The sequence below is a fragment of the Colletotrichum orchidophilum genome (genome assembly GCF_001831195.1).
Source record: "Colletotrichum orchidophilum strain IMI 309357 chromosome Unknown Scaffold_68.1, whole genome shotgun sequence".
NCBI classification, from domain to species: domain Eukaryota; kingdom Fungi; phylum Ascomycota; class Sordariomycetes; order Glomerellales; family Glomerellaceae; genus Colletotrichum; species Colletotrichum orchidophilum.
In genome coordinates, this window is record NW_019173024.1 from 1 (window position 1) to 133,245 (window position 133,245).

Consider the following 133,245-nt stretch of genomic DNA (forward strand, 5'->3'; position numbering starts at 1 on the left):
CCTAACCCTAACCCTAACCCTAACCCTAACCCTAACCCTAACCCTAACCCTAACCCTAACCCTAACCCTAACCCTAACCCTAACCCTAACCCTAACCCTAACCCTAACCCTAACCCTAACCCTAATTTAAATATTAATAAAAGTTAATTAATATTTTATATTATAATTATATAAATTTATAAAATATTTAGAAAATTAGAAAAAGTGCGCGGCTAATTAATATATACGGCTAATTAGTAAAGTACGTTATTTATATATTAACGTTTTAAAAAGCATATTATATTACCAAAGCTACGTTATATAGCTCGGCGACGTAAATTATACTAAGGTTTAGTTATTAAAAATAATATATATTAATATAAGTATAAAAATTATAATAATAAAGGAAATTTAAAATAAAGAGAATATATAGGAGTAAACCGGTAGAGTCTAAATATATTAATAATAAAATTTTAAGCTAATTAAGATAGTAAATATATATACCGCTGTAAGGTATATATTTCTATATCAATTCTGTATACCTCTATATTAATTCCCTTTATTATATATATCAGGTTATAATATTTTATTAAAAGATAATATTATCGATACGTAAACGATAATAATTAATTAATAAAAAAGAAAATGAGAATTTTATTATCGTTATTTAGTTATATATACGTTGCTTCCGATAGGGGGGTTCGGGGCCTAGGGGTGCGTTATAATTTAAAGTTATATAAAGCTAATAACCTATTGTTAATATACGTCTAAAAGTGGAGTTATAGAAGGTAAGGAGAGAGCGGTCGTATAAACAAAATAGGCCGATTTATTTAATATATACGCATTAACAGTTCTTTATATCCTTTACTTTTACCTTTTCCTTAAGGTATTAGGACATTTAAAGCGGAGACTATTAGCAGACGAGCGTATTTCCTACTTAATTATTCCCTTTTTAGCGGAGCCTTTTTAACTCGCGTACTCGTACCGCGGATCTCACCTTATACCTCTCTATAACTTTCTATAAAGCTACCTCTTTTTCGGCCTCGCTTAACGTAACCGCCAGGCTAGGCTTCTTATACTAATAAGCCCACCTATCCGCATAACCAATACTTAACGGCCCACAGCATAATTACAAAATAGCTAGTTCCGTCTTGGGCGGCCATAACTCCTTATTGTAAATATTACTTAAAGAATCTAAGATCTTCTCGCGCATACCCATAAGCCACGGGTGCACGGCGGAGACATATTTATAGATCGTGAGAAATATACCGGTAGTCGTTACCTCGAACTAAATATCTTTAGCACGCGGCCGCCGGGGGTCATTCTTTATACCGGTACATTCGCGGTTAAGCTCGACCCAAAGCTCTTCCCATAAATTGATACAACGGATCCTAACAATAGTTATCTTAATCTAGGGTTCCATAAAAGACTCTTACGATACGGAATACCAGCTCAGCGCGAGACCGTCGGTAGCAGGGCGAAAGTAGGGTTCCATAGTGTCGCCAGGCTCATAATACGGGTTAAGCGCGACCTAGATTACGCTCTCAAGAGAGCCGTTAAGCGTCCAGAAGATTCGCTTACTAGCTGCTAAGGCGAATGGAACTATTTCGTAAGTTTCGTTCGAGATTCCTAAGATTCCTAAGATTCCATCCATGCTACTGGCGGCGGATAGGCCGGTTATATCCATAATTCAAGTTACGTGGGTATGGTCTAAGGTGGCTTGTGGATGGATGAACTGGGGAGGCAGGAAGAGAAGGGGTTTGTGCAGCTTAATGGGAAGGATACTCTAAAAGTGAAAATGTTAGACTAAGGGGGGATTAAGACGGCTTTATGTTAAGTAAAAATCAGCTAACCTATTCTGGCCACTGTCACATTGAACGTCACGCACGCTACGTACCGTACGAAAAAAAAAAAACATTACTAAATAGTAGAGTAGTGTGATGGAGCATGATTGCCCTCATATATTACTGTTCTACGATCAGCTTAGCAGGAGGGTCTTATATTACATCAAGGTTCCTAAGCTTTGTGGTGGCAGGAAGAGAGCATAAGAAAGCGTCTTTAGTAGTTCAGGTTACTCAACGGATAATGGAAGCTCTAGCATCGAGTGGTAGAATAAATTGCCAACAGTATCTAACTAAACCTTGCTGTCTTGCTACCCTTTTCTCTTGCCCTCTACCCCTCCACCATCCCTTTTTTCGATACATAAAACCTGATCCATCCCTATAGACTACCTGAGTCTATACATTGACTGAAACCAGATGGTATGGTTTTGACTTTACTACCGGTTAGCTACATGTTCGCCTATGGTAAGTTCTCATTACACTTACGAAGGAACCTGTTTTAATCAGATGAACCCTGAAGAGCTCACTGAGGACCCGGAGGATAACCCTCACGGCAATGCAAGATAGGATTGCAACCCGTAGTCCAATCCTGTTGGGCTTTAGGACGGCAGTTCTTCCAGCTTTCATTCTCCAGGTTGCAAGGAGTGCCATCTCTTCTGAGACCTGCATAACTGATATAAACGGTTCTCTGTACAACAGGGCCCGCAGCAGCAAGGCTGATGAGTGAAAGAGCGGTGGTGAGAAAGAACTTCATCTTGATTGTAGAAGGTAAGTGTTATTTAAAAAGAAAGGTTGTGATTGAGATGGTAAGGAAATTCCTGAAGAGTGAGAGATGTGTTTATGATGATTTACTGTTGGGCTTACGGTTGCAGGCCATGGGTATTTATATTGCTGGAGCTTCTGCTTATAGAGACCCAATTACGAAATGAGGTACGCAATAGACTTTGGCTCTTGGCTAAAAGCAACTCAGCAATGGACATCTCATCAGGCTCACCTTGCGAAATGCATAAAATATTCTGAAACCCGAAATGAGCCTCTTTGCTGAAGCAGGGTCTAGATGCTTAGGCTGATAAGTGAGGGCGAGAAGTCGACGCTAAGGCGGGCGATAAGCGTAAGTCGTTTTCGAAACTGCTGCTATTAGGCCTCGGCGTTTCTATTAAAGCAGATACTAATCCTGTAGATCATTTACATACTATACTTCTAGGGCGACTTTAACTTTCGCCATACTATGTAATTAACCTGTAATCGTGAAGTCGGCCGGTGAAAAGTAAGATTAATAGGTCTGTCTAGGGATGGACTGGATCCTTAATTATAAATTCTTAGTGGGGACGTTAACACCGTATACGAGACTATGTGTGCTAAGAAAAATAATACCTACAGCTAGTATAGGCTCTACTTAATAATCCCAAGAGCTGTTATAAAGTCTCTTACATTAAGCCGCTGTCTATACTATATAATAGAACTAAAAGTTCATTTCTATATAAAATCTCATTCTATAAATTAAAAACTAAATAGCTCTGTAGTTAGTAGAAGTGAGGTACGTAGTAAAAATAGGGGTACATTTAAATATTTTAATCTCTATTAGACTAAGTTATATTGCCTAAGTAGGCACTGTTGTACGTTTGCGGGGCGCCGTAGTTTTAGTTAGTACGCTACGAAAAGAAACATTACTTAAATCCGTGTCTATATAGCTAACAGAGGCTAAATAACTAATTAAATAAGAGAAGTGAGTTTAGAAATTTTGTGTTCTCTTTTTCGTATAAACGTGTTCATTAGAAAAGTACGTACTTTACAGTCATAGTTTAGCATATAGTAATATAATGAACTTCCCTATAGCTATGATTACCCGGAGCAGAATTCATACGGTCGAGATCAACTTATAGGCGTTGGATTAATTTTGAAGGGAGCGATCTCGTAAAAACTTACGTCTTGTAGTTTCAAATTAAGCAAACCTATATTAAGCTTGTTCCTCTCGTCTGAAATATGTTAACGGTTATTTAGTCGTATCTGAGGATGGAAACTTAGGACTGGAGGCAAAAAGCTTAGCGATGACGGCTTCAATACCAGCTCCTTGTAAAACCCGAATAGAATCTCCATAAGATGATCCGTTATTAAAACCATGTTCGGCAATACTTTCGAGTGTTAGTATATTTGAAACAGGGGCGAGAACAGGCTTGTCATGACGCGTGATCCACCGTTGTTAACCTTCTCTTTAAACTCTGGCCGAAGGTCCTGGAAATAATAAACCTCTATTTCAGGGAACCCTTAAAAAGACTTAAGCCCGGATCTTCTCGTGATTAATCGCTAATTGCTAATTGCCAGGTTGATATGATATATACATAAAAACGACGGAAAACCTTTTTTGTTAAGCTAAACTTCTTTGAATTACAGTTCGGCTCCCGAATCCAGTCTCTCGTCGGCGTTCAAGTGTTAGGTACACCGCTAGTAGCGGGGCCCCGGGGGGTCCCGGGGGCGCAGCCACAGTGCCACCGGTGGTGCATTAACGTTATACTCGTATTGAGGGAATTAAAAGGGGATTCTAGGCGTCGTAAACTTCCTATGCTGGGAATTGACAATATGAAAGGGCGCCTAGTGGCCAGGTTCTATTGCCAGAGCTGGTCATAGAGCTGGAAATACTTATCCCTCAGTGCTTAACGGTCACGGCAGAGGCGCCGGTCTATAGCCGAAAACGGTGAGATAATAACTAGCTGGGCAGTGATTGAGATAAAATATGGTTTTGGGAGAAAACTATATTCCTCGTGCTACTAAGGTTCTCGGGCTATTAAGGCTCTCGGGCTATTAAGGTTCTCGTATTATTAAGGGTCTAAGTGTCATTTGAGTTCTCGTGTGTTTCGTAGTGCTAAATTAGATAAAGCCATAGACATACTATCATAATTAATGTCGTGCGGCTTATAGACACATGTGACTATTAAGGCATTACTTGTCTCTTGATAAGAGAGCCGAAACTCCTAAAAGGGTTCTATATACTATATTCGTATTGTTTCTAGGCCGCGTCGAGGAGCCGGGACGCAGTGGTAATCTAGTTCCTAAAAGATTTAACTTTTATTGTTTTGCAAATCAACTCGCACACAGAATAGACTAGCGAGTGGCGCATAAAAGAGCCGCCTCCCACACCAATAACCCCCTACTCAGAGAGTTTATTATTAAATACAGCCCTAATGATGTGAAAGTGGCCGAATAGCACTCTAGGGAGGTCCTTGTCTAGGAGATAGCTAAGTAAAGTGGCCAACCGTGCCCGATGCATCTCCACAACAAAGATGGGTCGAACAAATTATTCAAGAATCATAACTATGCAGACGTAAAGATTTACGTCGGCGAGCAGGAGCTGCGGGCACATAGCTTAGTACTTGAGACCCAAAGTGGGTTTTTTAATAAGGCTCTCAAGGCGCCCTAATCTAAGGGAACTTGAAGATCTTTCGCTTTACAGCAAAGGAGTATGCATGCCCACTTACGAGTCTTCGAACACAACTACAACAATGAGTACTCTAAAGGCTCGGTGGAGGTATGAGATATATAAGGGATGGCATCGTAGTCGAGCCTTAATATTAAGCTAACTACAGTGTAAATGATAATAGATTGACGGGCAATAGCTGGGTTTACGCGTTGGCAGACTGCTTTCTCATGGAGGATTTGAAGGAGTATGCTATGTCAGTAGATCTTCTGCCCTGTTAGCCCGCCTGCCCGTTTTGCTGCACGGTAACACACCAAGTTTTTTTGACATCTAACATTGTATAACATCGACCAACTTCAGATTTTTACCTTTATACGGAATCCTGACGTGATGACTCGAGCCGCAATCAAGGCCGCTGTACCCACCAACCGCGACGCCCCAGCCCAGCTCTGCTCTGCCAGATAACTTCCCCCCGTGCGTGCGATCAAGGCGCCGGCCACGGATGGACCCGTCAACGGACCGAAACTTATTAGAGTCAGTATCATGCCCACTCTAGTTCCAATCTTGTCCATGTCTCTGGTAAGCGACGGCACCGTGCCGGCGAACAAGCCCATGGCTGCCGCCGAGGCAAGCCCATAGAAAAAGGCGAAGACGTATAACTCGGCGATACTACGGACCGCCGCCCAGCAGAACATTAGAATGCCGCAAAGTGCGACCCATGGAACCAAGCAATTAAGCGGGCCTAGGTACCGGTCGGCTAGATAGCCGCAGGGAGCGCGCACGAGAAAGCCTCATGCGTTAATAACGATGATCAGGTTGACTCCGGCAGATTGGGATAAGTACAGCTCTTTAATAGCATAAACCTGAATCTGCAACGCCATTAATACTTTACTTAGAGGAAAATTAACCTTCAACGCAAAGCTTACATAGAAAACCGCAAAGTAAAGGGTCCAGTATAAGAGGAAAATGCCAAATGTGAACAGCATGTACGAAGGCTCTGTGAATGCGCTCCATTCAACTCAGGGGCCAGACTTGCGAGGCGGAAGCCGAGTACGAAGGAGTGTGATAATGACGACCACCATAGCCAACATAACAAATCCCATGCACCTAACAGCACAGCCCGGGGAAATCCTCTTATTTCATGGTCAGATTTTTGTCTTCAAGTGCCAATATCGGAAATCAGCTTACCAATCCGGGGAGTTAGATATTGTATTATGGCTGGGAAGATGACACCACCGGTACTCGTCCCTGTAGCTGCGGTGGTAACAGCGAAGACCCTCTTGCGAAAGAAATACGTCGAGATGAGGGTCACACTAGGCAGACCCTGGCCGACACCAATGCAAAGGCCCTGCGCTAGGAAAATCTGCCGGTACTCAGTAGCCAAGCTGGTCATAAATGTACCAAGTAACAACAAGACAGCTCCCATTACTTCCACAGGCCGGGCAAGTCCTGCGTCAGTCGCGCGTCCGGAGATCGTGGAGGTGAACAGTAGACAGAAAACTCGGAATCCCCCGGTCCAAGAAATATCGGATGGGGATTGTGGTAGGATGGCCTCGTAGTAGTTCTGGAATACCCCGAAGCTCGAGGCATACCCCAAGTAAATGCGACTACTAAATGACCCGATACAACCTGTGCCAAGGCGTGTAATCCGCTGTCTGGAGGATCCGTCTCTAACGATGCTTGAGCGGCCGAGGAGGGGCGATTCATGGGCAGAATGCTCTCCTGATTGTTCCCTCTGTGAGCGGCTCTTGGGGAATCTTATTCGTCAATAGGTATCCCCGCCATGTCGTCTACCAATTGTCGATGCGTTATTTTTGTTAATGAAAGACTGGAACCAAAGTAGTGACGGTTGAGTGGAACTGCGGTTCGTAGAAACAAGGAGACGCGATGCTTTTAACCAGCGGCAATGAAGGATGGTGATTGAACCAAACAAAAGGACCATACAGACCTGAAATTTATTGTCCACACTTGAGAATTTGTACGTACGCCCTTGGATTGACATGGCTTACCTCAGGAAAGACTGGAGCACTAATTTCACAACGGGGACAACTCGGTCTATTCTAGCTAAGAATCCGAAGGCCTGCCCAGACTCTTAATGGCGCCTGTTATTTCTATAGTCCATTACCAACAGCAAAACTGCCTGTTTTACCGACGTAGGCAAATGCATTGGCAAACTTTAGTTATTCGGGTTTATACGCCAGTCATAAACTGGTGGAAACAACCTGCATTATGTAGTTAAAAAAAAGTGACATTAATGATAGGCCTCCGGTTTCAGCTTAATTATTTATTTACGTAGCTGCAGACTAAGGACACCTAATAAGACAATACTGGGATCTTGGAAAGACGTGAATTCAAGATTGGCCATTCTGTGCTCTCAAGATCAGTTCTCTTACGCCAACCCTGCCTCTTGTCGCAACACTCCAAATAAGCCTGCATAGTCGCTTTTGTTCTGCTTCAGCCTCTCGACTTTCCCAAAACTTGCATCAGCCACTTCCAGTGCCGGTAGTCAAATCCCGACTGTTTTCCCGAGAATCATCGCATGCTTAACATCTTCGCGAGCTAGTCGGGCTTGGAAGAGTGGCTGCGACAAGACAAGCTGGAGTTAGGTTGGATAGTTGACCTGAAGGCAAGACATATGAGCTTAACTCATCTCGTCTTGATTCCAATAATCTCCCGTCATCATGCGTGGGAAATAATCTGCTTAGACACCCGGAAAAAACAACGCAAGATACTCGTGCAGCCGAGCACTGCACAGACACTTCTTCCCGGCCAGAGCATGCCCCTCTGCCACGGCCTCGACCGTGCTGAATATGAAGAAGTTGCCATGAGCATAAATGCCATCGCAGCCTTGGGTGCCTTGTCACTTAGGCCAATGACGGTTCGACCCGTACCACCTTGGCAATAAGTCTGGACGCACTGCACGTCAGATCTAGGGCCGGCAGGAACGCAGAGTAGTTGACTACTGTGGGCTCGATCTAGGGCGCCAAAACTGCACAAATGTTTAGATCCATGACCTCATAAAACACCACACCCAGCTTCTTAACCTGACCGGGCAAGCAATAAATCGAGCCCCGGCCCGCAAGACTTGCTCTGACAATGACTTGGTTTCCTATGGGTGGATGGTCAACCACTCCACAAAGAGTATCTTGGCATGATATTGCAGCCTCCAAAACGTGCCTGACGGCAATTTCGTCGCTGAAATAAGTGATTATTAGTCGGATCGCATCACTGCATCTTGCATCGAGTCGGCGATCAGAGGACTTTGTGGACAAGATCATAGCATATGCCCTACATGCTCATGCAAAGGGCAAATTAACTCGGCGGGCTCTCGAAGATCAAATGCGAGGGGTATTTAGACTGTAACCGACCAATATTTCCCAGGCCGGTGAAGGCTACCTGCCGTTGGAGATAGGCTGGTAGAAAGTGTGGACTTGAACACAATAATATCATTTTCACGGAGACAAAAACGGTAAAGCCCGCTCCTTTATACATTCCAGTAGTATTATAGCACCTTCAAGAGTGTGTGAGTATGGTGTCGACATTGGCTTGGTACCTAAGATAGGCTAACACAGTGGTACCCGGGCTATTTATGCTGCATAATATGTAGTACACTGCATCCCCAGTGTCCTATCGGGGACGAATGGACCCCAGATATAAGGAGGGGATCATAAAGCTACTAATTAGAAGTAATTTTCTTCTCTTAACGCGGATAAAAGTGGGTTAATATACAACGCTGGTTGTGCTTGGGGTCCATTCGTTCTCCATCAGACAGAACTAACGTGGGTCTGGGTTTCAAGAGGATGCAGTGTCCAAGAGTCCAAGCATGTTAAAATAAGTACGAGCAAGCAAAGTGTTTCCTTCGCTACCAAGACTGTAATGCTCTACGCCTTAGATTATTCTAGTGAAGATCTTACTTCAACCATGCCCCTCTAGTTGGAGTCGAAAATAAAATCCCATCCTGAGACTTTTGTCTCCACAATTTGCAAGAGCATTCAGGTTCTGGTAGCAAGTAGATGCATGTGGAAAACGTAGATAGTAGGGTAGTATCCATATCCCCGGATTCGCTGCAAAATGCACATATGGCGCGGGTCTTGCATGCCGGTGGCCGGCGATTTCTCTATTAAAGATCCCTCATCGGTAGCACCAGGCGGCACCTGCGTCTGCTACGTATAGCCGCCTGAGCGTCTCACTATTTATTAATAGAGGTAGTGGGTTCAAATTTTCAATAGATGTAGCAAGCCATGGTGTCTTAGTATGTCAAGCAATCAACGCCAAGTTAGGTGTGGAAACATCGCTCGTTCACAGCATGGGTTGGACCAGGTTGATTGTATGCAGACTTTCAGGTGCAACCATCATATCAAATTGATGGTTCAGATAGAAAATGACCAACTCCTATTTCCACCTAGCAGCAGAAGAAAACCGGACCTATTGATCAGGGCCATGTAATGAAAAGTCCGAATCTTGTAGTGTAGCATGGCAGAAATGCAACAGTCGCATGCGGGTCTCACTCCGTGCCTCCTGCAGTGGCAAGGGAATCAGCCCCCGAGGCCGTGTTATAACCTGAATGCCCCCTCGGCAACTCTAACGATTGCAGCCCGTGGAACTGTCAGGAAGACCAGGCCACCTCCGTTCGAGCCAGGAGCGGTATAGGCCCCGTCGGAGTTGAAGATTACGAACGGATCGAACCCTACTACTGAGACTCAAAAAGCATGGGATTTCTTCGCGGCCAGGGTATTTACACATCAGCGAATTCATAATCTCGCGCGAGTGCTGGATGGTATCTTGAAAGCCACCCAGCAACCTGCTCGCTTTTAACGAGGCCTTTGGTCCGCTCACAAAGATCAGGTTTGGTACGCTAGACATTCGTCCGCATCTCGAATCGCAAGGTTATTCCACGGTAGAAAGCTGACCGACCAGGAGCACCAGCGATTCGAGTGTGCGGGTAGGCTGTCATTTGTTTTCTTGGCCCGTTACGCAGACGTAATCAAGGCTTAGGACTGGACACTCGGCCCTGGACAGAGTCGACAAAATACCGTCGTGATCGAAATTTCGAAGGAGCTCAATTTGGATCCTACCGAGAAGGAAGAAAGAGTGGCGGCGCAGCCGGAACTATAAAAGACTTCTACAGATGTGCGGACCGGCCTCATTGCTGGAGCTGGGCACTAGAGTAAACTGGTAGTGAGTAGACCAACTATCATATTGCACCTTATCTTAACCTTTTTATCCAGTTCCATGAGAAAAAGTACCTAATTCCTCCGCTTGGTTTGGAAAATCATGGCTGACGTGAAGGTTTACTTAGAACGTCACATCAAGCTTCACGAATTCAGGAGTGTCAGGCCGCGTCGTATCAAGTGAAGGGGTCGGGTAGGGTCTATTAACTGTCATTCGAATCTGCCTGTCCTAAGTCTACGGCGCTTGGAATCCCCTTTTGATTCCCTCTATACGGGGATAACGTTAATCCATCACCGGTGGCACTGCGGCTGCCACCCTCCCGGGGCCCTGCCAGTGGCTGTGCACCTGAGAAGGAGCTCAACGCTGTCGCAGGTAGATGATTCTGGACGTCATGCTTGCATATGGATGGACATGTGAAGCTACATTTAAACAAATACTCGGCTTTGCAATACATTAGCATTCCACTACCCTGAGTTACTACAGCCAGCAGCCCGTCTCCCCGATGGTTAATCCTCTGAACACCTCAGACACTTCACGGAAAGCTTAGGTTATCAAACGAACAATTTCGAGTGGAATAATTTCCAAGGAGTCGTGTCTACCGTATCTTCGCTAGATCTAGACTTGCAACCACTGTCCTTCGCCTTATAAATGGCGGCTAATAATGGTATGGACGTCCTCGAATTTCCCCCATTTTCCTTTCACGGTGGTGGTCTCAACGTCAGTCTTGAGAGGCAGAACGCGGAGGGGGACTCAAACATCAGTCAGTTCTATTCGTACATCGAGGCAAATGGATAAGAAGCTCAACTAGTCGATTTTCATCCATCATGTAGAGCATGGAGCCCTTTGTCGATCTGCTGATGGGAGAGATTCCTCGCCTCGGGGATAATGCAGACGGGTATGGTCCAAGGGTACAATGATTTATCACTCATGTAAACATCCCAGAGAGCGTCGAGAATACTTTGGCAACGCTGCACAATCTACTTGTGACAGAGAGTAGGGGTCGATATACTGGGCCACGAACAACTACAATAGAACTCCCAAACAAGTCACTAGTTTACAAAAAGCAGATCTTCAGTACCAGAATAATCAGAAATAGCCACGATCAACGCTATAGGGCACCCTAGTTTGATTAAAACAGATCTTGAAAGGTATCGCCACCCGCTTCTCTCCTTCAGGTGAAGCTAGCTGTATGGTCTCACCTGGAAACCGCCTTATTTACCCAGCTATCCTTCTCAGCCGGATGAGTTGTCCATCAAAAAAGCAATAAATGAACCCGCAAATGACTGAACATCGTTGCGGGAAAAGATCTGGGACTGGAGATTGGCGAACAAAAATTTACGAGTACCTAAATGTGATAGATTGGCCCCACCGATGGAGGTAACAGTAGTACTCATTTGAGCACACCTGATCAAAGGGACCATGGCCCCAATTCATGGCTGTTTACCACAAGGTTCGGAACTAACAGTCCCTGACTTGTAGGTCCGTTTTACTCAAGTCATATAAGGATATATGGGCATGGCCTGTATCTTGCCATGGGAACCTGCCTGTAACACTTTGCTTGTGATGCACATCTTGTTCTGATCACTTCTCCAAAGTTATGTTGGAAGGCTCATGCACAAATACAGATGAGCAGTACCTGTCCAGGAAACATGAGAAGCGTAGAGACTTTGCTCCGATGTCCGGAGGTTGTATTGCGTATCGGAAGCTTCCTACGAAGTTTTTTCAGGCATCTCAATTACCCTGGCACTCAAAGTCGCCATTTGGGCAGCTGTTTTGGAAGCTCCGGCAATCAGCAAAGGCCCATCCGTAGCCGCCATCACCCACCGAGCACCCATTTGACAGAATTTTTCAACCAAATCTAGCCGCGAATGCAGGCCACCGATGCCAACCCACTTTTCATGCTTATTACAAGCTGCTATAGTGCGCTCATAAGCCTCTGAAACCATGGGACTCTCAAAATCCCCAGGAATCCCCATTTCAGCTGTCAAGTCGTTGGTGCCGACTAACAAAGAGTCAACACCATCAACGGCTGCAATCTCCTCGACAAGGTCCAGCGCTTCAATCGTTTCGATCATTGGGATGACAAGAGTTGCGTCATTCATGACAGGATTGGAGACTTTGGCGGGTATGGAGCGGAATTGATAATGAGGCAGACAATTCGTCGACGACCGTGACCCAACCGGCTGAAACTTGGCGGCTGACACGACATCTTGAGCATCTTGAACGCTGCGAATGTGTGGAACAATTATGCCAAGCGCGCCACCATCCAAGATCCTAGAGACAAAGAAAGGGTTTTTGCTTGGGGCCCGCACTATCGGGGCAATGCCAGCATATAGGGCTGCTGTACAGAGTTGAGACGTCGTTTCTAAGTCGAAAGATGAGTGTTCCATATCGACAAGAATGCCGTCGAAGCCAGCAGTTTTGGCTATCATGGGCAGCTCAACCGATTTGACAAGTCGAACGCTGAGCGTAGACGCTACCTCGTTGCGAAGAAGCTTCTCCTTGAATGAATTCGAGATTGATACAGGCATTTGGAGTCGAGATGCTGGGTAGTGATCGGTAGATTGCTAGGAATGTGTGCATGAGCTCGGATGAACCTCCACGATGAAATGAATGTAATAAATATACATGGAACCCAAGATAGATTCTAGGCATACGTCTCAGGACCAGGCCGGAAGTACCCGTACCCCCGGCAGTTGTTTTCGGACCCCCGTTTCCTCGGCTTTCGGAGCGTCAGCGGTCCCCTGGCTCTATGTTACAAATGCCGACAAAATCACTCGAAGCAGTCAGCGAGACATTTCAAACCAATCAACGCCTCATTTAGTTTCCGGTACGATGCCTTCAAGACACACTGGTTGCCAAGTAGATGGCCCGGACCTCGTCCGACGATGGTGAACGGGCTCCGATGATGAGATGATTGGGGCATCCGAAAGCAAAAGTTCACAAGATAACATCACCATAGCTAGTATTTTACCTCTCAATAACTAGTCCCATTTTCTCAAGACAAATGCAACTTTTGACTCAATCAATTCCTCGCCCCTCCAATTAGTTCCAGGCAGCATAGCCAGAGTGCCCCGACGCGCCAACCACATCAACTAGCCCATCGATTCGTAATGTGGTAGCAGCCGGAATTTCCTCTGACAAGCCTTTTTAGGTTCCCGCATGTTTCGGCTAATATCTTTACGTTCTGATTATTTTCTAGGCCGCAGTTATTTACTTACCCTTCAATATAACTAGCATGTCGTCCTACCAGGTCAGCCAGAACGTAGTAAAAGGAATAGAATGGTAAGTTCCTCTTCCTAAACAAAGACTCGTCTACCATTAAAAGGTATTGGCACTTGCTGGTGTCCGTGGAGGCTGAGACGCAAGGATTCGGCATTCGCGACATTCTTGCAATCCCTGTTCGTCCCAGGAATAACCACCTCGATTACCCACCCCCAGCGTTAGTAGACGCGCAATTATTTCTGAAGTCCGTTGTATGCCTACTTTGGCGAATAACTCAGGATATCTTAATTAGTTCGAGTGCAAGTCCACGTTGTTACACCAGCAGAAGCTGCACATTGGGCGAGTCCTAATGACAGTCGAGAGCAAGTCCGAAATCCGGAAGACAACCGACGCCGTTCAGAAGGGCGCTCAATCGGCATTCCCAGCCCGGCACGTGCCCGGCCATGCTTGACGTCCACGTTAATACAACGCACCAACCAGTCATTCATCTTTCTCTTTAGCTCAACTTCAAGCCATTAAGGACCCAGTTCTAGAGCATATTTCTTGGCCTCAACCCATTATCATTATAAGTCAGAGCCTGTTTGCTTGCAATCACAATACAAATACTCTCATCGTGTGTCCCACGCAGAGTCCCGATTTGTAAAGACTAATATGTGGGTTACGTTCTAAAACAGACAACTTACTTTGCTCAGAACAAGCGGATCTTGACGGCACGTCGCACCAAACGGGTCTATTAAGCGGCACAAGAAAATAACTTGGCAGACACTCAGAATGCACTCCTCATTCAATTCACCTGCTGCTCGGATGATCCACATTCTACTGAGAGATCCAACGGAATGTAAAGATACTTTGACGCTCTTTAAACTAACAAACTATTTCTCACCCTTATTAAAGTCTATGCCTCGCGTACCCAACAACCCGCAAAACCTCTCATCGTCTTCGTCGGTTCCTTCCACTTCGAGTCTACGGCATCCATAAGATACTGAGAGCAGTGCTCTGTATGTCCGGGACTGGTGACAATGGTATCGATTGCAAGCCGCTCGTCGTAGAGCGCGTAAAATTGGCGCCTCCACATGATGGCGCAATGGTTGATGTGGTCCCGGATTGAGGTCCAGTAGAAGTCTCTTTCTGACATCTCATCGATGGTCAATTGTTGTGTCATGTTTTTGTCCGCGAAAGCCCCCCAACTAGCGTCTTCTTGATATTCGGCGACGGAGTCCTTGTCAAAGCATTGCGCCGGGACCCAGTGATTCAATAAGACATCGTATTTGCAGCCTTTTGCTCTCGCCTCTTGTGTTGTGTTGCCGCAAGAGATTCTTGTCCTACCACTGGTGATGTTGTGTCGTTCGCCAGATCCGTAGGTAATTGGTAAGTGGGATATTGCACTACCCTCGGATGAGGTCGTCGCAGAAGGTGTCGGAAAGAATAGAAAGAAGATCAGGACCCAGACTAACGACGTGCCGATGAGAACGAAAACGTGAGAAAGAAGCGTGTTTCGACGGGCGGACTGCCGCCTTGGTGATGTTGGCTCTTCGGTCGATGGGTCGTCCGAGTATTTGAGAAAGGGCTGATATTCGGGTGTCGAAGACATAATTACTGGGTGCGAAGTTGCATGCAGATAGCTTGATGGTCAAATGAAGAGACGCTGTCCAAGCCCGATGATTGCTGCAAGGAAAACTCTTTGTCTTTATTGAGCTATTTGAACTATCCGTGCACTAAGCTCATTCTGATTCCCTTCCGCAAGGGTCGTGCGCAAACTCGCCTGTTACAATTGTTGTTTTGGATTGCCACTCTCTGCAACTGCGTTAGTGACTGAAGCGCTTGGGGTGTTGTTTCATCCGAATATTCGCGTTCTTGGTCCAACCTGATGTTTCAACAAGGCTTAAAGTCTATTGTGTATTTCAAAATTTTGCTTAGCTGCGCCTCTCGCGATTGGATCATCACCTTAGATTTCAAGGATATCCCATGGCTACGTTGGATCAATTGAGCTTATAGATTCAGGCGCATCCAGTGGCAATAGATGTTGTTTCTAGACCCTTGGCTGCCTCGTTAGTGTGGGTATGGATCCCTCATGTCCAAGTTATGCCTACCACCATCCATCCTCCACCATCCCCAGCCGCGACCAATGCTTATAAAATCGTCGAGCCCACCCAACAAGGCTGTCACGAGGTGGCCGATGACGCCAAATCCGCAAGCATTACGGCCAAGTCATTCATTCTCCCCTCTTCTCCTCTTGGTTCTCTTTCTTAACTGTCCTCGCTGCTATTTATGACTCTTGTATAATTATGTTTCCCGGAATAATCTAAACATCCCCCTTCTTCTCATTTCCCATCTTACCCTACCTTCAGATGCACGGCTACAGTTCTCAGACAAGTCGAACGTATATGACGTTGATAAAAATGAAGCGCTTGCCTGCACTGCGTCTTAGTTGAGAGCAATCAAATTATCGAAGGTATTGTGAGCACGCAATGGGTATAAATCATATTTCCCTCAACTTGCTACAACCCTATGAACTAAACCATCATGTCTATCACCACCGCCAATTTCCACCATTTTCACGACAATCTATGCCAAAAGACCAAACACGAGAGCACAGTCTTGATGAGTGCCTCTGAGAGTATTTTGGTGTACGCCTTCTCTTCTGATGCCCTCATCCGTGCCTGACAAATCAGCTAGCGTCTTCGAACATGCAACATATCTCAGAGAGATCTGACACTCCCGGAGCCACATCAGCGGAAGATAGCGCTACCTCATAGGTCATGTGTCGTCTGATAGTCTCAGCCATCGTCCTACAACGCGGAAGATCTCAATACTGAGCTAACTGCTTCGATGAACGCAAAAATTGTGGTCACCCTCATTGAAGTTATCTGAAAACTCCGAAGTCGTCCTTGGCTAGAAGACTTGTTCGGTCGCCTGGCTGTAGCAAGCAGTTTTTGGCGTCAGTAGGTCTGACGCCAGGTATTCAAATGAGACCCACCGACTGTATTAGGCGCCGCACAGCGTAGATAGCCCGAGGCCAACGAAATTTTCAACCTGCTGTGATGTGATTCACATTGGCAGGCATTTTCATTCGCACAAATCATAGTGCTTGGAGAGTAGTGCGTGGGAAGGAAATACAATGAGCTCCCCCTGCTGCTGCTTATTTTTGCTGTGAACGAGCCAAGCTTTCTACGAGGCGACTGTGTACGATGCTATGTTGAAGACCTTGTTAGGTTCCTCGTCTCCAGTTTAGTGAGAAATTTCCTGGACCTGTAAGATGAGTGCGCTGACATTCTTTGTCAGTTGTAAGGTATCGCGTTATCCGCTGCCAGGATTAAAAACAAACGCTTCGGAGCTAGTACCACCAATTGAGGACACGATTCAAGTAATCCTTTCTATTCCAGAGTGAGTTTAGATGCCTGATTCGCATTCAATGTTCGAGTAGCTTGGGGGTGGGAATTGTATGTTTTAGTCACAAAATAGGAAAAGATACGTAGGTGGCTCTAAGTAAGTGACTATTCCGTCCTATAGGAGCCAATGGCTTTCGGGGATTGCTGACTGAATAGTTGGTATTCGTCCCGGTGTTCGCTGTCCATATCCATCCCGCAAGGAAGATGACCGGGGAGTGTCGACATGGCTTGTCTGTTGGTATTGCATTTAGGGAATTGGGTGAATTCCAGATCTATTACTGATCGCTGCGACGACTAGGCTTGGTTGTTGAATGGGCTTAGTCTTTGCGCCCGCCCTTGCCACTCTTGTTCTTCTTGCACGGACTCTCTTCCACGGGATCTGCTTCTGGCCATGTTTAGCGACCTTCATGTCTCACTTTGCGTTCCCTTGTTGCAGGAACACAATGCCTGGATATCTGCATTCTGCACATTCTGCATCATCATTAGATGGGGCTTGTGCTCGAAGCTAGGCTCCTCTGGAAGTAACATAAAGCATGTTTAATTATGAAGATCGTCTAGTAAATCTAGTTCGTACCTTGACTACTCTCGATAATCTGTTTCAGGCTCTCATATGCGTTCTCCAACATGTTTATTTCACCGGGACTGTTTTGGGTATATCGAGCGTTGTACTTCATAATGCTCTTTGCCTTCAGGTAGGTCGCAATATCGAGGTAAATCGGGCGTCCAACAATGCTCCACGCAATGGACTCAGTGCAAGGAGGGGTGGTGAGAGATCCTGTGTATCTGTGGTTCATGTTAGATCGAGCCAGTCAGAGATTTGAGAGCATATGGATCAAACATACTGGTAGATGATGTTCTTTGAGACGTGTTCGGAAAGGGTGGTGAAGTCCAGAGATCCGGTTGGAGCGTGGGATCCGAACTCGGTGACCTTGTCGACATTCTTGAAGACAGCTGCCAGAAGAGGATCGGATGTCTCTGCGACCTCGATAGGAAAGCCAATGACAGCAACAGATGAGCCTAAATTCTAATTAGCCATGTCCGCTAGTGTCACTGGGGCTGTAAGCGATGACTTACCGTTTCCGATCTCGGCCTCCCAAACAAAGTGAACTTCGAGGGGGAAGTGCTCGCCGTTGATTCGGTGCTCACTAGGAGTATGGAAGTGGAATTGGCGTAAATTGTAAGTCTTGCCACGATTTTTCATGGTACCATTTGCGCGAACCTCAAGGAAACCAAAGAGATTCTCGAGCTCGCCGCCCTCGGGATACTGGTCGGGGGTGAAGGTAATGTTTGAGCCCTGGACCTGCTTGGTATTGGACTCTTGGACGTTGATGGGAGACTGGCTTCTGCCGAGAGCACAGGCAGAGTTGCTAGAGCTGATTGAGTGCCAGTTGAGGGGGCCGTTCAGGCCGTCAAAACCAAAAGTACCGTCAGCCCTTTTCAATAGCTGATCCTTCTTGAAGAGGCTGGTTCCATGATGGCAGAAAGCGGCAACCACGGGAATGAGGGAGAGAATAGCGACAGGCTTCATAGTGTGAACAAAAATTGAATATTAAAATCGATCGTCGAAGAGCATAAAAGAGGGACTGGTTCTCCGTGAGATGAGCTATGAATAGCTCTATGAAGATCCGATTAGAGGGCGGGAGATCTAAAGATAATTATACACCAGCACTGCATAGTGGTAGTCAATTGCAAGGGGCGAGAAGCTGTGACATTGAGATGCGATAGTAATTTCGTGGGGCCACGCTGGCAGCTGCCTTCGTAGAAAGCAGCGTCTTGGCATGTTTACGGTCAAGACACCAGAAATCCAAATCCTTGCTTCGTTGAGGATTTGACAGGCTTCTGCCAGCTGCCTGCTTGAGATGAAAGGGGCGGGCGTCCACGCGCTTGGCAATGATCAATCGCGGACGGGACCAGGGGAGACACGGGCAGGGATAGGAGTCAGGACTTGGGAAACACATCACGAGAACGGGGAGGGGGCATTTTCATGTCCGGATCAAGTCAGGCCCAAGAGAATGGGTGCGAACGCTGCCACAATGACAACTAGGAAAGCACGCTGAAAGGTTGCGCGGAACAGGTTTTCATAAGAATGTCAAACTGGGGAGCGCTTGTCGGCAGGGCGTCGCAATTCCAGTGAACGTAGCACAGCGACATCCCGCGTGAACACAACATTCAGCGATGTTGAGCAGATTCGTGAGTCTTGGCCAAACGGTAGATGGTAAATCGTGGCCAAGCAAAAGAGAGGGAGCCAGCTGTTCGGGGCCGACGCAGGTCCGTGAGCGGCTGACTCGCCGTATTGGTGGCCACAGTTTCATTAACCTTTGTCACGTATGTTCAAGAATAGCCGTTTGTCGCTGGGATTCGCGAAAGCAGGCATCCCCGAGTGATGAATCGTCTGAACTCGCTATAGCGGTCTGCGAACACAGCACATGGCAAAGAAAGAGGATGGTGGAGAACATGGGACTGGAAGAGGTGAAGAGCACAAGCAGCCGCCAGCCCATGACGATTGGGTCAAGGTCATTGGTGATCAGAAGACGTTGACGCCAAGAATTGTGGACAGGGCTCCGGGGTTTCCAGAGCGCGCGCCTCACTCGATGCGATAAATGTAGAGAGGCCCATTGTGAGGTACATAGTAAAGTAAGGACTGAGGCCTGGGCGGTCGGCGTAGACGCAGGTAATCTGAGCCCTGCGTGGTTGATGCTGGTCAAGATAAAGTTTAGGGTCCAGAAGAACAATGCGCCTGCGTCGTTGTGGCTTTTGTGATTGGAGCCTCCTTGGTCGCATGCCAAGTACGCCACTAGAGATGAACAGAGATGAACCCGCAGGTCGGTCTATGTTGAGCCAAGACTGAAGGGGGGCCGCTTATGGACATGCCTAGAATGCATTTTTGGCACAAAGCCACGTTGCCCTGCGACTCTACGGCTACTACATGTAGGTCGTAGACTGTAGCAGTACTCTGGGCCTCTAGCATACCGCGTCGGCGAAGGACTGGAACTAGCCTGGTTCCGCCATGAGTAACTCTGTTCAAAGATTACACAGTAGCCCGGAGCGCAAAGACTTCTTCAAAGTTCAAGGTGAAAGTTGCCAAGCCCATGGCCACCCCAATGCGACCCATCCATGCCATCTCGACGGCCTTTCCTCGATGCCCCAGGAACATTCCAAGACTTTGCCGAGGCCCTAAACCAAGACCTTGGGGCACGACCGACTTTCTTTATCAGGCATGGTGCCGCCGTTTCTCAGTAGGTTGGAGCGGGCGTACCGACACCTTGGAACAGGAACCGGCAGGCACATGTGAGCACTGACTTGCGCCGGCGGCTTGTGTCTCACTCTAAGCTACTGCCTAGGGTGCCGTCAGGGATTCCCGTATCCGTTCACGAGTTAGCTCTTCGCCTGGTCTGATTCTTGCGGATACCCTCACCAAGGACGGTATCCCTTTCTTGCGGTTGTGGAAGCGTAGCGAGTCTGCTTCAAACTGCTGAACCCTGATGCCACGGCTCATTTACAGGCCAGAATGGATCGCACAAGGAACCTTTGGGGCGATAGCAAACTTTCCACTATTCCGTCATTGGTCAAGACTTGCGAATACCAACATAAAGTATGAAAGCGCTTGCCCCAAGTCTAGGAATACCCGACAATGTTTTGCTTGCTAAAGTTTGGCACTTGTTGTGGCATATTAAAGTAGGACTATCCAACTGGCAGCTAGTCTCATCCCCGTTCATCCCATCACCATCTTTTGCGCCCACAAGATGCTCCCACATGTGAAGTCCCTCCCACTGCGCTGGGCCGGGCGAGTGGTCATCCCTAGCGCGTAATAACGCTTTGGTCTTGGCGCACTAAATTCAGGACTGCAGCACTGCGTGCGTCAGACGAGGGTCGCCGCGCAATTGGTTACTTTGGTGGCCCTTCCGCTCCAAGGTTTTCGTGCAGGATTCCAAATTCAGGCTCTCTCTGTCAGCAGGTCCAGGACGAGCGAGTGGAGGCGGGACGGCGGTTTGTGGGCCCTGCCGAAATCTTGAGGTTGGAGACAGGTTGAAAATCCTTCTGTAATTATTCCAATTTTCCATCTCCTCCCACATCTTGGCTTGGCACGGCGGCTTTCTTCTGCTTCCAGAAAGGTCAACAGGGAAATCATACTCCGCAGGCACCTATGGGCTTCTCCGCAGTTATCCAAGCCAAAGAAGAGCAATCGAGCAGATTGCAAACTCGAAACGACCCAGTCGGCCAAACCCGAATAAGACCTCATTCACCTGTTCAACATCAACAACGCAACATACCACAGACAAGTCCTTGGCACGTTTTCTCACTTCTCAGCCACCCACAAGCTCAAATCTCCACCCTCATCATCCATGTCGTTTTCCCTGTCTCCTCTGCTAGACACGCTACCGACGGACTCTGTACCCGAGTCAAGCGGGCTTATCCACCCCCGCCCTGCTGTCACTGCCTCGCCTGCGTCATCCATCTGGCGAGATCTCCCCGAGAGCCTCTTCCGCCAGCATGTCGTTGCTCTAGAGAAACTAACCAATGCTGTGCCTGTCGACGCCCAATCCTTCCCGCTGTCATCCCATGCAATAGCAACTTCAGATGGGACTGTGGAGGCACGTGTTAAAGTGCATGCAGATCCCCCCGAGTCTCCAGAGACAATTTGGGCGGACCTTTACCACCGAAACTCCGCCGGCCACCCCGAGCATCCTCGTCACCGCCTGCTATCAACTGCCACGGAGCAACGCCTGGCAAATGACATTGCCTACCTCGTTGCTGTTGGGGAGGGGGCGCAGTCAGTTGCCGCTGCCACTGTTCAAGAAGGCCGGATAAATATCGATGCCTCAACCGGAGGCCTCGATGGAGGCCGCGATCTGGATCAGCAACCACTTGCAGCAAGTCTCAAGGTTACCATCGCATCCGCCGACGCGATCGAGCCCGATTCCCAGGCTTTCCTGCGCTCCGTCTTCCAAATACTCTCTGCCCCGCCGCCTGCCAAGCCCTTACATCGCCTCTTGGACTTGGTCATCCGGCATCACCAAGCCCGCCTCCTCAACCGCCTCCGATCCGCCAAATGGAAGAAGCCAGCCTATCTTGCCCGCACGCACAAGAAACCCCTGTTTGCCGACTTTGCAAACCTCATCCACCGCGCTCAGTTTCTTTACTCCAAAAAAGAAGCAGCCGTGCGGGCGCAGCTTGAACAGGAACTCTTGCAGATGGCCGACTTACTGGAAGCTTTCGAGTCGGAGACGGACGACCACGAGAAGCTGATTGAAATTGCGCAGTCTAGCTACCAATTCTGCACGTCAACCCTGATCGCGAACTATTTTGACCGTTTACAAGCTATCAGGGCAACAGCTCAAATTCAGGCCTGCCTCAAAACTTTGCGTCAGCTTGAAAAGATTGCTGCTTATTACCGCATATGTCAAACTTTGATTAGTTTGTCCCGTTCGCATCCCACCAGTTTCGAGAGCGTCCAACTCCTTTTTCTACCACCTTATGAGGCAGTGCCTCTTACTATAGCCTACCAGCCGTGGGCAAAATCTACCCACGTGCACGCGGAAGTCATTCTATCCGTACATCACGACTTGGAAGGGTCTGACAGTCCCTGGCACAAGCCAAGATGTCTAGGGGCCTCCAAGTACTTTTGCTACCTCTGCTTCTTGTTCATCCGACATCATGGGGCTTACTTTGCCGCCAATACGCACGGGGCTTGCTACGACCAATGGACCATTCCAGACCTTGCTGACTATCCCGAGTCCCTTGCAGAGCACTACAGGAATGTTGTACGAACGATGGATGAGGAAGTTCAACATCAAACGCGAGGCGCGAAATGGAGGCCGGAGCCGATGACAAGCCGAGAGAACTTGATAGGACTAGTAGACGATTAGATTTGATCACAAGACTTCGGCCCAAGCCTAAGATGAGGCCAAAGTGTTCCACGTCAGATCTTTACCCGGACTAGGCCCGCTCCGCACATTTGCACGTCATGACTCTGCCGTCGAGGTCTATTGTTTCAATACCGTAGCGCCCGCTTGAGCTGGCCATGAACCAGGCTGGTCCGAGTCCTGCCTATCCACTCAGCTGCTTTCTCTTGGCAGATCTGTGCAATACAAGCAAAACCTCTTTTTTCCAAGATGGCGGTGGGTATTTGCATATTGGCATTCTCTTTTGTCTGCATAAGAACTACAGAAAAACTTAGCTTGCCTTCGACATTGATAAATTAAGTACTCAGGGGCAATCACTCACCGACCGTTCCCCTAAGCCCCTATTATCCGAGGTCGAAACTATGCTACCCAACCACCTCGCTAGCATTCCCATCAGTACTGATAATAGAGCCCCATTCGATTCAGCTTGCGTTTGTTGAGAATGTAGTACTGCACGTTGGCCCAAATACCACAAGCCGCGGCGGCAGTAGTGAGGCCTGTAATAACGGTCCATCCGTTGCGATACTTTGGTGCATCCTCTTCCCTAAATAGCTGCTTGCCAACAATGCCCGAACAGTTCGCCGCCATGATCAGGATAGCCATTGTGATAGACCGTTCACCGGCGGACTTGGCGTTGGCAGAAACCCACGCTCCGTTAACGGGATCTGCAATGCGGGTCAATTACATGAATCGCTAAGTGTTCAGAAGATATATGAACTTACGCCAAGGGAATGAAAAAGCTGTTGAGAGGGTCAACATAGCAAACCTCGAATTGCGGCCAGCATCTATCAGCAGGTAGTTGCCAAGCTGTATATTATTCATATCAGCTGGGAAATCCGTAAAGAAGAAGCACATAACAAAACATTGACTAACATTGAAGCCCCAGAATATCAACAGGCCTAAGAACACCCATGGGCCACGAACTCTCATTTTATCGCTAGGAACATCGGTCAGTTGAGTTTGGTTTTGATGACGATCTTTTGGCAGAGAAGCGCTTACGCAGCAAAACCCCATAGTAGGTTGATGGGTATAAGGAGCCAGGCGCCAACTGAAACCAAGGCATTGGATGCTAATCTCTCAAACCCCATGGAGCTCACGAGAGAGGGAGCATAAGATGATAGAGTAGAGGATGGCGCCAGAGCAGCAATAGTGAAGATAACATGCGGAATCAGTCTCCAATTAGTTAACTAATTCACGTCAGCATGCATGTGATTATACCGCAGCAAATCGAGTCATGACAAACCGCTGATCTCAGCTCTGGCCAGCTGACCGAGCGCTTTGATTGAGCCTTGGAAGGGTCATCGATCATGACTCTCTTGTAGAGGATTTCAGTCTCCCGCTCCGAGAAGTAGCGGAAGCCAAACATTGAAACTGGGTTGTTGACTTGGTAGGGAAAGCAAACAAAGAAGGCGATACCGACCAAGACTGTGAAAATCCCCTCAAGCTAACAAATGTTAGTCATCTTAAGATCTTTCTTTGCTTGTTGTCTTTCTTTTTATAAATCAACAATGACTTACCAGGAAGAGCCATTGCCACCCAGCAAGTCCAGCAATGCCTCTCATATGTAAGCTGGGACACACAATTTGTTAGGCTTTGATCAACGTTGACGCAAACTTGTCGGTTGTGATAATCTTACATTCCGTACGCAATGAGGCCTGAGCAGGCGCCAGCTAGCATATTGCCGATAAAGAACCACGAGAACCTCTGGCTCGTTTCGTCCCTCTTGTACCACCGCGTCATGGTGAAGAGAGCTGCAGGAATGAATCCTGCCTCACAAAGGCTAAAAATAATCAGTCTTCGGCACATGATGTGACTTAGGTATGCCAGCTATTTGCACGCACCCTAGAAGTATTCGAGTCGCCATGTATGCGCCCAGCCCTTTTTGGAAAGCCTGGAAGGTCGCGACCAAGCCCCTGGTTCTTTGTTAGCGCTGTCAAGCCAGTGTCGTCCACTTCGAAAATTATGGGGAAATATCACCAGGCCACGATCTGTCCTCCAATCCAGAGCGTTGGTCCAATGCGGTATAAAACGAGGTTGCTAGGAATCTAGTAGATGTTGTCAGTTGGATATTTTTCGTGGCTAAATGTCGCTGCCATAACCAACTTCAAGAATGACTATGCCTGCCGATAACAGCTGTTGGCCAACGTTGAATTGGTTCTGTGTTATACCAATATCCTTGAGGAAATAGTCCGTTAAGGCATTACCACTACTCTTGATCAGATATTGTTCCAGGGCAAGTTCTTAAAGTAGTATGCAGGTGGTATTCGTACATGTTGCCACGGTCGAGCTGTAGGGCAAAGAAGGCGAGGATCAACAGTGGCATGATGAGGAAGTCGACTCTGCAATTTCTGGAGTTAGCCCGAGTTGACAGAAGCTAAGGAAAGTGTTCCAAACTCACTTTCGCACCAGCTGCCGCTCTTCCTCCGGCGTCCAATCGATTTCGGGGTGTTCGCCATCGCTGTGATTTTCTGGGCACTCGGCCACCGCCTTGATGTGCTTCTCATCTACCGCGGTTATCATCGTCAAGGATGGAGAGGATCTGGTAGATTTTGTTTCACTGGCGTCGATTCGCAAGAAGCACCAAGCACGTCGAAGGGCCTTGTGATCACTGCAACGTTTTCATATTCTTGTCCAAGAGCTACGGATACGCAACATTCAACCAAAAGCCTTTTTTTTTTTTCCAAAGAAAATTGTACCTTGCCCCTCCATGATCCCGGCTTACCTGTCCAGGCCTCGCCTTGCGGTTTCGTGTCCGACTTCGGGTACATCTATCAAAGTCGGATTTCTTGCTCTGACGGAGCGGTCGTTGCCATGAACGCAACTTCATGGTGGAGTACCAATGGGGCACCACGTGTTCCAGTGCCAATTCTTCGGGTTGTGGTCGAGTCCTTGCATATCTTTTGGGTCCACACTCGGCCGTCTGCCGTGCCGATATATAAGACGACCCACTCTCACACTGATGCCATCGTCTGGATCGCTCACGCCATCGACAGCGACCGCTCAGAACGCTCTGAACTCCCACTTAAGCATCCACACCTTATGCAGCTAGACTTATGTAATCGACTGATGCAATCAGCTCTCAGGATGGCGAATATCTTTCACACCAATCAATGGCCCAATTCCTCGGGTGTGGCCGACCTTCTGGCCGTTGGTCGGCCGTGCTCCGACACACAGGTCTGCTTGCTGGAAATCTCTCCTTCTGCAAAGCTGGTCAGGTTAAGTCCCTGGATATTCAATTAGTCGATGAAATGTTCAAATTGAGGGAGTGGCGTGTCATCCATTTCGTCGAGTCCATGAAATTGATACCCCGTTTTGAGCCTCTGTCCAGTTCTCATGTGCTTCTCGGGGCTGCCAGAGAGCTTTTGACGTCTGGAAAGATTCAAGCTCAGCGAGATCTCCCGGTTGCATTTCAGGAAATGCGGCAAGAGCTCACCTTAAGTATTGCTTTGATGCTTGAACTACCTTACCCACATCATCGCCAACGAATGAGAAGCCTTCTCAGTTGTGTCTCATTTCCACCTCAGATCGCGCAATAATAGGACATTGGTCGACTTGATGCCATCATCTGAGGGGAAATGACGATGGAGTGCTGGCGTCCACAACAACATAAGCTCATAAGCGTTTGAAAATACAGCTTCCAAACACGGAGAGTTACCTCCATCTTGTTTTAGCCTTCTTCGTTTTGCAATAAGATTTTTTTATCATGGCAAATCTAGAGTCTAGAAAGCACGTTTCCCCGGATTCGGGGTTCCCCATTGCCTTGCATCCGCACTTCAATCCCAAAATCAAAGATCACGTACCTCCTGAGTCTTATCATGAGCAGAGATTGCCGGAAAAAGACAGGGCCTCCCTCGCCGATCCCAACAAGACGGCACTCCTTTCGGTCGCTAACAGGATTGATTTGACAGAATCAATCGGTACAGTATTGGAAGGTGTGCAGTTATCGCAGCTTTCGGCGCAACAGTTGGATGAACTCGCGCTTCTCGTCACCGAACGCGGAGTCGTCTTCTTCCGGGGTCAGGACCTGACAACTGAAGGCCAAGTGAAGCTTTTCGAGCATTATGGCACTCTTGACCGTCACCCTGCGCAAAAGGATGTCAAGCATGTGGTCATTAAGGGCAGTCGCGAGGACCACCGTGAAATCCTCAAGTATACCCCTTGGCCTTCGGGAGACTTTCACGCCGACACATCTTTCGAGATCAACCCGCCTTCGTACTCTCTATTGCGCATGGAGGAACACCCCGAGGTCGGCGGTGATACTGCTTGGGTATCTCAATACGGGCTCTATGACGCTCTCAGTGACGCCATGAAGAAATTCGTTGACGGCTTGCACGCTGTACACACGTCGCGATTGCAATATGAAACCATCTTGGACCTTTGGGGCACTGGCCCAAACCGACCTCCCATTGATTCTCATCATCCAGCTGTGAGAACACATCCAGTCTCAGGCCTCAAGGCGTTGAATGTCAATCCCGGCTTCGTGACCGCCTTTGCCGAGCTGAAAAAGTACGAGTCCGACAAACTTTTGGACTTCTTCGCATACCACATTCACTCTGCCGACGACCATGCTGTCCGCTGGAAGTGGCAAGTGGGTAGCGTGGCTATGTGGGATAATAGGTTGTCTTTGTTCTTTTCAAGGGCTTTATCAAAGTCACCTTAGCTCATTTCTTTCTTAGATGTACAATTCACCGTGTCATCCCGGGGACATACGACGCGCCGCGCAAAGGTATCAGAACAACTGTGTTTGGTGAGAAACGTGAGTATAGTGGGAGCTCTTTCGGTTAAACTCAAGCTCACCTTTCTAACAAACTTTTCAGCCTATTTTGATGCGAACAGCGAAAGCAGAGACGAGCGGGAAAAGAGACTCAAACGGAGTAACGGTACAGCAGAATTGCACGGAGGTGATGAAAGGTCCGCAGGGGCGAACACCAGTGCTTGATTTTAGCTATCGAAGCTCCGGAGGCCAAGCACTCTCGGCATTCTATTCACAGATGCTCCAGACGATCTGTCTTTAGCCAAACGGGAGTTTATATGTAGTGGGTCTAGCCCAATCAATCGAGTACAGTCGTCGTCCGCTTCATTACGGTTTCTCAAAATACCACCACCTGGGGAACATTTTCCTCCTTCCGTCGGAAACCTACAGTGTGATAAACCGAGGAGCCTTTCATGTAGAAGACGACTAAAGCTCCTACAATACCTCCCAGGAAATTGAGAACGCCAAAATTGTTACAGACGGTTGATATTGCTGGGTCCGAGTCCCCTTACGCACCTGCTACTAACCCCACATACTCACAAGATGGTCATATGCAGAGAGTTATACAATCCTTCTAGAAGCCGGCTTAACTTCATCCACACCTCCAAATCTTTCTCATCTAATTCGGGCATAATATAATACGTTGCATGTGCAGAAATGTATCTGAAGTTCGTTGGTGCAGCTGGTATCGGCGCGATGTATCGTTTATAGTGGCACGGCGAGCTATGCCTTTTCTGTAGCACTGACTTTGCACCGAGAGGATCCCAAACACCTAGTCAATCCCCACGTTGTATCCGACTCCTGTCCTTTGTTCTTCTTCACTCCCTAGTGACATTCCAGTTGGTTTGTATATGAATTGCAGCGTTGGTTTGTTCTCTGGTAAGTTTTCGTTCGGAACCGCCGTCATCGTTGCTCCCCGTCTCATTCTCCTTATCGTTCTTGCAAGGTCAGCATTTATCTTTCAGTAATATCAGGTCGGATGGGATGCGGTTGGAAAGGTTGATAACTGACTAGTTCTATCCATGCCGTATACTGGCCAGGTTTGGGTTGCACCTTGAGCTGCCCACTTCGCGATCCCTTATTGAACGCGCTTTGGCTATTGGAGTTTTCCAGCGAGGAAGACTTGTACTTGGCTCTCCATCTGAGATAGAACGGTCGAAGCATTGGGATATTGATGCAAAGACCCGCAAGCATGAGCTCGACTGTGCAGAGCATGAATGTCGTCAACGAAGTGCCCGTGAGATTGCCGATGAGATCGATAACAAATATCTGCCAGAAGCGAACAATGCCAATCACGCAGCATCTTCGCAGCGTTAGTTTACAAAACCATGAGGAGTAATAAGGGGTAGAGAGGGGATAGCTCACGCCAAGCCAAGGGCGAAACAGGCAATTACAGCCAGCTTCTCGGTTTTCCGCATTTGCAACTTCCAGACGGTCCAGATGGGTAGGATGACAATGAACAGATCAGTGACGACGTTCGTCATGATGATGCACTTGAGCACCAAAATCTGATCCATGCAGTGGCCGATCCGTTCCACTGTCCATTGCTGGGAAATTGGATCACAAAGGAAGATAAAAATGAAGGTGAAGACCAGGGCCCATACAATGACGACACCACCAATGAGGAAAATCCACCACTTGAGTTGAAGCGAAAACGCTCTGTAGTAGAACCAAAGCTGACTGAGCTTCAAGGACGCCAACGCCCAAAGGTAGATGAGAGTGAAGGCAAAAGTCGCCTAGGTAGTACGCTGATCAGTCATTGCTCGTTGACTCAAGAGCAGGAACAGAAATTCTCCAAGACCACAGATTCTTCGCATACCTTCAAGATGAACTGCATATTGTTGAGCACTGCGCCACATTGTCAGCGCCGAAGCTATGTAAATCAACGTAAATTTTGCAATTGTCGCATCACTGAGCTAATAGCAAGATCGATTCTCCAAATCGCTTGCTGTCTCAAATACTATTCACTTACGTTTTGGGTACACCTCAGAGGTCGGGTCAAAATTGTATCCGACACCAGACGTGAACACTTGGACTTGAATCAGCACGTCTGCGCCTACAACCTGGAAACGACTACCACAACATACCTGCTGCATCCATGCCTATCGTGCTACCTGATAGAAGCTATGATATTTGTCAGGCAAAGAGCAGGGTGAAACTATTCATCAGCCGCGACTCACGCAAGCAGTCAAAGCCAAGATGTCATCTCCGCCAATGCCAATTCCACGATATCGTCCCCAAAGTCGAGCAAATACTACTGCCGCAAAAATTGCCCAAAGAAAACATATAGCTATGAGTGAGTTCCTTGCGCTGGTCGTCATCGCGATATACACCGGTGGCGGCGGCGTCAGCGCTACTGTTGTTGCCATCGAGGGCTGTCGATCGGGAGTTTGGAAACGTTGAGCGGATGAGCCGTGGATGAGTAATGACAGAGAGCCGACGACCGACTACGTAGGAAGGGGGAAAAAAAGAAAGGGATACAAAGACAGGAGATATAGAGATGATGGGTGGCAACCATGCTAGTTCCAGAAGCTCCAGTCATCAAGGTTGTGAAGGTCAGGCAGTCAAGCTCGGCGATATTGTATATACCTGACTTCGATCATGTGTCCCAGCGCCGTGTACTCCGTAGTAGGCAATCTGAAAAGAAAATCATTTCTATGGTGATTTAGCTGAAGCCGGGAAATATGCTCTGCACTGCCGAACTCTCGAGCCCTGGTTCTGGGCACCCCCTGGCATCCTTGAGGCAATGGCCTCGTCTCCTTGTGGACCAAATATGGCAAGGCCTTTCAAGCCGTGACTCGCGACAACAACCTATTGTCGATCTTGAGATGTGAATCCGTTGAATACAAAAGTCCGGTTGTGCAAGTCCTGTCACGTGCGCTCCAATGGATGGCAGCCCCTCTAGCATCTAAACGAGCTCCAGATCTGAGGCTCGACTCAAACACAATTCAAGGACTCTGCTGTCGGACCAATTATCGGTAGAACAGCTTCTGGATTTGGCAGAACTCGGCACAGACGTCAGTTATCTACCAGTCTTGCTTGGAAAGTTGAGCTAGAGAGATGCATGCATGGAGCGGCGATAATCCAAATCAATGGCGTTGCGTGGCAGCCATGGACACCTTGAAGATCATTTTTTTACGTGATTGCTTTGTGAGATAGCTGAGTGCTCGTATATCCTTTCTACACTCTGGGGCACACAACTTTTAGCCATGGTTGACCACAAAACTGATGATCCCCTTGGGATGCGTGGGCCCCTGTGTGTTCCAATCCCGCGTCATCTTCCTTCGGTTCCCGGTTGCGGGTCGCTAAAGAGAATTGACTCGTTCGGTTCCAGGGCAAAAGTTCGTTACAACTTTTAAGCCAGAAAGTACCCAAGATAGGGCAAAGGGAGGCGGGCTATGATCATCCAGCGGCGGCCCGATTGGTTATGATTAGGCATTTCAAATGGTCGATCAATACAACTGGGTTTACAATATCACAGGGTTGCCCAAACGCATTTAAAAGGTCGGTGGCATGAGTCATTGCAAATGGTCGATCTTCTCCTCAAAGAGAAGGGAATGCCTGAACATCAGGTACCCAAATTATACCTAACCCAAGAAAAATATCTCGGCACTGGTCCGACAGTCGGGGCCCTGAGTAAAGAAAGCTTTACGTAGGCCATTTGGTACTTTGACAAATTTGCATGTTGCTTGTCGAGGTTGAATATCCAGGGGGCTTCTTTTGGTCAGAATATGCACGGTGAGGGACGATGACAAGTCACTTACTAGGCTTGAAAGATTCCATCACTTCAATCGTCAGGCTTGGACTATGATTCCGTCATCGACAAGATCTCATTTTGGTTCGGATCCGGGAGAGAGATGAATTAAGTCATTGAGCTCCATGGGCTTTGAATGTACTCGAGCTTTTCTCGTGACCTCAGTATCTTTGCGTAACTACCATGGAGAATACATTCCAATCCACGTATTGGCTTCTGGTCCCTTTGATTTCCACCCTTAATTTTCACTCTGAGCTAGATGGGAGGGTTTGGAAGATAGCAGCTGAAAATTATGGCTGCCCATTCAAACGAAGAAAAAACCGAGCCTGGCTGGATGGTGAACAGATACACAGAGTGTTGATGGAGTGGATAGCTGGTGGAGGTGTCTCCATTCTCGGCCCCCGGTCCGTTCCATTAGGTTGCCCTAGGCGCTTGGAGATCTTTGAACGATTCATTCTAGTGCTGGCCATGTTGCATTCCGGCGGTATGTAATTATGTGCGTCCCCGTTTCGACGACCTGGTGGGTTCATCTGCCAGGATACATTTATCGCGCAACAAGGGACAAGAGTTTTTCGTCGGTCAGCAATTCATCATTAATCAAGGGAAAACCATCTGTTTAATGATCTTGCTTGTCCACAGTCCCAGAGATCAGGACTGGGGATCGTTTCTACCGTGATTAAGAGCGCAAAGATCCCCGCCACTGTTTATTCTTAGTTTACCTCTTGTTGATGGGTTAGTACTGATTGTGTCTGTCGAACTTGTAGGGTATAGTCCAACCCTAGCACACGCGCCGGTGCTATGGCCTCATTGAGGATTCTTTAACGGCCACTAGATTTCCTATCGCGGCATTGTGGATCGTCCCCGCAGGCTTTCTGCACTACTCAACGCTAACCAGTCCTTCTTGCCCAAGTTACCCCTTTGTCAGGGGCTCGTCGTGGTCGTGCTTCAGTCCTGGTGTCCAGGCGGGGTATCTAGGTCGTAGAAGCTCCGAGTCCGACCAGTAAGCGTGTGCCTTTTATCAATGTCCTGGTTTCTGGTGGGCCTCAAACTTTTCGGGATGCACTTCCTTGGTGGTGTGGTGAAGATATATGGGCCATATATAGGTGTCACATGAATATGTGCGTAGCAGAGGTCGCGAACACTAAATTGCTTCAGCCGCCCTTTCGTGCACACTCAGCTAAAGTAGTCCTCCAATTTGTGCTCAGGATGACCTCGTACACCATCCTAGAGGTCCTCAAGGCCGCCTTGAGTCCCAATGCAGTCGTCTACATCGTCGGTCTCTATCTCTTTTATCATGTCGCCATAGCCGTGTACAATATCTCGCCTTTCCACCCGCTGGCGCGTTTTCCTGGTCCCAAAATCGCAGCTGCGTCTTATCTATACGAAGCGTACTTTGACTGGTGGCTACTTGGAAGATACGGCAAGGTCATTGCACAGATGCACGAGCATTATGGTAACTTCGACCAGAATCCTGGTCCAAAGGCATGATTCAGTTCTGACCAGTTTGAATCGCAGGGCCCATTGTTAGAATCAACCCGGACGAGCTTCATGTTTCTGATCCTTACTTCACCGATGAGATCTATGCCGGTCCGGGTCGTATCCGCGACAAGTGGCAACATCAGCTGAACACCGGCGGTGCAGGCCCTGTCTCAGTTACCGGCTTCTCCACCGTCAATCATGAAGTCCATCGTATGCGCAAAGGCGCTTTGTCAAAGTTCTTTTCACGCCAGCAAATGCTCAAGCTTGAGGGTGAGGTGCAAGAGTTTGCCCAGCTCACAGCTGACAAGATGCTCCGCTCAGCGGGCAAGGAGCCTTTCGACGTAAAAGAAGCCTTCAACTGCTTCACTGCAGATATTATCTCCCAATATGCCTTTGGAGAACCCATGGGTTTCATTGCGCAGGAAGGATGGGAGCCCAACTTTGCTACCTGGGTCAAGTCGTTCTTCAAGAGTGCTTACATGATGAGGCACAACGCTCTTGGTCGCAAGATGGCTCAAGTAATGCCCATGATGGCGGATTACTTGGGTGAAGATATCAAGTCGGTCATGAGACAGATGAACGTGGTTATTCCTGGGTATATCAAGGCGGCTTTGAACAATCCTGAGAACGGAAGAGTCTTTGCCGATCTCATGGAATCCAAGACACTTCCTGAAGAAGAGAAATCCATGTACCGACTTTCTGGCGAGGGCTTCAACTTCTTATTGGCCGGGACCGAGACCACTGCTGTAAGACGCATTTCCCTTCCGTCAATCACACAATGCTGATCATCCTACCCAAGGCTACTCTGACGGTCGTAACGTACTACCTGCTCGCCCAACCCCAGACCTATGCTCGTCTGATGGAGCAGTTACAGGGTCTCAACCCATCAAACCTCAGGTGGACAGAGCTCGAACAGAAGCCTTACCTGTGGGCAGTCATTCACGAGTCTCTTCGCATGATGCCTGGAGTCTCTCACAGATCTGCAAGGATTGCCCGCGATGAGGATCTGGTCTACAAGACTCGTGACGGTAAAATGGAATATGTCATCCCCAGAGGTACCCCTGTTGGCATGACATCAATGATCAACCACTGGAACGAAGAGCTCTTCCCCAACCCCGACGCGTTTGTTCCTGAGCGCTGGTTGATTGATGGCCAGCCGAACTACAAGCTCCAGAAGTTTCTTCTTGCGTTCGGGAAAGGCAGTCGGTCGTGTGTCGGCGAAAAGTGAGTTATAAGGTTGAAACCAATAGTTTTTTTCTTCGATGCTAACGGTATTCCTTAGCTTGGCATTCTGTGAAGTCTATCACATGGTAGCTATGATGGCCCTTCGCGTCATCCCGAGGTCTCGTCTATTCGAAACCACCGTCGAAGATATCTCTTACGACCATGACCTTATCGTAGTCCAAACTAAGAAGGGTTCAATTTCTGTGAAGATTCAAATTTCCTGAGCTCCAGGCAGATCGCAACGTTGGGTTGTGTTACTTCGTCAGCGGCTACCGTCATGGCATGGATGAGGTGGCCATGGCCGTCCATCTCGATTTGAATCGCAATCCTATTTCAAACATAGCATGGAAGCCAGGCTGATGATGGATCACTGATAATTTAACATTGTTCTGTTTCAAATCCTTGCTCTTGTTAAGTTTGCAATGCTGCTAACACAAGACGCGGTGCTACATGAAAAGGTGTAACTTTATATCCAGTAGTGTCATGGACCAGCCTCCAGACTCCATCCTCAGGTTGCTGAGCCTAGTAAGAGTCCAATTCTCCTGAGATACACATCTGTACGGCCTCTGCAGTAGCTTTATCTAGGTCTTCCTTTGGAAGATTCAAGGCCGCATTCGCCAAACCGTGCTTATGCTCAACATCTCCGTCAGTCGAGGAGAAGAAGATGCGCGAGTACATCAGTCGCGAAAACCCGTTCCTGTCCCCAGATCTCAAAGCATCGTGGCCGGCCTCCCACCTCTTCTTGGAGCTCTCATGCTTGATGTCCCAGTCCTCATCAGCTGTACTCGTCACCCGCTTCATGCTCTCGAACATGTCTCGCTGGGAAGCCAAGAAGCTCGAGATGTAAAACACATCGTTAGCCCATTTCTGAATGCTAGGAGACTTGTCGTCCTTGTCATCCGGCAACCACTTAAGGTTCAGAAAGGCGGCCAAGCCGCGGCCACACTGAGACCAGGTAGAGGTGTTGATTTTTACGTCGCCCTCATCGAACAGAGTAAGTGACTTGTTCTTAATGTCAAATCCATACCGATTAGGCGAGCCGGCCACGCTGTATTCGTACCAGAACCCACAAGACATGATGATCCATTCACTGACACCGAGCCGTTCAATCTCTTTGATTGCTCCTTCAAATGAAGAGCCGAGAAGAGCGTCTTTCATCATCCCGTCGTTTTTCGGATCCGGGCCCCACGCGTTTGGCATCACGTAAGGGACACCAGCTTTGGCCGCAGCCCGTACTAGTTTGTTCTGAGTCTCCTGGCCGACTGTTGACTTCATGGTGATGATTAAGTATTGTTGTCCCGCGAGAGCCTCCACAATCGAGCTCATTTCTTCGTAATTAACCTTAGCAGCAATGACACCCTCAGGTAATTTGGAATTGCTATCGTGTCGGGTAATTGCGGTGATTGTGTGCTTTCCGCCTTTCAGTAGCTCCCGGGTGACAAACTTCCCCATGGTGCCAGCAGCCTTAATAATGTCAGTCGTCTTCTTCGTGAATTACGGAGGGTTCATTATTTAAGGGGTACCTACTCCAACGATCGCAACTTTTTCGATGCGGTTGACAAAGCCAGTCGGCTGGTCTTTGGCGAATCGGAGACTCCTAGGGGCCATTGCAAAGATCCTCTGAGTGCAAATACTTTGTATATAATCAAGATGTAAAGAAGTCATCAAGTTCACTTAGTTGGCTTGGTTAATGTTGATCAGTTCGAAATATTGCGTGGAAATGGTAAGATGAGCTTGGAGTGCTTTTGCAATATTATCAGGTGGATTGCAGGTTGGCTTTTATACAGGTTCTCCCAGAGCCCACCAGTGCCCAAGATAATGTACATTCTTAAGCAGAGTACCTCCTTAGTCTAGTGCCATCATCGTCGAAAACGACAGCTCAGCAATAAGGTCGTCGCGCGGCGAACCAGATTGGACGTTAGACTCGGATTTACTAGTTTACTAGGCGGAAATAGGTACAGCTGTGGGTATGAGCTTTCCAGAGAGAGAAGTCATACAAGGGCAAGCACTGTCGACGCACTGTTCACACTAGCTGCTGCTCGTATTTCAGTATCATTGACCACGCCGGCATTAAGGTATCCAAAGACGCGAAAAGCAGTGGAGGATTACATTGGGTTCGATTCCATTGATGTCTTTGTCCGCCAATAACGCCCGCACTGCAATTGGCTGCGTGGTTGACCACCGCATTGGCCAAGTGAAATCGTCTTAAGTCCGTCAATAATAATTGCCGGTCCCCGGAAACTTAAGCTTCCTTATTGGGAAGATTTATCTCCGAGGTGTGTCTTTTGGCCGGTGTCGACAGGCTACTGAATAGCTGAGAAAATCGATAAGTTTCTGCACAGTGAAGTCTTCAAAATATTCATTAAAGACAGTCTCACTTGGTGTTTCTCAAATTCGCTTTGATGCCATCTCTCTCCTTGCGCCAAGCCGGTGCCTCAAGCCGAGCCCCACGTCGTGATCACCGCCGCAGCTATGTCCTTGGCATTCTCCGCACCCACGACGTCTTGAATGCGATGCCTCAACGACGTATAACGACTGATGGTCCATCATGGTTCACTTTGGTAATTTTCGTCCTTTTGAGATGCTGGCTTATAGATAGCGTCTCATATGGAGGGTTAGCAGACAACGTTGCCCCGGAGTTGATATCCACTTTGACATCTACAATGGATTCGGAACATATCTTCCAAGGCCTACATGGCGATAGTTGGCAACAATTCATTTAAAGGATGTGAAAGCAATATACAACAAAGATGTATTTGGGCCGTGAGTGAAGTTGTCAGCTTATTCGGTCAAGTTGTCCTCCGCGATGGTGATAGGGTTGACGGTCCATTTGATGCCGTTGTCCTTCGTCCGCCTTTCGGTGTGGGTAGCGTTGGTGTATAAGATGACGTCGGCAAAGCTCTTGACAGGCTCTTTGAAAGCAAGGCTGATGTTGGTGTAGTTGTAAGCCGGAATGGTACCGTAGCCATCGCCGTAGCACTTGTTGCCAGAGTAAAAGACGGCCGGTCTCGTTCCCTTAGCTGCAGTAGCTTTTCAGAATGCATCCTCAAAGTTGAAATAGTCAATACTTACAATCAAACTCCGAGTAGATGAGGTCGCCGTTCTGTCAAGTCTTCTGATCAATTATGTCGGGGGAGGCGTTGAGAGAAACTATAATATTGCAAGCAAACGTGTTCAGACGTCCGAGACTGCGTCAGGCATGGCAAAGACCACATACTCTCAAACTCAAGAGTTGCCTCCTTATTCCTTGTTGACTGGGACTTAGGGCTGGCCAATTTGGCCGCTTGGGTGGTGAGTAATACTGGCAGCAGCACACCAATGCGTGTTGGGAGCACTGCATCCACAGATGGAGTTGTCGGGGCCCCAGTTGAGAAGGGGTGGTACAAAGTTCATGTTGAACACATCGCCGTTATACGGGTTGTACTGGAAACCGATCCAAAGAGATGGCCAACGCTGTGTCTCGTCGGTCTTGACCCAGTTCGCGGGCTGCCTGGGAACCTCCATGTTGTAGGTGGTCTTGGTGATGTACTGACAGCCGGTGGGAGGGCTAAGAAAGAACATGTCTCCATACTCAGAGTTGGGGTAAATGTCGGCTCTGGCTCCCAAGGCCGGTGGAGCGGCGGCGTCAATGATAGAGTTTCGTATCTTGTAAGGACGTTGGGTAGAAAAATAATAGAAAATGAACGACGAGAGATCCTGTCTGTGTAGTTGGCCAAGGTTCAAGAATCAAGGGGAGCATGATGGGATTGGACATCGTTATAAAAGTTGCCAAGTCCCATGTTTTTATCTTAATAAAACAGTCAGTGGCGGAATAATGTAAATAAGATCGTCCGTTAGGTGCAATTTAGAATTTATTTTCCCTTGTGCTTTATTAGTACGACTCATAAGAAAGCGCACGTTAGCCCTGGGACAGCGGAAGGTATCAAATCAATGCGAGAACCGGCCGAGATTGCACACTACTTTTGAACGCCTCAAAGCTTGAGCATTATTCAGTAGGCATCTCACCAAGTCCATTTCAAGTCGAGTATTTTGAACTAGACTTGGAAGAGTCGACACCATCCCGCAGTGGTTTCATGTGGGATGCCTAGCTAGATACGAAAACAGGACATACTATGACTTCGAGTTGCTCTGAAGTCCTGAGGTTCCTGATTCATTCCAAAGGCTCCAGTTGTCGCCTTGTGAAATGATATGATGGAAGTGTTCGCCGCCTTTTCAACAACACTGGCATCCATCAGCGATGATACGAACTAGTGCTATATAAGCGAGGTAATCGTTCATCAAAGACTGCTTGTCCTGACCTGTTCATTAATCAAATATCAATTCGGAGGAGGCTTCAATTGGAGTTAATTTCCTCCTTCTTCCATAAGATTTCGTTTTTGCACCAGTAGCAGCACGGGTTGTATCTCAGCATAAAATTCTTTTAGTTCAATCTTATTCAAGGTTCCTATGCCTTAACGTCCGCGCAGTCTGAGCTGCCAATGCCACAGACAACACTCAAGTCTGTCCAGGGGAATGCCTTCGAAACCTGGAACCTTTATCTGAATGATAGGACAACAACCGGCGCTAGCAACTAGGACAGACGATAGCCTCGTCTCATCGGCAGGCTAAGTGGCATAGACCATTTGACTTCTGGCACAGATCGAACGGTGACATCCTCAATATTAGCTTCAAGACAGCGCACCTTCGCAGACAAGACGACAAAATTATCCTGATCAGCTCAATCGCGTAGTTCAGACTGTTTGTCCCATCCGTCGATCATTCTTCCCATCTATCTCACTAAATTTGGTCGCGAAGGTCCTGCAGATCGTCTGCAGGTTTTTGATGAAGTTTGCCCCTGCACAAATCATCATCTTGGATTCAATATACTCGACTTTCACTGATGATGTGAAAGATCACAGAGTAATCGTCAGCATGTAGAATTTGATAAAAACATATGCCAGCAGGCGTGATTAGCCCTATCCCTCATCTTCTCTCGTCGACCTTTAACGGAGTTTGAAACCACCTTTGCCGTCCAATGCAGGTTGTTGTCCAGGATTCGGTTTCCTGGAGATAGTTTCAAGAGACTTGGAATCTTGACGCCAAGCTTTACGAGTCATTTGTTTTTTGAATTATTCGCCACTTGCTGGGAGGTACGACCTCTTTTAAAACAAATTCAAATATCAATCATGCGATATATTGATACGAGTCTAAGTTTCGTCAACATCATCAATTTCCCAGTTCATGTTTGGGGGAACGCTCATGGTTGGTCACTAGCTGGTCTCGATGATTCCAAATTGAAAAAAGTCTACACTTCTTCATCGAATCGATAGTTCACAGTCTACCTCCTATTTACACGTTATGAACATATTTGACCTTCATCGTTCTGGAGGTCAGATGCTACGACCAGATGGCGTGCACCTATGGATATCGCACGCTACGTCTAAATGTACGGCACTTCTTGCGTCCATTTGTCTGATTACAATGATGAACCTAGAGAAGTATCGCTGAGAATAAAAGAGCCCAGGCTATGCTGCATTGCCAAGAACCCTAGATACTCAACCAATTCGCGGTCCATCCAAGGGTGTGATGGTTGGGTCCCAGCAGACCGGGGCATACTCATCAGTCTCCAAAGCCTTGACGTCCTCGTCCGACAGCTGGAAATCGTAAATTTTGGTATTATCCAGGATGCGGGTCGGCGTAATACTCTTGGGGAGAGGGATGTACCCCTTCTGCAAGCTCCAGCGTAGCAGGATCTGAGCCTCGGACTTGCCATACTTGTCGGCCAAGGCGTTGAGAGTCTTGTCACCCCACCTCTCGCCTCTGACCAGAGGACTGTAGGCCTCAATGGCGACATTGCGCTTCTGCAGCCACTGAACGATGTCGTTGCGCGCGCACCAGGGATGGATCTCGTACTGTGCAACGTTGATGGCGCCGCCCTTGCCTTTGCCTCCGCGCTCCTCCTCGAGCTCCTTGATGTGCTTCTCGAGCTCGTCGAGGTGGTGCACGCCGTAGTTGCTGACGCCAATGGATTTGACCTTGCCGGCCTCTTGGGCCTCTACGAGGGCCTCCCAAGCACCTTTGCGACCCTCTGAGCCGCCGTAGGGGCAGTGAAGTAGCATCAGGTCAATGTAGTCAAGGCCGGTCTCGTTCAAAGTCTTCTCGACCTGGTCTTTGGCACCGTCGTAGTGAATCCAACGAACTTTTGAGGTGAAGAAAATTTCGGAGCGGGGGATGTCCTTGGCGCTGCGAATGGCACCTCCGGCGCCGGCTTCGTTCTTGTACGAAGCCGCCGAGTCGAGCTTTGGGGATGGTCAGGAGATGGTACAAGCGGAGGCATAGACGTTGGACTCACATGGCGATAGCCGACTTTAAGGGCTTGGCCGGCGACCTCCTCAGCTTGCTCAGGCGCACTAGCAGTCGGTGTTGGTAACGTTGAAGGAAACGGTATTCTTCGAGTTGTACTTACATCTTCCAGAGCTGCGTGCTTGTCAGCAACAGGTTCACGATAATCGCGCTAGGAGGGGGAGGCGCACGCCATATCCCAGCACGGGGATCTCAAGGCCGTTGTTCAGCTTCTTTTTAGACTGTAGGGTGAGTGCGGACGCCATTGTGTGGATTGTGTACGCAGCGAAAACGATGGGCTTCGTGAGCTGGAGCGTCTGACGACGAGTAGAGCGGTAGGAAATAGATGAGCCGGCGAAGAGCACCTGAAGCTTGGGAAATGTCGTTCCGAATGAGGCCATTAGTCATTCCGGTCCGCAATGAGGTGAGGAGAGATCCCCGCCAATCGCACCTGCTGTCGGCTGCATGTTCGGTGTTGCTGTGCCGAGCTGTTGTGCGCTGCCGGACGGACATGAGGTGGTCATTGGATCACGAATCGCGTTTCCTTCGGCACGGTACCCGACGTCATGAACGTTAGGTAACCTGGAACTTGGAAGGGAGGGAGAGGGGCAACGGGCAGCACTGATTAAGATAAGGTACCTTACCCCGCCATCGATGCCCCGCCATCGCCATGTCGCCCAACAATGCTACGAATGCGCCTAGACCCGAGCTTGACATGTATGACTTCAAGTCCTTTACAATTTCTTCAGGATGCAACTTTTGTGGTATCATTAACTCATATACTTAATAACCTCATATAATCAACTCGCCAGGAACTGCACCATCCGCAGCATTTCCGTCATCATCCTCATCATCGTCCAGATCGTGGATCGGGTAGGACAGGATGGCAGCAACGCTGCCCAGCATGTCGAGTCGCTTGCCGCTCTCGTGATCACTGCTGAGAATCCTGACATCGCCACCATCCGCCTTGACCTTGTCCACCATGGCCACATACTTTTTTCTCGTCGGAATATCAGAGCTGCGGAACAGCGAGTTGTTCATGATGAGAACGCCGCCGCCGGGGCCGATGGCACCCTCGTTGACCGCTTTTGCTACCGATGTCGCTCCGTACCACGCCCTTCCATCCTCCCGCCGGAGTCTTTCGAAGAATTGGTCCATCAACTTTGTCTCCTTGGTGAACTTGAAGTCCTTCAGCTTAGTGCCCATCTCGGGGCTCTTGAGAACCTCGTTGAGACTGTGCACATGGCCCGAATTTGTGTGGATGACGACCGCTTCTTTGGCTATTCCCGACAGTTTCTTATCCGACTTGTCTCTTCCCTCGTCCGCAATGTATTTTTTGAAATCGGCCGCTATGAATCCAGGACTTGCGAGCAATAAAGGTCTCGGGGTATCAAAGTTGACGGTTCGGAGAAGGGCGGTCATGGTCTTTTCGTAGAAGCGTCTCATGCCCTCCGATGTCTCGGATGCGGCGCTTCGCTTTTTGGGTATGATGCTCTCGATGCGCTGCTTGACGACGGTGCGGAACTGACTAATGAGGCAAATGTTGGCGATGCCCTCCTGCATGACGATGGCAGCCATGGCGCCATCTTTGTCATCCGACAAACTCTCTGATAGCGTCTCCTTGGCGACCGAGTCCCAGCCCTGGGGCTTGCTTATCGTGAAAGGGCGGGTGACCTCTAGATCGAGCGTGTGGTATTGACCCAGGCTGACGTAGGCATTTTCCGACTTGACTACGCCGCTGACCTGGAGCTGGCCGACGATGGGGTCGAAGAAGGTGCTCTTGACTTGGATCGCAAGGACGGTGTGGACTCGTTCGGAAATGGTGCTGCCCGTTTTCGTTTCCGCCACGACCTTTCTCACGGCATGTGCCATGACGAGGTCGCCGGGGGTGATGAGGTTGTAGGCATGCCACTAGTGTGGTGTCAGTCGGATTGACCTGGTCTGCTGTGAAGCAATCCCGTCGCATGATATCGCATCGAGGGGCGCATCAGGCGACGGGGCAGAGTGGATTGGAGTGAGTACTTGCCATATCCTCAGAGTCTTCCGGCAGAAGAGTGACTGCATCTTCGGCAATATTCTGCGACGCCTTGGTGGGAACGAGCTTCATCTCTGGTAGGTAGTGCGTGAATGATTGGGTTCCCGTCTGAAAAAAAAAACTCGAGTTTGCGACGAGGAAGGATCAAAACGGGCTGAAAATATCTCTACGCAGATTGGCAGCTGGCTTCGGACCGCTGGGGAGACTACGCATCATTATAGGCTGTCACTGCACTGATTCTCCGGAATGTGACGCCAGATGCGCTTTGAGGGTACCTACCTAAGGTACCTAGATTGCCTTGAACGTTATCGTTATCGTTATCTGAGACAGGTCCGATAACGACACACAGCTTTGAGGCAAGGTACCTACCTACCTTACCTGAGGTAACTTGGAGCCAAACAGACTCTGGCACGCTCTCCTTCTGGCCATGGCCACGTGAAAAGTCGAAGGGACCAGAATTGGGTTTTGGCTTTTTCCCCAGGATCCCAGAAATCTGGGGGACATTCTGCTCCAGCCTCCGGTTCAGTCATGGCTGATTCTTAAGGTTCCCTCCCTCTGCTTGTGTTGTGGGAACACTGGACGAATCCCCGACGCCTCAGAAAGGTCAGAGCTGCCAATTGGTTTATTCTAATTGCTTGGAGCGTCACCGAGGCCAAAGAACCTTTCGTCTGAAGTTTATCCATGTTCGTAATCGCCCTGAAAACCGTTGACGGTTTTCATCCACGGACGCAGGCACACTATCCGTACCTTTTGATCTTTCTCAAGCTGCGTGCCCACTGCCCGGCTTGGGCTTCAGAGTTGAGTTCCAGGCACAGTTGGGCGCGCGTAGATCGAAGTCATGAGTTCCGTCACTGGTCTGACATCGACACCCTGCCATTGCCAAAAGTCACCTTGCCTCATCCATCCTGGATAGGGCAGAAGCTTCTTCTTTCTTATCCAAAGTCGCCAGTTGCCGGTGCGCCTAAATCCAAAGGCGGGGCGGTCTGTGGGAAAGCGAAGAGCGGGCAGCGAAGCAGAGCCCCATTTCTGTTAATGTACACTACCTTACTGTATCCCTACCTAGGTACCTACTGTACCTTACTCTGTAGACTCCACTGTCTGGAGTCTGCCGTGGACAGATGGTTCGCTGTAAGACCTACCTGCCCGGTAACCGAGCGGGGCCAGAAGAGCTGGCCGGTGGCGATCGTCCAGTACCTTAGTGGCGTCAACAACCGACGGCGAGGCGATCCAGTTCCAAGTTCCGGCCTGATGTCAGTGCATCAAGGTCTTTATTTGTGTGATGTGCCGTCTTGAGTTTCGCCTTGTGCTACGGTACAGAGTACTTTGAGTTGTGCGTACTCCTTACTCCTTTCGATGTCCCTCCCCTAGTATCCAATTTCTTACATCTGACGCCGACCTGCTGCTTTCGGTGCACTTCCCTCCTCTGTGGTCTATTCTTCCTTCTTTCCATTCTCTTCGTCCGTTTCCCGTTTCCCAGCTGTTTCTTGGACTTTTCCCTCATCCTCCTAGGTCATCTTCGCGCGTACTCAGGTCCGTGGCCATACCCGGAGGAATCATCGCCAACATAATTCCCGTCATCTCCGCGCCGAGTGTCAACTGCGCGCAAAGTCAATCCCGCATTTGCCTCGTGCCTCGGTTCGGTACCTTTTCGCCCTTGAATTTGGCCAGGGTACACCGTACGGTTCAATCTGATCCAGTCTCCTCTTCCCCAGTTCGCTGCGCCAGGAAAAAGAAACGCGACGGTTTCTGCGTTCCTGCTCCCCCACACTCTGCCCTCCTCGAAGCGGGCCCACCCTGGACATCTGCAAGGGAAGCTGTGTGGATACAGCCGACATTTTATCACGGCCTATCCGTATCCGTACCTTGGGTTGTCATGCTTGATTGCCGGGTACACCCCCGAGTCCCTCATTACCTCACCGTCTACGGATAACGACCAAGTAGTTACCAACCCAACCTGAATCGCCGCAATAGGTATTTGCAGATAGTAGTCTCTAGAATTGCTTACCCACCAGCACCAGCCATCACAGCCTCACAGGTACTTATTCATCAAAGGGTGGAAACGCGGGTTGCGCGGGTGCCTTGCCTCGACAGACGGAATACGCGGGACTGGACGAATCCGAACCCGCGTACCCAATATACGTACCCATTCATTCTCCCAACCACCAGGAAACACCACCACCTACAGGTACCGCGTTTGACCAACGACGGTCGAGCGAGCGGGCGCCATTTCTCTTGGGGAGAAAACCTCGCGTCGCGCCCCGGAGCAAATCTGTTTCTTTCCGTTATCAAAGAAAAATTCGTATCGGGCCCGACGGGAACCAAGGGACCGACCTAGCCAGGTCCGACTGTCCAATTCGCGCCCCCCGCGGCCACGGCAACGGTCCTCTTCGAATTCCGGACTCCCCGTTGGACCATCAAATCATCCGCCCACCGCATCACGCTGCTGCAATACCGTTCGTGAAGCTCGGGTGGCTCGGATCACTCGTATTGCTACGTCTTGAACCACTCAACCACACATCGACAACCAGCACACGTTGAATTCAGGCCCACGACCTGCTCAGCTTACCCGCGCTTACCTCTCATGCCCACCGACAGTCCGAGTGCCTGTAACTCTGTCCACCGTTCTCTCCCTGCTCGACGCTCCTGTTCGACACTCGCATGATGGGAAATGTCGACCCCTACGTCTGCCATAAAGTCCATGGACGCTGGTCGTCGCGAAGATGGCCAGGCACCATCGCAGCCGCCGCCGCAGCCCGTGGCACCCGTTTCCGAACCCCGTCTCTCGACTCCCCTCAGTCGTGAAGGCTCTTCGACTGCCCAGAAGTCGCCCGGTGGCTCAGAGTCTCAAGGTACGTAAACTTATGCGGATCTGCCATGCACTGGGGCCACTGAGAGGCACCTCATCTCTTCAAAATTGAGACGGGGGATCATGATCGACCCCGTGTGGCGCATACGGTGGATGCTAATCGTTGCACAGGCAGCGGTTTTCCGACTTTTACCAAGAAGACGCCCACGAAACTCGTCCGGAGTACCACGCCGAACGCAAAGGACGGTAAGGCCGAGAAGCCCTTGCCAGCCGCCGTCCAATCTCCCGCCGCGATTGACCCGCTGTCCCAGGTTTGTTGACGCCGTTGGCATGACCAGAGGGTCGGTTTTGGTCGCTAACCTTCCGTAGCACATTCTGATGCGAACCAACACGGGCCACACCGTTCCTCCTCAGCTTCGCAAACGCCCCGACAGCCCGACTCCTGATCCAGAACAACCGACGAAGCTTCCTACGCATGCATTCGATGTCACCAAGGACAAAAAGTGCGTTGTGCTCCTGTGTCCCTTCGTTCACACCGGTGGTACTAACCATCTTGCAGGAAAGGGCCGTCATTCCTGAGTCGATTGAGCATGCGAGGTGGACGAAGACGCGAAGATGACGAGGAGTCCGTCTTCAGTGATCACCGGATAGATGGGACCAATGCCCAAGCCTTTGGTTCAGTCATTGGCTCCGGATACATACCCCACCACAAAGAGCCTCCGCGGTACATCCGGGTCAAGGCACATAGCAAGAAGATTCGCGAATTCAACCGCATGTTCCTCGCCCAGGAGCTATTCATTCCACAGTCTGACCCGAAAGATGATAAGAACGCAACAGTGAAAGCATCGACCGACACCCAACGATCGAACAGTAGCGGAGCTATTTGGGCTACGGAATTCAGCACTGATGGCAAGTACTTTGCCGCTGCGGGGAAAGACCAAGTCGTGAGAGTATGGGCCGTAATATCGACGCATGAGGAGCGGCGGCGCCACGAGGAGGAGGAAAACGCCAATGGAGCCAGTGGAGAGAGGTTGAGTGCGCCTGTTTTCCGAAGCAAGCCGATTCACGAATTCCGTGGACACACTGGTGAAGTACTGGACCTCAGTTGGAGCAAAAACAACTTCCTATTGTCGTCGTCGATGGATAAGACTGTCCGTTTATGGCACATCAGCAGGAAAGAATGTCTTTGCACGTTCAAACATAAGGACTTTGTCACGTCGATAGCATTTCATCCTACCGACGATCGGTTCTTCCTAGCGGGATCCCTCGACTCAATGCTGCGTCTCTGGAGCATTCCAGACAAAGCTGTGGCCTACTCTGCTCAATTACCAGATCTCATCACGGCCGTCGCATTCTCACCCGATGGAAAAGTTGCGATAGCTGGCGGACTTTCCGGCATGTGCATGTTCCACGACACTGAGGGTCTCAAACAGAGCTCCCAGTTGCACGTGCGATCCTCAAGAGGCAAGAATGCCAAGGGCAGCAAGATCACTGGCATTAAGACGATGGTCATTGACAACGAAGTCAAGGTTTTAATCACATCCAATGACTCAAGAGTGCGCATATATAACCTGCGCGACAAGAGCCTGGAATCCAAGTTCAAAGGCTATGAAAACACTTACAGTCAAATCCACGCCGACTTCAGCGACAACGGACAGTGGATAGTGTCTGGCAGCGAAGACAAGAGAACGTATATCTGGTCTGTGCATGCCACAGAATCCGACAAGGAGAAGCCTTGCGAATACTTTGATGCGCACTCGGATCGAGTTTCAACAGCGATATTCGCACCAACCAAATCGCGCCAGCTTCTTGGTGGCTCGGGGGATCCTCTATACGACCTTTGCAACCCGCCCCCCGTAACCCTGATGAGTCTCCAGGAGTCCATTGCCAGCCAAGCAGGTAACTCGGACGACGAGAAGTCTCATGTCAAGCAACAGAAGATCAAGAGACCCGAAGAATCGCCTGCTTACATTGAGAAGTCGAAACATTTTGATGGGCAGATTCTCGTCACTACGGACCAATCTGGGGGCATCAAGGTCTTCCGTCAGGACTGCGCGTATATCAAACGCCGCCACGAGAACTGGGAGACAGGTTCAACATTCTCCCGTCGTATGGGCGGAAGTATTGTTGGACGCAGCGGAAGTGTAGCAACGCGCACAAGTGTCGGCAGTCAGCCGCGCTCACGCAGGGGTTCGGTCACCCGTCTGGCAGCCCCTGGAGGTGCTCAGCTGAGTTCCGACATCAACACGTGGCGGCAAGGGATTGAAAGCGGGCGCCCGAGCTCCATGGTCATTACCGCGTCTCAAAGCCCGCGGTCCCTGTCGCCTAGCAAGGCGACACGGACACCAATTAACAACAGTGCCTCGAATCTCGCATCAGAGGCGCGGAAACAACTGTACAGTGGATCGTCACCACCAGCACGTCCACAACTTCCAGCTAGTCCCCCATCGAGCCGGGCTTCCCGCGACCGGGCTCCGTCGATTCCTCCGACCCCGAGTTTCTCCTTCGTGTCCGCCGACGACGACGAAAGCGACAAGCTTCGACTAGATCCTGCGGGCGCTAGCTACTCTTTCTGGAATCTTAATCGATGGCGAGGGATCTCATCGCTGCGATCCTCTGTGTCTTTCAGTAATGTCAACACATCACAATCGCAGGTTGGCCAGGGGCGAAATAGCATGAGCACAGCCGACACGATGCAAACATCGGCTAGTAATGGGACGAAAGCCTCCCGCCGCAAGAGCTTAGGAGCGGGACTATACGGCTTAGCCGTTGAGGAGGAGCACAGAAGCACCACAAAAAGTATTGAGGATACTGCTGATAAAGTTGAGGTGGATGAACATTTGCTACAGCCAGACGGCTCTAGGCTCCGAAACTCGGTTGTCAGCCGTCTTAGCTCCGAGTACACTAGCGAAGACGGGGAACAAATCTCTTGTCAGAAGTGTGCGAGCAAGGATTTCAAGGCGAAGAGAGTTGGCGGCAGACAACGTCTTATCTGCGTCAAATGTGGCAAACTTGTCGAGGACGGCAGGTAAGAAAGGAAGAGGAACATGGACGAAATGCGTCCAACGACAGATGTTCGATTGATTTTGTTATTTTTCGATTTTTTCTTTTCGACTGACAGCGATGGGTTTTACTGTTTGGGCACGATAGGACGAGGCGCATCTATCATGATCAAGAACACCAGATACCCCATACAATAACGGCTGCCAAGGGAAAATGGGGACGACGGCACACATCTTCATGTTTTTTTTTGTGCATATAGACCAGCGGTTTCAGGGAATTAAGTTGGCAGCATTTTTTGGACAGCCAAACTGAGCAACAAGGCGGCGCGCAAGTGAGGGATTGGAGGTATAAAAAGTTTGGAGAAACACTTTGGACCAAATTCGTTTTGGTTCGCTAAATACATCAAAGGCTCGGTACATCCTCTAACTTCAACTGCATAGCGGCGTGACAATGGCGTTCTTGAGTGTGTACTTTAAACAAATGATGAGAAAGGCGATGACGGCAATTACCCCCTCAAGGACATTTTCCAGTCCGACCTCGGGCCCGTGTTGCCGCCGAGAGTGTAGCCGCCAGACACAGTGGAACCATCGTCAGGCTGGACGTCCTTCTCGGCGGCTGCGGCAGCTTCCTTCTTCTTCCTCTCGGCCTCGGCCTTCTGTGCGGCTGCCTCAGCGGCCTTCTTCTTGGCCAGCCCACCAAGCTCCTGGGCGGTGGTCTGCAAACTCCTAGGATCGGCGCCGCGGATGACGCTCCGTCCGCCGTTGTAGGGTTGGCCGTTCTCAAAAAACATGAAGGTCGGCATCGCGGTCACGCCATAGCGTCGAGCGATATCCTGGGCAGAGTCGACGTTTACTTTTACAAAGACAAGGGAGCCGGGCTGGCCGTGCGTGTTGGCGAGGGATTCGTATAGGGGTTTGATGGCGTGACAGGGGCCGCACCAATCTGCGTAGAAGTCGGCGACGAGGTATGTGTTTGCTGAGAGGAGGTTTGTGAACTCTGTGAGTGTTGTTGCGTGGAGGACAACCATTTTGGTGGGCGAGGGATGTGGATGCTTGGTGTCGCGGTGCAGTGAGATGATTGTTGGATGTCGCTACTTCAGGTGGAGTAGGTAATTGAGATGGAGTGCCAGATGTGTCCTGTCGTATTTTTCTTCGTACTTGAGGTGTTATATGCGATAGATTCCAGAGTTTGGCTTAAGAGTTGATGTCGCCACGCGAGTCAAGTTCATCGAATTTGTCAGAGCAAGGACGAGAGTAAGGTTGAGAGTGAGGGAGTGAGAGAGTGAGTGTGAGTGAGGGCATTCGTCAGCGGCGGTAGTGATCTCGTCAGCGTCTCCTTCCAGCGGTAAATGTGGGGTCGGGCGCCGAGGAACCTTCCAGGTGCTCCGGGGGACAGGAACTGAAGGCGCGCCAGCTATGTTCGGGCCCTCGAGGGACACCAATTTCGGTCATTGGCTGCGCCCCTCGCTGTCCAGTGATTCGAGACCTCCACACCCGCCACTGCAACCAATTTGTCACTCTCGCGCCTCTTGCACTGCACGTTGGACATTGGATCGACATACCCATCTGTCTAGCAACGCAGGCCGCCGAATCGGTGTCTACTGCATGGTTTCCGAGTCACTGGATCCCGATGACTACTTGTTTTCTCCCACAGACTCTCCCTTATCCTTACTGCTGCCCCTTTCCTACTCGGAATGCCTTACCCATGTGAGTGCAACCTGTATAAGGTAGTCAGTCACCTTTACGACGATGCTTAAAGAATCTCAGCCGTCATTTCATTTTTTTTTTATCCTTCTACACTGAGGTATCATCTGCTGGTTGTGTTCTCTCGCCCTACACCATCATAAGGCTTCCGCCGCGTTCGTAGTGCCGCCCTTGGGTCCCACGGTCATTTGTGTTCAACCTTGGGCTTCAATAATTCTGCCATGTCGACGCCGTTCCGCAAGTTGACCTCGCCGCACCGTACAACGTGCTGATGTTGAGAGCACAGGATTCTACCATCCTAACATCTCCCCCGTCGGCAAGATATCACGGTGACGGGTCGGGCCAAGGTCAGAATCGCGTTTTGTAGTACTATGCTTACCTTATTCGTAAGGGAGGCTCACGATCTCGCGACACACCCATTCCATGGCCGGCCGGCCATCTTCTAGTGACGGCAACACACGGTGTCAGAGGAGTACCAGCACCCTTGGCTCGCTGAATAGAATGTTTGTGTGCCCGCGGCGGCTCTTTTTCAAATTGCCTAGGATCTTCGAGCCCATTAACCAACAACAGCTCATCCACTCTTTGACATTGCGTCAGATGACCCCATTAGGTGTCTCGCAAAGTTGCAATCTCCATACCTCAAAGCGCCCGTCGTCCCCTTCATCCCAACTCGATCCATGGCTCTCACCGCCCCTCCACGCTGGTCCTCCACACCTTCGCAGCCATCACCGGCGCCTAGTCAGCGCGAAAGGCTCGGTGGAAGCCATGTTTCCTCCAGGGTTGTCGGGGATATCTCATTTGGTGTCGGCCATCTTAGGTCTAGTCTTGTACTGACCCTGCAGATTCTGGCCTTGTTGAGTAGATCTTGCCCCTAGAAGACCAGGCTGCCTCCAGAAGGCTCGAAGCGCCTTGTGTTGACAGCCAACCCCCATTCGAGGACAAGTGAGACTGGTATCTTCCGGCCTCGTCTGGCCCCCACCCTCCATGGATCGAGGCTAAGTTGAGCCTCAGGGGTGTTTGCTTCTACTATCCTGTCGGCTTCTGATGGCCAGTGGATATTCTTGAAAGACATCAAGCGCTAGTCGTGAGCGTTTCGCCGGCCCTTGTGGAAGAATCAGTTAATTTTGGCCTGTGGCTGGCTTCCCTTGGCTTGACTTCGATACTATGACATGGTCTGGTATCTCAAGTCTCTGGGCCAGTATGTCTCACGTTGACAGGAACAGCCGCCTACGAGGCGTTTTTGTCAAGAGGGCTGTTGGAAAGGCCGCGTGATCGGTGAATTAAGCATATGTGAGCAAAAAAAGAAAATAAAAAAGACACATTTGCCAGCTCGACAAGTGTTGGACATGTCCTGGGAGGTTCAAGGCCATGTGGATATTACCTGGCTCTCATCTGAGACGCTACTTATAAGGCATCGTCTTGTTGTTCTCAAGTCTGGGCTCATCAAATCATGCTCTTCCTGTTTCTTGCGCCAGTCGTATGTTCCAATATCATCATCATACAAGCTCTTTCAAGATGTCCAACTACCAGCCACTTCACTTTGGTTTCGAGCTTGAGCTATCTCTTAACAGCAGCAAGAAGCACAAGAATTGGCTTTCCATGGCGCAAGATACCAGCAGTCGCTTGACCAAGAAAGGAGTCAGCAATCATGTCAAGGAAAAAGCTGATGGGAACTACCGCAAGTGGTCAATTGTCCAGGAAATCACTATCCCCCAGAACCCTGCCAAGAACAACTGTCAGTACACCAAGTCACGAAACAAACAAGATCCAAATGCTGATGGTAAAACGACTCAGGGGCGCTGGAGTTAGTTTCTCCTGTCTTTAACCTTGAATCTCAGTGGCTCTCCGACATAGACAACATCTTTTCTGCTGTTCAGAAGCACTCCTCCGTTCAACTGCTTTCCCAGTGCAGCACTCACGTGCATGTCAGTCAAGCGGACCAGGAGTATTCCTCATTCCAACTAGCCTCGTTGGGCAAGGCAATCCTGACATACGAGCCTTGCTTCGATGCCCTCGTTCCGAAGGACAGAACTTCCGTCTACTGGTGTCAGAGTAACCGCCGAAACCCGGTGCTGTCTAGGTGTCGGACCCTCGAAGACTGTCTCGACGTCCTTGACGTGGCCGCCCAGCACGGTACTACAGCCGTCGTTGAAGCCATGTGCCTCTTCCCAGCATCAAGCGCGTATGGACGAGCACACGGAAGGAAGAGGGATTTCGTCCACGGCAAAGTCTACAAGTGGAACTTTGCACGCTTGTTAGGGCATGACACCAGCCGCACGATTGAGTTTCGACAACCTTCCGGCAGCACTCGCATGGAAGACGCCATCGGTTGGGTTCTGTTGACGTTGGCTTTTGTCGCGGGCGCAACTGGAGGCGGGAACTGTATCGGTTCGTCAGAGAGCGGTGGCGATGACCGGTTGGAGTTTTGGCATCTTCTGTGTCATGGCGCTGGGGTTCTCGGACTTGATCCCTTTCTACTTGATGTTTTGAGCGGGTTCATCGGTCGTGCTGCGACTTGATCAAGTAGATACCGTCGATCAAATATGAGCTCACAATCTCGAATAGTCCTTCAACTCAGCTTCTTTTCACGTCTATTTCAGTCATTTGATATTTGCAAGGTAAATTAACATCTGAAGATTAGTCAATCCCTTTGACTTCTAACCAAAACAATGGCTGATGATGGTAAGGAGACTCTCATTTGTTGCCTCATGGATATGGCCCTGCCCTCAGCCTTCCGGCAACCACTTCCGGTCCGGAAGATTGCCCTCCGGAAAAGCCTACTTCGTGCCGGTAAAACCGTACGACGGGGTCTCCTTTAGGCTCTGCTCCAAATCCGATTCCGAATATCAATTAAATTGCAACCCCAAGTCTGCAGTCAATATACTCGGGACGCCATCGCCTCGAGAACTTTGGTAGAGTGTCCCATTTCCCAGCGTCGCATTTCCCAGCGTCGCCCACAGACTCTCATATGCCACTCTAGTAGTTCTCATTGCAGCAGCCGAAGATGGATCATCAGGAGAGGAGTAGCTACCTCCGTCTGGCTCCTTCAGCTGTATTTCTTCGTTGATATTCCACAAGTATATAAACGCCCGAATTTGGGATCGACTTCAATAGTTCGCCCAGGTGTCAACAGATCCCGCCACAACCACCAAGAATAACATTCGCATCCCTAGAATCTTTCAAAATGAGCTTGCTGCGTGTCTTGGCCACCAGCCTGTCAGCAGCCTGCCTCATCAAGCCAGTCATAGCACAGACTACAGCGCCAGCTTGGGGACAATGTAGGTTATGGTAGTCACGCCTGGTAATGCAAAGTCAGTATTTAACACAGTCATAGGTGGTGGCACCACGAGCTGCGTCAGCGGATACACCTGCTCAGTTCTTAAGTACAGCAAACATCACGCCGTCTAAAGCCATCCACTCACCATTGCCATAGCCCTTACTACTCTCAATGTATCCCAGGATCCAATATTCTTACTACTACGTCTGTTAGATCCGCCTCGACTTCAACCGCTCCCATCGCAACGGCCACCAGTACCCGCACCACTTCCCGTGCGACAACCACTCTCGTGACCGTGACCACAACGGCTGCAGGCAATGGCGGCGGCTCCGTCCCTACAACTCTAGTCTCTGGGTGGTCTTGGATCCGCGCTGTGGCTTCGCCCAACTTCCATAGCTACCTGCAGGCGAAGCCCACCGGTACGCCCAGCAAAGCCTACCTCGATTCACCCACCAGCGCGGGCCAGTTCAAAGTCGAGGAAGGCCAACTCGTCTATCTGACTGGATCTTCATCGCTTTATCTTAATGTTGAGAACCCGACAGACAAGACTCAGAGAAAGCTGCAGACGTGGTTCAGTGCAAGCAAGAACGCATATGGAACGTTTGCCTTCCAGGGCGATACGGTCACGTGGAGCACCCCCGATATCGCCAGACCCAACGTGGCCGCATGGCTTGTCTGTGAGAACCAAGAGGTGTTTATCAACACGGGGGCATATCTGTATCAGACTCCCGCCGGTTGCTCTGACCAAACCGTGAGTGGAAACTTCAACTCTGACATGGTGGTTTTACGAAACTGACCAGGTTTAGATACACTCGTATGGTGGCTCGACAGCAGACCTCTAGTATTATGATGGCTTGCCTACCAAGCAGCTAGTTTGAAATCCAAATGCAATGTTCTCTTCTTAGTACTCTACGAAACTGGCCGGCAACTAATTACTCCATTTTCTCATGCGTCTCCTACTTCCCTCCGAGATTATTCAGCACCATTGTAGTCTCCAAAGTGAATTTATGCGGTCCCACATAGCTCTCTGCCTTGCTTCCATCTGCAAGTGTCGTGTCCTTGAAGTACGACTTGTCAAAGTGTATCCCCCCCAACAACGAAGCGTGACTGGTAAAAGCCCACCAGATACTGAAATGCATCCCCGTTCCCATCGGTTCTAGACTCCATGTGATGGAGTTGATTTCAGAACAAACCAGCTTCTCGACCGTTGGCACTTTGGCGCCAGTGTCCGTGTTTACGGTGCAGTTGGCGAAGTCGGCGCCAGGGGTTGGCCGGACAGAAAATATGACACTGTTGCAGTTCATGTCAGCGATGTGTTCTGTTATGATCTGGTCCGAGCCCTCGCGCGGTCCAGCTTACAAGTTTCTCGTAGTCGGTGGAAGACTTCCAGCGAAGAATCTGTCGACTTCAAAGACTGCTGCAGTGCTTGCAGTGTGTTCATCAGATGGGGTAGACGGGGCACCAAGTACCAGATGGCATAGGAGGGCTAGACTTGCAAGATACCGCATGGTGAAGAGGATGTCTGTAGCGTTGAGTACTGTTCGAATCTTTTTGCTTGGAGCTTTCCATTGAAATAGCGACGCATCTTCCTTATGTATGCCAGAGACGCTTGGCCTCTCGCCCCCTTGCCTCCGGTCACACTTAGCAACGTTCGACAACCACGATACCCCCAAAGTATTGCGCGAATATTCAACCGCTTTGGGAAACTCCAAGTAGGTTGCCCTCATTGCTTTCCCCTGTCTCGTACAGAAATTCCAATATTGCACCTGAAATAGACATTTTCATGTGACAGACGGGTCATACATGAGGGAGCAAACATTGACCTTCCTGCGTTATACGATGATATCTGTGTGTTTTTGTGTAACAGAGCGAGCATACGACTTCCGATCTCTTGCAATAGGCTCTTCATGCGTTTGAGCGCCTGAGCCATGCGAAGTCCTTTAGATCTAAGTGCAGCAACGGAAATGAAGACGCACGGTCATCCATCATGAACAAACAAAGTTGGTATCCCATTAACTTTTGACTGACCCTCCGTCTAAACGCTAATCGTACGGAAAACACTAAACTCGTCACCAGTGGCCATCAAGCTGCCAGTAATCTGAGGGTGCCAGTGGAGCTCCTTAACGTTGGATAGGTAGTGCACGAACAACAGCTGGGGCGGCACGTCCTTCACACCGCCGGTATCCTTGCTCTCTTCGTCATCCAGCTCGACTGCCAAGTCCCACAGGGTGACCGTGTTGTCGCCTGCCGCAACGGCAATGATACTGTCGTCTGTGGGGTGCCACTCAATACTTGTGACCTGCTCCTTGTGGTAGTTGAAGCTGGCAATTGGCGAGGGCTTGTCGGCAGCCGAAGTAGAGCTCTGCTTCCACTGGCGCAGATCCCAAACGGCGAACTCGCCGTCGTCCGCACCCGAAGCAAGCAGATGCGTCGTGAGCGGCGACCACGACATGACGTTGACATCGTGGTTGCTGACGTGCATCGAAAGCGCGGGCTTCCTGCTCTTGCTACGAACATCCCAGACGCGGATTGTGCCGTCGCTCGAGGCGGATGAGAAGACAGACTGCTCCGAGGGACTCCATTGGATCTCCTCAACGCTGCTGGTGTGGCCCTGGAATGGCCGGGTATCGGTGACGAAACCACCGCCATCGGTACGCGTTGTGACGTAAATCAGACCATCGTTATCACCAGTGAGAAGCTTTCCACTAGGAACAAGGGGCGACCAGTCAAGAGCATAGCCTTCTGATTTGTGAGCGCGGATAGTCGACACCGGCTTATTTTGCTGCGCAGAGATGACGGTGCCCGGATTGTCGAAAGAGTAGATGTGAGGAGTTATGTCGTGAATGAAGATGTTGGAGGACTCGGTCATAGTGGCTGTGAGGGTGGTAGGAGGTCTAGAAGCGTCTTGCGAGGGGATCTGGTGGGCTCGGATTCGGTTCGTGGTCGAGTTTAGGGGAATCGCCTTGTGCTCTAGAATGGGCTCAGCGTCCTCATCACCATCCTCGTCGTCTTCGTCAGAGTCTTCGTCGTCCTTTTCCGTACGGCTCAGGCCGCTGAACTTCATGACCATCAGCTGGTTCTCGCCGGCCCTAGCATTCTCTGCTTGTGTACCAGCCACGGTGTACATGGTGGCGGGGTAGACCTTGCGGTTGTCGCCCAGGCTATCGCGGAGGATATCGAAAGACAGACAAGGCCATGGTGTGCTCAGGTTGTGCAGCATCTCGTAGGTAGACACGTCGGGCGCAAGTGTCTGCCCAGCCTCAAGCTTGTTTCGCCCGACGATGAAAGTGCCTTGATCCACGGCAGCTAATCGGTCAGCTAAACTCTGAGTCGCAAGACCATTATCATCATACCTTCCCTCTCCTCGGCCTCTCTCTCAGCATCAGGCCGTCCATCCACACCGGCCTCCATGATCTCATCCTCCTCGAACTCGTCCTCGAATTCGTCCTCGAACTCGCCCATGTCGGGGGCTTTCTCGTCAATGTCCATACCCTCAGGGCGGTCGCCTCCCTTGAGAGGGGCATCTCCCATTTCGACGTCTGCGGAGCGTTTCGACATGATTTTTGTAGTTTTCGGGCAGCAAAATTGGAAGTAGTGATACAGATTCTGCTTTTCTCGGTCAGTGACCTGCGAAAATGCCACCCGTCTCTTAGTGCTGCAGAAAAAAAAAATCGAGGCCCCGCGATTTGTGGCGGCGCCAGTACCCCGCGTGGCGCGTCATTGGCATTGACCTCCTGCAGGGAGCCGTTTAAGTGTGGCTTGACATCGGTCCTTCAAACACGTGACCTCGTATGTGCGTCGCGTTACCTGTCATGCCACCGCCCCCAGGCGCATCCCCGTCGGTGTTGATTGCCCCTCCATGCCTACGGACAACCTTGGATAGCAGACGAATCCACACTCGATTGCCGCCTGCTCCCTCACCTGGCGATCTGCGCCGACGTCGCTCTACTCGACAATGTCTTCTAGCGGATCAAAAGCATCATGGCGCCGCAGCAGAACACCTTCGCCGTCATCCCCGATGCCCCCGGGCGCGTCGGCGGCGTCGCAAACAGGCCGCCGATGACATCAAAGCAGGCCCAGAAGCTTTACAAGCAGGCAACTAAGGAACCGCGACGATCCAAGGCCGAGCAGCGGAAATGGGAGAAGGAGAGGCAGGAGGAGATTCGCAAGGAGTTGGAAAAGGAACGCGCCGCAGTCAAGGCCAAGGCAGCGAGAGAACGCAAAAAGGTCAAAGAGGAGGAGGCCCGAGAAAGCAGGCGAAGGGCCGGGCAGCCTTTGTTCGACTGTCGACCAAGTCAAGACACAATCGCGCGTTTTGTACGAGGCAATGGTTCAAGCAAAAAGAGAGACTTGTCTGGAGAACCGATACCAAGAGCCGAAATTACACCCACCACATTGGCCAATATCAAGCAGCATCCCTTGCCGCCATCCGGGGCTTCCAAACCGCCTACCCAAATTGTTTCATCAGAGGAGCGGAAACCCTCAATCGACTCCATGGCGCCACCCGCCCGTCCCTCGCAGGAAATCATGTCGGCCATGTTGCCTCCTCAAAGCACGACTTTTCAAGTGAGAAAACAACTGGCTGAAGGCGTTGCACCAAAACCGACGAAGAAAGATGCCTCCTCGCTACAGGTAACAGCGTTGCCTCCTCCCCTGAAGCCACTTTTCTCAGTACCAGAACACCCTCAAGCAGTAACGACTCCCATGGGACCTCCCCCACGGCCTATTGTGAAGTCAAAATCAAGGCCCTTCATGATGCCCAGAGCGACATTGCCAACCCATCAGCCACCTCGACACAAAATTTTCAAGCAGAAACCTCCTACTGAGCCTTCTTTCCGTATCAAATCAGAGGTTCCATGGCCGAAAGAGCTGCTATCAGCAATCTCTGCACCAAAAAGATTATCACCAGAAATGCCTCCACCCCCGGTGCCATCGCAGAAACGCAAAGCAGAGCCTATGGCAGATAAAACTCCTATAAAGATGGTCATACCAGCAATCGCAACATCACCACCACTACCACCACCAAGACCAATAACGCAGATACCTCCACCCAGTACACAGGCAATTGTGCAAGATTGTTTTGATGAGTTCTTCCCAACAGCTTCACAACTCGCTGTAGAACTTGAAGAGGATGTTGACTCGTGTCAATCTGCACTGCCTTTAAGGGAAGGGTTCAGTGCTCCAGTGCCAAAAAAGGTCCTTGCCAAGGGGCCTCCTGGATCTTCGAGCTGGCCCAGGGAGGCAAAAGAGTTCGCGCAAGAGAGAAAAGCAGAACCAACAAAGAACAAGTTGGAAGCCAAACAAACTCAGGAGAATACCTCGAGTCCACGGCATCTTCAGCCGGTCGTTCCCAACCCACAGGCCAATGTCCTCCAGGCACCAAACCCTTCCACAGACAGAGCCCCAGGACCACACAGTTTCGCTCAAAGGGAACAGACGCCAAAAGTTCAGCCACATCAAGTGATGATGCCTCAGCGAGCTTCAGGTCCCAAATCGTTTACGGATAGATCAACCCGAGCAACAGTCAATACGTCGTCAGCTAAGTTGCATGGCCCTCCGCCGCTGCCTGCGCCTAGCCGGGTCTCAAAGCGTGCCATCCTTCAGGAAATTAGCAGCAACCATTCACCTCTGCCACAGCCAACAGCTGGAAAATCTCTACCTATTTCCGCCGACTTGTTTCCTATGATCTGTACTCAGGACCTGATGATGTCGTCTCAGGAGGTGCTGGACATAGAGTCGCCGGCCAAGGCCATGACGCATTCATCGTCGGGAGGATCCGAAGCAAACCCTGCCTCACCCCTCATCGAGATGGACTTGGGGTCGATAGACTGGGATGACGACTTAGATGACTTTTGATATATGCACTTATGGAATGGGATACACGCACACAAGGATATGATGAACCAATCAGGCGCCAGGTTCATGCCGGAGCATCACAGAGAGTCAAGGTTTAGCATTAGGAAGGCTCTCCTGAAGAAATTATACCCCAAGACGCATTAGCAATAGCATGTTGGTTTGGTCATTATCCAGCAATAGACTCTTCATCTTGTACAAAAGCAGATACCCAGCTCTGGGAAGAGGTTCACGATGACCGCGACGAGCGATTGAAACTTATTCACTAAAGACTTTGTACAGCGGGTTCAGCTGCGTGGAGCGCAGAACCAATGTACCTATGCTCCTTGATCATGTACAGCGCGTGCCGCTACACGGAAAACCATCCGCTGGGAGACTCTGTCCCCCTCACTGGACTCCAAAAATTTCAAGCCCTTGAATAAAAGGGAGAAAGCAAGCCTATACCGTGACCATGGGAATCTCTGATCATATGATGCCGTCCCACCCCCAAACGCCAAGCTAATGCCGCCCACCTAACCTGATGACGCCATTCCTCATTCATGTCCCCTGGGAAGACCAACTCCATGTCACCTGACACCGTCGCTCAAAGGTAAATGCCGACCCAGGCCGTCTTGTTCGTAGCCTGTGTTTCGCAACCATCCACAGCACAGACGAGTTTGCTGTCATCGTCGCGCCGAAAGCCAGTATTCGGGCGTTTGGCTGCTGGTCTGCGGTTTTCGAAGCAGTCTTCACAGTAGACCTAGTATAGAGTCAGTAAAGTAAACAGATTGTGATGAGGTCCCAAATCTTACGTGTCCGCATCCCTTGAGAGCCCAGAAGTGATGCTCACTGCGCTGACGCTTGTTACTCTTACGCGCAGGCTGCTTCTCGTTCACAGGCACGTTGGGGTCATAAGCCAGCTCCTCATTGCATGCGGGGCATATTACTACCAGATCTGAAGCAGTATCCCTTGTAAACCCAGGTCTGGGCGGCGGCGGAGCTTGGTGGACTGGTTTAGGTGATTCGGCTCGTTGATCAAAAGCGCCGTGCTCGTACTGAAGTTGTATATTTCCAAGAGGGTTGTTCAGGTCTCCGCCTTGGTTGATTCGATTATGCAACATGCCGAGCAGTTGCACCTCGTCGTCAGGACCAGGAAACAGTCTGAAAGGATACAGATGGCGCCTGATGCCTGCTGCCAGCCCACTAAATGCATTGCCGCCGCTGTACATGAATCCAACCGGCTGTCTGCTGCGTTCACGGTGACGAGGGGGTGGCGGAGGTGGCGGCACATGCGTACGTCTGCGCGGGATTTCGGGAGAATCGTCGGTAAGGTCGATAACAGGTGCGTTGCCGGCAAGGATGCTACTATCGCTCCGCGTGAAAGAGGGCGGATTCCTGCCTTGAGAGTTTTGTCTTCTCGGATTCGCCAGAGGGCGAGGCGCATGTCTCTGGATAGGGCTGTCAGGCTCATTCGTCAGGTCGATCACATCCGCAGGGCCGTTTTGATTGTTCTGGGATCTCCTCTCATTTCTCCCCTGCTCAAAATACAACTCCAGGTCCACTAGGACATCGCCCGATCCGTTGCGACGTGCATCGCCGCCGAGACCTTGCCCCGGCATGCCTCCTTCGCCGTCGCCTGGGGGCCTTTGTTCGCGTAGACGTGGTAACTGATCCATTTCGGCAAGAAGTGCAAGCTCAAGTTCGTCGGCAAGATCAGGAGAAAAAGGGTCCGAATCGTTAAATAGCGGGTCGTGATGGTCAATCTCGACTGACATCAAAGACTCTGAGTCAGCCTCCGAGTGATGTGACTGTGATTCAGAAGCAGACTCAGGGTCCCAATCCACCTGGGGTTCGGCTTCGGAGTCAAAGATACTTGAACGATGATCAACCACGTCGGAGGAGGAATCGGGAACGTAGCCGCGGTAGACGGCCTCGAGGTCAACGTCGTCGTAGAGGTCTGGGTCAGCCAAGGGGGACGGAGATACCGAGGGCGAGCTTGGAATCGATGGCGTATCTGGTATCGAAGGCGAAGATTGTATTGACGGAGATAGTGGGATCGAAGGAGACAATGTCGACGGAGAAGACGGTGGAGAGACTGAGCTCATACTAGGGTTATCGAGCCAATATGGGTTGGCGCTGGAGTCATGTTAGCTTAAATCCGGCAGCTCCAGTCAGCATGTGGCCACGCACAAACCGTCTGTTCCTCGGGTGTCTTGTGTACGGCAGGAAAGTCGTGATGTCGGTCGGATCGAGTTGGAGACGTAACGTAGAAGTAAATCTCCTACGACGGACAGAAGGGTAAAGCGACCATCCCGTGGAAGTTCTTGGTGCAATCGAGAGGTGGAAGAAGGAAGAAGTTCCGAGAGCGCTTTCGAGCAGAAGAAAGAGGCGGTTACTTGGAATTGCCCGTCGTGGTCGTGGTGTTGTTAGTGGCGGTTAAAGGTTAAGTGCGGGTCTAGTCTATTCAACGGAGAGAGCGACGGGTGGTTTTGGCGCTTCAGCCTTAGATAAGCTCGCACAGTGCCGGGGGCAACACCTCCGATAAGGCAGGAACCCCTCTGGACTTTCAAGGCACATAAGGTTCTGCATGAGGTGACTGTGGAGGAATATTTCTAAGCAACGCTGCCCTGCATTTTCCCATTGAAGACAGGACTCTGCAAAGTGGGTAAGTGGGTATCCCTTACAGTGATTATGTCATGGTCGCAAAAGGGGATGAAAAGGTCGTGATGCACTTTCAACTCAACACACCGGGCTTCACCGAGTTACCCACGGTGGACTTCGGGAAGCCACCCAATCCATCCGGTTGGTGGTGACTACCTTAGCATTGACGTTTTATCGTTCGCACTACTCTCACATGATTGGATTTCTTGACGCCTTGTGAGCCCAAGCATCGGATATCATTTTAGATGAGACTCCCATGCCTCCATTACTTATAATACATATCGCATGACACAACTGTCTGCTTATTCCTGCTTGACTCCAAACACCGAAACGACGCCCTCCACGTTGACAGAAACCAACTGTTTGGCCCCAGCGCCCCACTGGACAGACAATGCAGCCACCGAAGTTCTGAGAGGCTCTGACCACTTCTTGGAGCTCTTGGTGTATTGTTGAACAGTAATGCCACCAGCTCCCGCGGTCGCCAAAAATTGTCCGCTATAGTCCCAAGCCAGTGACTGCACCGGTCCACCAGTCTCTAGTGTCTTGACCCGAGCAGCATCTCCCTCCTTGCGCAAATCAAAGATGGTGACTGAGCTCTGGCCCTTAGCTGTCGCTGCAAGCCAGAATCCGTTTTCTGAGAAAGTCAGGGCCTCGATAGATGCGCCAAGGTCGAACGCAGCCGCAACCTCCAATGTCGTCGTCATAAAGAGTTTGATCTCTCCCGTAGCTGTACCGGCTGCAAAGAGATGTCCGTCGGGGTGGAAAGCCGAGGATGTCAGGGCTGCGCAGGTCAGCAAATATGTTAGGAGTTCTGCGAGGCGTTGGTGACTTACCAGAGTCGGCGTAGGCACGGCTAATCTTCCTGAGGGAGTTGAGATCGTACAGAACAATACTCTTGTCCGAACCAACGGATGCAAGCAGGTCCCCGGTAGGATGGATGCTCAAGGATGTTGCAGGGCCCGCGTGTTCAGACATTGACGCAACTTCGCTGCCGCCCTCAAAGATCTTTACTGATCCCTTACTCGTAGCGAAGATGAGCTTGCTCCCAGTCCATACAGAGTCGACGACCGGCTCGTTGACCACGATTTGGCGCTCGACCTGATCTGCCTCAATAGAGTATATCGCAGCATCTCCCCCACGACCGCTGATGGCCGCATAGCTTCCTTCGGTCGCAAGAGAAGAGGCGTTCGAAACCGGTGTTGAAGTCGATGCCACGGTGGCCAGCGAGGCAACGTCCTCGGAGGTAGCCCAGCCCTCGGGGACTGGGCGCTTCTTGCGGCTCTTGGAGAGTCTGTGACTTGTTAGTGAACCTGTCCAGGATTGCCGATGCAAATTCCTCTACTGACTCTTGGTGCTTCGCATTGACTTTGTCAACCCATTCCTCGGGAAGCCCCTCGGCTGAATCAATGGCCATTGCATCCCCATTTGTAGTTCCAGCGCTGACGCTGACCTTGGAAAGCGCCTCTCTGGCCTCATCCCGCTCCTTTGACAGACGCGCAATCACTCTGACCGCGGCATCGTGCTGGTATAAAGCCGTGGCAAGCTCCTCCCGTGTCCTTGCAAGCTGCTCTTTCAGGTTGAATGTCTCGAGGGCAAGCGCATCCCACTCATTCTGGAATGTCGCAAGCAAGGCCGGGATCGAAGTAAGCGTCGGGGGTCGGGGTCGGACAACGTGGGACTGGGTCAAGGGAAGGAGGTCTTCGGTCGTCAGAGCTTCGCCGGTAACAGGTTCCGTGCCATTCTCCTCGATGTACTTCTCGATCAATCGCTTTTCGAAGACGGTGCCTGGTTACAGTCAGCATTTGGGGTTTGACCGGTATGGGCGCAAAACACATACCCGACTTCTTTGAGGCGACGGGCTCCTGAGGAGCTTCTCCAGAAACTGAAAATTTAGTCAGCAGTTGAATGAGACATTACGAGGCATTCGAACCTACTTGCGCACAGCATTGTTTTGAATATCGCGATATGAGCCGTCTCAGAGTTCGTTCGCGTCAACTTTTCTCTTCCAAAACAAAACTTCAGCCTCGCTGCACCTTCAGTTCCAAGGCAGTGTGGGTCGTGCTTCGCAGCTGGCAAGCACGAGCCACTCCATCACGTGTGGCTTATCTCGTCGGAGTCCCCCGTCGCACAGTATCTTATCTTATCACGTATTGCAGGTCCACCTCAGTTACCTAGGTAGGTACCTAGCTCGTTGCCTTATATAACGTAGAAAGGCACGGTCGATGCCCGACATCTACGACTTCACTGGACCTGATCGATCAATTACTTCCTATTTTATCAAACTCGGCAAATAAAAGTAGAAGATGGCTTCCTTGCCCGATATCAGCAGCCTCAGTTCTCTTCACGTGGAGCAGCAGACCAAGGTTCTAGATGCGCTCTTTGAGCCGAGTCCCGCGATCCATGGCCTCCTCCTCCCCTCCATTTCCGCAACATCTTTCCAGTCTTACGATGAATTCATCACACAAGCTCAAAAGACGTTCGAGGCTCTCACGGCAGACCCTACGCAGAAAATACAATTGCACTCAATCATCGGCTCACATCCGCGGCTCGGGGCCAAGAAGGTCGAGAGCGCACAGTCCGCCGCAGAGCAAGCACAGCTTCAGAGCGGAGACGCCACCGAATTGGCTGCGCTCAATGCCGAGTATGAGGCAAAGTTCCCTGGCCTGCGTTATGTTGTTTTCGTCAACGGTAGAGGTCGGCCGGAAATAATGGAAAACATGCGTGCTCGAATTTCACGTGGCGATTTGGCCCTTGAGGAACTCGGCGCCGTACAGGCAAGGACATTAATGACCCTGGAGCCCGAAGTCAGAAGTCTAACAAAGTACTAGGCCATGTGTGATATTGCCAAAGATCGAGCAGCTATGCTTCAGGTCGTTTCACGATGAGCGATTCACGCCCAATCTGGAAATCTCTCAGAGTTTCCGATATTCAATTCGCTCTGGGTAAAATAAGATTCAACCCCCATCTGAGCCCTTAGCACAGTCCAAATCTAGCATGTCTATGAGAAACCGTCTAATACAATTCTCAACCCTCAACCCCATTACAACTTCGCGTTCTCTTCTAGCAATCTCAACAGTCTACCGACACGCTCGGCCTCACGATAGCCGCTGACGACAGCACCGGCAACGCTTCCACGGTTTTCCATCTCAGTGTGCTCACCAGCGAATCCGAGTCTTCCATCCCACACGGGTCTGCTGAGCTCCTTGAAGTCCAGCGGGCTTCGTTCGCCGTTCTCTGAGATGATTGACGGGGTAGTCGTGGCACCGCGCGAGAATTCGTCAGTCAACCAATTGGTCAAGTTGGTCTCGATTGGCTCCGCGGGTTGAGATGATGGCTTGAAGCGGGAGACGAGAAACTTGTGGTAGGCAGCCGCAACCTCCTTTTGGTCGAAGCGAAGCAAAGCGGTAGCAGGCGTTTCGGAAAGGTATGTGAGCAGAGTCGGGCCGGAGCCGGGAAGTGACGGGCCAGCGAAGTTGGCGCAGACCAGAGTCGATGCCTCGAAGATTTCGGCAGGAGAAGAGCTGTCAGTCACGGGCTTCGTAGACGTAGGCAGGAAAGTGTAGGATCCCGCCTTGTCAGCCTCGGGCCACCAGGCTGTCTGGTACTGAAGCAGAAGCTTCTCCAGGACACCTACGTGGGTACCTTTGATAACCTCCTGTAGGCGCGGTGGCAATGCAGGATTGAAGGTGCTTTCAGGCAGAGCCTTCAGAGTACCGAGCGGAATGGTGGAAATGGCCGCCTTGGCCGTGAACTTGTTGCCTTTAGCGTCAGTGACAACGACTCCTTCCTCGCCCTGGGAAAACCCAGTGATCTTTGTGCCCAACTTCACTTCAGTACCATTGGCTTTGGCATCATCAAGGACCTTGTTGACCAGGGACTCATAGCCTCCCTGGGGTGCGGCGTCAGAGCCGCCGAATGCGGTGGTGGTTTCCCATCCAGCCCATTTCAAAGAGGCTTTTTCGAGCTTGAGTCCCAGAGGAATCTCGAGGGAGCGGGCAAGGGCAGCTGCCAGCTCCTTTTGAGACGAACCAGTTGTGGGCTGCGTGGCTCCTTGCGTCGGGTCAGCAGGGCTGTTTTGGTTGACGTCTGAGGAAGGGTCCGGGGATGTGAAAGCTGTGAAGAGAGCCGAGTTTTCGGCCAAAAGGGCGGAGGCGAGCGAAGTAGATGGCGCAGGGGTTGGGTGAGGAAGCTTTAGTGATGCCTGAGCAGCACCAAGGGATGCGCGCAGGTTATCGGCGTTGGAAGTCGAGAGACGACCTGGGCTTGATCAATATAGATATCGCAGTATTCTGACAAGAAGATTTCGCACCATTTGGGCCGTAAACTACACCCTCAGCAGCCTTGGGTAGGTGAGCGGCCTAGCCCATCTCATTAGCTGTGCAGCTCTCTCACCCAAAATCTTCCGTGTCAAACTTACAACGCCAAAATCTTGGGCAATGTATCTCACGGGGTTCCCTTCTTTGTAGCCGTGGATCCAGCTGCATCCTACATCAATCTTTGCGTCTCCCTTCACCCAGGTGTTCGCGCGTCCTCCGATTCTATCTCTGGCCTCCAGCACCAACACCTTGCGGCCCTTGTTGGCAAGCTCCCGGGCGGCAATGGCGCCAGACCAGCCGGCCCCGATGACGATTGCGTCCAAAGCTTGGTTGCTCATCTTGGCAGTTTTGCGTTTAAACGTACGTCAGAAGTTGAATCTTGAACAAAATGTTGGGCAATGAGACTCAGACATCAATGTCGTGCTTCATCTGCCCTGGTTCAAATCACCCCGCCCCCAGTGCCCCCGCCATCCCCAAGTCCAACGTCACGGCGGGGCCCGGGGAGATGTCCGACCGGGCCGACCATCGGAACTGGTGGGGCTTCTTCTACCTCGACTGAGGGGTGACACAAAGAATTGCTCTTTCCCGTGCTCTCTCAATTCAGGTTCAGCTGCCAGCATCCTGTTGCCAATACAAAAAGCCCACGACACGAATTACATCGTTCAGCCAGGCTCCCACGCGAAGCCTCCTTCGTCTCCAGGATATGGGGATTCAGGGCGGAATTATGGGCGGAACTGAAGGCAGCTGCAGGCTCAAGGTTCCGGCGGGCAAGCGTTGCATCTGAATAAGTTTTTTTCTTCTTATTTGTTTCCTTCTGTCTGAAAGCTCCGACTCGAGCGCCTGCTCCGTGGCACCTTCATCGATAGGCCAAGTCTGGTTTTGATACCCTTTATTTTCTGTTTCGGCGCCAATTTTCAATACTGGTAGCCGCTCTACTCTTGCTCTGCTCCGGAACTTTCGTCCATCATGCAACGGTGCTATCTGCCACCGACCCAGGATATACCATCCAACTCGTCGAGATACTCCTCGTAGGAGCTGCCATCTTCCTCGGCCTCACCAGTCTGTGCCGATCCTCCAAAAATGGCACCAAAGTCAGAGTACACATCTTCCAGATCGTCATCGTCGGCCCAAGCATAGGAACACTCGTGAGCTGATGTAGGGAAAGCCAGAAGCCCATCATCCTCCATCTCTTCCAGCATTGTGCTTGAAGGAGCTAGGACTGGTGACCGGCTTGGGTGTAGCCGTGGCGACTTAGGTTGTATTCGTGACGATTGAGGCGTCCATGGAGGTGAGGGTCTTCTTTGCGCCTGCGCGGATAGTGCGATTGTTGAGTTGGGACAACCGGGTGAGACCCCGGGCCGCATCAAAACCACTCTTGCCGGTGGTGGTTGCTGTCTTTGTTCTGTGTGTGCTGGCGATTGTGAAACGAATCTAGCTCCGGTGGCCAGCTGTTGGCCGTGGTGAAGCACGGCTGCGTTCGCTGCTGTCGCGGCAACGCCGAAATCACCACGCTGTGTCGCCTCATTCCGAACACGCAGACGGATTCTATTGAGCACCGCCGCTCTCAGCATGAGGGAGCTCTCTCGAAGCAGACCCTGTTTGTTGGCATCGGGCGAGGTGGCCACGGCGGCCAGCTTCACGAAACGCTTGTCGCCCAAGGGACTGGCTTCACGGTTGATGATATGTGTCGCGGGTAGCGAGTAGGGCTGAGAGAGCCGACTCGTTATGAGATGAAGCCTCAGGCGACGCTTCTTACAGCTCAGTCCGGCTGTGTATGGGCCGTCGACGTCCGACTCGGCTCTGCAGCGCTTCTCTCTCTTGAATAATGATGGTTGGCTCGAGAAAACAAAATTAGTTTTCTCCTGCTTGGCGGGGAAGACGAAAGTTGGTACCGCCTGCGTACTGGTGTGAAAACAGGTCACTGAGTTCGTTTGGGCAGTCCCAATGGACTTTTTTGCAAGTCTTTCCGATCCATCCCCCAGGCGGTGATGATTCGGGGGAAGCAAGCTAGGTTTGGAAATTGTAGTTGAAGGGCAGTTGGTCTCCTGCTTGGCACACTGCCTCAAAGCCTGTGGCGAGAAGAGGCGGGTATCGATGTTGATTTCGCCGTCGTCCTCGCATACTGAATTCTCGAGGTGCCAGGTCTTGAAAGGTTCCAGCGTGTTGCGGTTCAGAGAACCGACCTCAACCACCATCGTTGTCTTCTTGTTTCTGGTGATGCCTCTCGCTCAAGTGGGAGAAGTGAATCACTCGCGTTGGCAGGAAACGATGCTCGAAGAGGCAGTTCATATCCCACAGCCACTCCCTCGACGCCAATCTAACTCCCGTCCGTTGCCAACATGGGAGGCCGGGGGGACCCTATACAGAATTAACCAAGTCCGTTGAGAGGGCAAGGCGGCACAGGAAGAGAAGGACAAAGTGGAGTGGAGCAATCTGGGTAGCTGATGAGAAAGGACCCTTACGCTTAGTGCGAGCGACCCTCCTAGCAGGATGCGTGACTGAGAGTGGGGAGAGCGGGAAAGGCGAAAAGGCTGATGCCGTCCGCATCCGCAAGACAAGCACGAGACCCCCGTCTTCTATTTATTGCTCTACACCTTCGCGTCAGACGGGTTCTCAGGTGAGCACATAGAAAGCGGGGGGATGTAAAGAGCGAGAGGTAGATCAGCACAAACCGACGGGGCGGAACCGCCCATTCGAACGAACATTGAACGTGACCAGCTCGTGTTCCACCCCCTTCTCCTCTCTTTTGAGAGCCCGGGAGCTGTGCTAGCCATTGACACGACGGGCTAAGAGAAACAAAAAGTCATAGTTGACTGATGTGTGGGCGTGTGAGGGAGAGGCAGCAGGGGTCGCGGAGGTAGGAATGGGCAGAGACCTGGGGAAAGCTGGCAAAGGGCGAATGAGGTGGTCGGGATGCGCCGGTCAACCCCGGTCCTGCACCACCCCCGGTCTGGGGTCCAGGGGGGAAAGGATGCGAGTGACATGGGCGGGAAATTTGGGGCGCATTCAGCCTTCAGGCAATGGACGGACATGTGTTGGGTAGGTAGTTGTATTTGTTCGAGTAACGTAAGCATGTTGTGTAGCACCGGGTCTGCAGTAGTAGGAGATGTAGATGTCTCTTGGTTCTTCCGTGGCTTTAATTCATCCGTCATTGAACCGCATCGAGGTGTCTGGTATCCAAGGTAAGTTGAGGTACTCTAGATCCTCAAGAAGACGATGTTCAAGAGTGAGTCAAGAATGGAGACGCCGGGTATTACTTGTGCATTGAAAAGGGAATCCTACAGGTAGGCTGGAGTTACCGCACTCAAGGTCAAATCCGTACGAATGGACACTAATGTATCCGTAGACAGGGAGGAAGAGACATGTTTTCCTGCATCCCGGACCGGGTGGTTTTGTCCGGATCAGAGGCGACGTGGCAAGCCGCATGAAAGAGCACATGGGTCACTTCTTGACCGACTGGCTGGCTGACTTCCTCCGCACCAAATGGGTACTCGGAAGCTGGGCAACGGCGTGCGTTGACAGGATCTCACCGAAGGTTTCAAGACAAGACGTGGGCTGTGTTTCTGCACCGACTGACACACAAACAAAACACATACACAGCTGGTGCTTACCAAAACCTTCGCCACTTGGCAAGCTGTGGGCGTTTCTCACATTCCAATGCGCCTGAGTGATTACTATCCAGGCTTGTTCGGTTCGATATGTCCGGTGTTGCAAGCAAGCGCATTTCCTGAATTCCCGGTCATGTTTCATGGAATTGGCACCAAAGACCAGCATTTCTTTTTTTTTTTCCCGCTTAAGTGGCTTGGGTCATCCGCTCGGCTGGATTTTCATCGCCCCTATTGTCAGCGTTGAGATATCGCAGCAATCTACCAGCTTGAGGGCCTCATTCTTCACTCGCGTCGCTGTCGAATCTAGTCTACGTTCATCCTGACTAGGATCATTGTACCGCCGATGACCCATCCAGCATGTCAGCGAGAAATACCATCACGAACAGATGATCTGCTCATTTGCCTCCCCGTCGACAACATCAGTCTCCTTGCTCCGTTCCCTGTTGCTTTTTGAGTAGCCGAGAGCCTCGAACGATCAAAGCGACACGGGATGCAACACCACAAAAGCAGTAGCCAAGCACATTCCCGATGTGACGCCAACAAACTCCCATTTGTTCCCACACTTTGCGGGGAAACAAGCCTCGTCCAACCATCCCCCGGGTTTCTGTCCTCCTATTGTGTACATGCGCTTACGCCTGAGGTCAATCACCGCGGGGGGTACAATGCAGCGCTCGCCGCTGCTCATCCAACGAGAATCGTTCCAAGACCGCTCATCGGTTGCTAGCACAGCTGAGAGGCGAGGCGAGGCAAGACCTTCAATGCAGGATGCCCGGAATGACACCGTAAGGCACTCTGTATCCTCCACCCGCCGAAGCCTGCCCCGTCGCAGATTGCTGCTTTTCGTTTGCTTGCAAAGTTGGTGGCATTGAGCCGCTAAGTTCGAATTGGGAGTGTCACGCGCGACCGAGAATATTTCCAATGGCCAGCGTTCTCGAGCTAAAGTAGCCTGGATGAGCGAGTATTCGTTGGCCAATGGGCTTCAGGACGAATGAACATTCATCTCTTAGTGAGAGTAGCAAGACTACGTAGTAAGCTTCTGACAGTAGTGGCAAAGACGGTGACAGGATGTACCCCATCTAAATATGATCTCGGTGTTTCCATCTTAAGGTAGATGCAGCAACCAATACCACGGTTGTCGGCCAAAGGCAACTCATCTATAGAGTACCCGGAGTCACTACCTAAACACATGCTGTGTTACTCCCATACTAGATCAATGTCTTCTTGCGTCGACTCTTCGAACGCTCGAATACCAAGACTTCCGCATCCCAAAGTGAGTCAATTCATCGCCTGGAACGCCCGCAGGCTGCGACAAGTTGCATGACAATCCCAGTTTTCCCGAGTCAGCAAGGGCTCAGGTAGGCTCAGTCCATTATTCAACTACCTTTCATGGCCAAGCGGCCGCAATCCCCATCACTTGTCAAAAATTTCCGCTTACAAAGGGACACTGAGGTCGAGGCGGCGCCAAACCGCATATGTAAGGTGACAGGCAACCCGACCAGAAATCAGCTGAAGTTCGTTCTCGTTCAGTTGAGAAGACAGGTCGCGGACGGCCCAAAGGTCATGTCAGCGGGGGTTCGGGCAAACAGGTGGGTCGGATCCCACAGGGTCTGAGAGGGTAGCAGCGGCTTTGGCCTCCAGAGTCCTGGGCATGGTACCTTAGCAAAAGGGCCATTTGCTATCAGCTGTGTGCAGCACTGGGTCGTACAGCGTCTTGCCCGAGTCGTACTGGCAAGCTTGAAAGGTCGATCGTCTTACATCAGCCCCATGTTGAGAAAATCACCCGCCGCTTGTACGCCGTTGAGACCGGTCCAGAATCACCGGCAACCGCCGTTTTCATATTGTACCTGGGCCGAGGAATTATGGGTATTCTCCGGAGCATGTAGCCGGTACCCCCCCAAAGTCCCGCGGCGGTCCTTGGAATGCAGCAATGGACTCGGCGCAAGAGACTAGCCGACCCTATGAGAATCCTCTAGGGGATTCCCCTCAAACGGGTGCCTCGGCTCCGCACCGATTCTCTAGACTCCTGGGGATCCCCAGGAGTAGGACGAGGAGCAGCTCCGCACGGCCACGGCCCCGCCACAGAGCTCCTCGTCCCGAGGTACAATCTCATCCTGAGGTAGTCTCAGAGGGTCGCTGGGGGAAACTAAGCTGACCTCGAAGCTAAACTTTCAAACCAGTCCCTCCCTTTCCCAAGCTCCAAGGTTTCGTTATTTTCGGCAGGCAAAAATTATTTCATGAACCGCTTGAGGGTCTCACGTCGGATTCTGTGATTACCACAATTCATCTCAATCGACGTTGCTTGTGCCCCACTTGGTCTCGTTCATTCACCCCTTCACTCGCTATGTCCAAACTCTTGTTCAACGATGTCATGGCACTGGCTCTGCTGCCAACGCCCTCAAACCATACGGCATTGACAGGCGGCATAGCCAAGCGTTATATGAGTCTATGCCCAGCTTGGGTCCCTGGCTCCGAGCTCGTTGGCGGAAGAGGCCGCGGGTCCAAGGCAGATCCTCGAGCTGCTTATGGAGGGCATGTTTACTGTCAGGCGCCGCTAGCCGCAAGCCGAGCTGTAAAGGAAGAGGAACCTGAGGAATCCGGGACGCAGTCAGGAGGTTTCGGGCTTCATGTGAGACTGGATTCCAACGCGTTGGGTGGAATATGGGGATATCACTGACACCGCAGCAAGGCCATTCAGGGTGTTTTCTCGGCCGCCGCCAAGTCAGACAGGCCTTTCATATATGAGGTCTCGGTCCTATCGACTAGTAGGACATTTTGCTCTCGTCTGGTGACTGTGCGGCAACCGAAGGAGACGAGCAAACGCGATCACTATGAGGACAATTTCTTGCTCCAAGATGCAGAAGGGCCCCTTGGTGACGTGTGTTTTAGTTGCATATGCACCTTCAAACGGCCAGAAGAAGCCCGGATCGTCTCGCAAGAAGAGCCACCACAGAAGCGCTTTGCCGAAATCTTGTCAACCAAGGCACCGCAAGATTGGCCGTTTGCTCCGGCAGTCGACGTGGAAGAAATCAAAGCCATGTTTCCGAATGTCGGTCAGACGACGTTTCCCATCGTTGACATGCACAAAGTCGACTTGACTGCTTACAATGAAGGGAAGCCGGTTACGGAGAGGAGAGAACTCCTCTTATATCGACTCAAAAGCCCACTCTCAACAGAAGATCCCAATTCGTATGTTGCCGTCCACGCGTTTGAGTCAGATCGCAACGGATTGTTGATGATAGGCAACCATGTTGGCCTCGGATGGAGTCTGGGCACAGCGGCCAGCTTGACATACAAATTCGTCGTCCACGTCAATGCCGACCAAGCCGTTATGAGAGATGGTGGCTGGTGGATTCAGGAGGCGTCATTTCCTCGGACCGGCCAGGGGCGAGGGACACTGATCTGTAAGATGTGGAGTCCTGAAGGTATACATGTCGCCACTGGGTATCAAGACGGTATTCTTCGAGAGCGGAGATCAGATGGCGACAAGATTAGTGAAAAGCTATGACGAGATGATAAAAAAGTCAGACGCATTAAGGATGACTGGATTAGATGCATGTAGGTATAAATAGATTTAATAGAGATTGATCAAAATGAGATGCTGATACTGTCGACAAAACGCATCTTTTATGGTTTTTGCATAGCTTAAAGGCTTTGTTTTCATTCCAGACTATCTCATCTCATCACATTGTTTTTCTTGTTTAAAGATCGCCCAGAGGAAGGATCGCACTGGTTCAAAAGTGACCTGTCTTGTCAAGGTACCTCACCTGCTTCCAGACTGGTACTATCTATGACTGCCAAACTGGTCCCATCGTTCCTGCCGTAAAACCTCATGACTTCCATGCCGATATATTCTTACACTCTCACCCACCTTCCTTCTCTGACTGCCTCTCTCAGGCCTTTCATAGAAGTCCTGCTATGTATCCTCTTCTTCTCTCATACACCACCAGAATCTTCCAGTCTCGGCACGCCACATCAATCGAATCTCCTTTTACACACCGCATGAGAGTTTTCATCTTGACACTTGACCATGGTCGATTTTCTCTCTTGAATTCGAGAATCGTCAATTTTAATTGAAGGTATTTACTATCTATTATCGATGGAAGCATTTGTGTATGCTATGTGAGCTGAAGCGGGTTGGTACACATCCTCCACCTTTCATCTCACACCAATCGCACCTACCTTAGACTCTCACGAACACAGATCGGATTCCCTTTTCACCACTTCCGACTGTCTCTTAACGATTTGCGACCCTCTTCTTCCACCTAACAAACATCCCGACCACAAGCTATTTGAGTTGGTAGGTACTTTATTCATAGTCGCAAAGTGGCCCCTGTTGCTAACGTTCAACCTAAGCGACAGGACACGGAAATCACAATGGACCCAACTTCACCCACTCACAACGGTGTGCAAGCCCACCGATCGCAACTTCTGTCGTCTATTTCAGACTTGAGACAAGGAATTCAAGCTGCTGAAGCAGATGCAGACCACATTGAGACCCGCATTGCCTACAAGGAGGACTATATTGCGGAGCTCAGATCCAATCGCATCGCCCATGATGAACCTACGCCAGCAATCGACAAGGCCATTCAACAGGCACAAGCACGCCGTGAAAATATCAAAGAGGCTCTCAGCGAGAAGAAAGATGAGATCGCACGCCTGAGGAAGAAATTGGAGAAAAAGGAAGCAAAGCTTGTAGCGATCCCACCAGTTGAGTCATCCAATGCGCCCAGCCCTAAGGACAATGAGGACGCTGCAGCACTGCTGGAAGTCACAACTACCCCCATGAACACAGTCTTCACAATCAGTGAAGACGGTAAGACATATACCGACCCGGCCATGCTACGAGGTGTCCCAGTTGCACCCATCAGCGAGAACGACTCATACTGGGATCCCATGTGGACAAAGTTTGCAGAGGCAGTCAACGAAGAGAAAGTGGAAAGGGAGTATCAAGAATACATCTCGACCAGACACCAACAAATTCTCGACGGAGCTCTCTCAGCAGCTGAGGAGGATCCCGAATCTGTTTTCAAGAGATACCAGCGCAACCTGAGGCAAGCCAAGGTTGCGAAGCAGTGGTTTCGCCCAGGACACACGATCCATCCAAACCAACTCATGGCAAAGGAACACTTGCCTGTGCTAGGACTTTGCGACAACTATGTCCTCTACAAGATCTGCAACATCCTCAGCCGCATCAACGCCATGTATGAGCGTGGAGAGCTAGGAATGCCGCCTTTACACTTCCTTATGTGGAGAATGAGTGTCTCCCTGGACCGCCATCCACGGAACGCTATGAAGTCGTTCTGGCGCGTCATTATCAACGAGACGCACACTGCTTACGACAATATCCTCCGCAGAGCCGAGATCAGAGGTGCGCAGCATACTGGTGACTACAACTTCTACTTGAGCAGACGGAAGCAGGTGTCCTCTACTGGAGGCCAGACACAGATGTTCACACCGATTCCGGACGCATCAAAGACCCCAAATGCAGCATTGAAACGGTCGACGATGACTTCTTATGATCCCGATGCCCAGCAGCAGCATCGAAATGCACATGAGCCTACCCTGACGTTCGCTCTGAATCAAACCAACACAGCGGAATCCCGGATGCAGATGCAGACATTTTCTGCACAAAAAGATGGACGACGCAAGAGGGATCGACGTACAAAACGCCACTCTTCAGAGGCATTTGGTCAACAGACTTCTGAATATGACAACAGTCAATCGAGATCTGTCAAGAAGCCGTACCAGGCACCTGCACACATGGAGATGCAGCTTGCGGTCCGAACCAGACCATCTACTGAGAGCCTGCCCTCAAGCTCTCCTGCAACCACAACCAGCACGAAGATCAAATCTTTTCCGATCCTGGGAGAGAAGCCTGAGCGCGGCCCTCAGGCTCAAGCTTCTGTGTTCGAGGATAAGAAGGCCCCAATGGAGGATAGGCTTGAACAGGACAGCCTCAAGAGCAAGGCCGACGTTGATGCGTCGGACACCAAGGAAACGCCTCCCACTCGAGATGAAGCCACTGCCGAGGTCCAGCACGACAACCAGGAATGGATAGACATGTTTGTCGGCTCAGAAGAGATTAAAAGACAAATTCGAAGCAACCCAAATATTGAGGCCATCAGGGCCTCGGTTGGGGAGAGTCCTTTCCCAAAAAACACTGGTAGGAGAGTTTCGCATGGGTTCGTCTTCCCCCGGTACTATTCCAAGGAGGCGCAGAAGCTAGACGAATTAGACTGGCTCTGATGCAAGTGCATCGGAAATCTGAAGGGGCAAGCAATCGAGACGGGAATGGGATGGATGGACGGTGAACGGCTTTGAGACCGGCTTTCGGGGAGGGGAGGTGAATGAGTTACGGGAGAATTGTCACATCACAGTCTAGGGCCATCCAGGTGATGGACAGCATCAGTTTAGCGTGACACTTTCAAATGAAAAACCTCCAATATCATGCCATTCGCATCCTTCGTGAGCCGTCTCTGAGAGCGGCGCGGATGGAAGGAGACATGGGCTCTGTAATGTCACGACTCTCATTTGGTAATCTCTTTGTCACGTGATGACAAGTCGCTTACAATTCCGGTTACGGCAAGTACCTTGGCCAGTGCTCTCTGACTGGCCGTTCCCCGTAGGTTACCCGACAGCCGCAACATCAAGCCATCAAATCAGGCCATCGACAAATCCCTCTCTCTTCACCCCAATCCGACGTCACAACAACGAACCTCTCCTCTCCATACCCCCAATTGCTGTCGCCATGTTCTTGCAGCGCTCCGCCATCATGGCTGCCCGCCGGGCGGCCGTCGCTCCCCTCGCTAGACGCACCTTCGCGACCTCCATGATCCGCCGTACGACCCCCAATTGAAGGCCCCCCAAATCCCGAGAAGAAAAAAATAAGCGCTGGAGCGAAGCCATTCCGAAAGTTCCCTTATCGCTGACTCTACGGCCATCCGCGGCCACAAACAGGCGACGCCAACTCCTCTACCCCCGCCAAGCCCTACAAGACCATCAGCGGTAAGGTCTATCGATCCCAATGACTCGAAAATATCGTCGTTCCCGTCCCGCGGCGCGGTTCTCCGGAATGCCCAAGCACGACCGCATCCCTCCGGACCGCGTCGTACGATCGATGTGACGCACCATTTCGAACGACTGGAAATGAGAGAGCACAAGGCTAATCATTTCAATTGCAACAATACAGAGATCCAGACTGAGGACGACCTCACCGGACCTGGTGCCAAGCCCGGTACCATTCCCACCGACCTCGAGCAGTCCACCGGTCTCGAGCGTCTCGAGATTCTCGGAAAGATGGAGGGCGTCGACGTCTTCGACATGCGCCCCCTCGATGCTTCCCGCAAGGGTACCTGACAACCCCTCCTCGGTCCTTCAAGCGAGAGCTCGAAATTTAACTCATTGTCTTAGGCACCGTCGAGAACCCCATCCCTGTCCGTTCCGCCGGTGAGGAGCAGTACCTCGGCTGCACCGGTGTCCCCGTCGACTCCCACGTCACCATCTGGCTGACTGTACGTGCCCGTCGACCCGATTAAGCTGCCAAAGAGCACTGTGACCTAATGAAACATTGTACAGATCTCTCGCGACCGCCCCATCGAGCGCTGCCCCGAGTGCGGCTCCGTCTACAAGATGGAGTACGTCGGCCCTACTGACGACCATCACGGCCACGATCACCACCACGGCTATGAGGAGCCCAAGACTTTCGCCGACTTCGTCAAGCCCGAGTACCGATACCAATAGATGCATCAGCTGATTGTGGGCACGTAGCAAGGAGACTGGAGGCGAGACGGCATCGGGGTTGCTCTGGAGTGAGCACGGCAGATGTGTAGATTACCATAAGTTGTGGCTGTATAGAACCTTTTCCTCCCGATTTCTGTCTCCTGACTCCTGACCCGTGCGGATCTTTTGTGCCATCGTCAAGTCGTCGTCTTGATGGTCTGCGGCCTAGACAATACGAAGAGCCACGGCTCTCATGGTTTGGATCGCTCCTGTGCGGAACGGCCGTCTTCTCTTCGTCGCCCGCATTGCGTTTGATAGTGATGAAGTTCGCCCTGGTCCCGACACGCCTCATTCCGGGTCGAAACTAAGCTTGATCTTCTTCCCCTTCTTCTTACCAGCCTTCTTCTTAGCGCCATCGTCAACGCCCTCGTTCTTCTCGTCCCTCGCAGCGCTCTTATTGACGACAGCATCCTCATTAGCATCACCGCCGACAACCTTGCCAGCCTTCCTCTTCTTACTCGCCCCAATCCCAGCAATCTTCTCCGTCTCTCTCTTCTCTCCCTCGGCATCCTTCTCCTTGCCCTCCTCTTCATCCTTCTTCAAGGCATCCGCCTCCACAGCGCCATCCTTGTCCACCCGTACATCGACAACGTTGCCCTCATCATCCACAACAAGCGGTGCGTCCTCTGCCTCCTCACTGTCGGAGCGCTTCTTGCCTGCTCGTCGTCTTTTCGAGAGAATCTCGTCCGGGCCTCCGTTTCCTGCCGCCTGTGCTTGGAGAGCGCGCAGGAATGGCGGGATATTTGTGTCGTATGATAGATTTTTGCCGGTGATTTTGTCCGACATGGCGGCGGGAGACCAGAGGCGGGAGCGCGAACTGGGAGATAATCGTACTTTGGTTTTGTCGATTGCTTTTGTTCATTCATAATCCCGGCCCAAGATTTCGCTGGGCCCTTGTTTTTCGGCGGTAGCGGCTTGCGTCGTTTGACGGGCGCCGCAGGACAAGAGTGGTTGTCGGCTCTTACCCGACCACGCCGACCTGGAGGTGGAGACAAAGTTTTTCAGTGATCAATCAGCATCTTTAGCGGGTAGCGCAGCCGATTAGCGACCTTTCTGACGTCGTAGCGCATTCGCACTTCGTTAAGCTACAGTGGACACACGCTATCGCTAGGCTCAATTGCATAGTACCCAAGGTAGACCCTTCAAGGTTGCTGTGGATAGACAAACTCGACTACACACGCTTCTCTACTCTTATCTGAGCCCAGAGCAACCCAACTTCACCAGACCCCTCACATTGACACAAAGCAAACGAGCGATATATGCCATGTTCCCAGATGAAAGATCTTATTTTTGAGACTTTTGGAGAACGAGGTCACTAACCCTAATGACTTTGGTATCTAATGCAGCGAAAACCTCCTCAAACAAGCGGTTTCATGTCTGTACCACCAACTCATAGTTGCCGCTCTCCAACGCCAGGCCGTGTAAACGCCAAAGCCGATGCCGTAGAGAACTACCCCCTTAATACAAACAGAAAGAATATGATCGGACACGTCACGCCATCCAGATTTTAGACGATCTGCTGGACGAACTGAGGACCGGAGCCAACCTTGCCAAATTCCTCGACAGGGACGGACGCGATGGGGGCAGCGGTAAGGCTGCCAGTATCCTCGGCACGGCTGAGCGCCAACACGCCAGCGCCTCCAACGCCCTGCTGGTTGGTCGAGAAGAGCGTCTTGCCGTCCTTGGAGAAGCTGAACATGCGCGGGACCTGGCCGCCGGAAGAGACTTGATCAACGAACTCGAGAGTAATGCCGCCGGCCTTGGCCTTGCACTTGGAACCGCCCGTGGCCGGCTGCTGGGTGATCCTGAAGTGGGAGATGGAGTCGGTCTCGTTGCCGCTGAAACGGTTGGAGACGTAGGCGTCCTTACCGTCAGCCGAGATGACAATCTCACCAGCAGCAGCGGAAGTGGTGTTGGCAGGAGGGAAAGCGGCGCCGTAGGTGCTCAGCTCCGAGGTGTGGGTGAGGGAGATGGCCGAGCCATTGGTGGTAGAGACGGAGAAGACCTCGAGGGTGCTGGTGAGCTCACAGGCGACAACGTAGGCGGTAGGCGCGTCTCCCTTCTGAGGGTACCAGGCGCCGTGGCGTGGGCCGCAGCCAGCTCTAGCGACACTGTTGCGAGACACGATCTCGTACTTGTCGTCCTTGGAGTCGATGATGACGATGGAGTCGGTACCGAGGTTGTTGATGGCGAAGAAGCGACCTGAGGGGTCGAGAACAGCCTGATGAGCGCGAGAGTTGTCCTGGCGGACCTTGTTGGGGCCGAGGGTGCCACCGAGGCTGATCTTGTGCAGGCGCTTGAGAGTGCTCGCGTCAGAGATGTCCCAGACGTCCACAGTGCCTTCGCCGCTGAACGATGTTAGTTGATTGAGTACCGTGGGAAAAGGAGGGAAAGAATAGGGTAATTTATACGTACTAAGAAGTGCCGACGAGGCGAGTCTTGTCATGGTTGAACTCGAGAGAGACAACACCAGCAGAACCCTTGGCGGACACAGCGAGCTTGAGCTCGTTGGTAGCTGTATCGAACTGGAAAGAGTCAAATTCATCCCCAGCGAGTAGAAAGGGATTCAGAGGCTGCTGAAGAGGGAATTAGAGGCGACTTACGTTGAAGAGACGGATGTCGTTGCTATATTCATCGACGGCGTAGAGGAGGTTAGGCTCCTTGAAGACCATCCAGCTGGGACTGGTGCCAGACTGGGTGTCCTTCTTCACGATGTTGAACGACTTGCCATCGTAATCGGCAACGGAGATGGTGGTAGGAGCACCGAGGAGCAGCTTGGCCTTAGCAGCGGGAGCGTTCTGACGGCCAATGACCGCAGCAGAAGCGGCCGCTGCGATGACAATAACGGAGGCGAAGCGCATCGTGAGAATTTGTGTGAAGTTAGAAAGGGGGAATGAGGGTATCGAGTGAGCTGGAAAAGCAGTAGAGAATGGAGAGTGTGTGATTGAAGAAGTAGAAGAAAGTAGAGAGTGGTGAGTGAAGAGTGAAGAGTGAAGGGAAAAAGAGATGAGTGATGTGGGAAAGTTGTGAGGTAAAAGTAAAAGTGGTGGTTGAGAAGTGGAAGGAAGTAGCAGCTGGTCAAGGTAGGCAGGTGCTGAAATTTGTCTAATTGGTATGTGCAGCAAAGGAAGGAACAAGGCTGATTGAGTGAAGAAATTAGGGGTTTCTTGTTGCTGAAGTGAATAAAACAGTTTGGTATTTCATCCGAATAATACTTTAGGAGGGAGACCTAGGACGGCGGAGGCAGGAGCTGCAACCTTATAAGTTGGTCAAACAGCAAGGGAAGTCCGGGGAGGCTTTATGTAAATGCACACATGTTCATGTTGGAACATGCATACCTCACCTAGTCTTTGACTCTAATTTCCATGCATCTGACTCTTGCTTGCCAGATTAACTATCCTGACCAACCCAGTCCCCCAGCCATGGCTGAGTTGAATGAATGGAAGGGATAGGGTGAGATGGGATGGCAAGCCCAGTCCACTCAGCTTGGAGCTCCAGCAGTAAGGTAGCCAGCCTTACAACCACCAAACACACAAAGCCCCCCTTTCTCTGCATACATGGATGTCTGCATCTGTTTGTGTCACTGCCTCGATTGGTCTCAGACCCCCCATGATTGAATCCTTTTCTTGCAAAGAGTCCTGTTCTAGAGAGCAAAGACGCAAAGGCGAGGGATGCGGGAAGGAGGATGGGATGTCAGGGTCACGGCTTATAACAGGGAAACGATTGCCGGGGAGCCCAAGATGGCGAGGTGACCGGCTGTTGGTTGGGTCTGTTGCACAACTTACTCGCCAGGCCTACAGAGCCCCCAAGAAGCCGCAGGACACCTCCCTACATATGGACAATTTGCAATCACTATTCGACTGGAGCCTCAGCCGCCAGCCGCCAGCCGCCAAAATTGGGGAAAAAAAAGGAAAAAAAAAACGATAGATGAGAGGTAGACGTTATCTGGGGAGTGAGGGATACGCTGCATGTTTGCTGAGATGCCTATGATTCCTCAAACCACATGGACGCAGGTAGTAAGCATGAGCCCGTGGGGATCCAGCGTCAGTCAAGTCCAGTCAGATCCGACTCGACTCCGACGTGTCGTCCGACAGTCAACGGGGATTGGATCCTGTCATTGCGCCCAGCCATAAACCGCGCCTTTGAGCGGGCAGCCACAGCAGGACAGACTCTCGCTAATTGATTTGTGAACAGATGGGTCTTCATCCATCATCCAGGGAGCCTCATGATCTCCAGGCCGGACCAAATTCGGCTACCCAATGACCCAACTCCGGATCGTCTGCTCTGCCGTGCGCTACCTTACTCACTACCTTAGGTTACGACCACTACCGATGAAACAGGGGCCAAATGGCCACGGAACGCCAGAGGCAACCCAAGTTACCAAACGGGAACGTCACGTCCTTCAGGCGCTGCGGTTGGTCGCCGGTTGGGAGGGGCTGAGTGGGGGCGGTGTTTCGAAACAAGTTCACCCGTCCTTGGCCGCAGAGGGTTGGGCGAGAAACATTCTGGGCATTTCCATACTTTTGAGCGGGAGACTCAGTTGGGACCATGTTCGCCCGCTCCCCACCCGGCCTTTATTTCAGCTACCCTAAATTATACTTTGCTATTCCTTGTCATCCTTATTTAGGAGAAACTGGAGGCGGGATTGAGAATCCTCGTCTCTTACCCTGTCGCATCATTGCAATTTGCGCACTTTATCGGACGGCAATGGTAAGGAAAGGAAGAACCGCATACGACTTTTATCAACATGCCGCCAGGTGGCCGGCCGTTACAGTACGTACCGGTGTGGACTCACCAGCAAGTGCCGGTACGTACTCTTTCAGACGCCGTTGACGTGCCTTTTCCTAGGTAGGTATTCTCGGCGTGGCTGCGCTTGGAGAACTAACCACAGACCATCGAGACGAGGCGGCTGGAGACGACATGCGCATCCGCATCCAACCAGAAAGTGAGATGGGATGGTGAAATAGCTCGAGATGCATGGAACTGCCATGGACGTACCAAGCTCAGCACTAGCACTGCAGTGGAGCGCGGGGGTGAAGGCTGATCCAGTGGTCATCGCATCCTGAGTGCCAGAGACTGTCGAGCTTGCTTCTGGATCAAAGGGCTTGTTGCGATGGCATTGGCTGAAATCATGTTCTTGACCACTATTGGTTGTGGCACCAGGCCTTGGCTGGCGCCATCTCGACATGGCCCATTCTCTCCTGGTTGGGAGGTTTGGGGGGCTGGGCTGTGAGATGCGCAGTCTACAAGAACACTTGAGGCCTAGCATCATACGTAGCCGATCAACGGTTCAAAGACTGATGAGTGCGGTGGATCTCCTATCACCTGCATTTCACGTTACCTGAAGGTTATTGAAATCTCTACAATTGCTGATGAGCTGGAATTGAACCTAATCAAGCATGTCACAAAGATACCCTTCAAAAGACCTCGATCCTGTGGAGACTAGCATCTGGAACGAGCGCAAAAGGTATTTCAGGTCTAAGTCAACATTCGAAAGGGTCGGAGTTTACGAGTTATGAGATGGTCACAATCTTCAGCAACAAAATGCTGACTCAAGAATTCCATAGGGAAGAAATGATATAGATTCAAGCATTCAGTCCCAGGTCATGTCTATAAAGTATTGCAGAAGAAACCCGGCAGTCATGGGTATCAAGACTCCGAGGTCCATTAGGTATTCAAAGCAGAAAGACATAAACGCCCGGATCTCTCGTCGCGCCAATCTACATTTCTCTCTCTCACACGCCCACTCACTCGCTCACTCCCTCATGACGCATGCCCCACAGCTTCACCTCACCAGGTAATGGTAACAGCCTTCCTCAGGTAATTCGGACCGCCCGATTTGAAAATCTCCTCAAAGATCCACCGTCCCACGTCCTCCCTGGAGATGCCGTACCCGATAGCCTTGGTCTGGACCCCGGTCTTGGGATCCTCGATGCCCGTCCGGATCCGCTTCTCGGGCTGCGCACCGTCGGACAAAAACGCTGGACGGATAAAGGTGAAGATCTCGTCGCTCGCCACGATCCTCTGCTCCATGACCCTCTTGTCGGCGTGCGGCGCCTTGAGGAGAACGTGGTACATGGGCACCTGCATCAGCGGCACGTCCCGCGCGTGGTCCGAGATGCCCGTCGTCGAGATGATGGCCAGCCTCGGCTTCCCCGTCACGCCCTGGCCGCGCAGCTTCTCGAGAGCGCCCAGCAGCGCCGCGGCGCCATTCTTGCACACGTCCGGGTCCTCGACCGTCATCTTGGCCAGGTTGAGCGGGCTGCCGATACTGAAGCTCACAGCGTCGACGAGACGTGTCGGGTCGGTGGGGTTGACGAGGCAGGCGGCCACATCGTCGACGCTGTGGGCGTTGCCCTTCTTCACCACCAAGTTCGGGTTCTGGGCCTCGGGGAGGACGTCCGTCATCTTTGTCGGGTTGCGGCACAGGGCGATGCAGACGTAGCCGGCCTCGAGGCTGTGCTTGAGGGCCGCCATGCCGCAGCCGCCCGAGGCGCCGAAGAAGGCGATGGTCTTGATTCCGGACATGATGATGTAGTGTCGTGTTTGTGGTTCTGTGGCCCAAAGTAGGGGAGGAGAGCGTGAGGTTGTGGTTGGTATATGCTTTGATAGTGGTGCCAAGTGCAAGTGATGTTACCGCCAAGGGAAGGGGATGAGTGATATCAATGAATACGATTGGACTTGGTTGTTCGAGTAGGATGGACTAAAAGTCAAGTGAAAGCTTGATGCCGCCAAGGAGTAGGATGATGATGATGTTCAACTCTTTCCTCTCCCAACAGCGAGCCTGCCCAGCCTTATATGCATCCAACCTCCGTCCCAGGCCGGGCAGACATGCAGCCCGTCTGCAGGACGGAGCATCGCATTGAAAACTCACCAGCAAAAGAAAGCAAACACCGCATCCATGCTGTCTCTCTGCCTACCAGCCAAGGTAGGTAAGATGCAGGCTGTGTGCCCCAGACTCCCAGGCCCGCGCGCCGCGACCTCCGTCTTCCGCATCGCACTCAAACAGGCGCGTCCTAACGAATCGAACCAACAACGAAGACACGACGTTGCGCGGTCGGTACAAATTAGAGAGCACGTTGGTCCGCAAGGTAATCGAAAAAGGCGGAACTCACATTCAGCCCTTGCTGCAACCTCGATGTGATCGGCAGGATCACCCCTACTTCGTGGCTTACAGGATCCGCATCCCCGCCGTGCAGCATCGCCCATCCCTGTCATGACCGGTATGGTTATTGGCGTTTGTTAGCACCAGTTATCTTACGCCGCTTCTTCAAGCGTTTGTGGACGGCTACCACTAACACTGACAAACGAACCCACTTCAGCCTAGAATTCCCCCGACGGCACAATTAACAGCCAAGCTCGTGGCTCAGCTCGCGTCTTTCGCTCCAACTCGCCAAACTCGTCGCCTCGCGAAACACTCTTTCATCCTCTCATTCGTCCCACGTCTCGCTCGTCATTTTTCGTCGCCTATGCTCGTCGTCGCCCGTCGCCCGTCGGCCCATCAAAGATTCGACACATCATCAACAGCCAAATACTCGGCCTCTCTCCCCGCGCCGCATCAATACGTCTGACAACCACGTCTCGCCCAACTTCCAAGCATACATCCCAGATGCATCCCAGGTGAAATCTCACACCGCCTCGGATGCCTAGAACGAAATGCTCAACCCCCGGTCCTCTGTCTCTTTGGCTCCCATCGTCGCCCGTCCGTCTCGCTCGGCCTTTGATCGCCGATGCGTTCCCGGCAGCCGTTCGGCCTCATCTCCGATGCTACGGCATCTGCCGTGTACCTCCAACGACCCCTCTCACTGAATGCTACCATGTCAGCATTGTGTTTGTGATGAACCATCCATACCCGCCCTGCAGTCATCCTTTTCTCGATGGAGGCTGACCCGGCCAACATTGTCTTCACGTGTTCAACCTCGTTCAAGCCATGATATGACATGATCGCGTACAGTTGGCATCGAATTTCACACTGTCTTTATTGCGCATCTTTGTCCTATATACAGACACCGGCTTTGAAATCAAAGCTCGCAAACGGCCGCCTGCATATGCAATACAGTTGCCCCAATCCCCTTACTAAATGAATGGACGGCAAGCGCCGTTACCCCAAAATGCCTTCATGAAACATGCTTCAAAGAAAAATGCTCTCATTACGTACAAGTAGCCCGAATCGAAACTAAGCAAGTGCTATCACGTTATCCATTAAACCTTTTAAACCCCAAAGCCACGCTGTAGTCAGTTTCTGCTTCACAGCCAGAAGAGAGCAGAAGCAGCCACAAGTGCGGCAAAGGCGCTGGCGCCGAACGAGGACTCGCGGCGGAAGCCTTCACTCTTCGAGCTACCGCTACCGCTACCGCTACTGCAGTCTTGCGAGAAGCCGTTGGTGCCGCAACCACTGCTGCTGCCGGAACCGGAGCCCGACGAATCACCAGAGCCCGAGCCAGATCCAGAAGAGCCCGAGCCCGAGCCCGAGCCGGAGGAGCTGCTACCGCTGTCGCTGTGGTCATTACCCGTGCCAGAGCTGCTGCCACCCGGAATGGTGGCCGCTGAGGCCGTAGGCTGCGCCGCAGTGCCGGAAGCCGATGAGGCACCTGCGTTCATGTCGAGACCGGTGCCGAGGAAACTCTTCAAAATGGTGTCCTTGTCGCTATCCACAACAGTGTCATTGGTGGCCTTGATGTTGTTATAGTAATAACTCTTCTTGCTGTTCGTGCCGGGACCGCTCTTGGCATTGTAGCAGTTGATCTCGACGTCCTTGACCATGGCATAGAAGTATCCATTGTTCTTGATGTCCTCGTGCTCCCAGTTGATGGGGCCACCGGCCCAGTCAATGGTGCCCTTGGCGTTGGTGGCGGCACCACCTGGCCAGATGGACAGCTGAACACGGGCGGGCGTCTGCGGGTAATCCCACTGCTGGGCTGTCGCGTTCCATGTGTCGGAGCGCTTCTTGGTTCGGCCAACTTGGCCATCCACCATCCACCTGATTTCATCGGGAGTCCACTCAATCTCGTACGTGTGCCAGTTGTTGAATGTGTCGGAGAGGGAGATGTTGCCAGATTGATCGTCTTAGTGATGGTCAGCACAGCAAATGAGTTCACTTTGGTGTTTGCAAGACTTACACTTGGGGATACCCTGGAAGTAATAGTTGGTCTGGGACATCTCCAGGTCGGCACCGACCCACTCGTAGTCGATCTCGTCCTTGACGTCACCGTACAAGATGAAGGCCGTTACGACACCGGGACCACGCGAGGTCCTGATCGTGGCGGAGACACTGCCGTACCAGAGGTAGGTGGAGGTGGCAAGGACAGTTCCAACACTCTTGACAGGCATGGTGAGGAGAACAGCCTCGTTATTGTACAGCGCAGGCTCACCCTGGGATATCCAGTCGGCCTTGCTTGGGTCGCCGTAGTACTTGCTGATATCAACAATTTTGTCTAGCGAGTTCATGGGCATCTTCTTGTCCTGGCAGACGGGGGCGGGGACGCAGGCGTCGAGGGAGAAGGACATTCGGGGATCACAACCGCCGAGGCAGAAGGCACCGGTACCGCACTGGCCATATTCTGCGATCATTAGAGACTCGGGTATCGTGGATAATTCCGGACTGTGGCAACTTACGGGAACAGCATGGTGCGCTCTCGGGGCACTTCTGAGTGAGGGAGCACGAGGGGGGCGTCTGGGCGAGGACGGTGGTGGCACCAAGGAGGGCAAGACCCATGGGAAGAACCGACAACATTTTGGAGCGAGTGCGTGTGGTGACTGGGTTCGTGTTACAGTGTTACGACGGAGGAAGAGGACAAGAGACGCTCGAGACCCGGAAGTAACTTTTCGAGAAGAGGCCAATGTTGTTCTTACGACTGAAGCTCAAGGTCGATTGGGATCTGTTGGTTTTTGGCCGTCCGCGGGCGACAGTGGGATACGGTCGGGTGTGTTTACTGCCGCGACGGAGAGGAATTCGGGTGTCTGATGACTTGTGTATCTGTCCCTGACAAGCCCGAATTATCGTGGTACAAGTCTCGTCCGAAGGATCGGGTCGGATGCGATATTGGAGTTTAGATATCGGAGGATTAAAAACAGAGTTTGGCTGATAATCTGGGGATCCCGGCTTCGTGATTGACTCGAGTCGACGTCAGTTCGGGACGAAACGAGGGCGTTCGGACGACAGAGGTAGTAGGGTTCGTCTATGGGTAGAACGAAGGTTTGTTTCTGGACGGACGTGCAGAAAAGAGTATTAAGCGATGGTAGTAGTAATTACAAGGAGAAGCCCGGGTCAAGAACGAGTGAAGACCACGGCGGATGAGAGACGGGTGCGTAAGAGAAGGGTTGACTCGAGGGAAAAGCCAAGGCCGCGAGAATTAATTTGGGGGAAGGGATGGGGAGGGCGGGAGTAGTGGGAATGCACGGGAAGTCAAACCAGGAGGCAAGCGCTCGCTGCTCACTGTTCCTCCCACGACGACTACATCTTAGCGTGCCTCCTTGCTCTTGGGCACCTTAGCACGCTTGGGTATTGGCTAGTAGGTACCTGGTGCCTGCCTACAAGCCTACATAAAGCCAGGTAGAAAGGGCGAGGCAGTTACGCTTACCTGGTTTACGCTTAGACGGATGCTGCGCCTCTGTATCCTACCTTACCTTACCTTACCTTATTATGTGTATTCGTACCAATACAACTGCAAGTCTACAACATCCATCAGCATCTCACCACCTTCTTCCCACCTCTCTCCATTCACCATGCCTTACAGTCGGCTGTGCTTTGCTGCTTCCCCCTTTCGGTCTGCTCTCCTGTCCATTACTGACCAGACGGTCTCCAGTTCTTCTTAGGGTCTCTCAGTGGCACGCCAGGGAGGATTGTTGGATTCTCCAGGCCTCTCCTCGTCCTTCAACCTATCCGCTGCAGACCAATGGACACGAGTGGGGCAACGAAGCCGCTCTTCGTTGCCCCATCGGGTCAAGCGCGGGTTCATTTGGGTAGTCAAGCCGCAAAGCCGGTTAGAGCCCGACCCTTGCCCTGACCATGTGCCTCCCTTCATGAGGAAACCTTGAAAAAGAAATAGGTACGGGGGAAACAAGAACTGGAGTGCAGCTTCTCCTCGTATTGGTCCAATCGCCACCTGCCCATCCCTCTCTTGGTGGGTTCCCAGATCATGATTTTCTGTCCACTTATGGACCACTCTTCAATGCCTCTTGTCCCCTTTTGGGCTTAGCCCCGAATCATCGGTCCAATACCTTTCTCACCAAAGCACCAAGGTTGGAAGATCACGGCATCAATCCCCGTGCTTGCCCCCTCCCCCCCGGGCTTTCCCTCGGCCGTCCACTTTTTCAATTCGATTAAGTCTCACTCTGCAGTGATTTTCGCCCCGAGTGCTCTGTGCTCCCGGTGCACGGGGCATGGGACCACAGAAACCATTCCTCTCCTCTGTGCCTCTCAACGTCGCCCATTGATCGTCCACCTGCCAGGCCGCCACTGGCTGCGAACATGTCGCCTGTCAGGCAACCGATGCAGCATGCTGGCCCCGTGTGTGTGTGTGTGTGTGTCACTGCATCCTTTGTAGCTACCTATGGCTTTGGGTTGCATCGTTGCACACAACTAAATACATTGGCGCTTGACGCTTCATTGACGGGTACTGCGCGGCAGCCTAAGGTAGGATCAAGCACTAACAAGCCATCCGTCAATTGTCGAATCTGAGCCGTCGACTTGAAACCGTCAGACATCGCTGAATAACCCCGTTTCTTCCACCGTTGGCACATTTCATTGTCTACTATTGTTTATTTACCACATTCTTTGACTCCCGCCAAACGCCACATGCCACGGACATCACAAACAACAAAAGTCTCCTCTCGCCGTCTTATCCGTAAACGAGTTCAATAACGGAACAAAACAACACTCATCTGTATAAACACACAATAACAAAAAGACAACCTGGATGCTCGAGTCTCAAAACTTCGTAGCGAATGTGGGGTAGCCCAATCATTGCCCGCCGTGGCACGCCTTGCGTCCGTCCTCCCATAAGCGGACGACAACCGCGGAACCCCCTGGCTTGCCTGACAAAACGCCTGTCGTGCTCATGTGACACGAGGCGTCTGACCGGCGACAGCCGCAAGATCGCGCACCCGTCAGTGCTCCAGTCGCCAGGGTTGCCCGGCCGTTCGTTTCCTTTGTGTCATGTGAGAAGCTTGTGTTGCCAAAAAGAACAGAGATTCGTCGTGTGCTAAGATTGAGGTTATTGAAAAGGGAAAAAATGCATGATTGACAGAACCGCGGTTACGTGCCTCGATCGATGAGTGCCCCCCACAACTTCCAGTTTGCTCATCACGAGCCACCCAGAGAAACTCGTAGTCATTGCATGATTCTCGCCGCGGCCAATGTCTGGCCTTGATCACGAGTCTCTCTTCAAATCAATCGCACGCTGACAGATATATCAACAAGTATGTCAGCAATGAACGGACCACAGCAGCCCAGAGCACAGCATCGAAAAGCTTCTGGCTGAGTCGTTCGGCTGCCAAAATGCTTGGATAAGCATGTTGAATGGAAACCCTTGCCCTCTCCAGGATCATCCCCTTGAATAAGACAGTGTAGGAAAATACATCATTTCGCCTGTTTCGTCCTTTGGTCTGGATCATTGTCAAGAGTTCACCGGTGACGAGGATGATATACCTAGCAGCTACAGAATGTTAAGCCACGACTTGCTATTTTGGATAGAGTGAATACATCGGCCACGCCCACACCACTCAATGTCAAAAGCAAGGAGAATCATTTCGTCGCAAGATTACTATTTTCAGCCGCACTGATGCCACACACGGCATATTAAACTATTCCGGAAAGCAAATGATACTCTTCAGCGGCGAAGCGGACGAGATGGTCAAGATCAAGCTGACGAGTACAGAAACCACCCTGAACACAGCCATGATCCATGACGAATCTTGAGCATCGTCATAGACGAAGAGGGCGGCCGTCGATGCACTCATATATCTTTAATGGCATATGCTGACCTTGAAGAGGGCTTGAATGTATAGTTCGCCGTCCGGGTATCTGCCTGTCTCTGCTTTTTAATCTCGTCTATTACCTTTTGGTGTGAAATGTTCAACATTCAACATGTTTACTGTGTTTGGCAACAATTAGAGCAATGCCCATTTTCATTTCCAAGTACCCATCGTCATTGGTTACTAGAGACCTTGTAGCATATCGGCAGCAATGCCCTTGGGAAAACGCCCTCTCCATTTGCCAAAAAACCACACAACCTGACGGGAAAGGGCTCGTCTTCCACCACTCGGCCATCTTGAGGCTGCCCGTAGGATGTACGCATATTCTGACCTGTGGTGTCTGGCAGCTGCTCACAATTCGATATCCAAGGCAAATCATCCTCACCACCCGCAACATCTTCAGATTGGCGTCACTTTGACCTTGGAGAACATCACTGTTCGCTTTTCGAAAACTAAATAGGTCACGTTAATGAATTTGGATAACAGTCTGTATATTGTCTAGTCTCCTTGTCATTTTCAACACTTCTGCTCACCATACCTCACCCCCAAGGGCGATGGCACCCTTATAGTAAGAACCCGGCTCATTAAATCACATTAAGTTGTCTCAATAACCGTTGTCCTCAATCACTCATCATACGGGATATATGTTCACCAAGTCTCTTCTAGACCCGACAACAAAACACGATTCTCTCACTAAAGGGTATAGACAAATCATGAATCGAACAATCGAACAATCTCACAATCCCGGTACCGATCCCTCTTTCCATCCTTCCAATGACACCGTCCCAAGCGAACCAGTTTTGTGTGAAGTTGTCCCTAGACTTTCGCGACCACCCTCGATGGACGATTCGTCCACGCATCATTATGTCCTCATCTCCTCTGGGTAAGCCATGAGATAAAGAGAGGTTTCCCTTTTTGGAAATGCTTCGCAAACATCAATACCACATCGAAGGTCCTTCCGCATACATGAGCACGCGCAGACCATCTCTCGAACGGGTATGACACCCGCCATCACTCAACTTCCTTTTCGTGTTGCGCTATGAAATTCAGAGCACACTGATGACAGGCAAGCCCTAACCCAGGGCGACCGTCATATACGAAGGGCCAGCAATCCCAAAAGGCCACCTCCCATATCCGCCGCGAGTTGTCGACCGAGGGAGGCCATGCCGAAGACGTCGAGATGGGACGCGGTCAAAAAGTAATTAAAGTCGAGCCTCCAAATGAAAAAACCGAAGAAAAAAATTAAAAAGTGCACAGGGGGAATCGTCTTTTCCGAATCCAGGTCGTTGTGATCGTCAGAACGAGACAGAAGAAACACAATTGGTATATCCCAACGCGTCGAGACACTCCCAGCGCCACGTTTCAAAGGGTTGCCCATCTCCCGAGTATCCTCAGAACCGCCGATGAGCTGAGGTTCCTCTACCGGTTGGTCGGCTTGGCGTAGAGGTCTACGAATCATTTAGTATCGTTGATGTGGGTGCGGCCGTACCGACGTGATGTTGAGAGAGGGCATACCGGGAAAGTGCTCCTTGGCGTACTGTTCGCAAGCCTTGGCGGGCTTGCCGACCTTTTGCCCGATGACCTTCCACTTGTTGTTTTCGTACTCCTTGATGGCATTAAGGAGTGCTTGGCTCTGCGACTTGTTAGCAATTTTGACAAGAAATACCCCTCAGGAGCATCTGCTACGAACCTCGTCTTCCGCGAACTCTGCGTAGTGCATGTCCTTGTACCAGTGCTTCTTCACACTACCCTCAGTGCGAGTAGGGAAAGTCTACGCGGTGTCAGTGGGTGCTGTCATTGAAAAGAGGCGGGTAGTAGGTAGACAAGACGAACCTTGGCAATCTCAGCCCAGCTGCTGCCGGCATCTCTCATCTGCTTCAGGCGAAGCTCTTCGGCCGGGGTCCAGGGGGTATTTGTGCGGCTCTTCTTGGCCGGGGGAGGTTGAGGAGCCTGAGCGTTGGCGTCTTCCGTTGAGGCGGGTTGAGCCTGAGGAGGGGGAGCAGCAACCGGAGGGTTGATCTGGGGTGGCGGGATGGGTGTGGCGGTGGGCGCTACGGGAGCAGGCGGCATGGGAGGGGCGCTAGTGACGACCGGCGGGGCCTGTTGAGCCGGGGCCGGAGCCGGACGCTTGCGGTTCCTCTGGGGTTGCGGCGCCGGCTGGGGCGGGGGCTGTACCGCATGCTGCTGCTGTTGCTGCTGGTGATGCTGCTGCTGCTGCTGGTGGTGCTGTTGCTGCTGCTGAGGGTGAGGTTGGGCCTGCGGAGGCTGAGGCGGCTGGGGCACAGTCATCGGAGGCTGCACCGGGGTGGGCTGGTGATGCTGAGGTGCCGGGCTCTGATGAGGCGGCGCTCCGTATTGGAACTGTGGGTGCTGGTCCCGACGAGACATGTCCTGCTGATAGGGGTGTTGAGGACTATGATGGACTGTCAGTAGAGTTTCCTTCCGACGGGATCAGCATGGCGAATGGACACGACTCTCGTGAGGTCGTGTGTGAGAATGCATCGACGGCGGAGAGGAGGGTCATGTTATTGTTGTTGTTGCTTGTTACACCCTCTTTTACGCCGCGGAGCAGGCCCAGACAGTGTGGCCGGGGTTACTCGAAGGGAAAAGGTATTCCAGAGGTACATATCGATGTACCCCTGGATAGAGGGGAGGTGTCTGTACGCAGCCTCGCGGGGCGGACGAGGAGGATGGAAGGAGAACGGGACGGGACGGGGGAGAAGGAGAGTGACTTTGGGCACGGGGAACGTAGGTAGTGATCGAGGGGTACAGGGTGGAGGAGGTACTTACTGCATGTCGCTAGGCTGGTGGGTGGAGTTGGAGTAGATGTACTCCGGCACGGGGCCGACTTGCCACTGCTGCATGATCTAACAAGAGGGCCAAAGGTTAGTACCGTGTGTACCATGGTCAATTGATTCGCGACCCGAGGAAACAAGAAACTGTCGCGCAAGAGTCATGGGCGGCGGGGCCCACGCCGTAAGGCGCGAACGCGACACGGGCGCTTCCGACGAGGGAAGAGGGTACAATGACTGCTATTGTGTGTAGCGACGAACGACGACAAGAGCCGGCGGACGAACAAGAGCCTGATTGATGAAATGATGAAGACGAACTGGAGAGATGGAACAAGATGGAGACGACAAACAGGAGTGACGCAGGCAATTGCGCAAGGCGTTGCTTGTCGGGGAGGATTACAGACGTGCTTGCGAAGACGCGGTGAGGCAGAAAAAAAAAAACCTTGACGAGTGCGTCGAGATGATAAGTCCTGATGGGAAGTACGCGACAGCATCAACACCAACGAGGCGGGCTGCTTGCGCGCGACGATTCCATCTTTGAGGTACAGGTGGTGAATTGAACCTCAATCGGGACAACGGGTGAAAAGGAACATAGGAGATGGGTGCAGGTACTTACGGGCAATGTAGTGGTAGTATTAACTCAACAACGATGCATAAGCCGACGGGTTGATGGATGGGGAATATTTGGTCTCTGCTCTCTCGGGGGGTGGAAGAGAGACTTGGACCAAGCCTTGAGTCGCAAAGACAAGAAGCGGGTCACGCACACGCCCGGGGTTGGAGAGGGCTTTTTTTTTTTTTGGTCGGGGGGGGATGGCCGGTGACGAGGGCAGGGGATGGGAGGAGGGGGGGGGGATGGGGCGAGGGGGGGGGGAGAGTGGGGGGAAAAGGGGGGGGGGGGGGGGGGGGGGGGGGGGGGGTTTTTTTTTTTTTTGGTCGGGGGGGGATGGCCGGTGACGAGGGAAAGGGATGGGAGGAAGAGGGAGGGATGGTGCGAGGTAGAGGTGAGAATAAAGGGGGAAAAAGATACAAGGCGCGCGAGGCCGAGGACGTGTTTGCTTCAAGTACTCTTTTTCTGGGGTTGGCTGCCGCCGTGTGGTGCCGTGTGTGGTGCCTTGTGGTCTGGCTGCTCGGGTCGGGTGGTGCGTGTGTCTTTGTGTGGTGTGTGCGGGCGGCGCGATACGTGGGTGCAGCGACCGAAAGTGACGCGACACGCAAAAAGAAAAATAAAAAAATAGAAAGAAACGTGGATCTCGTATGGACGGCAGATAACTGCCAGAACCTGCAATAACCTAGAAAGCGCTGCGAGCAGGTCGAAGGTGTAATGGTCAGGTGATGTCAGGTGAAGGGTCTGCGGCAGAGAGCAACGCGGCGCGCGGGATTCGTCGAATGGGGGCGACGGGAAGAAAATGGATGGTTTTCCTTCGGTGTGGGGGGACGGGGGGGGAGGGGGGGGGGGGGGGAGGGGGGGAGGGGGGGTGGGGGGGGGGGGGGGGGGGGGGGGGGGGGGGGGGGGGAGGAAAAAAAAGTGGGGTGTTTTTGGGGGGGGGGGGGGAAAGAGGGGAGAGGGGAAAAAAAAAAAAAGGGGGAGGGGGGGGGGGGGGGGGGGGGACAGAGGGTACCGAGAGTTGCTGTGCGGCGGCGTACCCTGACTCTATCCTGGAATAAGGTATTCAATCAGGTAGCCCAGTAATGTAGATAGGTAGCGGCGTGGACGGCTTCAGGTCAGACCAGGTGAGGAGAGGTGTGTGGTGGATCGCGAGGTAAGGTCTGGCAGGTAGAGATAAGTAGCAGCGGAGCCAGACAGAGGTAGAGTGATGTATCCGGAGAGTATCCGGAGAAGACACAGAGGTTCAGATAGACAGGCGTAAGTAGACGGGAGTAGACAGGCGGCTGAGGCAGTGCGCGAGATGTGCCGTGCGTTGGTTGTTGGTTCGCGCGTGTGTTGGGTGCAGCTGGCGGTCGGTGGCGGATCCTCGGACCAAGGGTCGTCGACGATTGATGGCGATCCTGTACTGGGCGCGTGTATTGGGGAGGGAGAAATGGAGAAAGCGACGAGGAAAGGAGAACTGGCTTGATGCAGTTCCTGGGGATTGGAGAGGCGATGGCGAGAGGCAGCGTGAGATGGAGCAAGACAGATAGGAAGTGTCGGATATTGCAACGCGATGCGGTGTGTATGCGCGTGTACGATGAGGTAAGACGTAGCCAACGTCTGCAGGGAAGGCACAAAAAAAAGGGAAAAAAAAGTGGTAGACGTCGATGAGATAGGCCCGGGGGGAAATGCGTGTGCAATGGTTGGTGGCAAAGGCGGAATGAGATGGAGGTACGTGGAAATGGCGGGCGCAAATGAAGCAGGTGTAAGCTAGTGTGGTGACGACTGCGGCTATGGCGACAGCGACAGCGACAGCGACAATGACAGACCTGTGAGCGACGATGAGGTGGTTGAGGGCTTGAGGCTGATGGGCGACGATGGTGGATATCACCGTTCCCTTGCGGTTGCGGCGATGTGGTGTAGTGTAAATGCGCGACAAGTGGGCGGCGGCGGTAGCACGTCTGTGTCGGGTGCTGCTCACGTCGGGTTTGTCGCTGACCTGAAGCTCTCAGGTATCTCTCTCACCCGGTCTTCTTTGGAGGTGAGGTTGAGGTGAAGCGCGAGGTGAGGTGATGGTATGTACCTGGCTAGGCGCGTACTGCGTACCGTGTAGCTGTAGCAGCTGTAGCAGCTGTATGTGGCTGTACGGATACCTTTGCTGTAGCGGCAAGGAAGCAAGGTGCGGAGGTGGAGCTGGAGCTGGAGCGCACTCAAGCTGATGATGTCGGGTCGGGACCTTGGGTGCTTGGGTTGGGACTCGAATTGGGAGTTGGGATGCTATGCCTCGCGATGACCCAAGGATGTACCTCTGATGGAAGTAACTTCCTGGTTCACGGTGATGTTTCTGGTTGCCCTCTATTTTTTTCTGCTGGTAGAAAGTGGGTGGTGGAAGGGGTCAGGAGGGAAAATTGCTAAGGGAGAGGGGGAGGGCGAGGGAACATGGAAAAGAAATGAGGGAGGTGGGCGGGGGGGAAGGAGCCACTCGACACGATTCGGGTGGGGCCTCGGTCAGGCAGCAAGTGCCTATTTCAGTCCGAGTATTAGCCGGACAGCTGTTTTGGTGTCGGTTTTGGTGCTAGTTTTGCTGGTGCACAGCTGCTCCTTTCCTATCTGGATGCCTCGGCCGTCGACTTCCACCGCTCAGCACAGACCATCTTCCCCTCGTGTCGCACGGGCTATTTTTGCTTGTCACTCGACACCTCGTCATGGCTCAATGCTCAATGGCTGCTCCGTGCCTTGTCCTTGCTCCACTTTTATTCTCGTCTGTCCAGCTGCCAGTTGTCCGGTCCATCTCATCTGTACATGTAGGCACGTCAGATAGGCACGTAGGCAGGTACTTGTAGTCGTACTTTCCTCTGCAAGCGGTACGAGGCGACTGCGACTGCGACTGCGACCTCGGTGCTGCCGCTGCTCGTATGAGTGCAGACGTACAGTATTGAACACCCGTGGACATCAGATTTGTCAGTCGGGCAGATTTGACAGCTGTTTGCTCGCCTCGGACCCTTCGGCCGCGTGCCCCTGCGCTTTGCTTGAATGATGACTGAGGTCACAGGCCATAAGCGTTTCTTCTTGCGGGGAAATCCGCCTCCTCATCAGTCCTCCGCTCAGCCACTTTCCTTGTTCAAGCAAATGGCAATGGCTCATGGCACAATCTGCGCCACTTTCATTTTTCCCGTTTGTTTGCCTGACGGCGTGGGCGGGTAACGGAACGGGCGAGGCAGCAACTGAGGTGCTCCAACGAGAGCGACGGGAGCTGGAGAAGCTAGGTAGACGCAGAATATGCCAAAGGGGAAAGAAAAGATGAAAAGTTTATCGCATAATCTCTCAGCCTCGTCACTCCACCTCCGGTCCTCCTGCTAATTGGGCATCCCAAGTCTGCCATATTGTATTCGTGCCCTGTGCTGCTTCAAGGTCCAAGGTATCTTAAACAAGACCAAAAAGCGTATTCGTCGCAGTTCCCTCTCGGTAGCCTTTCGAGCTACATGTACTAGATGTACCGCCTGCATGGTCCAAGTACTTGATCCTCGCTTCATGTACCTCCTGTTAGCGGTACCGCTGGTGGACACCAACCACAACATCGGATTCTGAACGGTACGTACAGTACCCAGTCTCTCGACGAGTACCTTGCCACCTTGCCTCTTCCATGTACTTTCCATCCGCGCCGAGTCGATTGTGAGGTGGGAATCCAGAAACCGGACGACTTGGTTATGGCGATGCTCAATGCATCTGAATGAGCTTGCACGACTGCACCAAGGGCCAACAAAATTGTCTCCATCACGTCTCGGCCATTATGTTCAGTCCCTGCGATAGCATCACGCCGCCACCAGCCACGACTCTGGCGGGTTATATTCGTCCAGACTCGGAGCGACTCGTCATCGTCAACTTGTGATGACGCCTCTCTCTGTGCGTTTGACCGCCCAGACGTGTTCGTGAGCCACCAGTGCGCGATGCTACACCCGAGAGTTTGCCAATCATGGGCTTGACGTCTTCCTCTCCGCTGTCCCAGCGCTCCTGTCAGAATGAAAGAGGCAGAGTATGCTCGAGTCTCTGCCTCGAAAAAAACACATGGGTGTGCCACTCAGTTTTAATCCTTCACTCCATGATATTTGGCATCGGTGTGACTCGGCTGCGCTTAAGAAAGTCACGGACGCGACAACAGATGTTCACCTTTGAGTAACCAGGTTATCGCGTTGGGCAATCGCGGTGGAATGCAATGGATAATACTGCAGGACTCCTACACCCAACACGCCGAGGTTGCCGTGCGGTACCTACTGGTCCCCCGACGATCCCGAGGCGCGGAGCCCGCGGTCTCGCCAGCTTTCTTAATCATACGGGACGGAGGCCAGCAAATTCACGGCAGTAGACCGAAGACCCGGCTTTTCTTAGGTAACATCGGGAGAGGGTCGGTGCTGGGGTACCGGGCTGCCTCACAAGTGCACGGTTGTAACCGGCTCCGGGTGGGTACTTTGGGGTCCACCTGGCAGTGGCCATATCGGGGCGGCGATACATGGGTGCCCGAGATGCTGCGGTCCATCGGCATCGCTCCTCTCCACTTGCTACTCCATAATAGTCGCAGCGTGTATCCATATGCTCTTCAGGATAACAAAGAGAGACAGAGAGAGGGGGGATACGGCTAACCGCCAGGCACATTCTAACTAATTGGCCGCGGATTCCGCTCACCCAAGTAAGCGGTACGCAGCTTGACGGCCAAAACAAAAGCGACGCTGCTAGCCTCCCAAGACAAAAAATGTTTCAACCCAAGAAAAAGGCGACGAAACAAGGTGGCTCGCCCGACCCTGGCGACGGCCCCAGATCACACCTGGTGCGAGGGGGAGCCCCATGACCACCAAAAAGGTGAGCCCCAGGTTCACGCCAAGCTCGCGTTAGATGCTGTCGTCTAGCTTCATCTTGTCGACAGGTAACACAAAACGGCCTCACAAGCCCTGACCCAACCACATCTACTGCCATCCGGTCTCTTACTTTCATGCGTGTAAGGCAGTCAGACTCCGTGCCGCCATCTTTCCTTGCTAGAACGTGCATGTTCGTTCCGAACATGGACAGACTTTATGCCTCCTTGGCTGGCCGTGATAAGAGACCCCCAGCTGTGAAACGATGTTAGTCGCAGGGTTCCGGCACCAACTGTTTGAGACTCGCGGCTCTTGGGCAACGTGTGACTGAAGACACGTCCACCACAACGCCCTCGCGCATGGCGACCCTAGGATCGGCCAAGCCGTGAATTGGAACGATGGCCAGTGCCCGTCGCGAGCAAGTTTGTCGAGCCTGTCGATGTTTTCCCCAAGAAGCCGCTCAAAAGACTTTGGACGAAGAGAATTCATGCGAAATGCAAAGACGGCCAACGACCAGACGATCCGACGACGATCCATGGCGACATGAACAATTGGGACGGTCGCTGGAAAACTCAGTTGCAATTGCTCTTGCTTCAGAGACTCAGGCCCCTGGGTACTTCGGGGCTCTGAGCTGAAGCAAAGGGGAGGATTTCGCATGGGACGCCCTGATTGGAAGGCTGGAGCACTGACCCACAAGGCTGGGCCGGCCAAACTCCACGTATTCACTCGGCCGAGTAATGCGAGACCTCGCGGAACAAATTGGGCACGGCAGCGTCCCCTTTCCTCATCGTTTTGCAATTTGTCGGGCAATTTAGTAGAGCCAATGCAGCGTTTGTGTAACTCTCCGGCCGGTGCTGACCGCCACGTGCCTATCTACGAAGCTGTTGCAAACCTAGTCCATCAGGCCTTGGGGCTGAACGGTGTGTGCAGCGGACGGCATTGAAGCCATGGCCTGTATCCGTAATCTCGCTCTCCTTAGCCTCCGTCCTCCGTGGATGCACTTGTACTGTTGCAGGACCATTGAGTGTGGGGCCGCCCCAGTCCATCGGTCGAGAGATCAGACGAAAGGAGTATCGCCAAGCTTCTGTCAGGTCAGGGAAACGGGCGTCACGGTTCATCTAGTTGAGTCTAGTACAGTCCCAGCACCTGCTTCGGTGGGAAGATCTTAACACGAATCCGAACAATGGGTTCAATTGGTGCGGCCGTTTGTGCCTCTATGATATCTCAACCACTCGCGCGCCCATCGACATTTGCACTCGGTCGGTTGGCTTCCTGAAGATCACCGCCGCCATCACCGGATTGGAGATGAGATAGCAGAGCGGCAGACAATGCGCGTTACATTTTAGCGATGCTCCTGGGAGAATCGGAGACCTACTTGGTCTATATTTCCCACCGGGTAGGTCTCGATGCGGGCGCTTCTGGGCTCGCGGAATGGGGGCGATCCCTTCGGTACCCCAGGTATACCGAGAACAAGCCTGCTCTTTTCCCACTCTGCCGGCCGAAAAGTTTCCTGACTGCTGATGGTCCGGATGATGGGCATCCGCCCCGTGGCATGTCGCTCCCCCGTCGTGGTAGTATGGAGGGGAGAGACCCTTTGTTTCTGAACCTCCTTGGCTGGATTGAGGCTCTCGCATGCCGCGGAGTTTTTGGGCGATCAGGGACTTGGATTGGTAGGGCGGCCAGGTTGCATATTGAAGCCTGGATGGCGGAACGCCCGACGGGGCAATCAATCATGGTTTACCTCCAGTTAGCATTGGGGCTTTGCTGAAGCTTGCGGGGCGGCGGCCAAACGGGCGTCCGGACGATACTTATTGTGCGCAAGGCGTAAAGAGAAGTGAAAGTCCGGAGCGGACGGCTGCAAGTCATAGTTTTGCCACGGAGAATTGGGGGCCACGAGCAGCCCGGCTGCGGGTGGCTGAGTCCATCACGCCGATGGTGGCTCGGCTTTTTCAGTTTGAGTGAAGCCACTCAAGGGACAGCCTGTTTCTGCTAGTGCAAGTCACTGCAGTAGTGGCGAGGATGTTTCTGCTCCTGTAGGATGTAAATTGCGATCTGTGATGGATGGCAGCAGACAGTTACGACTCGGTGGACCCGTCCGTCAGGTTAGGCAGCGTGCCAGTAGTCTGGTTTGACAGGCTGTTAGGGCGAAAAGGTCAGACGAATTCTGGTGAGGATAGACGTTGGAGGAGGCCCGAGACTGAGGTTTGGCTCAGACATGTTGAGCTCTGTGCGGTGTTCCCATAGCTCAGACTCTCGGCCGTGGCAATCGGCGGGCGGCAGTAGCAGAATGAGGTGAGAGGGCTTAATTTGCGACGATTAAAGGGCTACAGACCTGAGAGAGACAGAGAGTGTGTGTGTGTGCGACGGAGTAGACGCCAGACGGTACTACGGTAGAGACCGAGTGGAGGGGGAGTGCCTGGAAGCGGAAACGCCCCGTTGGAGACCGAGACGTGCAAGCCAGATTCAGTTTCAGCAGAGATCTCTTGAGAAACAAATAAGGTTTCCTGCATTAGGGCCCCTCTGTTGTTTCTCGCAATCCATGTTCGTCCCGTCGGCCAGAGGAAGGGAAGGGGAGGGTGTGGATGGTCGGCTGTCTGTTCGCCGCGTGCGTCTGTCTGAGTTTTGGGAGACGTCGTCGGGAAAAAAGGTGAGTGGTGGAAATGGAGGCATTGGAGGGGAGTGACGAAGTCCCGAGTGTGGGCAGAAAGAGGGACGAACAAGAGTTGAAGCTGACAGCCACTCTTTTGATTGGCTGTAGTCCCTTCCAAGAGCCGTACGGGCGGTGTGTATGGCGTGTGGGTGGCTCGAGCGGAGTGGAGGTGGTGGGGGCCTGGGGGTCCACACCCTCGGTACGTACCTTAGGCCGCCAGGGGAAAAGGCGACCAAGAGGGAAAGGGCTGAGACGTGGGTGAAATTGCGCCTGCTCGCTAGCGAGTTTCAAGGGACGTGGGTCCAGGACATGGAAATTCACCAAGACGCAAGAGACGGCTTGGATTCCCAAATGATCTCACAGCTAGACGAGCAAAAACGAGCTGAGTCTCTTTCCAGGCCCCTGGTCTCCGGGGATTTCTGGCGGACGAACCTGCCCTTTAATTGTGCTGTCGTTACGAAAACAGGTGAAGCGTTTTTATTGCTGTCTCCACATCTTGGCAGGAAAGTGATGCAGGTTTCAATGTTTTGGTGTGTCTCGGCATCCACGGAAGGCGGGGGAGGATACTCGAGGATCGAGACCCTTCCTGACAAACCTGGACAGTGGAAGCTGCCCTACAGGTGAGTTGCGGTAGAACAATTTCATCTATTTTGTCAACTTGTCACTTTTGACTGCCGTAGAGTAAGTGATTGACTGGCTGTTCCGTGTCCATGTCCGTGTGCATAAGAGAACCTGGAATTGTGTATGTGTGTGTGTGTGTGTGTGTGTGTGTGTGTGTGTGTGTGTGTGTGTGTGCGTATGCGTGTGTATGCGTACGCGTGTGTGTGCGTGTGTGTGGCTGGGCAAAGTGCCTGATAGTCTTATGAATAGCATCCGTATTTATCCGTAGGTTTCCCTCATATAAGGTACGGAGACTTTTAACGACTCTCGAAGGAGGGGTGGGCTAAGTTTGGCTGTGGATGGATGCAGCCGATTCAAAGTGTAATGCGGCGTGTGCGCTGGGACGGCATCGTAGTGTAGGGCAGTCAACTTAAACAAACATGCCGTTATGCCGGGTGATCCAATGACTGCCACAGCAATGTCACGTACCTAATGGAGAGCAAATCTGTAAGGCAGATGGACAGGCACTCCGCACCAAGTACGCAGTCAACTAAGCCTAAGAATTGTTAGTCCCAGAGCGCAGGTGCCGAAGCGGCGTTAGAGAGGGACGAACAAGAAACAACCTCATGTTTCGATGCAGATGCCAAAGCCTCTGCCTTACAACGTACTGCACGACGACGCCAGACGCCTGGACAGGACACGCCATCACATCACATCACTTCAACAGGGTCGCGCGGGGGTTTACGAAATAGGCTCGCCAGAAATTTCGATCGGATAGGATCACGAGAAGAGTCAACAGTCGTGTCATGGTTCAAGGCAATGAAGCCAAGAACTTGTCTCTTCTTCAGAATCCCCTGCTTGTCTTGGATATCCGCGTGAGGATACTTGGAGCCCAGAGAGGACGGCGCTACTGATGTAGGGAAGAGCCCTGACATCAAACCAAACAGCCGGGTTGGCATCTTGTCCTGTCGATACCTAATGGTAGGAGCGGCTCTGGCTTTTAGGAGGCTCTTACACACGACGTGGGACGAAGGCAAGGAGGAACTTAGTGTGCAGGTAGTGTGTATGGTACTCTGTAGAAACCAAGGGTGCTGTAAGGTAGAGAGAGAAGAGAGATTTCCTCCAGGTGAACAAAAGGACTGTTGCAGTGGACAGGGGTGATCGGCCCCTCCGCACCGGTGGTTCGCAACCTATGGGTGGACCGTGGAATGCTGTGGCTCGATTGTGGGGCTCTTTGCATCGGGAGCAGGTGTCGCTTGATACGTAGATACGTAGCTAGGTACGTACTCGCTGCGGTTGCGAGGCTGACATGGGCAAGGGCGGTTTCTGTTCCTACTTTGTCCTAATATGGACTAGTATCCGCCTAGCGTGGCCTGCCCTTCTCGGCGCGCAACTCGCAAGGAAGGGCTCAGGGGGTGCCGCGAAAACGGGCCAATGGCAGCCGCAAGCGCGCCTCTGTAACACGTACCGTCCATTGCTTGACCCCGCCTTCAAACGTCAGACAGACATCCTCACACAACCTTCAGACACAGGGTCACGATCAGGACGACGACCACAAGACCAACAATAGCAGCAACATCAACCACAACAACAAACCAGAATTTAGCACTTCTTAACGCAATCGCAAACGGGCACACGCACGCTTATCCTCGTACTGCACATCGCAACCTACGCAGTAAGGTCCTGTACCGCACCGCCCGCACCGCCCGCACCACACGTACACAGTACATACGCGCTATACCCCGTACCATACGAGGCCGAGACGAGGAAAGCAACCTGCTCAATACCCCGTTTCCCTCTCAATGGGGTTTATGCCGCGAAAATACTCCGTATGCATCGCGTACCCGCCAAGACCCTGCCTTGTCAATCGTACGGATACTCTTCAGGAAGAGTAACACCTCACTATCGTCGTTCCAAGAATCAAACCCCTCTGCAACCCTACGCAGAGCCCCAAAACGCTACAGCCATTCCCCTTCCTTTCCTTCCCCTCCCTCATCTTGGCCAATACCTCCGCGAGATCGACGTCGAGCAAACGTATGCTTATCGCGACTTGAGACCAGATGTCGGCCGCAAATAGTAACACCCTCTTCCTTGCTGCGAGCCACCCGACCCAGCTTGACGGTGTCAACTCTGTCGAGGTCTCGGGATCAATGGTTGTTTTTTCCGAGTCAATTTGCCTTATTTTTTCAAAACAGCCTTCGGCGATGTCATGCGACGCCATCCTAAGCCCCATAGGAGGCGGCGCCCTGCTATGCGCGCAACTCGGGTACATAAGGTAGTAGAGAAAGGACGGAATTCTTCCTCAGTTCCTCCTCAGTCATGAACAAGATCCACAGACCATGTGTCGCGGCCGAAACCAAAACCAAACCAGCTGGCGGGTCGTCAACATGCTTGCAATAAACTAGCCAAGTTGAGGCTCTGAAATGAATCTGCATGGAGCCCAGGCCTCGGTGCAGGCGCTCTGAAGGCTCTCCCCTTGATGAAGAAGGGGTAGAAACAAATCGGAGGCACGACACCGCTCTTTTCGGCAACGGGGACGCTACGCTGCACGGATTTGGTGGCTTTTTTTCCCACATCCCAGGTTCACAAGAGGCTCTTTTTCCTAATCTATCTTGTCCTCTCTTGCTCTTCAATGGCACCGTCTCTGGGGGGGCCCTAGGCTTGGTCTATGCTCAACCTGTATCCGAGCCTCCGAGGCTACAGCTTGTTACGGGCAATAATCCATTTTACTTTGGCTTGTCTATTGGCGGGCGCCACTGGAGTCTGGTTGTTCTCTTCTCGATCCATCATGGCGGCCGGTTGAGACGCACGTTCGTCTCTCACCGGATCCATAATCTCGTTCCCATGCCTGTTCCTCGTCCGTCTCCTCTTTCTGGCCCGGCCCTCGAACAAGTTACGTACATGGGTGTGGCCGAACAGGGTGTGGCTTGCACAAGCGTTGCCGGGCCTGTCTTGCTCGCTCCAGTCTGTGTCTCTCTCTTTTTTTTCTTTTTTTTCTTTTCAATTTCAGAAAATGGGGATGGCAGCAGGCCGGGCGGATCAGACCAAACGTTATGCTCTGCTAATTCTGTCACATCCACCCCATCTTCTCCAGGGTCTGGCTGGCTTCACTGCTGAATATCTGCAACAGGGCTAGACTTGACGGTGTGCTACCCCCCTGTCCTGCATGTACCAGCGCCCGAACATGATGAGGCAATGTTTGCTATGCCCGCCCACCCGCTCTTCTTCTTTGGGCGTATGTGTGAGTGGTGCCTTGTCTAGGTACGGGGACAGATACGGTCTAATGCTGGCAGAGGTGGTCCCGTCTTGTCTCGTCATGCCAGTTGCCTGAAGAGACCCGGGACCCAATACGGCTGCGGCTGCAATATTACTTTATCCTCCCCCCCCTCCCCCCATCTCGTCTGCTTTTTCATCTTTTCATTTACCTTCTCTACCTATCTTAGGTTCATCATCAACATCCCTTTTCTTCGTCTTCTTGAAGCGCAGTTGCGTGTCCTTCTTTTCTTCCCCCGCAGCTAGGGTTTTACTTTCCTTCATTGTCCAACTGGCTTGGCTGCACACACTCATTTGACTACGCTTCTTGAACACCGCCTTTTTTTGTCAATATAACTTGACCTATCCGGTTTATTCAAACAAACGACTTCACTTCACTTCTTTGGGATTCTCCCCCACACGCCTATCCGTTTCCTCTCTCCTTGACGGATCTGCAGAAAGCCGCCTTCGTTGTTGCGAGCTTCCGGCCGGGACATCTTTGTATTTCCACAACAAACCTTTTTACCATTCGATTCGTCGGCAGCAAGTTTCTGCCTCTTCATATCAAACCCAGCTTCCAGGACACCGCGAACAACGCGTGAAGATTCTCCATCGAGAGACCCAAGAATTACCCTACTTCTGAGAGGTATAACGCAACATCGACTGTTCCGAAACGATTTAACGAGGAAAAATGTCTCCTACGATGCAATTGGCGCCCCACACGGCCACCTACACTACCACTTCCGACGCCATGGACCGTCATGAATATGGAATTACCAAGAACCGCAAGGCGGCTTCGACCGGAGGCGGTAGAGCATGGAGCGAGGATGAGGTATGTTTCACTGGCAGTCTTAGCGCACTGTGAATTACAGTTCAAATGAGACCAATTGTCTAACCGTAGCACAGGAAGTCTACCTGCTCCAGACTCGTCTTCAGAAGATGCCTTATAAGCATATCGCCGCTCACTTGAAGAAGACTGAGCTGGCATGTCGTCTACACTACCATCAGCTTAGCCACGGTAGCAACCGACGCAAGCAGCGCGCCACTTCGGTCTCTTCTGGCTCTTCCACCAACCACTCTCCTGTTATGCAGCCAACGATGCCTTCTCCGATCCGAGAGTCCACTCCTCGCTCGGTTTCTCCCCCAGGCAGCTCAACTGGCTACGCCCCTCACTCGCCAGCCCCTATGCAACTACCCAGCATCATGAGCCACGGCGCTTCTCCCAGACTACCCGCCATCCTCCCCAAGCCGATCTGCATGACACTGCCACCTCCTACCGCCTCCCCTACTCGCGGGTATCCCACACCCCTCCCTGAGCCTCGCAGCGCTGCTCTGCCCTCCGCCGCCTTCCAGTCCATGTCCGGCAGCCTCCCCATGACGCCGCCGCTGCGTCTGGAATGTGCGCTTCCTTCCGCCCAATCTATTGTCACCCATCAACACATTGACATGAACCGCCTCCAGTCCGTATACACTGCGCACCGCGCCTCATTCTGGGCTGCTGTTGCCAACGACTACGGCCCCGGCTCGAGCCCCGTTCTTCTAGAGCAAGCATGGCAAAACGGTGCGTGCTGCAACCAGCAACAGACCAGCACACCAATCACCCCCACCTCCAGTCCCGACAACTTGGATCGCGACAGCTACGAAAGGCCTCAAGACAAGACTCGCATCTCTGCCATCCTGGGCATTGACGCCAACCCTCGATCTCCCCGTGAGCGCGAATTAGTGAGGCGTATGGAGGAGTCACGAGTTGGCGCATAAGAAGCTCGGTACCGACCCAGCCAATACTTTGTTTCTACCAGTGTATTACTTTACAACTTTGAGTGTCCGATTCTTTCTTGATGTTCTCCATCTTCCTGACGTGGGACAAGAAGACTAGAGCACCAAGCCGCAGTCTTGTTATTCGCTTCTATTGGCTCCTTTTTTTTTCTTCTTTTCTTTTTTTTACGAGAAATTCGGTTACTTTTGTTTTGGTCTTGGTCTCTGACCACGCGCCTTTTCTTCCCATCTTTTACCATACTCGAACACATACGATCGGATGGCTGCGAACTGTCGGGGCGATATTCGGCGCAGGAAGAGGGGAATTGCTCAGGACGGGGAAGCAGCCCTTTTTCCATTTCTTTATTTCGTCTTCTATCCACTTTGGGATGGGGGAAACGAGACCATCACTGAGGCATGCGAAGGGTACTGGACATTCTTGAAGTGGGATGGTTGGGCACGACTGGCAGTGCGGAGGAGGCCATTTACCACATTTCTCTCATCTTCTCGGGAAGGCATCTTTTCAACCCTTTGCAGAAATGAAGTGATGACCACGAACCACAACACCTCGCGAATGTGGGGTTACTCCGAAACATCTTGTTACGGCAGTTTTTTGTACCATAGAGCGGTCCCCGAGGTCCTGCGGGATTGATGCAGACGACGATTGCGTTGGCTTTTTTTTTTTTTGCTTTTTCTTCTTCAAAATGGCGAATTGAGAAATCAAGGTTTTGAGAAAACCGGTTCCCTCCTGCAGTGATGATTCTACGTGTTCTCAACTCTGACTCCTGTGCCATGACAGCTGCAATAAGAGAGGAAAGGGTATACGAGGAGAAGCGAGCGAAGCTTGTGTCCAAGCGTGGGATGTTTTGACGTCTGAATCGCCTGTGCCGAAACGATTTCAACCCTTGCCCGATTTAGGGTGACAGGTCGTCAAGTGAAGGTTGTTGACATTTGTCTGACAAGTGCTTTGATGATCCGAGTTGCGGTTTCTGGTACCAGTTCCAGACAAGCGCTTCGAAGGTAACGTCCGTACATACTTGATTAAACCGTCGATAGTGTCATGTCGGAGCAATGCAAGATGCGAGAGAGTGGCCACCATCGGCAATTGTTTCCCCGCGGCCAGTGCAGCGCAGGCCGCAGACTCGCCGCAGACCGCAGACCCTCTATCCAAGACCAAAGTGACGTACTTTTTTCTCTTTGTGTAGAGTTAGAAATAGCAACAGGGCCACGGAGTGTCATGACTACGGTACGTACCGGTGGCAGGCCTTGCCTTCCGCGCATCTTTTTTGGGGTTGAGGTCTGGGTACGTAGGGCACGAAGGGTACTTGGCGCGGTCAAGGTTCCATCCCCTCCCTCTTCACACCCTCCTGACGCTGCCCCTTTTCCTCCTCTTTGATACGGTACATTGGACTACCTATCACCACTCGGCCCAAACGTCCAAAGATCCCAAGGTTTCGTCGGTCCGCCTTGATCAGCAAAGCTCTTCTTTTGACATCCTCCGAAACCTTCTTTCCTCCCATCTCTAAGAGCATGAATGGTTTTGGCCTCGTTGAACCGGACGCCAGCCAAGCATGGTTCCTGGACTTGTTTCTTCCACCCCCGGTCCTCACGAGCACGGCAGAGCAAGGCGTGGCATGGTTGAAGAGGAAGGACGAGGGGGTCTGAGGGGGAAGGGGTGGAAGGCTTCGTAATGAGCTGCGCCATCCGTCTGGATTTCGAAACGAGTAGAGTTGAGCGGATAGCTCGGACGAAGAAGTCTCTCGGACGAAGAAGTCCCCCGGACGAAAAAGTCCCCTGGACGAACGTACTTCCAACGCTGTTCTCTCTATCTACCGACGCCGGGGCACATCGAAACAAGAGAGAGAAAAGCATGACTTCATTGCCAGCGTGCCCTCGTCGATCCAAACGCAGAGTCAAACGGAGTGCCATCCCATCCCGCTGGTGAGAGGCGCCAGGGAGACGCCCCTCTCACGCCATTCATTATCCGAACTTTCGCAACACGACAGGGCCTTGGCACGATTGCTGTTTCTCTAGTCGACACCATACCAGAGCTGATGATCACGTCCCTCTCAATTCCAGGATACGCGGCGGGTGGTAGTGGTGGTGGTGCAGCGCTCGGCATTGCGTGCATATGAGCACACACACACACTAACGATTTACATGCCCACTACACACAGCAAGTGTAGCAACGGGCGGGGGGGAGAGATTCACGACGTTGCTTCGCATACTATGTCTAGGATTCAGCCTTGGATCCGAGGAGGGGTAGCGGGAGACCCACACCAGTTGGAGACCCCGTCAATCACGATCATCTCCAGATTTCCTCGTGTCAAAGCCGCCCGAGGACCTTGATACTTGATCTCCGAATCGCGAGCCGGTTGAGCCCCGCCACCGGGAGTCGGGACTTGCCAGAGTCCCGGCTTGTTTCCATCCTTAGAGGTTTCGCAGCGTCTACATAACCAGGAAGAGGTCATTGTCAAACCAACAGCCTATGAAAGAAGAAAGCCGCACGGATAGTATCCCTCAACAATCCTCAAAGTCATCCTATCTGCTGTTGTCGAATCTGGTTTCCGCTACACGGCCACATTGCGGAGCGGCTTTGAAGCATCTCGCCGATCCCGGGGCCGGCACCGGCACCAAGACTTGACCCAGTGAGTGAGCGTACCTCAAATACCTCTACTGTGATTGGAACGTGCCTTTGGTGGGGGATGGCAAGATTTCCCACAACACGAGTGTGGACATGCACACTGGACGCCGCCATTATAAGGCGGCACCAAGCTTCACTCCACGGCACAAGCCCACGAACTAGTCACCATAAACGCATTGGGCATCCCACCAAACGCTAATGTGAGCTAAGATCACAGGACGGCGACGAGACAGGTCCGCGAGCAGCGAGAAGCCCACGCGCCCGCGGGGCTGGCTTCTCATCTATCATCTTTTGGGGTTATGTCCGCACGTTCGGTCCATATGAGCAGCAGCAGCGTCAGTGACGATGGCTGTTGCTGGCAGCTGTATGGCGTGCGGGACATAGTTTATGCCGGAGAGAATGCCGTTGGCGACGATACTTGAAATTGAAGCCGGGGCTTAATGGCTTCTCAGGCTTTGTGATGCGCCTGTGCCTCTGCGTGCCCCTCTCGCATTTGGACGTTGAAAAGCTGTTCCGGTGCCGTTCATCTCCATCGCAATTCCATTTCCCTCACGGATACACCAGTCAATGGGTCTACCTACTCCATCTCGGTTACCTCTCTTCAACACGTCCCATCCCGTCTAATTCGCCCGCAAAGTCAATTGACTATTGCTCCACTCCCACCGCGGACTATGCCCCGAACCCCCTCCGGCACGGCTGGGATCACCCGACCGAAAGCTGCGAGCCGCTTCGTCTCCGTCGGCAGCCCTCCCAATAAGATCACGCGTAATAAGCAGCAATGGATTCAAGGTCGTCCTGAGCGGATCTGTCCCTGATGTCTTGGTGGGGCACTAGACGATGTCCCGGCCGGTAGCCTATTGAGGAGTAGGAGGAAAGCAACAAGCTCCGTTGAATTTCCCCCGCCCTTTTCCCCTTTGACTGCATTGCGAACCTTGGCTACCGTTGCTGCTGCCGGGAGCTGTGCTTTCAAGCTGTGCTTAACATGTGTGGCGTGTGAAACAAAGTTCAAAAAGAAGTCGCCGCCCCCCAGTCGTCATTTTCCTTTCCCCGCGGCTGTTGCTCAATGAATCTCCTCCCTCCCTCTCTGCCTGAGCCGGCATCATTTCAGCTTATTGCAACAGCTTGGCCCTCCCCATTCTTGTATCGAAAAGTGTCAACGTAAACCCACGCAAATTGTCTTCCGTGACGGAACAGAATAGCGACTCGAGCTGCCTTGAAGTTTTTACGATGAGCGCGGACCAAGCAGGCCACGTCCCCAGTGACGCTGAAGAGACCAACTACAAGGACAGCCATGATTACATCCTGTTCAAGGAGCATGTCATTGAAGGGCAACTCAATCGGTGGTCGCACACAATTACGCGGGAGCATGACTTTCCTGGCGCACAGGTACGCAAAGCATTTTGTTCAATCCAGTCGTCTCTGGTGTCACCAGCGAAGTTGGGGAATGCGGGGTTGTGGCTGGCCATGAGGGGGGTGTCTCTGCGGGGGTTATCGAAAGCTCACGATGTTATAGGCCATGCTGTACGGCGCTGGCGTGCCGAATAAGGAGATGATGAAGAAGGCACCGCATGTTGGTATTGCAACAGTGTGGTGGGAGGGCAACCCTTGCAAGTATGTCTGTCCCTCTGGAGTGGTTGTCAAAAGTGGCATCGACTAACATGGCGCAGCACGCATCGTAAGCAGATTCCCCGGTCATGAGAGAGCGCCCTGGATGTGAACCAACAAGGCTGACGCGGGAACAGTGCTCGAATTCGGCAAGATTGTGAAGAAGGCCGTTGAGAAACAGGGAATGCTCGGCTGGCAGTTCAACACCGTTGGCGTGTCAGACGCCATCACCATGGGAGGAGAAGGTAAACCAGCCGGCCCTCGATCGCAAGTCATACGGCGACTACTAGCTGACACCAACAGGCATGCGCTTCTCCCTCCAGACCCGCGAAATCATCGCTGATAGTATCGAATCGGTGACTTGTGCACAGCACCACGACGCCAACATCTCTATCCCGGGGTGCGACAAGAACATGCCGGGCACCATCATGGCCGCTGCGCGTCACAACCGCCCCTTCATCATGATCTACGGCGGTACCATCATGAAGGGCCACTCACACCTCCTCGAGAAGCCCATCAACATCAGCACCTGCTACGAGGCTCGCGGTGCTTTCACATACGACCGCCTTCACGCAAAGTCCAACCCCGGTGCCGCGGGCCGCACGCCTTCGGACGTGCTCGACGACATTGAGCAGCATGCCTGCCCCGGCGCCGGTGCCTGCGGAGGCATGTACACGGCAAACACCATGGCGACTGCGATCGAGGCAATGGGTCTATCTCTCCCCGGTTCTTCGTCATACCCAGCCCTATCCCCAGAAAAGGCCCGCGAATGCGAGCGCGCCGCCGCGGCTATCAAGATCACCATGGAGAAGGACCTACGCCCTCGCAAGCTTATGACCCGAGCGGCCTTTGAGAACGCTCTCGTGCTGACCATGATCCTCGGCGGTTCCACCAACGGTGTCCTCCACTTCCTCGCTATGGCCAACACGGCCGATGTGCCCTTGACGATCGACGACATTGACCGCACCAGCAATCGCATCCCCTTTCTCGCCGACCTCGCCCCGTCAGGGAAGTACTATATGGAAGATCTCTACAAAGTCGGCGGAACACCTTCCGTCCTGAAGATGCTCGTCGCAGCGAAGCTCATCGACGGCTCCATCATGACGGTGACGGGCCGCACTCTCGCCGAGAACGTCGCAGACTGGCCGTCGCTGGACCCGAACCAGAAGATCATCCGCCCGCTCTCGAACCCGATCAAGAAGACGGGCCACATCCGCATCCTGCGCGGAAACCTCGCTCCCGACGGTGCCGTGGCCAAGATTACGGGCAAGGAAGGCCTAACCTTCACCGGCAAGGCCCGCGTTTTCGACAAGGAGCACGAACTCGACGTTGCGCTGTCGGCAGGCTCCATCCGCCGCGAGGATGGCAACCTCGTCCTCATTGTCCGTTACGAGGGCCCCAAAGGCGGGCCGGGCATGCCGGAGCAGCTCCGCGCCAGCGCGGCCATCATGGGTGCCGGACTGGACAACGTGGCACTCGTAACGGACGGCAGGTACAGCGGTGCTTCCCATGGGTTTATCATCGGGCACGTCTGCCCCGAGGCGGCGGTCGGCGGACCGCTCGCGCTGGTGAAGAACGGAGATACGGTGACGATTAACGGCGAGACGAACCGGATTGACGCGGTTGATGTCGACGAGGCGGAGATGGAGAGGCGGAGGAAGGAGTGGAAGGCGCCTCTGCCGCATGTGAGGAGAGGTGCTTTGGGCAAGTATGCGAGGCTGGTGGGTGATGCAAGCCATGGAGCCATCACGGACGCGTCGGATCCATCGTGGTAGATGTAGACATGTCTTGATATAGACTTGTAATTCGGTATATTTTGGAAGCAGACTTGTTTGGTGGCCGATTTATGGCAGATTTATGGCCGCAAAAGCATATCCTCTCCCGTCGTCTACCGCAGATATATCTTCAAGATATTGACTGAGATATTGAGCTCCTAGGGAAACAACTGTCAATATCTTGGCCCTTTCCCTCTGAACCCGTATGTTGCCAAGACCGTATTTGTGGAACGAGGGTTTACCTGGTTGGGTGTAGCTCTAGGGAGCATTAGCTTTGATAACTCATCATATATATCACATCATATCTATCGCATCATAGATGCAGATGTAGACTGCGCGCCTTCCAGGTCCGAGAGCAAGAGTGAGGGATTGTAAAGTATTTCAAGTGGCAGACTAGGTCCAATGTTGTGTTTGTGTTTTTGTGTATGTGTTTTCTCATCTGCTGCAATGAGGGATGTTTTTGATACGTAAGGTCCGTAAACTTGCAACCTCTCATCAGAAACCAACAAATATAGGCCGTGCGTGGCCGATCCAAACATGCTTCTGAAGGAATTCATTTACACCACTTTTCTGTCGCAGGTTTTCACAGGACAAGCTTCACATCAACCGGGCAGTCATTTTTGGTAGACCACATGTGTACCATTGCACTGGAAAGGCTGGGGCTTTCCAGCATGCACTTCTAACTTTGAAAGCTCTCCTGAGAACAGACGTCGATATTTCGTTGTTGATGCGTTCCATACAGCTTGGTATCCTTGTGCGCGCAGTAAAAGGGCTTGTCCGGCCCTCCATTCTCCCCACAACATCTCTCTCTCTCTCTCTCTCTCTCTCTCTCTCTCTCTCCCCCTCCCCTCCCCTCCCCCCTCTCTCTCCCCCCCTTTCTCCCTCTCCCCCCCCCCCCCCCCCCCCCCCCCCCCCCTCCCCCCCTCTCTCCCCCCTCCCCCCTCCCCCCCCCCCCCCCCCCCCCCCCCCCCCCCCCCCCCCCCCCCCCCTCTCTCCCTCTCTCTCTCTCTCTCTCTCTCTCTCTCTCTCTCACACACACACACACTCTCTCTCGTTTCCCTCGCTCCATGTCTTTCACTCCCCCTTGCCTGCTCTCAATAACTTGAAAAAGACTTGCGCGGCTCAGGGGACGACCCGAGCCAGCCATTTCTGTAGCTTTCCACCTCTCTATTTCATGTGTCGCGATTCCTTGTGGTGTGTTTGATCAAATGGAAAAGAAAGAAAAAAACCGATTATGGACAGTGGCCGAAGACTCTGAAACCTGTAAACTCCCAAAGAACTCGGAGCAAAGACCGATACTGGCAATGCCGTTACACCCGTGCGTGCCAACATTAATGAGACGCCCCCTTCTGAAGACAAGGAGTCTGACGTCTCCACTTCGTCAATGTACAATCCCTTTTATATCGTTTCCCCCATGAATGGCGCCAGAGCTTGTATGCTGGCTGTGACTCGTGACATCGTATACGTATGCGATGCGTTGTCGTGGCAATTACGGGCTGGCCCATCCACCGGCAACGTCAACCCACTCAGCGAGGCACGATCCCTCCTTGCCCTCGACGTCGACAATGTCTGTATCACATCGGCATCTGCATCCAACTCCATTCTCCTTCTCAGCGTCCCAGTCGTCCCAGTATTTGTCTTCCTCGGCACGCTTCTTATCATCAAGTGTCGTCTTTTCGAGGTAGGGCTGTCTGGGCAGCTGTCGGGCTGGAGCATTGGCGGGGCAGTGCTGGATGGTGGTGTGTCGGTATCCAAAATCACGGAAGTAGTGGATGTCACGAGGGGAGAGGAGGGCGCCGGCTGCCAGGGAGTGGATGGGGGCATCACCCCACTGTCAAGTGTTAGCTTGGTTCCCAACGATTATGCATCCTGCAGACTTACGCGTTCCATCCAGAAACCTCCACTGCGGTCCATCATCTCAAAGAACTCTTCGTATTCTTTGCTGCGGAACCAGTCGAGGCTGGCAATCTCAAAATTGGACCAGAAATGGCACATATTGTACGACTCGCCTTCCATGGCCTCGGGGTCAATATCGGGCAGATTGTTGCGGTTGGGATCGGCACGCAGAACTTCCTCGGGAAGGGGAGACTGGTCGGTGACCGGCTCCTCCTTCTTCTCTATAGGGTCGACGAACATTTCCCAAAGACCCTTGGACTTGAGGCCCTTGAGGCGCTTGTAGGCGGAAGCGTATCGGAAGATGTTGGGGACAGTCTCGCGAAGTTCCTTGACAGCAATGGTGAAGCCGTAAGTCTTGTTGGCATCGATCATGGCCCAGAAGGGATCACTGCGCGGGTTAGCACAAAAGCGTGTGCAGCTCAGAGTGTTTAGACATACTAGGTGATGTCGCAGAAGTACTTGATCTCCGGCTCGAGACGCCAGTACCAGTTGTATTTGGCGAGGAGCTCGTGCTTGTAGAAGAAACTGTATTACGTCAGTATACAAGAAAGAGGCTGCTTCTGTCTATGCAACGCACCCGGAATAGAAGCGGCACATGGCGTGGTAACTTTCCAAACCACCGTACATGACGGCGGCGTCACCTTGCTTCGCGATGCCCTCCTTGGCGACCTTGTGGTCGATCCAGTCGGGGTAACCCCACATCTCAGGGCCGACCTTGCCAAACTCGACGGGAGCAGACGTGTAGTTCTTGACGACCTCCTTGAAGGTCTCGTTGAAGTCGCCATCGTTGAGGAAGACGTAAGGGTAGTGGTACCAGCGGTTGAAGTGACGCTCGATGGATTTGATCGATTGAATGACGCCGTCCAACTCCTTGTTGCGGGCCAAAACGACGAAGGCTCCATTAGCCTTGGGCCTGCTCGTATCAGGTTCGAGGCATCCGGTGACGAAGACCTTGTCGTGTTCTTCGCTGATTTTCCTGTACGCAATGTTGTTAGATTTGGTCGATTGAGGCCAGTGAGATTGAACACATACCTGATAGCAGGGGGAGCGCCTGCGGGCATTAATATCCTTCCAGGGGAGCTGGGGTGTCTGACAAAGAGCACGAGAATGAGGATGACGACAATCAAGGGGAAGAGGATGACGACGCCGAGGGGTACCGAGATGCTCGAGTTCCCGCGGAGTCGCAGCGGTCTTCTGAAGAAGGCGAGCCGCGAGGTCAACCTATTCTGGCGAGCGGCCTTTGTGGTTGGCTTCTCGTCGGCGGTGGGCAGTTGCGGCGACGTCGAGGGAATCGCCTTTGCGGCTCGTCTAAAAAGGTCCATGGCTGCGGCTGCGGCGCACCGTGGGCAGCAGTTGTGTGAAGAAGAGAGGTTGGGCCAGGCGGTCTCGTGGCGGAGGGATGTCGGATGAGAGATGGGACGGCTCCAAGGGTGGCGTTGAAAGATGTGTCGTCAAGATTAGTCGGCCTGGATAAGGGGTGTGGGAGGCGATTGCGGAGCGATACGTCGATTATTGGACTTGTTTCTTCCTTTCCTTTTTTTTTTTCCGGATGGACACGCGGACCGCGAACAAAAGCAAAGCCGTCTGTTATCGAAGCAGCATACGCAGGCGAGAAAAAACAGGCTGATTGACACGTGGTTGCGCGGGCGGTGCGGATTGCAAAGTGTACGTGAACGAGCGGCAGGGACCAAATTTCCCTCGAGCAGGGCGTCGGGTGTGGTGGTTGTGGAGGTGCTGACCGAAGACGGGGGTGAGAAGCTGAGACTGAACAGTTTTCAGACCTCGCGTCGAAGGCGGAGGAAAGACACGGCACACGCTGATGGGGAGGTGTGGTGTGGATGCGATAGCGGTAGCGGCAGCGGGTTGCTTTGTCAGATAGGCCTCGCCTCGCTGCTGCAATCAATGGGAAAGTCGACGGTTGACTACCCTCGTGGTATGTGGTTTTGTGTGTGTGTGTGTTTATGGGATTGTGCCCAAAGGTCAAAGGCAGAAGGTTGGCTCTTCTCCCCCAAGGTCACACACACAAGGGCCTGACGGGTTGAGCCGAATTTGGATGTGGTCGATTGCGAAGAGCAGGAGGCCTCGTCTCGGCAGGCGATATAGGCCAGTGGCGTTCGCGGAAAATCAAAGGGCGCAGACGCGTGCGAACGCTATCGTGGTTGCCGTTGTCGTCTTGGTCGTCTCAGTCGTCGTCGGGGAGGTTGTGGGAGAAGTGGAAGGTCGGCCGGCGGGATGAAGGGGGTGGGTTCGTGGGAGGGAGGAAAGGCAGTTGGAACCCGTCGGGAACTCGTACCTTATGGAACCAACTTTTTCGGGGGTGTGGGAGGAAAGGAAAAAAAAAAGCTGACAGATGTCACGGATACGGACGAGGAGAGGCAGGCAGTTACGGATAATTAGGTTGGCATTTTTCTGGCGGTAGGGGGGCCAGAGACGGGGGAGCCACGGTAGGCGGCAAGGAGTCGATAGTCGGGTGCCTTGGCCCTTTTGACGGTACTTTAGTGTAGTAGCGAGATAGGGACGGCGGTCTGCTGTCTCCTGTCATGCACCCTCAGTGCTGACTCCCCCAATGCCATCTTCATCTTCACAGTTCACTCCATGGCATGCTGCATGGCGACTTTGCACCGTTTCCAGGTTGTCTTTGACGGGGATGCTAGAGACCAGACCGGACTGGACTGAATCTGGACTGGAACTGCAACGACTGCAACTCGAGACAGCCAACCAGACCATGGCAAGGAAGCGCAGAGTGGGGGCGACGGGGCTTTGAGTGGATGCGAGCAGCTCAGGGAACCTCGCGTCATTGGATAGATCGTCCCGCCAAGAAGCGCGGAAAGGAGGAAGTGGATCCCCTCCTTTTCATCTGGGCATTCCGGGGTACGTACCGAGGATTCCACGCAGTCTGGACTCTCTGGACTCTCCCGTTTTTATCGACACGGCGAAGTACACCCGCTTTCAGACCACAGTCCTCTCCTCAGTCTCCTGTCCAAAGCAAGAGCTATTAGTCCTGATTCTCTGTATGGACCTTTTTTTTTTTTTTTTTTTTTTTTCCTGCTTCCAATCCCATAATCTGTCAGCTGGCTTCATGCCTTTGCAGTGGATCCCATTTCCTGCAATCTGGCTGCTTCAGCACAAGGAACAAACAGGCCAAGTTGGTTGTCAGGCCCTGCCCTTGAGCTTGTCAGCTCTGCCGCCTGCGCCACACCTTCCACACCTTCCACCCCTCCCGTCTGCCCAATCGCCGAGCAGATAAATTGCACTTGATTCGATCCTGCTCCGCTGGGGGCATTTCCCGCCCATGCACAGCCAGTTTATCCGTACGTCTCTGCATAGTATCCGTAGAGTGTAAGGTACCGCCACGACCGCGTGCAACACAGTCATCTCCTGTGCCGACATACCTAGTAAGGTAGGACCCGGCTTCTCACAAGTGGCGCCAGCTGCAGCTCCAGTTCAAGCCGGAAATACGGATACAGCTGGGCTAGCTCTGTGAATCATTAATGAGAGCCATCTATTTGTGTGGATCGCCAGATAACCATGACTTCAACTCTATTCATTGTGTGGATGCTTGCATGGCCGATGCATGGCATCTCGCTACACCGGTTTGCTTCTGCTGTTCTTGATGCCATTGGGACGGCGTGTCTATGATCATACTTTATATTCGAAGAAACAACTTATGCACCCTGTCTCTTCTTGCCATATGTTTACCTACCTACCTATTCTATTACCTTCTTACATTCCTGACGCCCTTATCAGATGCCAAAGTGGCTTGGACACAAAGCTCCGATGCCCTAGTTAACGCATGAAATAATTAAATTTTAATCATCTGGACTACTGAGTCTTATTCACATATCCCCATCTTCACCCCAAAAATCGATTGTGTCTTTTCTCTCTCTCTCTCTCTCTCTCTCTCTCTCTCTGATGTTCAGGTCTCATGTCCATGACTTCGTTCCCAAACCCGGATACAATGGATCGTCATCTTGCAGTGCCCTGTCCAACCATGTCGATGCCTCAAACCATCCCTCAAATGCTGATGATGTCTATCTCTGGGATACAATGAGCAGAGACCATAGTTTAGAGGGCATTAAATAACGCAATCCTCGGCCCATCCCATTCCATCTCATCTAGGGCCTCCTTCATGATTGTTGTTGAGGGCCCTCACTTCTCCTTGTCTAACATCCTACTCTTCTCCAGCGACCTCATCTTCCCCAGACCCCTCTTATACAACAGTTCCTGCAAGGCCACGGGTACCAGGTCCATAAGGGCCATCTGCAACGCGTGGCCCCAGTATGGAATCAACACCGCCCTCCCGCATCCGACCCGGTCCAATATGGCGTTGGCAATCGTTTCGACCGAAGGCCAAAACACGCCCGTCGTCTTGAGCTCTGGCTTGATCACCACACCCCCGACCCTTACGCCCACAACCTCGACATCGATCCCATCCAGCGACAGCTCCCGCGCCAAGGATGTCGACATCGCACCGAGGTACGCCTTGCTCCCGCTGTAATACGACAGCAGCGGTAGTCCGTTGTCGGCCAGCGACCCAATGTTGATAATGAGCGCGGGCTTCGACGAGCTGGTGAAGCGCGGCATCAGTATAGCACTGAGCAGCGTCGGGAAGAGCGCGTTCATATGCACGTTGGCCGCAATCTCCTCCATTGTCGACTCCTCCAGCCGCCTCAGGGCGGGCACCGTCGGTCCGCCGACGTTGTTGACGAGCACCCGCAGGTTAATGTTCTCCAGCGGAGCCAGCATGACGTCCCACGGCTGGGATCCAGCCCCAAGGACCCCGGCGTCGCCGACCATGATGCGGAACTCCCTGTCCGGGTTCGCGAGCGCAAGGTTGTGGCGCACCTCTTCCAGCTTCACGTCGTTGCGGCCGTGGAGGACGACGTTAAAGCCCCGGCGGGCGAGCTCGTTTGCGAGGCCCTTGCCGATGCCGTCGCTTGCACCGGTGACGAGTGCCCAGGCCGGCTTGCCATTGACGGCTTGGAGGTATCGTTGGAGCTTGCATTTGCGGAAAAGGGGGAAGAAGGGCCATGCGAGTTTATATGCCACGCTGAGGAGGGCGAAGAGTCCGGTGGTCTGAAGAAACCCAAGAGAGTCCATAGTAAACTGATTGAAGGAGGAAGTACCTAGTGGGGAAGTAATCTCAGTGAAAATGGAGGAGTTCAGGCTGCGCTACCTAATGTTTTCGTTCCATCCTCAGCTACTTAAATGTCCCCCAGAAACGAACACGCATGTGAATGGTCGGACCAGACGTCATCCAGTCCAAAGGTTTGTCTAGTCCAAAACTTTGTCGAATTGACTCTGGCAAACAGGGATGGTCGAACAACACCAAACGCCAGTTCTTCATGCTCCCCGCATGGGAGTTGACCATCCAACAGTAGGAGCACCCGCCGGCACCAAAGCCATCGACACGGATCCGCTCTCGATGTAGTCTGCGCCCCCTCGAAGCCAAATCTTTCCCCGACAATCGGCTAGATGAGCAAGATCTACACGCGGCCTATGCAGGATAGTTCTCAGCATGTCAGCAATGTAAGAGTAGGGCCGAACTCTGCTTCCCGTTGCCTCCGCAAGCCTGTATCCCCAGATATGAGGCTAGACTAGTTGCTTCCGCTCAAACATCGGACGGAGAATGGCGATTGTGAAAAACAGGCCCAGCTTTTGAGCTTGGGGGGGTAGTATACAATGTGTGTATATACAAATCGCCGGAAAGTAATGGTACATTTTTCGTCTGGTTTAGTCTCCTCTACACAACGCCGTCTCCCGCATCTACCAGAGGACATCATCGCGGGTAACCTTCTTGGTCTCCTTGCGCGCCTCCTTGGCAGCGTTATCGACGCGCTTCCTTGCAATCGGAACCTTGAAGTACAAACTGGGCGACTCGCCCTCCTTGAGCAGGTGGCTGAGATATCCGCGGTGAGCGGGGTCGCGATAATACTCAATGTCCTCACGGCTCGTGGGGTCGGGCAACCTGTAGACGAACGTCTTCTTGCGGGCCTCGGAGAGTACGCTCTCGACGTACTCCTTACCGACAGGCAGGGGCTTGTCCGTGTTCTGACTCTCCCCGCGGAGGATGCGCTTGATGGACTGCTTGGTGTAGAATCTGGTGAGGACCTTGCCGCCGGTGCCCTCGACGGCGTCGATGGCGGAGGCAGAGGCGCGGGAGATCATGATGTCGATGGGCTGACGCAGGTCTTGCTTGCCGCGGCCGAGGAGCTTGATGCCGTCCTTGACGCTGCCGATGAGGCCCGACTCGATGATCTCCTTGACAGTGATTTGCTTGGTGGGGTCCAGTCGGCCGGCATCGATCCATTCTTGGAGCTTGTCGAGGTTCAATTTGGACATGACGGGGGCACGCCTGCATTCGGAAGTCAGATGCTGTTCGAGAAACAAGCCATTGGCGTGTATGCCCGGAAGAATGCACCTACTTGTTGTCGAAACCCTTGGTTCCCCTTTGGACGATCAAGGGCGTTTGGCCACCCTGGAACCACGGCTTGACGTGACCATGCTGTCCTTGACCTTTGTGGCCTCTTCCAGATGTCTTGCCCTTGCCGGCGGAGGGGCCACGACCAAGTCTGATGCGCTTGTTGTACGCTCCCTTGTTGTCGCTTAGGCTGGCGAGGATGGAGGCATTGCGGGTGCCGATGGACAGGCCGGCGAAGAGGGAGACGAGGCTCGGGGGGTTCGTGGACGGATGCAGGGCGCGGCTACAGCATGTCGAGACATGCAACGGCGATACTATCCGTGGCGGCATTGTGAGTGTGGATGTGGTGGTTGTGGTGGTGGTGACGATGAACAGCGGCACGCCCAAGATTCCAGGTTCAGTCCTCCAAAATTTCCAATGGAGCCTCACTCACGGGAAGCTGCTGCAGGTGGCCCGGTCGCAGGTCGCGGGTCGGCGGGTTCACGCGAAGAAAGACCGAAATCCTTGGCCTGAGGCATAAGCCACAGAACAAGTGGCTGATGGGCTTATCGAGGTGGTGTGGCTAGTGCTGGGGGTACTGTATCTGTTAAGCCTGTAATTGCCTCAGGCTGTAGGCTGTACATAGTAAGGTAAGGCAGGTAGGTACCTTAGCCCCCCACTGAGTGCCATGACTTGCGTCAGGTCGGGTGCTCGCGCCTGAAGCTTCCATGGCGGCAGGCTGGCAGCCCAGCGCCCCTCTAAATGGATTGACATTGACCTACGACAGGGACTATTTGCTCCGCAATAGCGTGGTCTCCTGGTTCAGTCCTGGCTCCGTCCCTGGTTCAGGCACAGGCGGACAATGGGATTCAGGCTGCGTGCAACCCAGACTGGACGAATCCCTCCAAAATCCCAAGTCCCTCGCAGCCCACGGCCCGTCTCGATGTGTCTCAAGCTTCCAGTCTTGGCCCCAGCTTTGCCTCCAGGTTGGAGAGAAAAAGTTTCAAGCTTTTCGTCTTGGATTCTTTCCTTTCTCGTTTATTGTATGCAGAGTTTCTTTTCTGCTTCTGCTGCTGCACAGTCTGTTGTGTGTACGTACGTAACATCGTCAACCGGCGCTGCGTGGACTTCCATTGTCGCGGCCTGTCGCATCATCACTCCTCCCCCCCGGTCTTCCTTTCATCATCGGCTTTTCCCTGTTGGTGTTTGTAAGGTACTCGACTCGACGCAGCTCTCCCACACCTTATCGACCTCGAGCTCTCTGTTACTGCGATACATTGACGTTGGCCTTGGCCTTGGATCGCTCCTACTTTATTTTGGTACCTGAGGTACTCGGCAAGCCGCAAGCTTACTCCGTCTGCACCTTGGACACCTTTGCTCTCTTATCTCGTCCCACTGCAACCCGCCCGTGGTCCTTCAAGTCCCCCATTACGCATCAATTACGAGGCCTCTCGCTCTGTGTCTTGCGTTGGATAGCGCACTTCTCCGACCAGCAGCCCTTCCAATCCATCCAGGGAAGGTCAATTGGCCTCCAGAGTACTGCCAGCCAGATTCCAGTACTACCTCGACGACGTTGGAACTCGTTACCACCCTCCTCTCGCATCCCTCCCAATCGCAATCGGCAGCCAGTACATAATTGCCTATAATGTCCCTCTTCGGTTCATCACCGCCGGCGGATTCGCCCTCAAACACCTCTGCTGCACCCTCGCGATCGCTGTTCGACGAAGGCTCCATGTCCAAGTCCGGCTCCAACTCGCTCTTTACCGACGACGACATCGCCGGAGCCGAGAGCTCGCCGTGGGACATGCCCACCCCGAGGAAGAAGCAGTCGCGCGCCGATGTCATCCGGAATCTCCTATCTGCCTCCGATGTGCCCGAGACCTACATCGAGACCTTTGACACGGTCGTGCGCGAAGATGGTAGTGGAGGGCGCGTCAACGCCGGCGGCATAGCCAAGCTGTTTGCCGCTGCGCGCCTGGGAGCTGACCAGCAGGCGCAGATCATGTCCATGGTTGTGCCAGCTGCAGGTGGCGACATTGCCGTAGGACGCGGCGAGTTCAACGTCCTGCTGGCTCTCATTGCCCTGTCACAGGAGGGCGAGCATATCAGCCTCGACACCGTCGACGAGCGACGCAGAAGTGAGTCCATTTTCCCAATCTTTTTCCATCCCCATCACCATCACCATCAGCATCCACCTTGTTATGTCATGACCTCGGCACCCTGTCCGCCGAGCTGAGCTATCGACCCTCGTAGCTATCCCTCGTTCGTACCTTGCTACCACTTATCAGTGCGCGCAATCTGTGTGGGGTTCCCTGCTAATTGCCAATACACTAATCCAGATCTCCCACTTCCCAAGCTCGCCGGCTTGACTGCTGCTCCCGTGATGCCTCCCGTCTCCGAGCTTGCTGCCAAACCTCCCCAAGCCCCTGCAACTCCCGTCCAAGACACCCCATCGCCCTCGTCGCCGCCGCCTCAGCCCAGCACTCTGCGCCGACCTCCGATGGACTTCCCAGAGCCCGAAGACCCATGGAACTCCCCCGATGTACACAAGGGCCACGCGCACGCCATCGCCGACCCCCCCGGTAGACCCAACGGCGTCAGCCCCCAGCGCCCTGCAGCAAATGGCAACGGCAACAGCAATGGCCACTACAGCACGTCGCCGAGCACTGCCATCGCCGGCCGAACCATGTCTTCCTACACGACTGCGGCCATCGATTCAGAGAGGGGCTCCGGGCGTCAGGATGTAAACACTGGCACATCGCCAGGTGGCGGATGGGGTGGTTACTTTGACGGCAACACCACGGGAGGCGGCTTCAACGAACCCACCCCCAGCAACCAAATCACAAGTCCCTTTGGTGGCGCGAGCGGTGGACGCGACGCGAATTTGAATCCCGCGACTGTGCCTCCTCTGCGGCCCGTCGTGAGTGGTCGTTCTGGCAGTTCTGTAGAGGAGAACGTCGTCGTTACTTTGATGCCGGAGAAGGAAGGACTTTTCATGTTCCAACATCACAATTACGAGGTTGCGAGCGTCCGGCGTGGTAGCAAGGTTGTAAGGCGGTACAGCGACTTCGTGTGGCTTTTGGACTGCCTGCACAAGCGGTACCCGTTCAGGGCCCTCCCTCTGCTGCCGCCTAAGCGTGTTGCTGGTGAGTCTCCATGTCATTTTATCATGTTTATAACTTTTACATGATCCCCGCTAACGTCGACAGTCAACGGCAATCACTTCTCCAATGACGGTGCCTTTATCGAAAAGCGCCGCAGAGGCCTGGCGAGGTTTCTCAATGCCCTTGTTCGGCACCCCATTCTCAGCCAGGAGCAGCTCACCATCATGTTCCTCACTGTCCCGACTGTAAGCCGCGTCTCATGGTCCCGGCCCACTGCGTCTCGCTAATTGTTAGTATCAGGAACTGGCTGTATGGCGCAAGCAGGCCACCATCTCCGTCCAGGATGAATTTTCGGGACGTGCCCTGCCTCCCAATCTGGAGGACTCCCTGCCGTCTACCCTCGAGGCCATGTTTGATAAGACGCGCTCCGGCATCCGACGGTCAGCCGAACTGTACATTAACATTTGTAACGCCATGGACCGCCTGGTCAAACGCAGCGAGGGAGTTGCAGCGGACCACGCTCGTATCGCCATGTCTCTGACATCGCTGACGGAAACGAGCGCCGACACATACGCCAGCGACACCAACGATGTGCCTCTACTCAATGATGGTCTGACGTCCATGAGTAGACATCTAACAACGTGCCAGACCCTTTTGGAAGATGAGAGCAAGGCTTGGGACGAGGGCGTGTTGGAGGACCTGAAGCGCCAGCGAGACGCGCTCGTGAGCATCCGTGACCTGTTCGACCGTAGGGAACGTCTGGACAAGGACAATATTCCCTACCTCGAGCGGAGGATCCAGACCAATGAGACGAAGTTGGCCAGTCTCCGTACCAAACCTGAGGGCATGGTCAAGCCGGGTGAGATTGAGAAGGTGGTTGAGTCGATTCTCAAGGTAGGTCAAATATTTTTTCCTCGTTCGATACAGTACTGACAATCTCTGCAGGACAAGGAGTCCATCGTCAATCAACACAACCGATCCATCTTTGTCAAGGAATGCATCCGCGACGAACTCATCTACTTCCAGACGACCCAGTTCCACGTCTCGCGCTGGAATCAGGACTGGGCCCAGGAGCGTGTGAAGTACTCCGAGATGCTAGCCGAGAACTGGCGCCGCCTCCTCGATGAGCTCGATGGCATGCCCCTTGGCGACTAATTACTCTTCCTCCGCACCCTTTCTTCATGAACGCATCGGCTTTGCATATGAGCATCTCTTCACTACTGGCGTTCCGGTCTTTTCTCTTCATCCGCCGGATTGTTCGACTCTTGTGTTGGACTGTGTTAGCGGCAGTACTCCCTCCCACAAGTCTTGTACGAATTTGTGTCCATGGTTCTTGCTTTTTCTGAGCGCGACATGTTTCAAGTCAGAATGTACATCTTAGAGCAGGGACCCGTTGCCGAATACCCTTTGGTTACGCCAGTTGCTTTTAATACATGGTTCTTAATCTCCGTGTCATCTTCATTGTGGTCTACTCCTATGTTCTGTGACTCTCATCTGGTATCTTTCCAGACCCCGTGTCTGTGAGTATGTCGTCGCCGTCCATCGGAAGTCTTTCGCTACCAGTATACATTAAAATGAAACTAGGGAATAATACGATGGCTTCATGATGAATGCCAACACATCTTCTTGTCATATCTATGATTGAGTTGTGGCGGATGAGGCCTCGAGTTCCTGGCCGAGACCAGTCTTTCCGCTAAACAGATCGCAGGCGCCGTCTTCGAAAAGGAGAATGTCCATCATCCTGAGAGCCCTTGTCAGATTCATCGAGACGTCTTTTTGACGCGCCCCAACTGACCTTTTTGGTCTTCAGCAGGCAGGCTATGGCAGATCTAACAAGGTGATTAAATACACAAGCTGCTACAATAAAAAAGCAGCAAACCCTGACGACAGGTCTTACCAAACTCAGATCATGAGCTTCTCTTCTCTTTTGCTCTACCTCATGCCTCAAAGGAACATCATCATGCCCTAGCCGTGTCCCTGGGCCAGATAAGTTACATAGCGTAAGGGGCTCTCAATCATCGCCCCATGCAAAGAGCCCCATCCACATCACAGAACCTAAGTATTGCTCAACAGCCAAGGGACTAGGCCAAGGCATCTTGAAATACCATGAGCGTCGTGAGCACTGAAGCCCCAGATTGTTTAGTCGACATGCGGATACCCCCACGAGGGAGTCCCTTGAGCAATCCTCCAGGTGAGGTATCTTGAATTCTTTTCTTTCTCCTTCCCACCCAGACACGAACGCAAATTCTTTCAAGTCATTTCTGGAAGAGCCTCAATATCACCAACCAGACAATCAATAACAACAGCCTTCTTTTCCCACGATATCTGTCTACAATCGATGTAAGTCCTACCTCTTTTTTTCCCGGTTTTGTGCTGCTTCTTTGCGTTCAAAGACGTCATTTCGTCGCTTCACTTCGATCTTGCACCCCAAAATAGTCATCGATCTTGAGCTTGTCTACCTGATCCCTCATCGTACACTTACATTGCCCTTGCTCCAACCATCATCGCAATCCCATTTCCGCCCTCTCTCACCCTCTCATCTCTTGCGAGTGTTGCTCACTAATAATTGACGGCCAGTAGCAGGAACTGTGGTAGAGGGAACTCTTCGTTGACTCCGACGATGAGCCCGAGGAGGGCAGCCCCTCGGCCGCCTCTACCAACAGCTCCGCCAGCCCAGCCAGCTCCGTCAGCTCTGCCGACTCCTTTTCAGAGCATTGCAATCCTCAGGGAAGCAATAATGGACCGACGACAGGGCCGATACCGGAAGAAGATGATGAAGGCCTGAACATCGATATCAAGCACAAGGCTTATGTGGGAGCTCACGGCAGTGTCAGAGAGGAGGCTGTGCAAGTATCAGACCTGGACTTCCTTGGTTATATAGATCCGGAAGATGAGCACCCAGGACCGAAGAAGCGGCGTCGGGAGAATGACTCTGAATCCGATGATTTCGGTGCGCGTCGCAGAGGAGGCTTTGGAAGCTTTGGTGATGGTAACAGCTCTATGCCTGTTGCGGCAATTTGATGAGGTTTGCGTTGCCATTCACGAACGGTACGAAAGCTACCGAGCTCTGTGTATCCTTCTTTCTTGCTTTGTCGAGAAGAATTGGGCTGGAAGATATCGTCTAGATTGGGACGTAACCCATCGGCGCGAAATCAAGTTTGAGGATAGCGACTTTGGCTCTGGTGGCTATGGGGGACTTGGGAGATCGGGGTGGCTTCTTGCTACGTTTTGAGAAGATTCGCGCTTCCGTCCAGGAACTGTACTGGTCCCGCATGTATCCTCCTTGCTTGCTTTCTGGAGGGACGCCGGACTAGGGGTTTTCGTCTAGGCATGGACTCAACTTGCTCTTGACACATAGTATCTGACTCGTCATCTTTTCCTTCTATCTGAAGGTCTTTCAAACACAGCAATTCGTCTGAGATTTGTCCTTTGGTTGACTGACCAAACCTGACCTGAGGAGCATCTGAAAACAAAAATTCAGTGTTAAACATCCTGCCATGTCTTCTGGATTACGGCAATTGGAACAGCATCTTCACCATGTCGTTGTTGCCACACCTAGACAGACTTCGCCATGCTTGACCAGCGTCATATGACTCTCTGACTTCCACCACGTAGAGAATCTCTCGTTCACTCTTGGATCCTCAATGAGGCCAACCAGTTTCACCGTTGACTTCTGTAGCCTCTTCAACATTTACCCAATGAACCGACTGCGCGAGACTTGGATTAGTTTCCAATTCAAGTTGGTGTATTTCCCCGGAGAGTAATAATCCCCAGATCCGAAGTAACTGAGTGGGCGGTATCAGATGACTGATTGCCCCAAACGCTGACCGGATGGCATGCGCGCCCTCCGAGCGATATGAACTGGGAACATGCAAAGTTCGTTCCATAAACCGGCAGACCTCATTGGTCTCAGTTTGGAGATAAAAACATGACCGCGCCCCTGGTAGTGCGCTATTCCGAGTTGGAGTGTTGATTGTAGAGAGTTGACAGCTACATTGCGACGAGACCATTGATGGAGTTAGTGTAGTGGTGATTGATGGAAGTTGAGCAAGGCCACATTGACCCGTTCCGGCCTTGCCAATACATTTACTTTACATGCTGTCAGATGCTTGACGGCTCTTGGCGCGGCGTGACCGTCATCTTTGAGAAGCAGTACGAGAAACAGGAGCCCGCGGTCCGCGACGCTGCGTGGCCGACGCCTTCCAGGCGCCGACTCCCGCCGGCACACGCAATGCGGACGCTGAGAGGCAACTGAAACAGCGAGACTCATGCCCTCTCATCCACTTTGCCATACGTGCTTTCTTAAATCTCCTCCGTGCGCAAATGCATTCAGGTACCAAAAGGAGGGGGAGAGAGCAACGGCACCTTTCCCGGAATCGCACAGGAGCAACCCGTCGCCTAACCTCATTCTCCTTCGACGTCTATCTGTTTTTGGGCACTGCATTTTGGCTCACCGCCCTTCACACCATCTTCGACCAGCGCACACTGCTCGATTTTGGCATCATGCTCGTATTTGTGCCGTCCTGCATCTCTCGTTCCCAGACTATCGCCACGGTCCATCCCAAAGAGACCCAAAAAGCAACCCTCTTATCTCGTCACAAAGATAATGGACGGCGGGATGTGGGCAGGGCTGCCAACCAGACGTCCAGACCCCGGCTGGTTGCCGATGTCGCGCATATCAATAGATAATGCACCGCGATATGAGGATTGGACGGGGAAACAAGCGCGGCATGCCAGCACGTCTCTGAGACTGATAAACCATGGATGGACCGCAGCGCCAGATGCCAGATATGTCAATCGCCCGGGTCGCTAGTCTTGCAGGGCGCGCCGCAACCTTTTCCAGACCTCACCGTGCCATCGCGGATGGGGAACTTTCTCGGCAGCTCGGCACCGCCAAAGATGACTTCGTATCCCAATCGAGAGTTGCGTAAAGCATGCATTTGGAGGACAGATCGGTTAGGTCGTGCCGTGTTCCCCGACGGATCTCCCGGGGGATTGGTTGCCGCGAATGATTAATACAGAGCTACGCCCGACAACGACGACAATCCTCTCACCCTCGCGGGCCACGGTACGATTCATTCACGGCAAACGATAATCACGACCAAGCAAGGTTGAATAGACTGAGTGTTGAAAAATATGACTCGAAATTAAGGAACATGAACGAATTCCTCGAATATGTATCTCGCATCTATCTTGGACGGCCGTAAATACGCTCGAAACCGATATCGTCAAAACGCGACGGCCGTTTTATCTACCAAAAAAAGAAACCAGATTCGGGAACAAATGATAGCCAGGACACCATTCGATGAGAGAGACAGAGAGAGACAGAGAGAGACAGAGAGAGACAGAGAGAGAAAGAGAGAGAAAGAGAGAAAGGAAAAGCACAAGGAAATCCGAGGTATTACATCCGTCGTCAACATCATCTGCGCGTTTCAACCTGCGGTTTGCTCCCTTGTACAGCAACCGCAAACAACAGGCCGCTACAAGGATGCGCCAGAAGCCCAAGTGAGTGATGAAAATCCCACTGATTTCTGATTAGAGGAAAAAGCAAATTGTGAGGAATATGAGGGAGTGATGACTGAGGAAAGCGCCACCGTCAGCCCAAGACAGCCGCAAACCTTGGCCGAAGCCTTAGTTGCACCACATCTCAACACGAGTCTTCTCGAGCTGGTCCAGAACGCCAAAGTCGAGCCCTGTTTGCCTGAAAGCGACAATGATCATGTCGAAGCGCTGCTCTAGCGACTTGGCGTTCCAGTCCTCGACATCCAGGCGCGAAATCTGCGGTACGGACTCCTGCTTGACGAGCGGATCGACCCAGCAGACACCAACCTTCTCCGTCAGCACGAGGCTCTTTGCAAGCTCGAGACCTGGAGAGTTGGCCAAGTGCGATTGGCCCTTTTTGAAGCCCATACCCACGACGAGGACGCTGGGTCTGAGCTTCTCGGCGCACAGAGTGTCGACCGCACGCTGAGCAATCGCCATGGGGCGAGCGCGCATCTTCTCCGTTGCATGTTGCAGGAGAGGAAAGTGGCTGTTTGAAAGAAGGTAGTACGGGTTGACTGGAATGCAGTGACCACCGACACCGAGACTGGGCATAAATGGCATGTATCCGAAGGGCTTGGTCGCCGCCGCACCGGACACCTCGTACGGGTCAACGCCGTGGCCCAAACAAGCATCGGCCATCTCGTTTGCAAACGCAATGCACATCATACGCTGGCAATTCTCGTACAACTTGGTCATCTCAGCGACTTCAGGCCGAGATACAGGGACGACATGGTCAAACACCTGCGAGTACAGGCGAACAATGGCATTGAGAGAGCCTGGAACCATGTCGTCCAAGCCGGAAATGATCTTGGGAATGGCGAATGCGGGTGGCTCAACTCGGCCAGGGTCAACTCGCTCGGGGGACATGCCGGCGAAGAGATGACGCTCCTTCGCCAGGGGGCCAAGGAGTTCTCTCGTCATGCCGACTGCGACGGATGATTCGACGACAACCACTGAACCGGGACGAGCATATGTGGCGACGTTCTTGAGAGCAGATCTCAAGAAGGAGGAATCAATAGTCCGGTCTGGGCGCAACAGCGTTGGGACTGAGATGAGGAAGTGGGTGGCAGCCGCCATATCGCTAGGTTTGCAAGTGAACCTGGCCTTGCTGTCTGGGCCGAATTCCTGGCCAAGACTCTGAACGCGTGCCTCAGAAACATCGAAACCGAGAACGTTGAACTTGCGAGCAAAGTTGCCAACAAGGTGCTCTCCAACATATCCGACGCCGATGACGGCCACCAAAGGTTCCGCCTCGAGGTCAATGGAGCTTGCAACAGTTGCGAGCTCCTCATCCGACTCGCACTCCTCCGTGGGAGGCGTGATAGGGTAGTAACCATGATGAGGAAAATCCCATCTTTCGGACTTGCTCTCCGTGGTGTTAAAAGGATAACCGGTGTGGTAGGCCGGAGACTGCTCCGGGGTATCGGGAGTGAGCATCTGGGTATCCATCGCGATGGGACGAGGGTGTAAATGGACGATGAAGACTTTTGGAAAACGAGCGGTTGAATAGACTTTTGAAGGGCGAAGGAGAAGATCTTTTTTGATATCTGCCTTTGGAAAAGTCGACTATACTGCCAAGTGGCTATCGCTCTTGGAAAGGGCGTAAGAGTGGAAGAGAGGGGCGCACGAGAAGGAAGGAAGAAAGGCCCTTGTGAGAGGAACGGAGATGGGAGTTTAAAAGACTTGCCGACTGAGGTACTGACATGATGGACAGGCAAAAGGAGACAGGAGGAAGAGGAGACAGCCCACTCATACTGGCCCTGTCCCTGGTGTCAGCTTTGTCGAGGTTGCCCAGACCAAACCGTTGCGGCCGCCGCTCTCCATAGCAGCACCAGAGCAAAGCGATGATTGAGACATGGCATCAAGCTTGGTGTTGCTGGGCCTAATTGGGATCCACGTCTGGTTTGCAGCACACGGCATAAACGCCATGGGAGTGGTGAGGCTCTCTCAAGCCAGCCCGACGGCACACTGCTGGGGATAGCGACGGGGCCGTGGACACATCAAAGTCGGAAAGAAGACGACATGTTAGTTTCAGGTCGAGGCTAGCTCCCGAGCAGGCCAGAACTTGGAGTCAAACAGGCGACCATCAGCAATAGTTTGTCCAAAAGCAGCCCATGGCAAAGCGGCATGAAGGTGGCTGAAGGTTCCACCTTCCGGAGCGAAACCACGACCACAGGCGCGCTTCGGCAAGCCGACGCTGCACGGAGAAGGAAACAATAGCGCAATATCGCATCAGCAGAACGACAATGGCAGAATTCTGCTCAGGCCGGTTGTGTCCAGACTCCCGTCACTTACAAGAAACACTGTCCAGCCTGGAATGGCCAAGCTGGCAAGCCCGGATGGATGAGGCAGGCAAAGACACTCATCTCCCCTGTCTGCCCATCACTCTCTCGCCGAGGTCTCCTTCAACGCTTGATGTCATGCAGAACGCCTCCCGTCAACATTTGCTGAGGACCAATTTTTGGGGAGTGGGCAGCTGCGGCCTGCTCGGCTGGCCTGGAGGAGGTATGCTTTCTTGGAACTGCACGCGGAATTTGAACATGACAATCTTGCTGCATGGCCGTATTCGGGGTTCGTAAGCGGCGGGCCAGGGTACTGCTGGATCGAGATGAATCGAAAATGGCCGAAGTCTACGCTGGGGTTACCATCTGGGGTTACCATCACATCTCGAGGCCGAGGGCGTGCTTGCTTGGCCACCGGCCTTGGGCGCGTCGATCACGTATGGCCACGACTTCCACCGAAGAGATTCCTTTCCCTCTCTGGCGATATTCCAAAAAAGTTCTTGGAGGTCGTCTTTGACGGAAAGCTTGCGAGGGTATTGACAGGGGTCCGACAAGGCGAGAAGGGGTGTATAAGCAAGCTGAAAAAAAACCAGGATGAGGCTTGCTTGCAGAGTACGGACAGAGCGCGGCGCACAGAAAGCTCCTTCGGTCTCCGTATCCCGTATGCACATTTGGAGAGGTCGACGAAAGCTACTGTCTTGGCAGCTTGGAATCGAGTCCAAAGTCGAATGAGACGACGTTATGTGTCGAAGCACAGCAATATAAAGAAAGGCATACGTTGTGGAGAAAATGATTGGCGCGAGGAACGAGACAAGGAACCTTCGGTCAGCTCCCCATGGATGCGTACCAATGCATATACATATGCATATGTCATGCAATATGCAACACAGCGGCATGAGGGCGACGGATCCGCCCCCGCTACGTGCTAGTCTCCATTCGTGTAATGGAGCGCAATGGGGCAGAGTCTTTTATTGCATCTCGGGAAGTCATGCGTGGTATTGCATGAGTGCGAGGTCTCTCTCACCCCGGCTCAGTTTCCTTCTGTCTTCGTCCTCTCCGTTAC

General features: G+C 52.3%; 47 protein-coding genes across 47 annotated transcripts, besides 1 other annotated feature; 18 read left to right on the top strand and 29 right to left on the bottom strand.

Annotated features, from left to right (window-relative positions):
* Positions 1-5,588: 5,588 nt before the first annotated feature.
* Positions 5,589-5,927, bottom strand: CORC01_08109 (major facilitator superfamily transporter; the record flags this gene model as incomplete). Its single annotated transcript, XM_022619744.1, has 1 exon — positions 5,589-5,927. One exon carries the CDS (start codon positions 5,925-5,927, stop codon positions 5,589-5,591), a length of 339 nt encoding a protein of 112 aa, XP_022473668.1.
* Positions 5,928-6,339: 412 nt separating this feature from the next.
* On the bottom strand, positions 6,340-6,625 carry CORC01_08110 (uncharacterized protein; the record flags this gene model as incomplete). Its single annotated transcript, XM_022619745.1, has 2 exons — positions 6,340-6,365; positions 6,421-6,625. The coding sequence occupies 2 exons, from the start codon at positions 6,623-6,625 to the stop codon at positions 6,340-6,342; spliced, it is 231 nt and encodes a 76-aa protein (XP_022473669.1).
* A 5,488-nt stretch (positions 6,626-12,113) lies between these two features.
* On the bottom strand, positions 12,114-12,935 carry CORC01_08111 (HpcH/HpaI aldolase; the record flags this gene model as incomplete). Its single annotated transcript, XM_022619746.1, has 1 exon — positions 12,114-12,935. One exon carries the CDS (start codon positions 12,933-12,935, stop codon positions 12,114-12,116), a length of 822 nt encoding a protein of 273 aa, XP_022473670.1.
* A 1,589-nt stretch (positions 12,936-14,524) lies between these two features.
* CORC01_08112 (uncharacterized protein) lies at positions 14,525-15,220 on the bottom strand (the record flags this gene model as incomplete). The annotated part of the gene is made up of 1 exon (XM_022619747.1): positions 14,525-15,220. The coding sequence occupies one exon, from the start codon at positions 15,218-15,220 to the stop codon at positions 14,525-14,527; it is 696 nt and encodes a 231-aa protein (XP_022473671.1).
* Positions 15,221-17,335: 2,115 nt separating this feature from the next.
* On the bottom strand, positions 17,336-18,546 carry CORC01_08113 (carbonic anhydrase; the record flags this gene model as incomplete). The annotated part of the gene is made up of 4 exons (XM_022619748.1): positions 17,336-17,397; positions 17,593-17,801; positions 17,861-18,035; positions 18,093-18,546. 4 exons carry the CDS (start codon positions 18,544-18,546, stop codon positions 17,336-17,338), a joined length of 900 nt encoding a protein of 299 aa, XP_022473672.1.
* A 2,815-nt stretch (positions 18,547-21,361) lies between these two features.
* Positions 21,362-22,885, top strand: CORC01_08114 (uncharacterized protein; the record flags this gene model as incomplete). Its single annotated transcript, XM_022619749.1, has 1 exon — positions 21,362-22,885. The coding sequence occupies one exon, from the start codon at positions 21,362-21,364 to the stop codon at positions 22,883-22,885; it is 1,524 nt and encodes a 507-aa protein (XP_022473673.1).
* A 429-nt stretch (positions 22,886-23,314) lies between these two features.
* CORC01_08115 (alternative sulfate transporter) lies at positions 23,315-25,441 on the bottom strand (the record flags this gene model as incomplete). Its single annotated transcript, XM_022619750.1, has 12 exons — positions 23,315-23,586; positions 23,644-23,728; positions 23,795-23,858; positions 23,921-24,108; positions 24,165-24,365; positions 24,439-24,490; positions 24,558-24,701; positions 24,763-24,834; positions 24,899-24,966; positions 25,025-25,127; positions 25,192-25,260; positions 25,320-25,441. The coding sequence occupies 12 exons, from the start codon at positions 25,439-25,441 to the stop codon at positions 23,315-23,317; spliced, it is 1,440 nt and encodes a 479-aa protein (XP_022473674.1).
* Positions 25,442-26,624: 1,183 nt separating this feature from the next.
* Positions 26,625-27,860, top strand: CORC01_08116 (alpha-ketoglutarate-dependent sulfonate dioxygenase; the record flags this gene model as incomplete). Its single annotated transcript, XM_022619751.1, has 3 exons — positions 26,625-27,526; positions 27,598-27,677; positions 27,739-27,860. 3 exons carry the CDS (start codon positions 26,625-26,627, stop codon positions 27,858-27,860), a joined length of 1,104 nt encoding a protein of 367 aa, XP_022473675.1.
* A 632-nt stretch (positions 27,861-28,492) lies between these two features.
* Positions 28,493-30,043, bottom strand: CORC01_08117 (uncharacterized protein; the record flags this gene model as incomplete). Its single annotated transcript, XM_022619752.1, has 7 exons — positions 28,493-28,612; positions 28,686-28,977; positions 29,040-29,410; positions 29,494-29,522; positions 29,647-29,703; positions 29,762-29,798; positions 29,855-30,043. The coding sequence occupies 7 exons, from the start codon at positions 30,041-30,043 to the stop codon at positions 28,493-28,495; spliced, it is 1,095 nt and encodes a 364-aa protein (XP_022473676.1).
* A 2,495-nt stretch (positions 30,044-32,538) lies between these two features.
* On the top strand, positions 32,539-34,355 carry CORC01_08118 (uncharacterized protein; the record flags this gene model as incomplete). The annotated part of the gene is made up of 4 exons (XM_022619753.1): positions 32,539-32,881; positions 32,944-33,653; positions 33,707-34,131; positions 34,190-34,355. 4 exons carry the CDS (start codon positions 32,539-32,541, stop codon positions 34,353-34,355), a joined length of 1,644 nt encoding a protein of 547 aa, XP_022473677.1.
* A 298-nt stretch (positions 34,356-34,653) lies between these two features.
* CORC01_08119 (uncharacterized protein) lies at positions 34,654-35,739 on the bottom strand (the record flags this gene model as incomplete). The annotated part of the gene is made up of 2 exons (XM_022619754.1): positions 34,654-35,595; positions 35,659-35,739. 2 exons carry the CDS (start codon positions 35,737-35,739, stop codon positions 34,654-34,656), a joined length of 1,023 nt encoding a protein of 340 aa, XP_022473678.1.
* A 1,173-nt stretch (positions 35,740-36,912) lies between these two features.
* On the bottom strand, positions 36,913-37,692 carry CORC01_08120 (uncharacterized protein; the record flags this gene model as incomplete). Its single annotated transcript, XM_022619755.1, has 2 exons — positions 36,913-37,151; positions 37,476-37,692. 2 exons carry the CDS (start codon positions 37,690-37,692, stop codon positions 36,913-36,915), a joined length of 456 nt encoding a protein of 151 aa, XP_022473679.1.
* A 1,973-nt stretch (positions 37,693-39,665) lies between these two features.
* CORC01_08121 (translation factor pelota) lies at positions 39,666-42,916 on the bottom strand (the record flags this gene model as incomplete). Its single annotated transcript, XM_022619756.1, has 7 exons — positions 39,666-40,409; positions 40,463-40,520; positions 40,577-40,587; positions 40,644-40,823; positions 40,904-40,950; positions 41,274-42,363; positions 42,866-42,916. The coding sequence occupies 7 exons, from the start codon at positions 42,914-42,916 to the stop codon at positions 39,666-39,668; spliced, it is 2,181 nt and encodes a 726-aa protein (XP_022473680.1).
* Positions 42,917-45,155: 2,239 nt separating this feature from the next.
* CORC01_08122 (WD repeat domain-containing protein) lies at positions 45,156-48,325 on the top strand (the record flags this gene model as incomplete). Its single annotated transcript, XM_022619757.1, has 4 exons — positions 45,156-45,336; positions 45,465-45,604; positions 45,663-45,796; positions 45,853-48,325. The coding sequence occupies 4 exons, from the start codon at positions 45,156-45,158 to the stop codon at positions 48,323-48,325; spliced, it is 2,928 nt and encodes a 975-aa protein (XP_022473681.1).
* A 476-nt stretch (positions 48,326-48,801) lies between these two features.
* On the bottom strand, positions 48,802-49,323 carry CORC01_08123 (thioredoxin; the record flags this gene model as incomplete). Its single annotated transcript, XM_022619758.1, has 1 exon — positions 48,802-49,323. One exon carries the CDS (start codon positions 49,321-49,323, stop codon positions 48,802-48,804), a length of 522 nt encoding a protein of 173 aa, XP_022473682.1.
* Positions 49,324-51,514: 2,191 nt separating this feature from the next.
* On the top strand, positions 51,515-52,518 carry CORC01_08124 (uncharacterized protein; the record flags this gene model as incomplete). Its single annotated transcript, XM_022619759.1, has 2 exons — positions 51,515-51,734; positions 51,794-52,518. The coding sequence occupies 2 exons, from the start codon at positions 51,515-51,517 to the stop codon at positions 52,516-52,518; spliced, it is 945 nt and encodes a 314-aa protein (XP_022473683.1).
* Positions 52,519-53,183: 665 nt separating this feature from the next.
* CORC01_08125 (uncharacterized protein) lies at positions 53,184-54,118 on the top strand (the record flags this gene model as incomplete). The annotated part of the gene is made up of 4 exons (XM_022619760.1): positions 53,184-53,277; positions 53,334-53,382; positions 53,433-54,027; positions 54,083-54,118. 4 exons carry the CDS (start codon positions 53,184-53,186, stop codon positions 54,116-54,118), a joined length of 774 nt encoding a protein of 257 aa, XP_022473684.1.
* A 114-nt stretch (positions 54,119-54,232) lies between these two features.
* On the bottom strand, positions 54,233-54,784 carry CORC01_08126 (uncharacterized protein; the record flags this gene model as incomplete). The annotated part of the gene is made up of 2 exons (XM_022619761.1): positions 54,233-54,566; positions 54,636-54,784. 2 exons carry the CDS (start codon positions 54,782-54,784, stop codon positions 54,233-54,235), a joined length of 483 nt encoding a protein of 160 aa, XP_022473685.1.
* Positions 54,785-55,311: 527 nt separating this feature from the next.
* On the bottom strand, positions 55,312-56,834 carry CORC01_08127 (WD repeat domain-containing protein; the record flags this gene model as incomplete). Its single annotated transcript, XM_022619762.1, has 2 exons — positions 55,312-56,582; positions 56,630-56,834. 2 exons carry the CDS (start codon positions 56,832-56,834, stop codon positions 55,312-55,314), a joined length of 1,476 nt encoding a protein of 491 aa, XP_022473686.1.
* A 423-nt stretch (positions 56,835-57,257) lies between these two features.
* CORC01_08128 (uncharacterized protein) lies at positions 57,258-59,132 on the top strand (the record flags this gene model as incomplete). Its single annotated transcript, XM_022619763.1, has 1 exon — positions 57,258-59,132. The coding sequence occupies one exon, from the start codon at positions 57,258-57,260 to the stop codon at positions 59,130-59,132; it is 1,875 nt and encodes a 624-aa protein (XP_022473687.1).
* Positions 59,133-59,712: 580 nt separating this feature from the next.
* CORC01_08129 (uncharacterized protein) lies at positions 59,713-61,213 on the bottom strand (the record flags this gene model as incomplete). Its single annotated transcript, XM_022619764.1, has 2 exons — positions 59,713-59,868; positions 59,921-61,213. 2 exons carry the CDS (start codon positions 61,211-61,213, stop codon positions 59,713-59,715), a joined length of 1,449 nt encoding a protein of 482 aa, XP_022473688.1.
* An 858-nt stretch (positions 61,214-62,071) lies between these two features.
* CORC01_08130 (uncharacterized protein) lies at positions 62,072-63,716 on the bottom strand (the record flags this gene model as incomplete). The annotated part of the gene is made up of 5 exons (XM_022619765.1): positions 62,072-62,550; positions 62,603-63,060; positions 63,116-63,554; positions 63,607-63,651; positions 63,704-63,716. The coding sequence occupies 5 exons, from the start codon at positions 63,714-63,716 to the stop codon at positions 62,072-62,074; spliced, it is 1,434 nt and encodes a 477-aa protein (XP_022473689.1).
* A 356-nt stretch (positions 63,717-64,072) lies between these two features.
* Positions 64,073-64,597, top strand: CORC01_08131 (OHCU decarboxylase; the record flags this gene model as incomplete). Its single annotated transcript, XM_022619766.1, has 1 exon — positions 64,073-64,597. One exon carries the CDS (start codon positions 64,073-64,075, stop codon positions 64,595-64,597), a length of 525 nt encoding a protein of 174 aa, XP_022473690.1.
* Positions 64,598-64,809: 212 nt separating this feature from the next.
* CORC01_08132 (flavin containing amine oxidoreductase) lies at positions 64,810-66,423 on the bottom strand (the record flags this gene model as incomplete). Its single annotated transcript, XM_022619767.1, has 3 exons — positions 64,810-66,026; positions 66,079-66,127; positions 66,187-66,423. The coding sequence occupies 3 exons, from the start codon at positions 66,421-66,423 to the stop codon at positions 64,810-64,812; spliced, it is 1,503 nt and encodes a 500-aa protein (XP_022473691.1).
* Positions 66,424-67,062: 639 nt separating this feature from the next.
* Positions 67,063-68,280, bottom strand: CORC01_08133 (uncharacterized protein; the record flags this gene model as incomplete). The annotated part of the gene is made up of 1 exon (XM_022619768.1): positions 67,063-68,280. One exon carries the CDS (start codon positions 68,278-68,280, stop codon positions 67,063-67,065), a length of 1,218 nt encoding a protein of 405 aa, XP_022473692.1.
* Positions 68,281-70,112: 1,832 nt separating this feature from the next.
* CORC01_08134 (uncharacterized protein) lies at positions 70,113-70,244 on the bottom strand (the record flags this gene model as incomplete). Its single annotated transcript, XM_022619769.1, has 1 exon — positions 70,113-70,244. One exon carries the CDS (start codon positions 70,242-70,244, stop codon positions 70,113-70,115), a length of 132 nt encoding a protein of 43 aa, XP_022473693.1.
* Positions 70,245-72,034: 1,790 nt separating this feature from the next.
* CORC01_08135 (acyl-CoA thioesterase II) lies at positions 72,035-73,198 on the top strand (the record flags this gene model as incomplete). The annotated part of the gene is made up of 2 exons (XM_022619770.1): positions 72,035-72,319; positions 72,380-73,198. The coding sequence occupies 2 exons, from the start codon at positions 72,035-72,037 to the stop codon at positions 73,196-73,198; spliced, it is 1,104 nt and encodes a 367-aa protein (XP_022473694.1).
* Positions 73,199-74,067: 869 nt separating this feature from the next.
* On the top strand, positions 74,068-75,939 carry CORC01_08136 (uncharacterized protein; the record flags this gene model as incomplete). The annotated part of the gene is made up of 1 exon (XM_022619771.1): positions 74,068-75,939. One exon carries the CDS (start codon positions 74,068-74,070, stop codon positions 75,937-75,939), a length of 1,872 nt encoding a protein of 623 aa, XP_022473695.1.
* Positions 75,940-76,441: 502 nt separating this feature from the next.
* Positions 76,442-77,433, top strand: CORC01_08137 (cytochrome c oxidase subunit Vb; the record flags this gene model as incomplete). The annotated part of the gene is made up of 5 exons (XM_022619772.1): positions 76,442-76,532; positions 76,651-76,698; positions 76,883-77,041; positions 77,104-77,204; positions 77,269-77,433. The coding sequence occupies 5 exons, from the start codon at positions 76,442-76,444 to the stop codon at positions 77,431-77,433; spliced, it is 564 nt and encodes a 187-aa protein (XP_022473696.1).
* Positions 77,434-77,760: 327 nt separating this feature from the next.
* CORC01_08138 (uncharacterized protein) lies at positions 77,761-78,258 on the bottom strand (the record flags this gene model as incomplete). Its single annotated transcript, XM_022619773.1, has 1 exon — positions 77,761-78,258. The coding sequence occupies one exon, from the start codon at positions 78,256-78,258 to the stop codon at positions 77,761-77,763; it is 498 nt and encodes a 165-aa protein (XP_022473697.1).
* Positions 78,259-78,979: 721 nt separating this feature from the next.
* Positions 78,980-80,333, bottom strand: CORC01_08139 (uncharacterized protein; the record flags this gene model as incomplete). The annotated part of the gene is made up of 3 exons (XM_022619774.1): positions 78,980-79,820; positions 79,888-79,997; positions 80,076-80,333. 3 exons carry the CDS (start codon positions 80,331-80,333, stop codon positions 78,980-78,982), a joined length of 1,209 nt encoding a protein of 402 aa, XP_022473698.1.
* Positions 80,334-83,262: 2,929 nt separating this feature from the next.
* Positions 83,263-84,000, bottom strand: CORC01_08140 (uncharacterized protein; the record flags this gene model as incomplete). The annotated part of the gene is made up of 1 exon (XM_022619775.1): positions 83,263-84,000. The coding sequence occupies one exon, from the start codon at positions 83,998-84,000 to the stop codon at positions 83,263-83,265; it is 738 nt and encodes a 245-aa protein (XP_022473699.1).
* Positions 84,001-85,719: 1,719 nt separating this feature from the next.
* CORC01_08141 (glycosyl hydrolase family 16) lies at positions 85,720-87,205 on the bottom strand (the record flags this gene model as incomplete). Its single annotated transcript, XM_022619776.1, has 3 exons — positions 85,720-86,537; positions 86,592-87,032; positions 87,088-87,205. 3 exons carry the CDS (start codon positions 87,203-87,205, stop codon positions 85,720-85,722), a joined length of 1,377 nt encoding a protein of 458 aa, XP_022473700.1.
* A 4,661-nt stretch (positions 87,206-91,866) lies between these two features.
* CORC01_08142 (MYB DNA-binding domain-containing protein) lies at positions 91,867-93,311 on the bottom strand (the record flags this gene model as incomplete). Its single annotated transcript, XM_022619777.1, has 5 exons — positions 91,867-91,895; positions 91,963-92,080; positions 92,138-92,218; positions 92,281-92,860; positions 93,238-93,311. The coding sequence occupies 5 exons, from the start codon at positions 93,309-93,311 to the stop codon at positions 91,867-91,869; spliced, it is 882 nt and encodes a 293-aa protein (XP_022473701.1).
* Positions 93,312-98,855: 5,544 nt separating this feature from the next.
* On the bottom strand, positions 98,856-99,491 carry CORC01_08143 (uncharacterized protein; the record flags this gene model as incomplete). The annotated part of the gene is made up of 2 exons (XM_022619778.1): positions 98,856-99,284; positions 99,366-99,491. Coding segments are annotated over 2 exons (555 nt in total), but the record flags the coding sequence as incomplete, so codon positions are not given.
* A 4,316-nt stretch (positions 99,492-103,807) lies between these two features.
* On the bottom strand, positions 103,808-104,146 carry CORC01_08144 (uncharacterized protein; the record flags this gene model as incomplete). Its single annotated transcript, XM_022619779.1, has 1 exon — positions 103,808-104,146. One exon carries the CDS (start codon positions 104,144-104,146, stop codon positions 103,808-103,810), a length of 339 nt encoding a protein of 112 aa, XP_022473703.1.
* Positions 104,147-105,868: 1,722 nt separating this feature from the next.
* Positions 105,869-106,935, top strand: CORC01_08145 (uncharacterized protein; the record flags this gene model as incomplete). Its single annotated transcript, XM_022619780.1, has 2 exons — positions 105,869-106,009; positions 106,084-106,935. 2 exons carry the CDS (start codon positions 105,869-105,871, stop codon positions 106,933-106,935), a joined length of 993 nt encoding a protein of 330 aa, XP_022473704.1.
* Positions 106,936-107,212: 277 nt separating this feature from the next.
* Positions 107,213-107,584, top strand: CORC01_08146 (uncharacterized protein; the record flags this gene model as incomplete). Its single annotated transcript, XM_022619781.1, has 1 exon — positions 107,213-107,584. The coding sequence occupies one exon, from the start codon at positions 107,213-107,215 to the stop codon at positions 107,582-107,584; it is 372 nt and encodes a 123-aa protein (XP_022473705.1).
* A 2,486-nt stretch (positions 107,585-110,070) lies between these two features.
* CORC01_08147 (uncharacterized protein) lies at positions 110,071-110,391 on the top strand (the record flags this gene model as incomplete). The annotated part of the gene is made up of 1 exon (XM_022619782.1): positions 110,071-110,391. A coding segment is annotated over one exon (321 nt), but the record flags the coding sequence as incomplete, so codon positions are not given.
* A 412-nt stretch (positions 110,392-110,803) lies between these two features.
* CORC01_08148 (dihydroxy-acid dehydratase) lies at positions 110,804-112,956 on the top strand (the record flags this gene model as incomplete). Its single annotated transcript, XM_022619783.1, has 5 exons — positions 110,804-110,962; positions 111,090-111,187; positions 111,244-111,251; positions 111,319-111,426; positions 111,485-112,956. The coding sequence occupies 5 exons, from the start codon at positions 110,804-110,806 to the stop codon at positions 112,954-112,956; spliced, it is 1,845 nt and encodes a 614-aa protein (XP_022473707.1).
* Positions 112,957-114,445: 1,489 nt separating this feature from the next.
* Positions 114,446-116,174, bottom strand: CORC01_08149 (glycolipid 2-alpha-mannosyltransferase; the record flags this gene model as incomplete). The annotated part of the gene is made up of 5 exons (XM_022619784.1): positions 114,446-114,787; positions 114,838-115,240; positions 115,291-115,377; positions 115,430-115,828; positions 115,885-116,174. The coding sequence occupies 5 exons, from the start codon at positions 116,172-116,174 to the stop codon at positions 114,446-114,448; spliced, it is 1,521 nt and encodes a 506-aa protein (XP_022473708.1).
* Positions 116,175-116,401: 227 nt separating this feature from the next.
* Positions 116,402-116,479: a sequence feature (Short protein (CORC01_08150, OHE96552.1) was converted to a misc_feature.).
* A 2,522-nt stretch (positions 116,480-119,001) lies between these two features.
* On the bottom strand, positions 119,002-119,952 carry CORC01_08151 (short chain dehydrogenase; the record flags this gene model as incomplete). Its single annotated transcript, XM_022619785.1, has 1 exon — positions 119,002-119,952. The coding sequence occupies one exon, from the start codon at positions 119,950-119,952 to the stop codon at positions 119,002-119,004; it is 951 nt and encodes a 316-aa protein (XP_022473709.1).
* Positions 119,953-120,618: 666 nt separating this feature from the next.
* Positions 120,619-121,603, bottom strand: CORC01_08152 (ribosomal protein L15; the record flags this gene model as incomplete). The annotated part of the gene is made up of 2 exons (XM_022619786.1): positions 120,619-121,207; positions 121,278-121,603. The coding sequence occupies 2 exons, from the start codon at positions 121,601-121,603 to the stop codon at positions 120,619-120,621; spliced, it is 915 nt and encodes a 304-aa protein (XP_022473710.1).
* A 1,294-nt stretch (positions 121,604-122,897) lies between these two features.
* CORC01_08153 (sorting nexin mvp-1) lies at positions 122,898-125,511 on the top strand (the record flags this gene model as incomplete). Its single annotated transcript, XM_022619787.1, has 5 exons — positions 122,898-123,390; positions 123,592-124,398; positions 124,462-124,601; positions 124,657-125,250; positions 125,302-125,511. The coding sequence occupies 5 exons, from the start codon at positions 122,898-122,900 to the stop codon at positions 125,509-125,511; spliced, it is 2,244 nt and encodes a 747-aa protein (XP_022473711.1).
* A 951-nt stretch (positions 125,512-126,462) lies between these two features.
* Positions 126,463-127,377, top strand: CORC01_08154 (uncharacterized protein; the record flags this gene model as incomplete). Its single annotated transcript, XM_022619788.1, has 2 exons — positions 126,463-126,471; positions 126,952-127,377. The coding sequence occupies 2 exons, from the start codon at positions 126,463-126,465 to the stop codon at positions 127,375-127,377; spliced, it is 435 nt and encodes a 144-aa protein (XP_022473712.1).
* Positions 127,378-129,987: 2,610 nt separating this feature from the next.
* Positions 129,988-131,349, bottom strand: CORC01_08155 (nucleotide sugar dehydrogenase; the record flags this gene model as incomplete). Its single annotated transcript, XM_022619789.1, has 1 exon — positions 129,988-131,349. The coding sequence occupies one exon, from the start codon at positions 131,347-131,349 to the stop codon at positions 129,988-129,990; it is 1,362 nt and encodes a 453-aa protein (XP_022473713.1).
* Positions 131,350-132,146: 797 nt separating this feature from the next.
* Positions 132,147-132,479, top strand: CORC01_08156 (uncharacterized protein; the record flags this gene model as incomplete). The annotated part of the gene is made up of 1 exon (XM_022619790.1): positions 132,147-132,479. The coding sequence occupies one exon, from the start codon at positions 132,147-132,149 to the stop codon at positions 132,477-132,479; it is 333 nt and encodes a 110-aa protein (XP_022473714.1).
* Positions 132,480-133,245: the final 766 nt, after the last annotated feature.